The sequence below is a fragment of the Schistocerca cancellata genome, chromosome 4, assembly GCF_023864275.1.
Source record: "Schistocerca cancellata isolate TAMUIC-IGC-003103 chromosome 4, iqSchCanc2.1, whole genome shotgun sequence".
In the NCBI taxonomy this organism is placed as follows: Eukaryota; Metazoa; Arthropoda; class Insecta; order Orthoptera; family Acrididae; genus Schistocerca; species Schistocerca cancellata.
The window spans coordinates 870,849,741-870,954,639 of record NC_064629.1 but is presented as its reverse complement, the minus strand read 5'-3'; the positions used below and the strand labels follow the sequence as shown (position 1 = coordinate 870,954,639).

Sequence of the window (104,899 nt, the reverse complement as noted above, 5' to 3'; positions counted from 1 at the left end):
AATTACATCTGCTCACTGTTAACAAGAAAATGTACCCATATTGCCCCCTTTCAGTACCCAATAAGAGAGATAAAAAAGTGATAGAACACATGCTGTCACAGACTGAAGTTTTCCCTCTTAACATCTTGTCATAGGTGGAAAATTTTCTGCAATTTTTTTATATTTGCTGTTGTTACTATTTGATGATGGTGGTATGTAGTTGCAATTTCTGATGTTTTGAGAGCATTAATTAATTCTTACTGTTTATGAAGATGGGCAGTAGTTGTACTAGTGCTGCATAACAGAGAGCAACACGAGAACTATTTAATAGTAGAAACATTAGGCTTTCAGAGCAGAGTGAAAGATACATACCTATGTTAGTGCCTTGAACACGTTTGGTTTTGTACCTACAAAACATTTGCAGGAAGTCGCCATTTGTTAGTGGAAGTGTGCGGAGAGCATGCTCTGTTGGGGAAACCGTGAGTAGAGGTTGGTTTTGATGATTCAAAGCCAACGATTTTGGGATGAGTGACACTGTATCGTGGTGTGTGGTGTACCATGAGCTGCTGCAACCTTGTCAAATGGTGCACAGTTGCTCACTTTGGATCACACACTTAAAGAGAAACACTTGCAATATGCTTAATGACAGTGGCAAACTGACTGAAGAAAACTTTGAAGGGACTTCTTACCCCACCCACCCTATTCAACGGATACAACCGCTTTCAGTACAGTTTTTTTCAGTCCATACAGCCTAGCCTTTCTCAACAGTACTTCACATCTTTTAAGAATCTCAAAAACTGGATCCACAAGAGGTTCACCTCAAAATAACCTGAATTTTTCTTATGAAATACATTTTTTACCTGGAAAGTTGGAGAAGATTGTTCCTCTTGCCATATGAGGGTACATCTAGCATCGTTGAACATGATTGTTTTGGTTGTCCAGGCGTTATGGTGTTGCATGGGCGTACTGATCTCCAAATCTTAGAAGACTATACACTCGGCTCACTCACTGATCAACAATGCACTCCTTCCCACGTGCATCTATTCAGGGGTGCATTTGGTACTGACTTCATTTTTGTGGATGACAATGTGTGACTGCATTGAACAGCAGAGGTTGAGGAGCTGTTGGAATGAGGATATTCAGGGAATGGACTGACCTGCCTGATCCCGCAACTTAGATCCCATCAAGCATGTGTGGGATGCTCTGGGAGAGGTGTAATGCAGGACATATACATGCACCAACAACCATCCAACAGTTGTTGATCACACTGATGGAGGGACGAAACGCCCTACCACAAGAACTCTTTGCCAATATTGTGGCCAGCATGTGAGCACACACCTTATTAAGAACCATGTCCCACCATTTGTAATGTCCAGGGACCATCTCATGAATCATGGTGACTTAAGTGTGATTACTGTCTTTAATAGAAGTGCCATTTCTGTTTGTCTCATTGCACTATTTCTTTCATTTACCTTATGAACTATATTGTAGAAGTTCTCTCAATGTATGGTCCAAGTTATAGATAAATTATCTGGTGCAACTGGATCCTAAGGATCATGCAGGGCTGTTATGTTTCAGTCTTCAGTTTCCAAGCAGCTCTAATTTTTCCTCTGTTTAGTCTTCTTTGTCCCCGGTCTGGTGGCAACTTCATTCTCCAGCATTACTTACCATTTATTAATTTTTGTCTGTATAAGCTTCTGTTGAAAATGTGTGATGGACTTATACGGGCCTGTCTAAATCTCTCTTGACCTGCTAGATCCAGGTTATGGTTTTGAGTTGCAATTTTGTGAGTAGTCTTGTTGTTGGGAGTCTTTAGTCTTTAGACATGGCCATAAAATGTCAGTCATCATTTTCGTATGTTTGCCGTGAGATTCAATAGTCTTTCAGGATTTTAGTCTGTATGCACCTCCTGTTATTTTTGGGCTGAGTATTTTTCTCAGAATTTTGTGTTCTTTTAGGATACCTTTTAGATCACGTACTCTGAGAAGTGTAAGCATCTTGCTAATGTACGTGACTTCCAGCTTGATAACTGTGTTTTACTGCCTGATTTTTGTGTGTATGGGTGTACTTTTTTGCATCTGAATTTTCCTTGATAATTCCTCTTCCCCTGTAGTTTCAGGAATTTTGCCTAATTACTTCAAGTATGGAACTCTCCATTTTTCCATATTTTATAATCAGCTTTTGAATAGGGAATTTTGAGCAGGTGTACTTCTGGGATATCTGGAGGCCAACTCTTTCAGTGCATTCCTTGAGTTTCTATCTGCTTAATTGCTGTCATCATCTGCTAGTACTGCCAGAACATCTGTGAAAGCTAGGCAAGAAATTTGGATGATATCACTTTTATGTCTTCAAAGTCGTATGTTTTTCCAATAAGTCGGGAGGAAGACAGACTGTTGCCCTGCCAAAAAAGGTTCCTACACCTCATCCATGAACTATACTTTGGAGGTTGTGTTGGTGACTTTCTTTGATAATATTTAGATTCCTACTCATTGTAAAGATGACATATTCAGTTGCAGACAGGTACAATGAAGACTGTTACACATTGAGCTATTGGACAAAACCTTCAGAAAACACACACACACACACACACACACACACACACACACACGCAAGCTGTTCCTGAGCACTTCGTATTTTAATTCAAATGTTTGGTCTATAGGTACCAGTGTGTAAGCCAGATGGATATTTGCCAATTTTGTTATCTAAATGCTCCTAAATTCTTTGGAGCATACTGACAGGATTTTGTACATAACTTGCAGAAGGGAGATTCAATAGTTTTTGTTTTATTACTTTTTTGAATAGTAAGTGAATTTAAGCACATTTCCAAACTGCAGGAGATATTCTTATTGCCTGAATGACATCTCAACTATGGCAGCATGATTGCAGAACAATCACTAGAAGCAGTCACATCTATAAAATATCTAGGAGTATGTGTAGGGAACGATTTCAATTGGACGACCATATAAAACTAATAGCAGGGAAGGCAGAGGCCTCACAGATTCATTGGAAGAATCATCAGGTAGTGTAGTCCATCGACAAAGGAAGTAGTTTACAATGTCTGACCATTACTCGAATACTGTTGATCGACCTGGGATTTGTACCCAGCAGGATTGGTAGCGAAATAGAGAAGATACAAAGAACAGTAGCGCGTTTTGGTCCAGGTTCACGCTAAGCAACTCTAGTGGTAGATGCTGAATGAGAGGCATTCTGCGTAACTGTGTGCTTCGGTGTTAAAAGTTTCAGGAGACTGTATTGTTTCACGAAACTGATCAAATACTTCTATTCAGTCACTCATCAACCAGTTTGATCTTGCGACAGAAGATAGCAAAAGGAAAGCTGAAGTTTTAAATTTCTTTTAAAAAATATTCACACAGGAGAATTGTAAAGATATATTATTGTTTGTCTGTTGCAGAGACTTCTGTATGACGTATATAAAAATAGGCATGCCTGACACTGAAGGCAACTGAAAGAGTTGAAAGCAAATAAGTTGCCAGATACAGACTGAATCCCAATTCAGTTTTGCAGAGAATACACTTCAGCATTGGCCCCTGACTTAGGTTGCATTCATCGCCAATCACTCAGCTGCGCCAAGTCCCAGAAAAATGCACAGGTGCCTCTCATATATAAGAAGTGTAAAAGAATGGACCTGCAGAATTACAGACCAATATTCTTAATGTCTGTCTGCTGCACAATTCTTGAGACTATTCTAAGTTCTTATATAATAGATTTGCCCACGGCAGAACTATCCACAAATCAGAATGGACACAGAAGGCATTGCTTGTGTGGAACTCAGCCTGCCCTTTTCTTGCAGGATATCCTGTGAACCACTGATGAGGTTCAACAAGCAGATTCCATATTTCTTGCTTTCCAGAAAACACTTCACACAGTGCTCCACTGCAGACTGTTAACTAAGGTCCAAGCACACAGAATAGGTTCTGAAGTATGTGAGAGGCTTGAAGACATTAAAGAACCTAGTACAGTGTCCTGGATGGCAACCGTTCATCGGAGGCATGGCTATCATAACAAATGCCCAGGGAAATGTAATAGGACCGCTTGTTCTCTATGTGCATAACTGATCTGATGAATACAGTAAGCAGCAATCCACAACTGTTTGCTGATGACACTGTAGTGCATGGGAAAGTGTTGCTGTTGAGTGACTGTGGGAGGCTACAAGATGAATTTTTATTTGGTGTGAGGAATGGCAGCTTGCTCTAAATTTAGAAAAATGTACACTAATTCAGGTGAGTTGGAAAAACAATTCTGTTATATTCAAGTAGATTATTTGTAGGGACGAATTGGTAACTTTGATTTATTGGGAGAATTCTCGGAAAATGTTGCTCACTTAAAAACGAGAGAGTGCCATCAGCTTACATCTCGCAAAGACAAGGTAAGAGAAATTAGAGCTCCTATGAAGGCATATAGAGTGTTGCCTTTCCCTAACTTGTGTGTAGAATAGGAAAGGGAATGACTAGCAACGGTAATAAGGTGCCATCCACCATGAACATTGGCAGCAGAAGTGAGCAACCAGCTGACATACAGTCTTGCACCCAGGCCATAGTGTATGTGATCATTAGACCGCGGATTTTAGGTAAAAACCTATTTTGTTCCTGAGTTCCTATTTGCATAAAAATTTGTACTTATGCATTTCATGACTATTTACACTTAATAGCGTTAATTCTATAGGACCTAAAAAAAGCCTATTTCGACGTTAGGCACTTTTTAGGATATTAAAGCCGAAATAGGCACTATTTCATCATATAAGACAGTGGCTCCAAGTTTTTCCACACTATACGACAGATGGGAAAAAAATATTTTCTGCCCAGCGTGCAGCAAGGTGGCTAGTTGATATGCGCTCGTGCTTCGTATTTACCTAACACTTCGGTCTTTTTAATTTTTTGATATCGCTATCCCTGTTAATACCATATACTCCTTATAGGTGTTTTATTATTCATATGTAAAAAATAGATCACGGGTCTTTAGGTTAAAACGTATTTTTTTTCCTAAGCTCCAATCCGCATATAAGTTGGTACTTATGCGTTTCATGACTAACTAAACTGAATACCGTTGGTTCTAGAGGACCTAAAATTGCGTATTTCGACGTTGGCGCCTAATTTTGCCTATTTCGGCATCAAAATCCTAAAAAGTCCCTATTTTGTTAGTCTGACATAGAGTTCTTGTGTTTTCAAAGATTAGAAAAAGGAAGTATACTTAGGGCTTTACGTCTCGTCGAAGGCGAAGGTCGTTAGAGACTGTTTACAATTCCTTTGCTTGCCTTACTACCAACAGCACTCGGCACGGTTGAATGGTCATCCATCCAAGCACGCGCCGAGCGCGACAGTGCTTAACTTCCGTGAGCGAATGGGAACTGGTCAAAGATTTGAGTTACACATTAGAATCAAACGTGGGAGTACTAAATGTTAAATTTGAAAATATTTCATTCGTAGGATTCTGGCCAGCTGTGTATTTTCGCAAAGAAACGGTTTCATAGGCCTTAAGCTAAGCACAGATTAAAAAATCACAATGTTAATCGTAGACGCCCTCCATAGCTAAATTACTGCCCTTCGCGCATTTTCTCACTGCTGTCTACAGGCAGTCCGATCAAACTACTCTGTTTCGTGAAAGGTATTATACGTGAATTTTCCGGTTCGAAAAATAATTTGCCAGTAGTGAGATGTTTTCATCTGAAGCACCGGTAGATTCCATTCGCTTGTTCAGAAGGGGCGGCCATCTATCAGGTGCCATATGTCCAGCAACGAGTACGGTACTTCCCCTACCGCTTCCATGCACCGCAGTAAAAGGAAAAAAAGAAAACAGGTCATCGTTCACTTTTTCCCAGCGAAAACAAATCAGAACATTGTGTAGTGACCGACGTGTTAAGTGTTACTGACGTTCTAAGTGCAAAATAAATTCTAGTTTCTGTGTGAGAATAATACGCCATGCCAAAAACAGCTAGTGCAAAGTCTACTCATATAAGGCAGTGGCTGTAAGATTTTCCTCATTATACAACAGATGGGAAAATTATTTTCCACCAAGCATGCAACATGGAGGTTAGTTGATGTTTTTCTTAGACTTCTTATCTTCCTGTCACTTAGGATTCTTTTTAATCGCTATCCTTTAGTAATACGAAATACTCTTTATATGTGATTCTAAACTGCATTTCCCTTTCTCTCGTATTAGGTTTTGAGTGTTCAGAAATCCCACTTAACTCAGCATGCAGATGGAATCGCACATAAAGCTAATGTTGAACGAAAGTCAAAACTGAAGCAAACTCTTTTAACCAATAAATCTGGTGAATCCAAAAACAAGTTCTGCAGTGATTTGTCTCATGCACTTGTGGCAGCAAACATCCCCTTTCGGAAACTAGAAAACCCTATTTTCAGAGGTTTTCTTGAGAATTACTGCCATCAGTCTATTCCTGCATTGCACAGAATCCGAGAAGATGTTGGAGAATCTTGTATATGGATTTCTGTGGATGAAACTACTGACAGTCTTGGCCGTTACATTGCAAACCTGATTATTGGCAAGTAAGATCCAGATGCTCCATCCAGGGCTCATTTGATTTACTCAAAACAGCTTACAAAAACTAACCAACAAAAAATAGCACAGTTTGTGCTGTACAGTTTGAGGTGCTATACCCAAACGGAGTGGATGAGAATAAGGTGCTTCTGGCCGTCACTGATGCTGCTGCATATAACTTGTGTAGTGCATGGGATCAACCGCATAGCTGAGCAAGTAAGGCTACAACTTCCTAAAGTAAATAAAGTAATATCTACGGTGAAGAAAATTTTTGTTAAAGCACCATCAAGAATACAGGCATTCAAAGAACAGCTTCCAGATGTCCCATTGCCGCCAGAGCCTGTTGTCACCTGCTGGGGCACGTGGCTGATAGCAGCAGAATACTATAGTACGCATCTATATATATATAGTGGTTGAAAATATACCGGAGGATGCTGCATCCGTAACTGCAGCAATGGAGTTATTCAAAGATTCTTCTTTAAAACGGGACTTACCTACACATTTATGGCAAGAATAATTTCACAATTAGAAGGCTCAGGGAGACCTATCTACGACAATATTTCTTTGCCTGAAGAAGTCAAAATGAAAATTAATGAAGCGCCAGGTGAAGTAGGGGAAAAAGTACGGGCAAAAATGCAAACGGTTTTGCAGAAGAACACTGGCCTGAAGGAGTTGTGTGCAGCTGCCGACAAACTTAGTGGAAAATCCAGCACTCCTGACTGCAGCATTCCTGTCCAACATGTGCCAAAAATGAAGTACACCCCTGTCACATCTGTTGATGTAGAACGTTATTTTTCAGCGTATAAATTGATTCTGATTGACAAGCGCCACAGTTTTTCACTAGAAAATTTTGGTTATTTATTGTGAAGCCAACTATGATCAGAATATGTGAAACTACGAATGTATTAATTAAACCATTGCCACATCTTTTTTACGGAGATCTTTATCTCGCAGGAACTCAAAAATATTTGGAGTTCTGTTCAACATTAATGTTGTAGATTGCTGTGCTCTGTAACTGTGTAAATATTCCTTCTTGTTTTAATGACTAATAAGTTGTTCATACTGTCAACACTGTATTTTAATTTATTTTTATTTTCTCTGCATCATTTTTATTAGAGCCTATTTTAGGTTTTATATAGCCTAAATGACCTACTGAAGGAGCCTATTTTAGGTGCCTAAAACACACTTATTTACGACCTAAAAATCCGTGGTCTAATGATCATACTGCAGTTGCTGAATGCATACTGGCAGGGGTAGCCAAGCAGTCCATACACATGTGGAACAAGTGCTGTAGGGCTGGTGGCTTGTATGTAGATGTAGAACACTACATACTTTAACATACCAGCATCATGATAGACATTCCAGTTACACAAATTAAAAAAGCTGAAAGGCAAACAAACCAGTATCTTCAGTAAAAAACTGCGATGTTTGTGAATCCAACCAGACGTACAAGAAACACAAACTCTGTACAATGTAATGTGGAAATTTTACTGCAGAAACAGATTAACAGCATCATGTACAACTATTTGAAATGTAGTAAATTATTGGTCATCTTGCATTCCACAGAAAAAACTTATCACTGGTCATTTATCTCAACCAGGATTGTTTTGTACAAACTGAATTAATAACAGCATGTTTATTTATTAAAATACCACTCTCCACTGAGCAGGCTTTGAGCAGTTCCTCACTCCATCTCCACACAATCTATTGTATGTTGCTTCAGTAGGAAACCCCATTATTTCACGCTCTTCCTGGATACGGAACGAAAATGTTGACTCATATGATCCAATAAAGTACCTGCAATTACAGAGAAAGGTATTTATATACGCAAGGAAGCAAAATAAATATTTTTTACATTTATTTTTGATACACAGTAACCATAAGAATTTTAACATTTTGGAGACTAGTGACATAGCTCCAATGCTACACTTATTATACTCCAATGAGACAAGCAATGTAAGACCTATGTTGGCTGTTTCTCGGCTTTGTCTGTATAAAGGTACTCTAGGATACTTATATTTAAAAAAAAAAAAAATTAACTTTCATTTCACAGACAATACAATTTGCTGTTTGCAAAATGGAAATGAACTTCTTTTGATAACAAAACACAAAAAGACTGCATCCAACGTCGATGCCAGAACAAACTTGGGAATGATAGAAAAGATGAAACTTGCATGTATTTTGGATTATAATGCAAACAACACTGGTGTGGATTACAACTAGCTAATGAGCTACCACCATTTTGGGAGGAAGCAAGTAAAGTGGCAGAAGAAAGTTTTTTTCCCCCCTCAGTTTCAAGATAAAATTGGTATGTTTTACGTAAAAAGTCTAGGCCCACTAGCAAGCACCTTATTGAATTTGTTACTGAATTGGCAGTGGCTGTTATACACGGAGGAGGCCTTGTTACAACATCTGGCCTATTTAGGAAATGAAACAAAAAAAAATTGTTGCTGTGAAAACAAATTTTGATTCAATACAGAAAAAAAATGATCACTGTTGTAAGTCTATGTTTCTTTGTAGTATTCCATAGAAAAAGACCCCTCTTACAAATGGTAGGTGCAGTAGAATGTAGCACATAAAGTTCAGAAAAAATGTGAAAAAGCACAGTATCAGCCAGTTGAACTGAATCCTTTGTCCAGTCTTCAAAGTATTAAAGGAAACATAACAATTTACAGTGAGTTGGAAAAATTGTACTTATAAGTGAAAAATAACAATGAATGCTAAAGAACTAGAGTAATTTACTCATACTAGCAATAAGGAAAAATGGCAGATTTTATACAGAAGTGACCAGCATGGAAGAAAACAGTATAGAAGCAATAAAATATAAACAGAATGAAGAAACAATGATAGGAATACAATATGAGTGATCGTAGTGAGCCATTTTATTACAATCAACTACCTAGTAATGTTGAGGTCCACGACAGTTTAAACACCATCTAAAACTCACTGTCTTTGTTCAAAATTGTCTTAAGGTGCTCATCTTGCTCAATGGTAAACAGTACATCAGGAGTCCTCATGATATTGATTATTTGCAGGGAGCTCCAAATGAACACTGCATTCAGATTACAGGCCTACAAGTTCCAGTATTTTTTTGCTGGTTAAGGAGAATGGGTGGTATGTATCAAGTGTCCAATTTTATCTCTTGTTAACACCTACCACACACGAATAACTTCCACCACCTTGTTAAACAATGCCGTACTGGCAAGCAGGTGTTATACTTCATTTGTTTTTTGATGTGGTGTGTTGGGGCTTATGGGCGCTCAACATCGAGGTCATCAGCGCCCTTCATTTGTTTTCTGATGTTCTTATACCCTGCCACTCTCATATACGGATGTATTCGGCAGCTTATCAGTCCAGGTGGCCTTTTTAATATACTTCAAGCCTTCAACAGCAGTTTTCTTTTGACCATATTTATCTCTGTGTCTTGCAACATGTGGTGAACACTGGTGGGGGGGGGATTGCTTCTGCAATCCATAGCAAGGTGGTGTTTCTGCATGTTATGACTCTTCTCTCAGCAGTTAACTACTGGACAACTACTGAAGATTTTGCCCAAATCAAAGTACTCACAGTACACCCTGACATGGTGGCATGTGAAAAGCCGGTGTCTTCACATCAGTAATATGTCTAAAAGTGTGGTCCAGCACAAATGTTTTGATAGTTCTCATTGTACACTTGACTGTCATATTGATGAGTAGCACAAGGTACTAACTCTCTCTCATATATATATATATATATATATATATATATATATATATATATATATATATATATATATATATATATATAATAGAGGGAAACGTTCCACGTGGGAAAAATATATTTAAAAAGAAAGATGATGAGACTTACCAAACAAAAGCGCTGGCAGGTCGATAGACACACAAACAAACACAAACATACACACAAAATCTAGCTTTCGCAACCAATGGTTGCCTCGTCAGGAAAGAGGGAAGGAGAGGGAAAGACAAAAGGATTTGGGTTTTAAGGGAGAGGGTAAGGAGTCATTCCAATCCCGGGAGCGGAAAGACTTACCTTAGGGGGAAAAAAGGACAGGTATACACTCGCACACACACACATATCCATCCTCATATACACAGACACAAGCTTGTGTCTGTGTATATGAGGATGGATATGTGTGTGTGTGCGAGTGTATACCTGTCCTTTTTTCCCCCTAAGGTAAGTCTTTCCGCTCCCGGGATTGGAATGACTCCTTACCCTCTCCCTTAAAACCCAAATCCTTTTGTCTTTCCCTCTCCTTCCCTCTTTCCTGACGAGGCAACCATTGGTTGCGAAAGCTAGATTTTGTGTGTATGTTTGTGTTTGTTTGTGTGTCTATCGACCTGCCAGCGCTTTTGTTTGGTAAGTCTCATCATCTTTCTTTTTAAATATATTTTTCCCACGTGGAATGTTTCCCTCTATTATATTTATATATATATATATATATATATATATATATATATAATGAGGGAAACATTCCACGTGGGAAAAATATATTTAAAAGAAATAACAATTGTCTGATGAAGAAATAATGACGTTAAAACCTGTGGGAAGCGGCTAAAAATGATCGATGATGTGAGAAAAACGGAACTGGAAATAAAGCAAAATATATTAAAACTAGCCGAAAAGGTTGTTTAATAGCTGAAAGGAACTGTTTGTGAACTGGAAACGGGGGATTTTATAGCAGCGGTAGTGTTGAAAGCGGAAAAAAAAAAAAAAAAAAAAAAAAAAAAAATTGGTTATGGTTTGGAAGTGGGTTACGTATTATTACGTATTATTGAGTATATATCGGCGGGATAAAATTGTATACTGGATTACGGTAAAAAAAGGAGAAGGTGAATAGAAAGTAAAACTGCTGGCAAAAACAGAAGGAGGAAATAAGATGACAGAAAAGACTACGAAATGTAACAGTGACGAAGCAACCGTTGGTTGCGAAAGCTAGAATTTTGTGTGTATGTTTGTGTGTCTATCGACCTGCCAGCACTTTTGTTTGGTAAGTCTCATCATCTTTATTTATATATAAACATTCCACGTGGGAAAATATATTTAAAAAGAAAGATGATGAGACTTACCAAACAAAAGCGCTGGCAGGTCGATAGACACACAAACACAAACATACACACAAAAATCTAGCTTTCGCAACCAATGGTTGCCTCGTCAGGAAAGAGGGGAGGCGAAGGAAAGACAAAAGGATATGGGTTTTAAGGGAGAGGGTAAGGAGTCATTCCAATCCCGGGAGCAGAAAGACTTACCTTAGGGGGAAAAAAGGACAGGTATACACTCGCACACACACCCATATCCAACCGCACATACACAGACACAAGCAGACATTTGTAAAGGCAAATAGTTTCGGCAGAGATGTCAGTTGAGGCAGAAGTACAGAGGCAAAGATGTTGTTGAAAGACAGGTGAGGTATGAGCGGCGGCAACTTGAAATTAGCGGAGGTTGAGGCCTGGCAGGTAACTAGAAGAGAGGATATACTGAAGGGCAAGTTCCCATCTCCGGAGTTCTGACAGGTTGGTGTTAGTGGGAAGTATCCAGATAACCCAGACGGTGTAACACTGTGCCAAGATGTGCTGGCCGTGCACCAAGGCATGTTTAGCCACAGGGTGATCCTCATTACCAACAAACACTGTCTGCCTGTGTCCATTCATGCGAATGGACAATTTGTTGCTGGTCATTCCCACATAGAAAGCTTCACAGTGTAGGCAGGTCAGTTGGTAAATCACGTGGGTGCTTTCACACGTGGCTCTGCCTTTGATCGTGTACACCTTCCGGGTTACAGGACTGGAGTAGGTGGTGGTGGGAGAGTGCATGGGACAGGTTTTACACCGGGGGCGGTTACAAGGGTAGGAGCCAGAGGGTAGTGAAGGTGGTTTGGGGATTTCATAGGGATGAACTAAGAGGTTACGAAGGTTAGGTGGACGGCGGAAAGACACTCTTGGTGGAGTGGGGAGGATTTCATGAAGGATGGATCTCATTTCAGGGCAGGATTTGAGGAAGTCGTATCCCTGCTGGAGAGCCACATTCAGAGTCTGATCCAGTCCCGGAAAGTATCCTGTCACAAGTGGGGTACTTTTGTGGTTCTTCGGTGGGAGGTTCTGGGCTTGAGGGGATGAGGAAGTGGCTCTGGTTATTTGCTTCTGTACCAGGTCGGGAGGGTAGTTGCGGGATGCGAAAGCTGTTTTCAGATTGTTCGTGTAATGGTTCAGGGATTCCGGACTGGAGCAGATTCGTTTGCCACGAAGACCTAGGCTGTAAGGAAGGGACCGTTTGATGTGGAATGGGTGGCAGCTGTCATAATGGAGGTACTGTTGCTTGTTGGTGGGTTTGATGTGGATAGACGTGTGAAGCTGGCCATTGGACAGATGGAGGTCAATGTCAAGGAAAGTGGCATGGGATTTGGAGTAGGACCAGGTGAATCTGATGGAACCAAAGGAGTTGAGGTTGGAGGGGAAATTCTGGAGTTCTTCTTCACTGTGAGTCCAGATCATGAAGATGTCATCAATAAATCTGTACCAAACTTTGGGCTGGCAGGCCTGGGTAACCAAGAAGGCTTCCTCTAAGCGACCCGGTGAATAGGCTGGAGTACGAGGGGGCCATCCTGGTACCCATGGCTGTTGCCTTTAATTGTTGATATGTCTGGCCTTCAAAAGTGAAGAAGTTGTGGGTCAGGATGAAGCTGGCTAAGGTAACGAGGAAAGAGGTTTTAGGTAGGGTGGCAGGTGATCGGCATGAAAGGAAGTGCTCCATCGCAGCGAGGCCCTGGACGTGCGGAATATTTGTGTATAAGGAAGTGGCATCAATGGTTACAAGGATGGTTTCCGGGGGTAACAGATTGGGTAAGGATTCAAGGCGTTCGAGAAAGTGGTTGGTGTCTTTGATGAAGGATGGGAGACTGCATGTAATGGGTTGAAGGTGTTGATCTATGTAGGCAGAGATACGTTCTGTGGGGGCTTGGTAACCAGCTACAATGGGGCGGCCGGGATGATTGGGTTTGTGAATTTTAGGAAGAAGGTAGAAGGTAGGGGTGCGGGGTGTCGGTGGGGTCAGGAGGTTTATGGGGTCAGGTGAAAGGTTCTGTAGGGGGCCTAAGGTTCTGAGGATTCCTGGAGGCTCCGCCTGGACATCAGGAATGGGATTACCTTGGCAAACTTTGTATGTGGTGTTGTCTGAAAGCTGACGCAGTCCCTCAGCCACATACTCCCAACGATCAAGTACCACGGTCGTGGAACCCTTGTCCGCCGGAAGAATGACGATGGATCGGTCAGCCTTCAGATCACGGATAACCTGGGCTTCAGCAGTGGTGATGTTGGGAGTAGGATTAAGGTTTTTTAAAAAGGATTGAGAGGCAAGGCTGGAAGTCAGAAATTCCTGGAAGGTTTGGAGAGGGTGATTTTGAGGAAGAGGAGGTGGGTCCCGCTGTGACGGAGGACGGAACTGTTCCAGGCAGTGTTCAATTTGGATAGTGTCTTGGGGATTTGGATCATTAGGAGTAGGATTAGGATCATTTTTCTTCGTGGCAAAGTGATATTTCCAGCGGGAAGAGGAGGTGGGTCCTGCTGTGACGGAGGACGGAACTGTTCCAGGCAGGGTTCAATTTGGATAGTGTCTTGGGGATTTGGATCATTAGGAGTAGGATTAGGATCACTTTTCTTCGTGGCAAAGTGATATTTGAGTCAACTGGGTATCAAATGTCAGGCATTTTTAGTATAACTCTTACTTATGGAGCCACCAGTCTGCATTATGAACTCATTAACAGTTGGAGTTATGTAAGAAAATTGAAGAAAAAAATCAGAGAAAGCAGACAGAGATTTGAAAGTCTCAAACATTCTGCATGATTTACCTGACATTTGTTACAAGAATAGAAATATTTACAGTAAGGACATTGTTTCTTTTTCTCACACATGTAACAGACGAAAGCAAACAAATGTAGCAGTAGCAAATACATAGATGATTACATAAAACTTATGCTGAAAGATGACTGCCTCTCATATGCTGCCACCAAAAATGATTTGTTTTGTTTTGCAGCATATGTGCTCAAAAGGGAATATAAATTATGTGCAAGGAAACTACAGTTGTAATTCTATACTACCTTGCATGTGAGCAAATTATTTGTTCTATAATTGCAACACCTCCATCTTTGTACTTCTCTTTCACTTTAGCTGGGGCTTTGTATCTTAACACATTGTATCCCCTCAGAAATGATTTCAGTTCTTTAAACTCTGCAAAAGAAACAAAACATTTGAATACTAAAAGATTTGTGTAAAATGCAATAAAACTAACATTGTAACTGCAATAGAAAATTGCAAAGAGCATTTAATAATCCCTCAATGGTACCAGATTTTGTTATGATGTGTTTACAACCTATTTAACACTCTTCATCTTTATAACATAGTAGGGTGCATGGTTCCCATTTAATAGCAAGGATATAAATAGTGAAAATAATTTTTACTTAATAATGACAATATGTTAGTCTCAAATAGAACCAAGTAGCTAAACAAAATTATCCATGGCACAGGAGTTGTAAAGGAGAAATATTTCTGAGCCTGCTTGTTTCTCTTGAAAATCAATACAAAGTATCTATAGTATGATTATACGGCAAAACTATTTTTATTGCATACTTTCAAAAAAGAATGTTTTTGTTCTTTTCAAGAGTTCTTTGCTAAGAATAAGGTAACAAAAAGTGCTGATGCTAGCAAGTTAAGAACTCCAGAATAAGCTTTTTCTACCTTCAAAATAAAATTCCTATATTTATGAAAATCCAAAAGTTTTAATGTCTGTTCACATATTACATTAATAACTGGTTTACCCCTTTACTGTGCATACATACATTCTTTAAAGATTAAGGGATGAACTACAATTATCATAAAATATTTTATCATCAACGCTGTTGCTATATGTGTACATCAATTGGGACTGACTATAATACTGCCATTCGCAAACATGACTTGCCTGCCTTTTACATCTGATGAAAGGTCTTTCACAAGGAACAGACATGAAACCATGGTAAACAAACTCATTCTCTTGTCTGCATTATTGGAATTGTGCCAGAAATTTCTGTAGCATTTTGGATAACATTTTAAGGCCAGCCCCCAGTAAAAATACAGGTGCAACTGGCTTGCCTCAATGTCCATCACCTATAATTTTAGAGGTGTGCTTCCTTAACATTTCCCTGCAGTGCTGTGAATTTTTTTAATGCTTCTCACATAATTGGGTTCTCAGTAGCGACTCTAGTTACAGCATTGGTCGCTGGATGGTGTGGGCATGCTGGGAAAGTACTTCTTTTTTGTGGGTCTTCACCATGGCATGTTTCAGTCCTTACGCACTTCGTTGCGTCAACATGGTCAGACTATTTTACTGATGACAAAACAGCTCACAAGTCACTTCCTGATTTTGAAGATAGTTAGACTGAATTTCAGAAGATCATGTTGCATACAAAATATGGATTATGTTTCAGAAGAAATTTCTGACATCGCAGAAAAGAATGTTTATAATGAAATTGTCAGTACTTTTTTTCCATATTTTCATTGGAAGTGCTTTCAGTGCAAAATTAGTAGTTTTATTTTCGTATGTGACTTTCTGTGGCACATAATAAGAAGAGAGCTGTCATCAAACCCGTTCGGGTACAAGCAATGGCATTATTCCCCTAGATATCGTGCATGAAGAACATGGATGGCTTCAAGAGAAGAGCAAGAATTTTGTACCATGTTGTCTGTGAGAAAACTGGACAACGACTGACTATGTGCCAAACACTGCAGTATTTGAGAGACAATCATGTTCCAAGAAATCAAAGAGAAAATCCTCAAAATCATGAGATATTATTTTTGTCTTATCTTCATCAGTCAAACTCTTGTAGACTATTGACTTGAAACCATTTCCTTGTAATAACTGAGACTGAAGTATGGGAAAAACAAAAATGATGAACAGAGTGCTCTAAGAGACACAGGAAGCTCACTGAAAAAGTGTAGAACAAAGATGCAAGCTAACAGTGTAATGAGTCTGTGCACATTACTATGCTTCAAAATATATAATACAGAGCTGAAAATTGTATCATAAGATATCACCAAATATGATAACAGTACTTATGGTTATGTTATCATTTCATCTTCTTACAATAAGTTGGACCATCAGTTGATAATATGTAATTCATTATATTAAATATTTTTGCATAATATAATTATACTGGTTTCTGAAAAATTATTTTCATGTACCCTTGACCAATTTTTTTCAGTTTTCAAAAATGGTGATATAAAAAAAGTCACCTTGTGAAGTCATATGTCAATTCAAGATCAATCTAATACACACTAATTTATATTACAAAATCTATATTTTTCATTAATGTCACGGTTACTACTACACTAAAAACTGTCTAACAGTAACAACTGCTTCAAATATGGAAAAGCTATCAACTTTCTCTAGACAGATTTGCATAAAGTAGCTCAGGACTCAAAGTACTAAATATGATTTAAACCAGCCACTGTTACATTCTTAACTTTAGTTTCTACAGCAACATATTTGAATTTACACTCAAATGCTTTGAACAGACAACAAAAAAAACCAAATAGTGTTACTTTGTGATTAAATGATTCAGGAACTGTGGTAATGGTTTTGAAGAAAATGTCCACACCAGTTACACTTTTCTGTCTATTTAACACCACAACAGGTCAAAAGCAGTTGTGGTTTTGAATAAACAGAACAATGCAAATGGTGCAGACATTATCTTCATAAATAATTGTAACTGGTCATGAATTGGTTTTTTCAATTGAGTAACCTATGTTAAATTCAAAATTATTTATTAAGTTTATTATTGCTATTTGTATTTTTACTGATGCTTTTAATCATTTATTGCAGAAGATGTACAATATTGAACTGGATGTGTTGAAATGCATTATTATGTACACTATGCCACAACAAATAAAATATAGGGCATTAAGAGCACATGCATCTGCAGTGGAAATGCAGAAAAAAGTTAGTAATACATCTGAGAAACATTTGAAGCCTGCCTTCATATCAAAAATAATTTTTTAATAATGAATAGTGTACTGTTGTAGTGTGATAACACTGAGCCACTCACAGCAACTGTCGACATAAAAATTCGGGATCCTACTTATACGTATCATATTCTGCATATTCACTTGAGGCAGTATCAAATGACAACCATGTGTCTGGGGCCTTCAAGGAGGGAGCACGAGTCAAGAAATTTCAGAGGGGTAATGAAGAGTATTACCATGTTTTCGATCCTATTGCACACATTAAAAAATTGTGGCTCTGTCTTATATAAATCACATGTCTCACTGCTAGCATTGTTCACAATGAAATACTACTTAAGAACTGTGTGACTTCTTCAGCCACCTAATCTGACTAAACGATATACAATGTGCATCTGAGTTTGGTCTCCGAAAAGAAAGGAAACAAGAGTTACAAACAAAATACCTTTACTGTCATTCAAAGTACTCGCACTTCTGACACCAGTTGTAAAGCTGTTGGAGACTGTCAGCAAACACTTTTTGTGGAATTGTTCCAAGTACCATGGTCATGTTGTTGGATATCCACATCATTACAGGAGATGAGACATGGTGCTACCAAAACAATCCAGAGAACAAGCGACAGACAATGGAATGGTTTTCTTCATTTTCCCTGCCTCCCAAAAAAAGCTGGCTGACAAGATGAAACATTAAAATGATATTGATCACCTTTTTCAACAGCAACAGCTTGATCCTTCATGAATTTCCATCCGAGGGAAACGTGGAAGATGAGCTAATTGTGATTGCTTTGAGGGCCTTTATTTTTTGAGACCATTCACCAAACTTTTCAGATGCATCTTGTATATTTCTAAGGACAGGAAATGATAGTTTTATTTCATGATAAAATTTTGTGTCATTGTTTTACAATTTCCGGGTTATCATTTGCTAATTTGGGTGTTATTTTCTACCAATTTTGATGTTACTTTCTGCAAATTTTGACATTTTCTGCCAATTTTGACCTTATTGTTTGCTAATTTTGCTATTAGTTACTGAGAGCTTATTTTTAAAGTACCGTAAGTCCCTTATTTTTGTCTTATATCATTGTTTCTTCGGTGTTATGATAAAAATGATATGTCCATTAATTACAATAAACTTATTGACATCACAGATCACATTTGTTAACATTATTGAAAACAGAAATCATACATGTCCAACATATTACACCTACTCCATTAAAGAAAAAATAGCTTCGCAACCATGCACTGTTAAAAGTTTCTCATAAAAAGCATTGTCATTTCTTCAGAGTACTCTCCTGAGACATTATGCTGCTGATCCGTCAACACTTCTCAGGTGCCTAGAGTCTAAATTTGAATAAGGAAGACAAACAGGCTTTAGCACAACACCCGAAATTTGGCAATATCCACATATGCTTCAGGCAGGGAAAGTTGCTTTTCCACTAAATTATGAAGAGAATATCTTAGACAGCTTACACTAGCAGTTCTAGGTACATATAACAAACTCTTTTCCATGTCAGCATTAATAGTGTTCATTATCATTCCATGGTTGAAACGAGAACATAGGCTGGTTATAACATGCCCAGTTGGTGTTTCATGATTGATGCTGCTTCCCTCCTTATTACTCCAAAGATCTAATTATATAATTTCTTATTTTTAGGAAGCAGACAATGGAAGGTTCAAATATAGTAAGGAAAGTAAAAAACTATTTGCAATGGAGGGTTGAGTTGATAACATTTGTTAGCATATCACTGTATGATTTATTACTCAAGTTATCATTCATTTAAAACCTGCTCAACTTCACACAGTTTTAGCAATGTCCCATATGCCACAATACACTGTTAATAACTTCTAATTGAAACTTCAAGACAAAAAGAATGCAGTTTGCATAATCAGTCTGAAAGCAATAGCGAGCATGGTCAACCTGTGTTGACTGGATACTGCAACTGCTCACTCACCACTGTCATGCTTAATAATGTGAGAACACAGCACAAATAATTAGCCTGAATACATAATTCAAAACCAAACCACTTAATTGAGCACTTTTACTGAAGGCGGCCAACCAATGCCTCCTCCAACTGTCCACATGCTACTGCAGTGCTACACCTAGCGCATGCCACAGAGATTAGATTAGATTATTTTTTCGTTCCGTAGATCTGTGCTGAGGAGATCCTCGTGGATGTGGAACATGTCAATTTATTTATTTATTTTAAGCTGAAATAACAATACTAATAGTATGAATATATACAATACATCATTTGTTCCTATTAAAAAATTTGTCAATGGAGTAGAAGGAGTTGGCCACTAGCATATCTTTCAGGCTCCTTTTAAACTGATCTTTATTTGTAACTAAATTTTTTATGTTTGCTGGCAAATTATTGAAGATGAGTGTTCCTGAGTAGTGGACCCCTTTTTGAACTAAAATAAGTGCTTTTAAGTCCTTGTGCAGATCATTTTTGTTCCTGGTATTGTATGTATGAACTGAGCTGTTTGTTGGAAAAAGAGATATATTATTTAGGACAAATTTCATTAAGGAGTAAATATACTGAGAGGCAGTAGTTAGTATACCCAGTTCTTTGAAGAGGTTTCTACAGGACGTCTGTGAATTTACTCCACAAATAATACGTATTAAATGCTTTTGGACTCTGAAAACTTTTGTTTGACTTGAAGAGTTACCCCAAAATATTATACCATATGACATTATGGAATGAAAGTAGGCAAAGTATGCAAGCTTTTTCATTTTTATGTCGCCTATGTCTTCTAACATTCAAATTGCAAATACAGATTTGTTAAGGCGTGTCTGCAGTTCTGTGGTGTGCTCCTCCCAACTGAATTTATTATCAAGTTGTAATCCCAAGAATTTAAGACTGTCAACCTCTTCTATCTGCTCTTCTTCATACTTTATGCATATGCTGGGTGGAAACCTCTTACAGGTTCTGAATTGCATATAGTGAGTCTTTTCGAAGTTTTATGTCAGTGAGTTGGCTTTAAACCATTTATTAATATCCATGAAAATATCATTAGCAGATCTTTCTAGAACTACACTCGACATACTATTTATTGCAATACTTGTGTCATCTGCAAACAAAACGAACTCAGCTTCTGGCAGTGTAACTGATGAGAGATCATAAATGTACACAAGAAAAAGCAATGGCCCTAAGATGGATCCTTGTGGGACACCACATGTAATTTCTTCCCATTCTGATGATGACTGATGACTTAATTCACTAGTCCCTTGCACTGACACCCTTTGTTTCCTGTTAGTGAGGTATGACTTGAACCATTTTGCAGCACTGCCCATGACACCATAGAATTCTAATTTATTTAAAAGGATGTTGTGGTTCACACAATCGAATGCCTTTGACAAATCACAGAAAATACCTGCTGCTTGTAACTTGTTATTTAATGAATTAAGTACATTTTCACTGTAGGTGTAAATAGCCTTCTTGATATCAGAACCCTTCAGAAATCCAAACTGTGTTCTTGATAATATGTTATTTGTAGTCAGATGGTTGAGAAGCTGCCTGTACATTACTTTTTCAAAAATGTTTAAGAATGCTGGCAAAAGTGAAATTGGTCTGTAGTTTGATGGTATCTCTTTATCCCCTTTCTTGAGTAGAGGCTTAACATCTGCATATTTTAGCCAGTCAGGAAATGTCCCAGTTATAACTGACTGGTTACACAAGTAACTTAGAATTGTACTAAACTCACAAGAACATGCCTTAATTAACTTAGTTGATATTTCATCACAACCACTAGAATTATTTGTTTTTAAAGATTTTATTATGGAAGTTATTTCTTTTGGTGAAGTGAGTGACATATTCATGTACCTGAAGCTATTTGTAAAGGCTAGTTTCAGATTTTCAAGGGCATTATTTACTGATCCTGACAATCCCATTCTATCAGTAATGGATATAAAGTACTTGTTAAATAGATTTGCCACACTATGCCCATCGGTTACTAATGTGTCATCTACCCTTAGTGCTATTTGCTACTGTTCCTTTCTGGTTCTACCTGTCTCCTCTTTCACTATATCCCATACTGTTTTTATTTTGTTCCCTGACATTGCTATCTTCTTCTCGTAGTGCATTTGTTTAGATGTCTGAATTACTTTTTTAAATATTTTACAGTATTCCTTGTATTTAGCTAAATCATCAGCATTGGAGCTATTCTTGGTCGACAGATACATTTTCCTTTTTGTCTTACAGGAAATCTTTATTCCTTGTGTAATCCATGGCTTTATTATAGACTTCTGTTTAATTTGAGTAACTTTCAGAGGAAAACAGTTTTCAAACATGGTACTGACATTGGTCATGAACGTGTTATATTTTTCATTATTCATGTCGTGAGCACTATAAACATCTTTCCAGTTCATATCTTTCAGCAGTTTTCTACAACACTCAATTTTTGGTTGACTGACTACTCTCCTGTACTCAGAGCAGTCTTGATAATCTGCTTAGAATTTACATCTAAAACAATCACACTTCCAGAGAGCGTTATCACTGGGTAAAGATTACTCTAACATGCTGGACACAGCCAAATCAACAATAGCTGCTGTAATATAACACATGCTCTGCAGTAATGCAGATCAATAAAGTTACAAAGAATGTGACAAAATATAAAAAAATGTAGACTTTCATGGCCGGAAATATCATGTCCATGTCCCGGATAATTATAATGGACAAAATATAAAAAATATTACAGGGTGGGAGGATACTGGATCCTAACACTGTGAACACAGATTATACAGATCTATGGTCAAAAGATTTATTAGCCTAGTCTGAAAGTGCAACCCAGTGTGTTCGATTGTTTCCTTCACCTTGTCCGAGTATTCATCCATTAATATTTTTCAAAATCTTGCTGATTTCATCATCAAAATTCAATTTTCCACAATAATGAAGCAATACGCACTTTTAACTTTGAATGCAGCTAAATCCAGTAACATAAGATTTCTCAATTTTCTGTGCAACAAATCATACCAAACACAAAGTGTTTTGTGGAGTTCTTTAATGTGTTGCATCAGTTACACGGTATTTTTTTTGTAGTCCCCAATTATAAAAAAAAAAAAATAATCAAAAACGGCACTATATCTTCATAAACACATGAATCAATATGACATCTGCTCAATCAACCAATCAGAGCATGGGACACATGATGTCATGCAAGCATGTGTCAGGTGGTAAAACTTGAGTGCAGAGAATATACAATATTTATTCAATATTACTTTTACTATTTTGTGAATGAAGTCTGTGGTGACAGCGTGATCTGTTGTGCAGACTTGGGTCAAAGTTCTGTTGATACATGATTCAGATGACACATTGATTTACGTGTTTGCACAGCTAAAGTGCCATACTTGGCACTATTCAGATTCATACTTGCATAAATGAAAATATGGTTTAATTGCTGCACCAAATTACAGCTTTCTCAAAAATGAGTCTCTTTTGTTTTTGGTACAATAACTCATGATAGACAAAGCAAGGAGGAAATAAAAAGCAGACTTGCACTGGCAAAAAGGGCATTACTGGCCACGAGAAGTCTACTAGTATCAAACATAGATCTTAATTTGAGGAAGAAATTTCTGAGAATGTTATGTCTGGAGCACATCACTGTATGGCAGTGAGACGTGAATTGTGGGAAAATCAGAACAGCAGAGAAGGGAAGCATTTGAGATGTGGTGCTATGGAAGAATGTTCAAAATTAGGTGGACTGATAAGGTAAGTAATGAGGAGTTCTCTGCAGAATCAGTGAGGAAATAAGTATACAGGTAACCCTGACAAGAAGAAGGTACAGGATGACAGGTCATCTGGAAGGCATCAAGTAATAAGTTCCATGGTACCAGAGAGAGCTGCACAGGATAATTTGGGCTACTCCGAACTGATAAGGTTAGCAAAGGAGAGGAATTAGTGGCGGGCCACATCAAACCAGTCAAAAGACTGATAGGAGGTACTTTTGTTTAACGTTACATCTAGAGTCACAGTTCTTTAAGAGGGACATCAAGTGTCATTTTATGATAAGAACAATTCTCAGTGCTGAGCAAAAAGTTCAAAATCCAATTACAGCATTCAGCGACTATCACTTAGTAATATCAGCTTCTGTTGCCCTCAAATTTATGATACGCTGGAATAGGGAAGAATACCAAATTTTCTGATGTTTCATAAACATAACTGAGTTTGCATTATGTTGCTAAAACTGCAGATTTTTTTTCTTTGTTTTGTGTGCTATATTTTCCTGTCCTTACATATTACTAATGAAACAGGTGCTTTATGTAAGTTAACCATTCACAAAGAAAGTAACAGTAACAATAAGGGGAAAAGCTAATCTAGTTCTCTGTTTACCTGATACAAGAATGTCTTCATAGCCTGATGTAATAGACATAGAGCTATTAAAGATAGAACACTGCAGAATCAAATATTCCACTATTTGCACAGATATACCTTCTTTTGGAGCATCTGTTGCGATAAATACTGTGTCCAACTCCAAATTCTTTAACAACTCGGAGATCTGTTGGGCTGCTCCCTTGATGCTGGGTACATCTTTTGCTCTTGCCCAGACAAAATCTTTTCTCCTCAGATGCACACACAGGTATGGTCCACCATGTGCTTCAGAAAATCCCTGTGTGAAGTATGTACAAAGTAACACATGTAAATCTGCTTCTTATATTTCAGTTAATCTTTATTAATACAAAATCTTTCATGATTGCCTTCTTATTCAAAAAGAGTGTTGTCCAGACAAATTATGCACTATGTGCACTGGTGAAAAACACTGTCATCATCCCATGTACCTCTTTTGACATCACAAGCCATGACACTGTTTTTCAAATACACTACTGGCCATTAAAATTACTACACCACGAAGATGATGTGCTACAGACGTGAAATTTAACCGACAGGAACAAAATGTTGTGATATGCAAATGATTAGCTTTTCAGAGCATTCACACAAGGTTGGCGCCGGTGGTGACACCTACAACAGGCTGACATGAGGAAAGTTTCCAACTGATGTCTCATACACAAACAGCAGTTGACCGGCGTTGCCTGGTGAAACGTTGTTGTGATGCCGTGTGTAAGGAGGGGAAATGCGTACCATCACGTTTCCGATTTTGATAAAGGTCGGATTGTGGCCTATTGCGATTGCGATTTATCGTATCGCGACATTGGTCGAAATCCAATGACTGTAAGCAGAATATGGAATTGGTGAGTTCAGGATTGTAATACGGAACACCCTGCTGGATCCCAACGGCCTCGTATCACTAGCAGTCGAGATGACAGGGATCTTATCCGCATGGCTGTAATGAATCGTGCAGCCACGTCTCGATCCCTGAGTCAACAGATGGGGACATTTGCAAGACAACAACCATCTGCACGAACAGTTCGACGACATTTGCAGCAGCATGGACTATCAGCTCGGAGACCGTGGCTGCGGTTACCCTTCACGCTGCATCACAGACAGGAGCGTCTGTGAAGGTGTACTCAACGACGAACCTGGGTGCATGAATGGCAAAACGTCATTTTTTCGGATGAATCCATGTTCTGTTTACAGCATCATGATGGTCGCATCCGTGTTAAGCGACATAGCGGTGAACGCACATTGGAAGCTCGCATTCGTCATCGCCATACTGGCGTGTCACCCGGCGTGATGGTATGGGGTGCCACTGGTTACAGGTCTCGGTCACCTCTTGTTCGCATTGGTGGCACTTTGAACAGTGGACGCTACATTTCATATGTGTTACGACCCGTGGTTCTACCGTTCATTCAATCCCTGCGAAACCCTACATTTCAGCAGGATAATGCATGATCGCATGTTGCAGGTCCTGTACAGGCCTTTCTGGATACATAAAAATGTTCGACTGCTGCCCTGGCCAGCACATTCTCCAGATCTCTCACCAATTGAAAACATCTGGTCAATGGTGGCCGAGCAACTGGCTCGTCACAATACGTCAGTCACTAGTCTATATGAACTGTGGTATTGTGTTGAATCTGCATGGGCAGCTGTACCTGTACACGCCATCCAAGCTCTGTTTGACTCAATGCCCAGGCGTATCAAGGCCGTTATTACGGCCAGAGGTGGTTGTTCTGGGTACTGATTTCTCAGGATCTATGCACCCAAGTTGCGTGAAGTAATTACATGTCAGTTGTAGTATAATATATTTGTCCAATGAATACCCGTTTATCATCTGCATTTCCAACAACTCAAAGAACTCTTTCCTGATAGACTTAAAAGTGACAAAAATTGTGAAGAGTTTCAAACTTCTTATTCACACTGGGACAGTGTATGCATTTGTTTTTAACTTCTTTCATACTTTGTCATCATAGGTTTCAACAGTCAAGTTGGTGTCTCCAGAACAAAACTTTTCAGATATATTAAACTTGTCTGTGGGAAAGGGAACTCAAATCCAGACTTTTGCTTAACATAAGCAAAATATTACCAACTAAGTGTTACAATCTCAAGTTGTAACTTACAGCTTCAGCATGTCAGTTTACAAATGTAGGTGAAAGTGTGTGTTTGTTGATTTAGAATACTCAAGAGTGGGTTTATTAGCACCCTTGGTAGAATAGTCTGAGATGAATGTGGTTGAAAGAGGTAAAACTAAAAATGCACACATTATAAATGATTTAAAATTACAATCACTCTCTCCCATTTTCACTCACATTCATTCACCAAATCGATCATGCAGAATGTAAAATTGTCAACTCTGTCAATGTTCAAATGTGCTATTAAAATCCTAGCTAAATGACAGACTGAAGGCAAAATAAATAACTCTGGAAAGTATAGCTGACTGACCACTTACAAAAACACACCAGAAGTAGCCAGCTATATAGGGAGAGAGGTAACATCAGAATGAACCTTTGATATTTTCATCCAATAGCAATTTCCAGGTAGCAGTGAAATTTTGTTTATTCACCTTGTTACATACACTTTTCAAATCATCTGATTTGACGTACGGGAGACATGTCAAGATTTACAATAAGAAATATTTTTAAAAGAAATACAAAAGTTTGTATTGTTTTATATGCATTTCTGAGATACTGCTACACAAATACATTCTATAGCTTCCAGTATACAAAACATAAAATGTGTTAGTTCCTTCTTCAAACTGTGAAACTGTTCTCAATGAATTCCTGAACCGTATAACAACACTTTTCCAGAGTAAAGTACACTCTTTTTCAGTGAAACCATCTCCATGTTAAATATATTACTGCCTTTTATTTTACTGTAAATTTTTAACCTCATATACTCTAGCATGAAAGCATAGGATTTTAAGTGGTGAGTCAAGAGTTTAAAATTCTGTCTGTGGCACATTCTGTAGTTGTGGTCAAAATGGAAAGTGTCAAGTGTATGCTGATTTTTACATAAGAACATCACCACTTTATATATTTGAAGAGAGGGAACAGATAGTATTGTTAAATTTTTAATAGTGGTCAACATGATACACGTTTTTCGGCAACACATTTGTTCTTAATTATTTTCTTTTTTAATATTAGGAAGCTCACGGCATTTGCTGAATTTTCCCAGATTATCCCGCACTGAACAACTGACTCAAAGTAGTGATAGACTATCTTTCTGGTGTCTACGTTTGTAGCACCTGACAAAATACACATTGGAAATCCTAAGTTGTTAAGTTTACTTGCTAAGTAGTCAATTTGTACCTTCCAAGTAGGTTAATATCTCTTGCACCACAGTAGTATTTTCATACTTTACACAATAGGATACAATTTGTAATTTAACTTTTTAGGCCAGAAGACACAAATTAATTTAATTTGTGTTATTTTTATTCCTACCACTTGTCAAATGGTTGTAATTAGATTTTTAAATGGTCTTACTGGCACAACTTTTACTTTAGTAAACACCACTAGACTAACAACTCAAGGACTACTGTCACAAATTTTTATTAAATTTCAAAGTCACACTAGCCAATATATCATAAGCTACATCATAAATGAATAGAAAATGTAATAACCCTTGAACATATGTAATGTTGCAGTTCAGTTTGGGGGTTGGTAAAGGTCTTTTCACATCTGTCTACCTTGAGTGTTTGTTTTGTTGTAGCTCTAAGTTGATTATATTTGAATGCTGATCAAGCGTAAATAAAACATGTATATCTCACAGGATTATTTTTTGCAAAGAAGGTGGAGTGACAGATAAGAACAAATATTGAAGCAAATATATTTTCTTTTCATTTTCATACAATATACCCTTAGAAAATAAAGCTGGCAACGATGCATTCTAGTGGGATTTGGAAAAGCTATCCCATCTATAGTGACACAAGATGTCAGGATATGTAATAAGACAGGCAACAGCTGCAGAATATAAAAATAACACACAAAGTGGAAAGAAAAGACTACTAATATTCTAAGTCATTGTACTTGTTTGGCAAACATGCTGAACAAGTTCTGTAGAAAGGATGATTTAAGAGATGGCATTCTGTAAGCCCTTGTTGTTCTTTTGAGAGCCATATTAGAAAAGCTTGTGTCAAGCAAAGGCATAATTTGTACATTTTTGCTTGTTGCCCTTACAGTTCATCATCAAATGGGATAGTCTATTATTTTGCATTTGGCGAGAGAAATACTTACGAACATGTGCAGAAAATGAAGCTGATATAAGTAATGTAAAATCTAGAGTTATTATGCAAATTTTTTTATGAGTGTTCTTTAAGCTCATACTACCTGAATGTTGCATTTGGAACTCAATTCGTTAGTTTTGAGTCATATTTTTTGTTTGAAATAATACAATTTTTATTACTTCATAACTGCTGTAAGAAATTATTTAAATAGTTTGGTCAACTTATTTACTCTTTTTTTTACTCAATTGATTTCTAGTTTTATGGTGACAAAGTGAAAATGAAGCTTAATCATCGAAAAAATCTAGAAAATTGCTAATTTTTCATTATTGCTAGATGTGCTATGAAAAGCCACTTCTACAATTAACTGCATTTTTTGGGTGTGATCTAAGAAAGACTATAGCAAAGGTACATCCCATTCCATTCTCAAATGATGAAATATTCATTCAGTGCGGCGACAGGCTAATGTTTTGACCTCAGCTACCACAAAATTATCATTGGGTTTTCATCTTCTCACTTAAAATACTTTCAATTCAGGGACAGCAGAAATTGTTTTGGGATTAGCAAATATATTTCCAGTCAGTTACAATTTATTTATTTACTCATTCAGTATTTACAAAGGCACTCCTCATATTAAATGCTTAGTGCAAATTATTAACTATAATATTCTTTACAGGTGCTCTTGTAATTCTATACTATATTACAAATATTCTTTAGCTATCCCACGATTGAGTCAGAGTGGTGTATGTCCGTTAGTTCACCCTCATTGCCATGTACTTTACACACACTTATCTGACTAATAAACAGACCCAAAACTCAGTCATTAATGTTTCCTGCAAAAGCCTTAGCCCTGTAGAAGTATCAGTCCTTTCCAAAGGCCTCACCTTTTTCCCCACTCCAAAATTCAATCATGTAGGACTTATTCAAGACCTCCTCTCCTTCTCCCGCTCCCTACAGTGGAAAAACCAAAGACCGATGTTGAACCTGACTCCGTTTGCCCCTTATCCAACGTCGATCCACTCCCACTGCCCCTAAACCACCCCCTGTTAACTTCCCAAAATTTCTTAACCTTGAACCCTGACTCACCATCAGCCCCCAAATTCCTCAACATACGAACTAACCTTACATCTGCGCAGAAAGAACCGCAATCCACCACCTAAAAACTGATCCTGACCTTATAATCCTATCTGCTGACAGAGGCTCCACCACTGATATTTTGAACCAGAAGGATTACCTGGCAGAAGGACTCAGCCAGCTATCAGATCCATCCACCAACAAACTGTCGAACAGTGATTCCATTCCAGATATCCAGCAGGATCTTCAGTCTCTCCTCAATTCCCTAGGCCCATCCCAGAACCTCTCCTTGGAATCCATCTCTCTCCTCACCCCTACCGCTCCCCACACTCCTATCTTCTACATGCTTCCCAAAGTCAATAAACCCAACTTCCCAGGATGCCCTAGTGTGGCGGGTTACAGCGCTCCCACAGAGACAATCTCTGCTCTCATAGACCAACACCTTCAGCCTATTACCCGCAATGTACCCTCCTCCAGAAAACATAGCATCCATTTCCTCCGACTCTCCACAGTTCCTGTTCCTTTACCACGTGGTACCCTTCTCGTCACTATTGATGCAACCTCCTTTAACACTACCACCCCTAATGTCCATGGCCTTACTGCTATTGAACACTATCTTTCCCAAGGTCAACGGATTCCAGACCAACAACCTCCTTCAAGTCACCATGACCAACTATATCCTCACATCCACAATTACTTTTCCTTTGAAGGCACTGCACTTTGACTTCAGGCCACAAGTGGCCCATCGGGACCATTCGACCGCCGTGTCATCCTCAGCTGAGGACGCGGATAAGAGGGGCATGTGGTCAGCACACCGCTCTCCTAGTTGTTATGATGGTTTCCTTTGACTGAAGCCACTACTATTTGGTTGAGTAGCTCCTCAATTGGCATCACGAGGCTGAGTGCACCCCGAAAAATGGCGACAGTGCATGGCAGCCTTGATGGTCACCCATCCAAATGCTGGCCACGGCCGACGCACTTAGCTTCGGTGATCTGATGGAAACTAGTGTATCCACTGCGGCAAGGCTGTTGCCCTTTGAAGGCATTGCCTACAAACAAATCTGGGGTATGGCTATGGGCACCCACATCGCACCATCCTATGCCAACCTATTCATGGGCCATCTAAAGGATTCTGTCCTAAACATCTGGAATTCCAAACCCTCAGCTGGTTCTGATTCGCTGATGACATCTTCCTGGTGTGGACTGAGGCGCAGGACACCCTATCCACATTCATCCAGGACCTCGACACCTTCTCCTCCATTTACTTCACGTGGTCCTACTCAACCCAAAAAGCCACTTTCCTTGATGTTAACCTCCACCTCAAAGATGGTTATGTCAGCAACTCGGTCCATATCAAACCTACCAACAACCAGCAATATCCCCACTTTAACAGCTGCCACCCAATCTATACAAAGAAGTCCTTTCCATACAGCCTTGCTAGCCATGGCCGTCACATATGTAGTGACGAGCAGTCCATCTCGAAATATACCGAGGATCTCACTGAGACCTCCATAAACCGTAATTACTGTCCCAACATTGTACAAAAACAGATCTCCTGTGCCTTATCTTTCAAGTCACCCACCGCCTCCTTAAGTCCCATTGCCCCAGCCACAGAGGAGCATTCCCCTCGTGGCTAAATACCACCCAGGACTGTAGGAACTGAATTAAATTGTCCACCATGGTTTTGACTACCTCTCATTGTGCCCTGAAATGAGATGTCCTACCCATTATCCTCCCCACCCCACCCACAGTGTTATTCCGCCACCCACTGAACCTACACAATATGCTCATCCATCTCTACACAACCCCTGCTCCCAACCCCTTGCCTCATGGCTCATATCCCTGTAATAGACCTAGATGCAAGACCTATCCTGTACATCCTCCCACCACTAACTACTCCAGTCCAGCCACAAGCATCACCCATCCCAGCAAAGCCAGGGCTACCTGTGAAACCAGTCATGTGATCTATCAGCTAAGCTACAACTGCTGTGCTCGGTGTGACAATCAACAAGCTGTCTGTCCAACTGTCTGTCCACATGAATGGACACTGACAAACTGTGGCCAAGAAACAGCTGGACCACTCCGTTGCCGAGTGCACTGCCCAGCATGATGTTCTTCATTTCAATGACTGCTTCACAGCCTGTGCCATCTGGATCCTTCCCACCAACACCAGCTTTTCTCAAGTGGGAACTCTCTCTGCAATATATCTGACATTCTCAACTTTCATTAGTCATCGTCCTTATCTATCTAGCCCCTTACCTGTTCCCATTCCAGCACTACACAGTCCTCTATTCCACCAACGCACCCTCAAGTCTTTTTACTTATCTTCTTTTCCCCTACCTGACCTGACCGCCCTCCGTCTAACGTCCTGACTGCACCTAGCTGCCCTACCCTCTCTCCACCTCATCCCTGTATGCTCCCACAAGCAGCACATTAACGTCCCCCTACCCACCCCAGTCTCCTTCTTACTTCCACCACTTGGCTGCCTCTCCCATCATGCGCTGCTGGTTGCAGTCTGGCTTCAGCTGCCAGAGACTGCGGTCATGTGTGTGTGAGTTGCGTTTGTGATTTTGTGTGTGTGTGTGTGTGTGTGTGTGTGTGCGCGCGCGCGCGAGCGCGCGTGCGCGAGCGCTCACGCACGCACGCACACACGCACGCACACACATGCATGTTTCTATGTTGTCTATTTTCAACACTTGCTGTCCGATAGCTGACTTTCTGACAGTCTTTTTGTTGTGCCTATTTGCGACTCAGCATCTCTGATATATGGTGAGTAGCAACTATCCGTTTTATAACACTGAGACGATTACAAATTTTTTTAAAGACATAAGGAACAGTGTATAAATTAATGTGACAATTGCAGATAGCACTGAAGCTGCTTCTTAGACCTTCTTGGTTAGAAATACATTTTAATTTACAAACTACTTCATCTGCTTAGAACTGCTGCAAATCTGATAAAGACAGAAATGTTAAGCTTCGACTTTGTTCTAATCTTGATGATGATGTGCTCAACATCAAGGCCATCAGCACCCGTAAAATTTCCCCATCTGTCCAGTTCCAATCTCGCCACTCCCGAATGATGACGAGGACAATACAAATACCCAGTTCCCTGGTGGGGAAAACCCCTGACCAAGCTGGGAATCGAACCTGGGACCCTGCGATGTTCTAATCTTGGCCTTATACTCTTCCGGCCATGAGCTGTGAGACTTTTTTACTGAAGTGCAAAACAAAATTACTACGACAATATCTCTGCTGTGCTAAAGAGTTTCAAGCTTTGCTCCAGTGCTACTTAAAGCAATTCTTAAAGGATTTCTTCATCAAGTGGAATACAGTGCTCACTATATTCACAATCACAATTGGTAAATAACTTCATCTGAGTATGTGAGCACAGCATTGTCTTTAAAAAGGTGAAAGACCATATGAAGTTCCACACAACTATTCTCTGCACTTGTGGGGTACAAAAAAGAATTTATTGCACAAGTCCACAACAAATACACTATTGGCAATAACTAAATAAATGGATTTAAAAAAAGATTTCTTGTTAAGACTATGGAATTAAAAGCATTTGAAGTCTATTTTATATCACCTTTTCCATCTGCCAGTCCCTTGGCCTTACTGTACCATCAGTGTTATCATCAGAGTCAAGAAAATCTTTCCTGAATTCTGTTGCTATCTCAACAAGTGGCAATGCAAATCTCATACTCCTCCTCACTTCCCAGTATACTTTATCACCAAATGCATCATGCAGAGCAATTTCTGCATGATCAATCATAACTGCTCTGGAACAAAAATTTTCCTGTTAATTGCATTTTTAAGGCATGTAAAACACACATAATATGAATACTAACCACATTCATCTTCACAGTGTTAGTGTCATAGATGCTCCTAAGCACAGTAGTGGATGACACAGGAATGACAATGAACTTCACATTGTAACAGAAATTATGGTAACGCCATTAGTTTTATTGTCATCCAGGAGCACTCACTGGTAGTTTTGATATGACTAGCAACATCATATAGCATCTGTGACAATGTATAACACCCATAAAATATAAAGTTCAAGAAACACATCCAGCTGCACCCAAAAAGTTATCAGTTACTGCCTGTGGTTTCTTTGTGACAATATCCTAATTTACTTTGTTGCCCCATGCATCTACATCAAATATGTTGTTATTGTGAATGTGGTACACTGTACTAACACTGCATCACAAATAGAATGGAATACTACTGCAGTTATGCATGTATGAAAGCCATGAACTCATTAACTATAGGAGTCACATACTGAACAGATGCTTTTGCCGGTGGGCCCATTTCAGTGAAATCCTTCTGGGTGTGTGTGACCATATCATATTTGATAAAACTACTAACATTTTGGCTGCTATTGTAGGCACCCTTCATCAAGCTGACTACTTATGACTACGATTTGCTGCTTCATATTTATTATTTGCAAATGGCTGATTGTAATGGCAATACTATTTTTTGGTGGCTGAAGGGTTAATGGGGGAAGGATATTAAATACTATTCCTGGGAATGTTGATTTTAATTGATTGTCATCTGTGAATCCAGTGAAAGTTGCCTTTGTTACATGCTGTTGCTTACATAGTGACCTGTCAGTGATTCACGTTGCCTGCAGTGCAGTATTTACATCACATGGTGTGATAACTCATCTATAACATTTGGCCCACTGGCCTGCAATTAATGGCAACCAAGACAGTGATAGTTTCTAGCCCTCCTCACTGCCACTCAGATATTTCAACAACCTGCCCGATTTTTCCATTAGTGATAACTGGCTACCTGGCTGAAATATGTACAGACATTGCACAGATCCACCACACTTGTCTGCATTTTATGCCACTGTCTATTTAGTATGGTGACCACACAATGCGTATCACTCATGTGCCCCAATATGAGTGTTGATAGGGCACTCCATCTCCCCAATATGGACAAGTTCACAATTACATCTGAGCTGGTATACGAACTTTGCCTACAGTCTTTAGTGGAACCAGGAGTGTTTCTTGTTTTGTTGTTGCTGTATTAAATTGGCTTCATCCTCCTCCCCTATGTAGAAATTTGCCCACTCTATTAATAACACCTTTTATATACAGTAGATGGGCAATTTGTTATGGTGGTTCTGTCTTACTAGTATCAGTTTTGTCCCTTGTTGCCATAGATTTGCACTGCATATGGTTCATAACTTGTGAAGTTCCCTCCAGGATTTCGGTATCACTGATTCCATGTGCTCTCACTGTCAACGCATAAATCACCAAGTTCTTTTATTTTGAGTGGTCATGAGACATGGCATTCAGGTATTTGGCTTCCTAAACACACTGTGTCCGAGTTTCCCGTCATGCTTCCAATAGACCTCAACATCATGACATGGTCGCACGCCGTCCTTTTCGATTTCCATCATCATGAAATGTATTTTGTCATATTGTTGGCTTGGATGTTGTTGAAAACAGTGAAGTTCATTTCCTCTGTGTGCCCAAATGAAAAATGTGTCATCCACATAGCAGAATCAACATTTAGGATGCTGGGGAGTGGAGAGCAGTGCCATCTTTTCGAGAACTTCCATGGATTGGACAGTCACTATTGGTGAAAGAGGGGAGCCTATTGTCACACTGTTTATAAAACTTCCCTTACCACTTGAAATAAGTGTGTCAGGCAATGCTGCACAAGGTCATTTATACAGGGTGGTCCATTGACAGTGACTGGGCCAAATAGCTCACAAAATAACCATCAAACGAAAAAACTACAAAGAAAAACTCGTCTAGCTTGAAGGGGGAAACCAGATGGTGCTATGGTTGGGCCGCTACATGGTGCTGCCATAGGTCAAACAGATATCAACTGTGTTTTAAAATAGGAACCCCCATTTTTTATTACATATACATGTAGTATGTAAAGAAATATGAATGTTTTAGTTGGACCACTTTTTTCACTTTGTGATAGATGGCGCTGTAATAGTCGCAAATGTATAAGTACGTCATATCACGTAACATTTCACCAGTGCGGACGGTATTTGCTTCATGATACATTACCCATGTTAAAATGGACCGTTTACCAATTGTGGAAAAGGTCAATATCGTGTTGATGTATGGCTATTGTGATCAAAATGCTCAACGGGCATGTGCTATGTATGCTGCTCGGTATCCTAGACGACATGATCGAAGTGTCCGGACCTTTCGCCGGATAGTTACGTTATTTAAGGAAACAGAAAGTGTTCAGCCACATGTGAAACGTCAACCATGACCTGCAACAAATGATGATGCCCAAGTAGGTGTTTTAGCTGCTGTCACGACTAATCTGCACATCAGCAGCAGACAAAATGCGCGAGAATCAGGAATCTAAAAACGTTGGTGTTGAGAATGCTACATCAACATTGATTGCACCCATACCATATTTCTATGCACCAGGAATTGTATGGCGACGACTTTGAACGTCGTGTACAGTTCTGCCACTGGGCACAAGAGAAATTACAGGACGATGACAGATTTTTTGCACACATTCTATTTAGTGACGAAGCGTCATTCACCAATAGCAGTAACGTAAACCGACATAATATATACTATTGGGCAACGGAAAATCCACAATGGCTGCGACAAGTGGAACATTAGCGACCTTGGCAGGTTAATGTATGGTGCGGCATTATGGGAGGAAGGATAATTGGCCCCCATTTTATCGATGGCAATCTAAATGGTGCAATGTATGCTGATTTCCTACGTAATGTTCTACCGATGTTACTACAAGATGTTTCACTGCATGACAGAATGTCAATGTACTTCCAACATGATGGATGTCCGGAACATAGCTCGCGTGCGGTTGAAGCGGTGTTGAATAGCATATTTCATGACAGGTGGATTGGTCGTCGAAGCACCATACCACGGCCCGCGCGTTTACTGGATCTGACATCCCCGGATTTCTTTCTGTGGGGAAAGTTGGATATTTGCTATCGTGATCCACCGACAACGTCTGACAACATGCATCAGCACATTGTCAACACATGTGCGAACATTATGGAAGGCGAACTACTCACTGTTGAGAGGAATGTCGTTACACGTATTGTCAAATGCATTGAGAATGACGGACATCATTTTGAGCATTTATTGCATTAATGTGGTATTTACAGGTAATCACGCTGTAACAGCATGCGTTCTCAAAAATGATAAGTTCACAAAGGTACATGTATCACATTGGAAACCAAAATAAAATGTTCAAACGTACCTACGTTCTGTATTTTAATTTTAAAAAAATCTACCCATTACCAACTGTTCATCTAAAATTGTGAGCCATATGTTTGTGACTATTAGAGCGCCACCTATCACAAAGCGAAAAAAGTGGTCCAACTAAAACATTCATATTTCTTTACGTATTACACGAATATGTAATAAAAAGTGGGAGTTCCTATTAAAAAAAAAAACGCAGCTGATATCCGTTTGACCTATGGCAGCGCCATCAGTGGGCCAACCATAGCGCCATCTGGTTTCCCCCTTCAAGCTAGACAAGTTTTGTTCTTTGTAGTTTTTTCGTTTGACGCTTATTTCGTGAGATATTTTGCCCGGTCACGATCAATGGACTACTCTGTATATGATTCAGCACACTGAAGTAGAATATTCAGTATGTTCCGTAGTGGATACTGATGAACAAGAATTTGACATCAAAGTTCACCATTAATTCTGTGGATGAGATGGATAGGACCTTTAAGGGGGGACGTACACGAAACTGCAGTAATTTTAAAAGTATTTTATAAAACTCTAATTTTTTAAGATAATCAATCCAAATTTGGTACAGTTATTAAGAAATGTTATGCGCATATGAACCTAAATTTTCATTTTTATTGACCTTTTACATCTTTAATTATTAACAATTAATTTTTTTTCAACAATGTAATTACAAATGTTCCTTTTTTGAGAAAACTGTGAGAGCAATGTTAATGAATTTTTGTACACACTTTCATACCAAATAATTACAAAACTCTGTGGAGCAGAATTTTTATATCTTCTTTTGTTCAGTTTTTACGGGTCTCCCAATTTCCCTGAAAAATAATATATCAAATTTAAGGAATATTTTCTACCATAAATACCTTACTATTTTATTAAATGAAAATTCCTTCCACAGAATTTTTCACTATAGTACTGACTAGTCATATACCAAATTTCACTTCTCTACCTTTTGTGGTTTTTGAGAAAAAGGTACATAAAGTTATAAAAATGTAAGTTACGGGAAAACTGAATCAATGATTTGATAGTGTTTGTATTAGGTCTTACCGTCTCTGTGTGAACTAGTGCAAGCCATATGCATACTCCTCTTCATCTGCAAGCAGTCTCTTCTTTGCTTGTCTTCTTTGGTTAACCTGCTGTTCAATTTTATTGGCTGTAATATCAGCCGCAGCAACTCTTTTGTCATCGATGTCCTTCAATATTGAATAGGTGAAAGCTCCTGGATGAAATCCTAGCCTCTGTAGAGTTTTTATTCTTCCAAGATTACCATTGTTAAAAACTAAACAAGCATCATATGCAGCAATTTCAACAATAATTGTTGAAACAAATGTTGTTTTTGGGCAACGTTTCCAAATCAGTGAGTTGTAACTTTCATTAGGGTTTTGTGTCTTTCCATGCACACACTTTCGTAGGAGGTCTGGCTCTGCTAAACACCTAAATGTTGGTTTTATAGCACTTAAAACAGCCACAGGTAAACTGTGCTTGTGTGAATAGTTCATGCCATCACGCTCAGCCTGCTTGAATTTGCACCACGATATGTCACACAAATTATGTACAGGTTTGTCATCTGTGGATAGTTTATGAAAATAAATAGACCACACAGCCTTCTGCATGTTATTCAAATTTCCACTGTTGTCCCTTATTGCCTTGCCATAGTACACTTGTAAAGAATGAATTTCTTTGTCTGTGAGTCTGTTGGGACCACCTAAAAGTTTTCCATCCTCAAGTTTCCTGCCCTTCAATTCACGTTTCAATTTTAAAAGTCTGCCTCCCATTCGTTTTTGCACATGTCCAACACATTCCAACTTTTCTATAGCACAATGGGGACCATAAGGTTCACTTTCCAAAACAGTTTTGAAGGAGCTGGAGTCACCATCACCAAGGTATTTTGTGTATCTAACACCGTACTTTTCCACACTTCGATGGAACATAAGTTTCATAGCTGCAGGTTCCATTCCACCACTAGAACCAGAATAATTTCTACAGCACACTTTCTTGTGTTCAACCTGCCACTTATTTTCTTCCACTTCACCAGCTCTCTTTCCGAGTACACAGCTATAGCAATATTTGCTCATTACCTGAACGTCAAGAATTTTTCCAGTATCAACACTAATGACAGATGATACTCCATACAGTGATGTATGTCCACGCTTCATCCACGTTCCATCACATGACACACACAAATCGGTGTCTGGCGTGTTATCTGCTTCTGTCTTTAGTTCACTATTCATCTTCACAGCTTCCTTTGCAGAGGACTTCAAGTTTTCTTCCACTTCCTCTTGAAGAGCACTTAGCAGTGTTTTATTTCCAGTGGTGTACCTAGCACTTGGTTGTGGCATGTTCATGATCCCACAAAACAGTCTGGTACCTTCCCTGCCTATGCCCAAACATCTCATGCCATATATTAAACGCATATTTGCTTCATATATCCGGTTACTTGATGCCGAAGTTCTAAAAGCAGTGTCTGAATGACAGCTTTCACAAGTAAGATGCAACATACACACTATTCCAATTCTGTTTTCTTCGTCATATAATCTCAAACTTTTTGCACCACAGTCAGCACATACACAAGCAGATGATATAATATCAGATAGTATTTTCAAATCAATAAGCCTAAAACCACTAGTAGCTTGAGTGTCTGAGCCACAATCATCAAGTGATTGACAGCTGTCAATTTTCCTTCTCGAAGCACTCGCTTTCTTGGTTGAAGTATCGTTTCCATTTGTTATTATGGGGCTGGTTTTCAAGTTGTCTTTACTACATCGAGAAGCTTGACACTTTCTAACCTTTTTAAACACCTTACTAGAACGCGGCATGCTGCAAAATATAATAACAAGTCTACTTACAACTTTCGTAAAAATGTATTCCAAACAAACACTCGTAAACAAACGCTATAAATCAAAGAATATAAAACCAGCGGCAGAGATATTATTCCACAGCCTTCTTGATGTAGTACACAAACGTTCCCTGCATTGTGACTGCACAAAACTGGAAAAAAACGCAGTATAAATAGATATACGAGAGGATGAAGACCAAGATGGGGGGGCGTCGCCCTGTGCAAGCTATTACAAATTATTATTTTTTTCCCCCTTAGAAGCGGAATTGGAACGTAATATTTGGTAATTGAAATTTCAATACCATGTAGTAAATGAAGAGCCAATAAAATTTTTTTCACAAATTTGGTCATTTTCATGTACGTCCCCCCTTAAGCACTCAATGAAATATAAAGTGCCCTGAACATACAACTCTGTATGATCCATCATGCCTCAGCTTGTTCGTTAAGCATTTCGCCAGATGGTATGTACGCAAATTAATACAATTAACTATGGGAATTAATGGATATTCTTCTGTGTGTGCCTTAGATAGTCCATAAATCCTTGGTGCTGTTGGAACTTCAGGTATGACCTTTTTTGTTGTGTCACTCTGTAATCTTGACTCCTTAATTAGAGTGTTCATCTGTATCTTGGCACTAGTGTCACTCTTAAGTTCTATTTATATGGTTTCTTTGATGAGGTATCTCAGCCTGGAACTGTAGTCCACAGAGTCCACAATGATAGACACGTCGCCACTGTCAACTTGTAGGACTAAAATATCAGGATTATTCTCAGTTCTAACATGGCATGTTGTTTTTCCTTTCAGATATTAACTTGCAGCAGCTTTGCACGTAGCAAGGTCTTGGCTGTCTCTTGTCTAATCTTCTCTGCTTCTACTCGGAGCAGGGCACAGAGTGAAACTTTCACTGATTCTTATTTCTTCTGTGGAGACCCACTGTGGAGCCAATGCTAAGTTGTGTCCTTTGGATAGCACTTGCTTGGCTGCCTCACTGAGGGTGTGTTTGGAGTGGTTCATAACTATCTCCAATGTGTCCAGTGATTGCTTTTCACTGGGAGCATGTGGTGATAGTTGGGCAAAATCCTGATTCTGACAGTCAGTTGTGCTTGATCTGATGACTTGTAGCTGGGTGAATCTATCTTCTTCCTAAATGCTTGTTACAAAATGTGGATGACATTTATCATTTAACCACACAGAGGAAATAAACTTTGCCTTTTCCACCAGCATCTAAACTAATAACATGACAGAATACAGTTCACTGTGGAAATGAGAAAGAATAGATCTATGAGAAACATAACAGGAAACTCGGACACACAGTGTTTAAAACCAACAATCATGAACAGATACTGGATTGTCATGTCTTATCACCATCCAAAACAAAATAATTTTCTAATTCACACACTAAAAACAAGAGCACACTGAAACAGTAACAGCAGCACCCTGGGTGGTGAATTTTGGAGGCAACGAACCACTTTCAGAGCAAGTAGCTTTAGAGAGAGTACCATAAAGAATGCTATTACAACAAGAGACAAGATCAAGAGCACTCAGGAAGAACTGCCACAGCAAATACCCCAACTACAAAGTATGAGGCCTCAGTGATAGGGTGGACAAGATTCTACACAAAGGAGCAATCAACCCCATCTACAACAGCAACAACAAAGTAAGAGTATTCCTGGATGCCACTAAATACTACATGACCAAATTTCACATACTAAGAGTATACAAGCTTAGCTGTGATTATGAACTGGTCTATACTGGTGAGTAGGGGTGGCTCATCAACATGCATATTGCAAAACATGAGCAAAACACTGTGTGTGTGTGTGTGTGTGTGTGTGTGTGTGTGTGTGTAAACAAATGAATGTAGAGATGAACTAAAAGTGTTTTACAAACATGCACTCGAAATGACCACAGTCACTCTGGATCACCTGCACTCTCACATGCAGATTACAAAGTTCAGCAAAAGACAAATTATCAGTATGTTTAGTACGGGACAATTTATAAGGAGCAAATCCAACACACAATACGAAGACCACGAAAGAAAAACTGACCATCACCAATCTTGTAGGCAGGAAAGTGATAGTGGAGGTGACGTAAGTACATTTCCTGATCATAAACATCATTCAGAAATGAAAAAAAATGGCAGAACTGTTGAAGTTGTCTCATTCCTGATGGACAATGCTATTATGTGTTGCTGTAGTAAAGCCAACTGCTGTTGCTGTTGTTCCAGTAATTGCCAACCAAGAAGTCTCTGTTCCTGCTGTTGTTGGAGCCACTGCGTTATAAATTCTGCATTTGTCCAGTATATTGGTGCATTGAGAGTTCAAAAAGACGTGTCGCCACCATAGAAGTCTGCAGTTATGAGCACAACTTATTTGGCTTATTATGACAACACTGTAGAAACGCATAATAAAGAAAATGACATACAAGTTAGATGTCACATAAACAAAAGATAACCGGCCAATCTTAAAGTCCTTATGTAGACAAATCAAAGCAAAAGTTGTCAACAGATAGTACCCAGTACAGTGAACATTCCCTCAAGCAAATACACGAAATAAAAATAAACTGATCACTCTGTCGAGATCATGATGTCAGTGCAATCTCACCAGTGGAGTTTGAAAAGTGCAGACGAACCTCTCAGTAGTCAATTGGAAGCAACATGGTCTTCCGCATGACACTGGGGGTTGCAGCAGCAGCACCCCCCCCCCCCCCCCCCCCACCCGCCCATCACCACCACCACCGCAGGATCCTATGTCAGGGATCACAGTCCTCCAGCACTGTAGAGTGCTGTACCGTGGGTGGCATATATGTTGTATATCCATATGTGAATGCCTATGCCTATGCCTATGCCATATGAACCAGAGCTGTGCCATTTTCCACACAAAAACTATGAAATTCTGTTGAAATGAACTTTGATTATTTGATAGTGAACTGAATCAGGGTGTGGGGCTGTGTCTTGTGCCTAGGCAAGAACCTGAAGTAGTTCCCTGCCAGTGAAGGGTTCATTATAGGATTCAGCTTTATGGGAAGTGAAACATAAGGGAATGAAGGTAGCCGAACAGGGAGAGGACCCCAATGCTATTGCCAAGTGGTTGATATGGTGTTCTGCAAGAACTGGTGAATTGGTAAAAATACCATCCTTTATAACAAGACCCAGAACAGCTGATGAATGTTGACAGCCCATAAGATCACAGAGCCTGGCCCTCACCTGAGATGAAGAGGCATACGACCCCAGAGAGAGACATGGCACTTCCAGCATTCCTTCTTACTGTGTTTGTTTAAACAGTGAGCCTTAGCACAAAGCTGCTTAAAAGTGGTAAGGTCGGTCTGTGAAGGAAGTCATTAGTACTGTTACAGGGATCACTAGCCATTGTGAATAACTATTGCAATGTCTTTGGTCTACAATCATGGCTCTGGCCAATGGAGGAAAAGGGGGGGGGGGAGGAACTGTAGAAACAGGAATAGTAGTTTCAGCAGCATAAATGATCATAACAGCAGAGACATACAAATGCCAGCTCACTCTATGAAGCATCGAACGTGGCAGTTGGTCTGTCTGACAGTGGCATGCAAACGACAAGATCATCGCAAAGCTGTCACTGACACAAAGGTCATCATACAGTGACCAATGTATTATGGGAAGAGGCTCAAAAGGCGCCAGGGGAAGCACTAAAGTGAGTAAGAGAACCATCACTGAGGTGTCTGCTGTGCAGCAGCACAACATATGCCAAGGTACGCGAGAAGCTGGTCAATTAAAAGACCCCTACCAGACAAAATGGTACTCCACCACTGGGGATGGTGTGTGTTGAAGTACCCAAGCAGGAAAGAAGGAGGGGGGGGGGGTTGTTGGATTAATGTGATCATTTAAAAATAAGTAAGTGGTCTGCCTGGAGGTAGTTAAATGTTGAAAATGGTAATTGCTGAGGTCTTTTGCACCCGCACTGCTATTGCCTCCAACGAGGTACGAAGGGGAATCCATTCACTAATGGCAGCTGTAAAAACCTCTTGGCACCAGTGTGGTTCCAACACAATGGACGATAACAATGGAGTATTTGAGAATGATCACCAGTGAAGTGAGTTTCTTGGAGGGCATTGCAAACAGCAGAAGAGGAGGACATACAGTGTTGTAGTTCCAGTAGGTGATAGTAGTAACAGTTACAATTCCAGTGAATGATCACGTGACTGATGCCCAGGTTAGGAGCGAATGGGCCAGGAGGATTGGTCACACCACAGGATCACTGCCTGTCACCAGTGTCGATGGACCAACCTCCACAAACACTGGCTCAAAATCCAACTGCGTGGGGGGACCTGGTGTCTTCAGGGGCACCAGAGCAGCCTTGTCCCGATTCTTATGTCACGATTCTTATTCTTCTTCTTCTTTTCCTTCATAACCTTTGGTGGGCAAGATTCACTCAAGTGGTAATAGATCTGGTTTACGAAAGGTTGAGGAGGAGGGGGCGGGGAGTAGGTGTTTGGGAAGGGGGAATTGGTTTTGATGTTAGAGAGTAATTGATCATAATATCCACAGGATGTAGGCATTTATATTTCTTCTGTGCCTCAGTAGGCGACAGACAGTTAATAGATTTGTCTTCCTGGCTCTTCTTTTCTTGCTTGAAAAATGTGCAAACTGCCAACTGTGGAGGCTGGTGTTCCGTGCAGTTGGCACACCAAGGTCGACATTCACAAGGACTACCTTTGTGGAGTGATCATCCACAGTTGCCGCATTTTGGATTCGCCATACAGTGGGATGACATATGGCGAAAGCATATGCATCTGAAGCACCTCATCTGTGGTGGGACATATGGTTTCACATCACATCTGTACATCATGACCTTAAGGGAGAATGAAAGCAAACGGGATCAAAAACCAATTGTTAGATTTTTGTATATTTGAAATGCCCACTACTTCTTGCATTAAACAATTTTTATTTCATATAAATATGGCAATTTTTTCATGAGTTATGACAGTTTTCCTGATACTCTGTGTGATATGGCATTTACAAGTTACACCTTCTTTTTGGCACCATGCAGAGATAATGCACAGGTTTCTTTTATTCCTTGTACATTATTTCCTGCTTTTATTGTTTTACCATGTCAAGGCTTCCTACCCTGCATCTAGTAGCAATACTCATTGTTCTGATCATGTTTGTTATTGTTTTCAAGCACTACTGGTTGTACTTATGAAGTTTGTTGTGAGTGGAGTGAGTGCTGATTTCTATTTTCTCTGGTTTCACATATTTTCAAAAAAATGCTGCGAATAAATAAATTCTCGCCTAAATTAAAATTCAGAGGAAATATACATAAAGGTAAATGATGTTAGCGGCTCAAAGGAAGCAAGAATGTTAAATGTACAGATAATCAGCACCTCAAGAAAGAAACTGCAGTGTCTTCAAGGAGTTTCCTCCCAGTTAGCTTGTGGAGATGAACATTCGTTTGGAAATATTGTGGTGAACCTTAGCATACCCTGTGATTTCATTTCCAAAAATACTGTGTGCAGAATATGTGGGGGTGACATATCCTTGGGAGAGAATCGGTGTTTTTGCAAAGGGATTGTGTCAAAACAGATGTTAATTGTACAAAATGTGTGCAGTTGCTACAGCAATGACACATCAGAAATAGCAAATAATAATTTGTATGATAATACCATCAGGCTAGTTTATGGTCTCAGATCTATTGGTAAACGGATGCAGGCAGGCAAACTCTTATTTGCATGACTTGACATTCCAAATCTACCTCCAAAATTTATGACTTACAATAAAATTATTGGCACTGCTGTTGCTGAAACTTGTAACATCTCATGAAGGAAGCAGCTGAAGAAGCACTCAAGGAAAGTGATGACAGTGAAAGTGGTGATATTTGCACTTGTTTTGAATGCAGCTGGCACAAATGTGGCCACACTTTGCTAAATGGTGTCATGACAGCTACATCATTTGATACAGGCAAAGTAATTGATGTAGACATTCTAAGCAAGTGCTGTAAAACTTGTGGCAGTGAAACTGAGAAAGAGTATGAATTATACTGGTCCAAGTGGTGGGATGGAAGTAGAAATAGTTCTCATGACTTTCTATCGTTCAGTGGCAAACAGAGATTCAGATAAACACAGTATTTGGGGGACAACGACAGCAAGGCTTATGACTGGATATGTGTAGAACAACCTTATGGTCCTAATGTCACACTTCCTAAATTGCAATGCATTTGGGCTTGCCCAGAAAAGAATGGGGTCCAGGTTGAGAAGATTATTCAGGCTGTATACGTGGACACGGAAGAAAAATTCCTGGATTTTTCTCAGATTTCCCAATTAAAAATAAACTTTCTCCCAGGTGAAAACACGCTTTTTCCATGTTAAATGACAGTATATTTTCCCTTATCAATCCTTTGAATAGTTAAGGTTTTATTCACAGGCGTAGAATTTCCCGGCACTTTAGAAAACGAAACTCAGAGAAAAATACACATTTTGGAAAAAGACACGTTTTGGAAATATCTTTTATGTGCAGCAACATGTACGTTGCATACTTTCGTATTATGAAAGTATACATTGGAATTCCACCAAACACCGCATGTTACTTTCCAAATCATTGAAATCGATATTGCGATATGTTTCTGTAGGCCAGTCATAGCTCATGTCATGTGATCTCGGCAGCCGATGACAGCGGATATTCAGAGCATAGGACACGTGATGTAGTCAGCCAACAGCAACATCACTGTTGACAGGGAAAGTTAATAGTTCAAATTAATATACATAGTGTTGCTACAAGAAAAGCAAAGCTTTCACATATAATATTGGTCTCTAAGGTTAATAAGCTGCAAGAGAAGGTATGATTTCACATATAATGTTAATCTTTTTTTCGCTTGTTACACTTTAAGAATCACACAAATGTGCCAGTAAACTTTTTAATAATGACAAATGTCTGATCTTCGCGGTTTGAAATTCTTCTAAATGGCTCGTCATCAAAGAGCTGATTTTTAAAAGACAGTCAAATGCTCTGTGATTTATGAAATTTGTGGTACATTCTCGCACATAGTTCAACTTATGTAAAAGGATATTTACTTTGAAAGTAATGCTTTTCAAACCAACAATTACAATGTTTTTCCGCGACCTGTTAGAAATTGGTTCATTTCCGCAGTTCCCAGAGAGCGCAGATAACAGGCGTCACCGCGCTTGTGCAGCTACTATGATGCAGGAAGACCGTATGTACGTACGTGTAAAACACTGAAAGATCATACATTATATCATAAAAGAAACAAGACATCAGAGGATACTCCAAGAGCATCAGACTTTCGTGAACCATAACTAAAATGTGCATATTTAAAGTGCATACTTAAAGTGCACATTTGTATGTCCAGAGTCCCAATCAAGTAGACCTCGACCTGATATTAAGCTTTTCAGTGTGGTTGTTGGGATGTAAATTTTCTTGGAGCACCGGTACTGTATTATATCATGTTTGGTTCTTTATTATGGCATAATGCCATACGTGCTAGAAGATGAAAACATGCACTTGAAATGCAGCGAACAGTTGAAACTAGCCAGTACTGTGGAAGTTAACATTTCATTTCAAATACATCTCATCTCAAATACATTGGCTGTCTCTGCGGAAAAGGTTAATAAAAGTCAAATTTCTTTAGCAAACAGACAAAAATAACTTCATTGTTCTGCAAGGGAATTAATGCTTGACAGTCAGAAAGGTCGAAATAAAATAAAATCTGAAACTAATGACATATTTTAGCCTTCCGTAATTATATGAATGTATTTTAATTCACTTGATAGCTCCCGGCCACAGATATCTGTTTTGTTTTCATTTGACATGAGAGTAAACGAGGGGGAAATCGCTAAATTTAAACACGGGTAATGTGAACACTATCCACTATAACTCAGACTGCTATGCGCATCAGCCTCGGATCTACGATATCTACGAACCGGGTCAATACTTAAAAAATTCAAAAATACGTTCATCTTTCTGAAAAGTCTAAAACATAAAACATATGTGTTTGAGGAAATGTAAGACATGTTATTTGGTCTTAAGTGTGCCAAAGTGCAGTGCCACGCCTCTTCATAAAGCATTCTTCTATCGCATGTCACTGTATTTCGTACTGTGGAATTGAAACGTGTATATATTGTACTGGATGCCATCAAACTATATTCAGGACAGTTGGAAGTTGAAATGTCCTGTGGTGCCTATCCTGCTCCCAGTCAGCCAGTTTGACAGCCTGCCCTCTTAAAAAAAAAAAAAATCACAATTAATAGCGGATGGGATTATTTGTAATCGGGAGAACAAGAACTCTTCAGAAAATTTGCACTCTTTATTGCCTATTAGCTAATAACTTGCTGTTTTGTGTGTCATAAAATTAAATATAGGATACATAAAACCAATAAAGGAAAGAGAGAAGCAACAAAGTACACATTTCTTCAATACTTAGCTCCTAGCATTTTTTCCTCTCCAATCTTGCTACAGCTTTACATGGCATGCTTTCCTTTCTGTGAAAGAATCTATTACCTCATCAAAGCTCGTTAAACGATTCACTACATGAAAAATTGAAATGTCGTTATCGAATACTGTAAAATCTGTTAACGCAAATAATACCCTAGAGTGGTGTGGTTTCTTGAGCTGATTGGAACAAAGGTAGAGTGCAAAGAAAGGAGGCACAAGAGGTGGAATTAACGCTGCACTGGGCAACCTTTTCTGGATGATCTGCACTTCTGCATGATTTGGAAGATGAGGAGCAAATCAAACCCAATAAGGGGACCATTGAACAGTTGTAGAATGCCAGAAAGGAAGAAAACAAGCGTCCAAATTCACAAAAACAGACAAACCAGATCCAAGCACAATTGATACCAAGAAGGTCATCCAATGGAAAGCTAGAGAGCAAAAAAGAATAGTAAAAGGACAGACTTGCAGCATGTGAAAAGAACTTGGGCCCTGAGGTGGCTAAGCACATATTCACAAAAGAGATGTGAGCCCCCTAGGGGACCTGGTTCTGGTATACAGCCTGTGTCTGTGAAATAGTGCACCACTGAAATTAATAAGAGAGTATATAGCCCTTACCTTGTCAGCAATGTCTCATGTGCTGACTCTGTAAGAAACTTGGGTGAGGTTTGGAATTTAAAACAGTACCAAAGAGCACAATGATCAGAAATTGCATTACATCACTTCTTCTCTCTATGTTTCTTACACACAAACCAAAGTGCTTTTCTTACTATAATATTCAGAATATTTATATTCAGATCGTGCCTGACACTGCTAGTGTACATTACCCAAGCAATTTGTAGCTACTTTCACTGAACACACTACAAATATCTCTCCACTGACCCCAAGCATAAATCTCTGACCAAAAAGAAGCTTACAAGTTGTAATGGGTAAATGGTAGGCAGTATAACCAACAGATCCTCACAAACACGTTAAAAACACTGTCACAGGTCTGAAGCCGGGATTGTGTTTAACTAAAAACTCACTAAAATAATGTCAGAGTTTAAAATATTTTGAAACTCAATATTTTCAGTACACCCCCCAAACAGTACAGCACTTTTTCCATGTATAAAGCGGAAATTATTTGCACAGTACAATTATCTTCAATGGTGGAGAAAATAAAACATAATTTGTTGTTAAAAATATGAAATTCAGTATGACCAACCAAATGAATGTTTGTGGCTGAAGGGCTAACTGAAATGCTAGACAGGAAAAAATGTTTGTAAAAGAAAACTTACCTCTTGTGTATGTTTTTCAGAATGTCTACCAGAAGCGAGACATGTCCATGAAAAGAAATGCATTTCAGATCTGTAGCTGTGAGGTTTGAATAGCCCCAGAATTTTCCTCTCCATATCCCATCTTTTGTCACTTTCCTAAAAGAACAGCAATGGTTGATAAAATTACTATATTATGTTTGTGTGATAAAGAGAAATTAGAATTTTTCCTGCATAGCTGTCTGCATCAATTTATTATAAACATACTCAAATTATGAAACTATGATACTCTGTGAAACAACACAATTGGTCACCACTTAACAATGAATGAAACAGCAATTCATTCATTGAAATCTAAGTACACAGAAATCATAACAGATATATTACTCAGTATTCCTTCACTTACACTGCTGATATTTAACTGTTCTTAGCATTTACAGTATGTATTCCAATCTCCAGATGTCACTATTCCTGAAGTGGAGAACTGGCATAATGAACTGTACTATTCAAAAAACAACCTTCTCAATCTGCATTTAACAAACATTTAAGTTCTGATAACTTCTTACACAGATAATTCAATTTAAAAACCAAATAAGAAGACAGGGAAAACACACACACACACACACACACACACACACACACACACATACACACACTCAGTTCTAAAAGTGGTTACACAATAAATAATATTTTATAGTGCAAGAGTACAACCAACTCCAAGGAATTCCTGTGCATAATGAAATCAGTGTGCCACTAAGAAGTCTTTCAAATTGGATTTGAAAATATGGGGTGTATAGCTCTTTTTTAAATTCTGTTAGAAGCCTAGAGAAAATGAAACTAGTTAAATAGTGCACAGGAACTGTAATCCAAGTGCAAATCGTTTTTTCTATATGTTTTTTTTTTTAGTCAGGTTATACATCACTTTTCTCTTCTTGATCTCATTCAGTACATTTGTTAATTATCTCATTTTACCATCTTCTTCTTGTCTGAATTGATCATTATTCAAATTTCAATTTCATATGAAAATTCAATGTTAAAATATATCACTTTCTCAGTATAGCCTTACTTGCCATTGCAGTTTTAAGGTCTATATCCTCTTTATCTCAGGCACTGTGTATTATTTTGCTCCCGAAATTCCAAAACTCTTCTACTACTTTCAGCAGCCCATTTCTAATCTTATTTCCTTAGCACCAGATAAATTAAATCAATTATATTCCATAATCCTCATTTTACTGTTGTTGATGTTCATTTTAAAAACACTTTTCAAGATACTATTCATTCCATTCAACTGATATTCCACATCCTTTACCATCTGATGGAACTCAAATGTCATTGGCAAACATCAAAGTTTTTATTTCTGCTCCTTGAACTTTACCTCCTGTTCCTGATTTCTCATTGGTTTCCTTTACTACCTGTTCAATGTACAGATCAAATAACACGGGGGATAGGTTACAACCTTGTGTCACTCCCTTTCCAATTACTGCCTCTCTTTCATGTCCTTCAACCCAAATAACTGAAGCTGAAGTCTGGTTTCTGTATAAGTTTTAATAGTGCCCTTTGCTGCCTCTGTCTTATCCTTAATACCTTCAGAATTTCAGAGAGAGAGAGAGAGAGAGAGAGAGAGAGAGAGAGAGAGAGAGAGCACAATCAAAATTGTCAAAAGTTTTCTCTAGATCTACAAATGCTGTCAATGCACATTTGCCTATTTTCAATCTATCTTCTAAGTCGTAAGATTGGTACTGCCTTGCATGTTCCAAAGTTTCTCCGAAACCCAAGCTGATCTTCCCTGAGATCAGGTTCAGACAATCTTTCTGTTATTCTGTAAATAATTTGTGTTAGTATTTTGTATTCATGACTTATTAAACTGACAGTTAGTTAATATTCACACCTTTCTGCAGCTTCATTCATTGGAATTTGGATTAGTACATTCTTCTGGAATGTTTGAAGGTATGTACCTCGCATACAAAGTGGAATAATTTTGTCGTTTCTACCAGACATCTTAATAATTCTTAAGAAATGTTGTCTATTCCAAGTGCCTTGTTTCAAATTCTTCCTCCTCCTCCTCTTTTTCCATATTATCCTTAAGTTTCTTTCCTATATGTAGACGTTATGTGGATCCTTCCCTCTGCAGTCTTGTACACTTCCACAACTGTACCCTTCTCCTCCAGCCATTCTTGCACCACCATTTCACACTTTCTGTCAATCGCATGCTTTTGATTCTATAATCCCTTTTGCATGTTTTATCTGCTGCATTTTGTATTTTCTCCTTTCAATATTTCGTGCATTACCCAAGGATTTCTACAGGGCTTTGTCTTTTTGCCTAGATGTACCTCTGATGTAATCATTTCATCTCTCACATTTATGTTCTATTGCATTTCTTTCCCCATTTCAATCAATTGTTGCCTTATGCTTCCTATATCATTCCCAGCAACTATCGGTTCTTTAAATTTATCCAGGTCCCATCTCCTTCATTTCCAACCTTTCTCTAATTTCTTCACTTCTAATTTGCAGTTAATAAACAAACATATTATTATGGTCACAGTCCACATCTGCTCCTAGAAATGTTTTGCAGTTTAAAATCTGGTTTTGAAACCCATCTTACCTATCTAAAACTTTCCAATGTTTCCAGGTCTCTTCCATGTATGTAACCTTATTTCATGATTTATAAACCAAGAGTCCACAGTTATTAAACTAGGTTCGGTGTAAAACTCTACCACGTGGCTTCCCTTTTCATTCCTTTCCCATAGCCCACAATTTGCTACTACTTCTCATTCTCGTGCTTTTCTACTGTCAAACGTCACCCCCCCCCCCTTCCTCAAAAAATAAAAAATAAATAAATAAAATAAAATATCATCTCCCTTATTTTATCTCATCACATCACAATTATATCTCTAATTCTCTTTATCTTTTGCAGAGCTAGTAGGCATAGATACTTGTACTACTATGGTGGGTCTTGTCTTTGTGCCTATCTTGGCTATAACAACACATTCACTGTGCTATACATCGTAGTTCACCCACAACCGTATTTTCTTGTTCATTATCAGACTGACTCCTGCCTTACTACAATTTGATTTTTTGTTGGTAACAGTGTACTCATTTGAACAGAAATCCTGTTCTTGCCAGCACCGAATTTCATTAACACCCAGTACATTAAACTTCAAACTAATCATCTTCCTTTTCAAATCCTCTAATATAACTACCTAATTAAAGGACCTAACATTCCACACTCTGACCCATAAAATACCACGTTTGTTTTTTCTGATGATGACATCCTCCTGAGTAGTACATGCCTGTTGACCCAAATGAGGGAATATTTTAATTCCGTAATATTTTATCCAAGAGGATGCCATCATCGTTAAAACATGCACCCAAAATGTAAATCTTCAAGAAGTATAATGGCTGTAGTTTCCCCTCGCCTTCAACAGCACCATAGTACAAACAAAAATGGCTACATTGGATAATGTCACAAGGACAGATTGGTCAATCATTAAAACTGCTGTTGCCTTGCAACCACAAAAAAAGCTCTTGCGCCTTTTCAAGAACCATATGTTAATCTGGCCTCTCCACATATACACCTCTGACATGGTTCAATCTATGATACAGCTAGTTGTCTTTATTGTTGAGGCCCACAATCCACGCCACTCTGTCTAAGTATATCGTATATCTGATTAGTAATATTATTTATAGGGATTGCAGAGTAAGAACTCTTAACACAATTGAACAACTGCCTGCATAGTCTGTGAACTGACATAGCAGATCATTTTCATTATCCAGTTCTTATCTCAAAACATTCTTTGGGATTGCATAAAATTCTTCCAAAATTTTATACCATAGGATGTAATAGATTGAAACTATCCAAAAGATTATTCTTATGGTAAAGATAGAAAAGTGTGCCATTTGAGACAGGCTTTGGATGCCTGCATTGCAAATGGACTAATATCTCAAAATCTTTTGTTTACTATCTCAGGACATGGCTTGGCATTATTTTCTTACAGTGTTGATGTTTATGCATCATGATCTGATGGGTCATAACCAATTTTTCTCACACTGTGTGCCTCTGCTACAGAACAATCTATTAAGATATTATCTATGCATCTGTCCACATACCCTAGTTTGAAAAAACACTGTCTACATCAGATTGTACGACTCAAGCTGATCCAATAAACCTTCTTTTCTGTGGAGAACCTGTGAAACAGTTAATATTGAGATCCCAACACAAAATTAACACTATGTCTTTTTTAAGAATGAGTTTAGCATACTGTCAAGTCTGGAGAGGAAAATAATCTGAACTGGGTGATCCGTACAATTAAAACAGAAAATGTTTTATTTGAAAATACAAACACTCAAACATAACTTTCAAATATTTGTCTGTAGGATATTTTGCTATGTAAATTATTCTGAACGAAACTTCACGTTTTGCATAAATGGTCAATTCTGCCATCTGCAATAACTCCTCACACAGAAATACTGTAAGGTACCCCTCTAAAGGAAGTCTTAGTATTTCTTCTTTATATACATGATAGTCTGATGCAAAAACAAATTCCACAGCTGAGATCATTATCAGTTTTTCTATTTTATCTCTAATTCATAACCTATTTTGATGAAACAATCTCACTGTGAGCCCTCTAACCTGCATTCCCTATTCATTGGACTAATATTCACTATTACAGAAACCACCTGGAAAGAGTGATACCCCTTCACAGTCTTCATCCCAAAAAAAAAAAAGGTTTCACCCTTCTACAAGCTACACAGGAATTTGGACTAGAGAGAGCAATAACATCCATGCTATACTATCACTTATAAGCAAAACTAGCAACCCCTTCCCAGGCCATTTCTAATGTAATCTGACTTACTGGCACCAACAAAATGTGTGCCTTTTCAGCAGTCATCAGTGTTCTCTCAGATCCCATATTAACTCACTTTATATCTCTATCGAAATGGGGCTGATTATGATGCTGTTATAGCTGTACAAAGCGAATATTAGTGCTGCAATTCTGAGCAGTGACCGTCTCAAAGTCACTGCCTATATACAGTAACAAGGTCAGTCCTTACCAAGACTTCTTGCAGACCCCTTTTCCCTACTCCCTATCAATATGTAATCTTCTTTAGTCAAGTCCTTACACAATGTCCTTGTAAGTCTTCAGTCTCTTTACTAAGCCTTGAGCTTGTGTTGAAAATAATGGCGACTAAAGTTTTCAATAGCTGCGTGCATTTACCTCACCGACGGATGCTACTTAGCAGCAGCATCATCATCCTCCCCTTAATGTTTCTATTTCACTTAGGCTTCTTTAAAATTCTGGAAGTCTGCTGCATCCTCCCTGATTCTACAACTACCAGAGGCTCCTGTCAACTGTACTCTGACAGCAGACTAACCTTATTGTCAACATTTACCATAACACTAACTGAATCTTGTCCTCTTCCTGATAATCTTTTTGTCAACTGCCAGCTCCCACTTCTAACCTCTCTCCCTCTGTCATCTGTCCAGTTCCCATCTAGCTTTCTCTAAGCAGAAGCAAAAGGTTGAGCACCCAATTAGTAAAAACACATTTATTCAACCAGTATCATTTACTTTCAGTACTTGGCTACACCTTCTAAAAGTTACATATGTACAAATGTCGCATATCTGCATAGCCCACATTTCTCCCCACTCACTTAGAGCTTCAACTACTTTTAAGTGTGTACATTTCTTGCTAAATGGACATTATGCTACTTAATTGATATTTTCCCTTGCTTTGTCTCTTTATGAGACAGTTGAAACTTGTTTGATTTTGTACAAATCTCCACAAAACTATCTTAATGACACTTAATTCTAAGTTCACACCTGTAAGGAATGTTCTGAGGGCATTCATCAATACTATATCTTTCTTCAAAATTTTCATCTTTCCACAGGTCCTTTGGGTGTTGTAGATAGAAAACATGGTCAATTATGGTTGTGTTTACTTCTGAAAGATCAAAATGAACAGAATTAAACAACAGCAAAATTTTTGAGGTTTATTACTGTTAATAGATAATATACACTACAGCAATGAACACTCTACTCAGAATTTTGAAACACTGTCACACACTGTCCAGTCACGTTAATGTGACCACTGCCTGTGTTTGACATCAATATGCAATAACCATTCGCAGGCAGCAAGCAGCAGCACTAGCAGTGGAGGATATAAAAAGCTTGTCAGAGGAATGCAGAAAACAGTGCTGTTGTCGTAGTAATATGGAATCAGAGCGATTTATCTGACATCTAAAAGTGCATGATCACTGACTTCTGGGGCACTGATGGAAGCATTTCCAAAGTACCTAAGTTTGTAAACTGTTCGCAGCAGCCATGGTTAAAGTACACTGTGCATGCCAAAATGGCACTATCCAAAACCAATGCCAAGCTAACTGTGGTGCACCATGGCCCATAGATGACAGGGTGAATGATGGCTACGGGGATGTGTACAGTCAAACAGAGGTGCAACTGCTGAACAATTGCCTGCCAGTTGAACCAAGAGGCTACCAACAGTGTCTCCCCAATGACTGTTCAGCAAATATTGCTGCATTTGGTCTCCAAAGCAGGTGCCTGGTTCATGCACCCATGCTGAGTGCTGTCCATCGGTGACAAAGGCTGGAATTTGCATACCAATACTGCTGCTAGATGTCCACAGAGTGTTAACAGGTGGCCTTTTCAGATGAATCACATTTTATGCTCCATCTCACAGACAGCCGTTGGTTGTCAGAAGAGTCCAGGCCACAGGAAGGAGCGTTATGGCCTGGGGAACATTTTCGTGGCATTCCCTGGGTGATCTCATCTACATTTAGGGGCAACATCCACCTCTACATGCAGCTTGTTTTTTTCCTTGGCATGATGGCACCTACCAGCAGGACAATGCAATGTGTCACAAAGTTCACAGTGTATACGAGTGGCTTGAAGAGCACCTGGATGTGTTTACCATACTCCCCTGGCTACCAAACTCCCCGGACTGAAGTCCAATTGGGAATATGTGAGAACACCTCAAAAATGGCTCTAAGCACTATGTGACTCAACATCTGAGGTCATCAGTCCCCTAGAACTTAGAACTACTTAAACCTAACTAACCTAAGGACATCACACACATCCACGCCCAAGGCAGGATTCAAACCTGCAACCGTAGCAGCCGCGTGGTTCCGGACTGAAGTGCCCAGAATCGAGGGACCACCTCAACTGGGCTGTTTGCGCCATGGCTCCTCCTCAAGCGAGAAGTCTAGTGAAGCTGGCTACAGCACAGGAGTCGGAAACGCTCCATATTGTTGTTGGTACCTATCAGAACCTCACTGACTATCTTCCAGCATGTCCGCACTGCAAAATGTGTTTATTCACGCTTTTGACAGGTGGTCACATTAATATGACTGGACCGCGTATTAGTCACTGCCTAATATAAGTAGAAAGTCACACTGGTGAAAGCATGAGAATGCATAATAAACACATACATATCATGTGTCATGTTACTTCACAATACCTATTAGGCTCCCCTGTCAATACACACATACCAATGTCTACATAAAAAACAGGTCAGCAATGAAAATATCTAAAATCAGCAATTATTCACAAAACAATGATGCATCAATTTGACCAAACAAAATTTTGGCACTGCTCTGGTGTACACATGCATAGAGAGCCCTCTTGCAAATAGAATTACTGGGGCAGGCTATGAAATATAAAAGCTGTTCAAGCAGAAAACTGTATACAACATGACAAAAATGAAGTCTGTAGCAAGCAGAACTACATAGAGCATTAGCACACACATTGATTTGAAAAAGACAGTCATTATTTGGATGAGAATTATCCACAGAAATTGCCAGATGTAGATGATGTCTTTCAATTCCTAACCCTACATTTTTGCGATCAATGAAAGATTTTAGTTTGTATACAACAATACATGCTCTGCTAAATGAACATGCATTCTTATGCAGGACCAAGTATCAAATGCACATGATGTTGAGAACTTTCACTTTCAGTCACCTGTAGTCTCGAAAACCATTACATGGCTTCATTCGTACAAACTAGATGCAGGGATGGAAACCAAACTCAAGACTAAAATTACTATCTTACTGACCATTTTGATTACAAAAACTGACTTTACTGCTTTGTACATAAAAAAAAAGACAACCAGACTTAACACTGATTCAAATTTCTCATTAGGAAAGAAGGATCAAAACCCTTTTTAAAAAAATCATTGCCTTTCATTATAATACTGACATGCTCCTATCCAGCACAAATATACCTAAAGCTAGAAACAGCTTTAAAGTGCAGCTGTACAGTACCATTCTCAGAGTAATACATACAAAATGGTTACAACTTTTAAATGTAATGTTTTAGTTTCCCTACAAAATTAGGTCATTAGGACTCAATTTGTTTTTGCTTCTTTAAAAAAATGTTATAACACTCCTTTTTAACTTATCAACTGTTTTCTGTACCCTTTCCAAGTCTTTAACTTCCTTCACTTCTTGTTCCCTAACTTTTGTAGCTCTCCTCAAACTTTGTTTGAGACACACTTGCTCTCCCCCCCCCCCCCCAAAAAAAAAACCTCTTTATTAATTAATTCTTTCAAGCACTTGTAGCACCACCCAGTAATCTGTCTACAGTTTTCTCTTTTCTTATTCTTTTATTTTCTTCAGTATCTGTTTACTGTGTTCAATATTTACTCTTTCTTTTTCCAACTTACTCTTCATACTTACTTGCAACAATTATTGTTTTCCTGTTTCTTCAGTTTTTCCTCAGCCCCTTCACAGTACTGCTTGTATCCGATATGAGTTGTCTGTGCTAACTGAAAATGTTCTTGAGTGGTAATTATAAAGTAACCACCACAGCATCTCTTACAGTCAAATGGGCATCCATTGTTCTTTCACATGTATTTGTAGTGTCTTCATTCGAGATGTTCCTCAACAATGAGAATCCCCTTTCTACATCCGTATTGCCATGCGAAATGCAAGGGCAGCCTCCACAACAAAAATGGTAGGGTACTTCTTTTCTCTAGAGGTATATGTCTTCTCAAAAAACCTACTCCAGTAACCATTCTACTGGGTTCTTGTCACTGCCCAATTTTTCTTCTTCTACTGTCAGTAGTTGCCATTCAGTGTACACAATAGGAAGAACTGCACCCAATTTCACTACATTTTTGTATGGCCCTTCTTTCTTCCTCTTTGCAGGATGCACACATACAAGACACCACAACCAAGGTTTGTCCAAAGAATACTTTTACAAAATATGTGCACAAGCAGAGGAAGAGAGCTCTATTGAAGATAGAGTTATTGGGGCTGGCTATGAAATATAGCTAATGCATGCTGTTGTCCATTCCACTGATCCATGATTATTGAAATGGCACATTGTTTACTCGCTAACTGTCACGAACCTGCAGTTCTGCCACCTGCCCATGGCTGCCACTACTCATTTCACACATTTCTGTTATTCTGTGTCACCCTGTATCACTAGCAATGGGTTTACGGATGAAGAAAGTTTGCAGATGTCATATCATAATCATTTGTTTGGAATCAGACCAGTATTTAACTACAGTTTGAAAATCTTTCTCTGGAGGTAAAACAAAGAGAGAAATATGCTACTCCAACATCTCCACCAATTGCTCTTTAAAATATGGAACTAACGCATCACATAATAAATATCTGGCCTCTGTCTTTGAAAGGGTGAACTCAAAAGGAACACTTCCTTCCAGGAAACATTGCCTCAAAGGTTTCTTTGACATCTTCACACATTGACTCAACAGCAAAGTTCCCTCCAATCATTTCCAACCACCACTTTAATTCTGCTTTTAAAACAGCTTTCCTAGCAGAATAAAGCTGAATTGATGGTGTATCACCAAGAGATTACATTACAATATAACTGCTACGTACACAACAGGCAGAAGGCAAATATAGTTGTGAAGCACTCAGTTTCACTTTACATTGTTCTCTGTGCTTTCAAGTTGCAAGCATGCTCCTGTATAGTACTAAAGCCCCAAGAACTGAAAATTTCGGGCTAGTCTTGAGATCTGTCAAATATCTTCATGTTCTCAATAACTTCACATCTCTTATGTAATATTCCCAATATACAGGGCTATTACAAATGATTGATGCGATTTCATAAATTCACTGTAACTCCATTCATTGACATATGGTCACGACACACTACAGATACGTAGAAAAACTCATAAAGTTTTGTTCGAGTGAAGCCACACTTCAGGTTTCTGCCACCAGAGCGCTCGAGAGCGCAGTGAGACAAAATGGCGACAGGAGCCGAGAAAGCGTATGTCGTGCTTGAAATGCACTCACATCAGTCAGTCATAACAGTGCAACGACACTTCAGGACGAAGTTCAACAAAGATCCACCAACTGATAACTCCATTCGGTGATGGTATGCACAGTTTAAAGCTTCTGGATGCCTCTGTAAGGGGAAATCAACGGGTCGGCCTGCAGTGAGCAAAGAAACGGTTGAACGCGTGCGGGCAAGTTTCACGCATAGCCCGCGGAAGTCGACGAATAAAGCAAGCAGGGAGCTAAACGTACCACAGCCGACGGTTTGGAAAATCTTACGGAAAAGGCTAAAGCAGAAGCCTTACCGTTTACAATTGCTACAAGTCCTGACACCCGATGACAAAGTCAAACGCTTTGAATTTTTGGCGCGGTTGCAACAGCTCATGGAAGAGGATGCGTTCAGTGCGAAATTTGTTTTCAGTGATGAAGCAACATTTTTTCTTAATGGTGAAGTGAACAGACACAATGTGTGAATCTGGGCGGTAGAGAATCCTCATGCATTCGTGCAGCAAATTCGCAATTCACCAAAAGTTAACGTGTTTTGTGCAATCTCACGGTTTAAAGTTTACGGCCCCTTTTTCTTCTGCGAAAAAAACGTTACAGGACACGTGTATCTGGACATGCTGGAAAATTGGCTCATGCCACAACTGGAGTCCGACAGCACCGACTTCATCTTTCAACAGGATGGTGCTCCACCGCACTTCCATCATGATGTTCGGCATTTCTTAAACAGGAAATTGGAAAACCGATGGATCGGTCATGGTGGAGATCATGATCAGCACTTCATGTCATGGCCTCCACGCTCTCCCGACTTAACCCCATGCAATTTATTTCTGTGGGGTTATGTGAAAGATTCAGTGTTTAAACCTCCTCTACCAAGAAACACGCCAGAACTGCGAGCTCGCATCAACGATGCTTTCGAACTCATTGATGGGGACATGCTGCGCCGAGTGTGGGAGGAACTTGATTATCGGCTTGATGTCTGCCGAATCACTAAAGGGGCACATATATCGAACATTTGTGAATGCCTAAAAAAACTTTTTGAGTTTTTGTATGTGTGTGCAAAGCATTGTGAAAATATCTCAAATAATAAAGTTATTGTAGAGCTGTGAAATCGCTTCAATCATTTGTAATAACCCTGTAGAAATCAAGAATCACATACTGGCGAACAAGGTTGTTAACACAGGTGTAACTCAGAGCCTTCTCAACAGCATTTTCTAATTTTTCAATCCACCTGCCACACAAAACATTACTTTACTGGCAACAAACCTTTCTCCATATCATGTAAATCTTTTTTAAAAAGCCATGGTATAACACAGACTTTACAGACCAAAACTGAAAAATGCAGACTAAAACTGAAAAATATGAAAAATACTGACTTTTACTGACCATTTTCCATCCAGCAGATGGGATCAAACCTTCACTGGCATGATGCCACAACATGTCAGGATACAGGATATGTATGATGACCCCATGTTCCCAACACAGTATGAATGCGAGTTTGGACACTGCCGAGGTTAAAATTAATTGATTTTATCTGTAGCAATTTTATTTGTGCTATTTTCACTTATTTCACCCCACTAGTAGTTGCCTGCAGCTGCTCATAAACTGCTGAAGCAATGTTTTGCACCATCTGCATTATTGTGGATGTGTTTTGGTTTAGACTCTAGAGTTGCAATGAAAGAAAGAAAGCAAAACAAAAATATGAAACTTCCTGGCAGATTAAAACTCTGTGCCGGACAGAGAGACAGTTTCAATCTGCCAGGAAGTTTCATATCAGCGCATACTCCGCTGTAGAGTGAAAATTTCATTCTAAAAACAAAAATAGCTTTAATGAGAAATTAAAAAAAAAAAAAAAAAAAAAGATAACCAACATAAAGCCAGTCTGTTGGAAAGAGCTCATCAGCAAAAGCAAAATATGTAGCTGCGTAAATTCAATGTTGCATTGCTCCATATCAAGCATTGAAACATACTTTGATCCCCACACTATTCACAAGGTGATCATGACATTGATGCTCACATTTGTCTCACTCTTTGATAGTTATCCTCCAGAGTTATATTGAGCACAAGGAGGGTTGCTGCAAGTTTCAACTGATCCCCAGCATGCTCAATAGGGTTCGTGTCAAAATATACCATAAGCAATTTCATGTGTTCGATTCCTGCCTTCTGGACATGGATGCTTTGTGTTTATGCATTATTCTCATGGAAGACTAAGCCATCACCAAAAATGTTGATGATAAGAGTTGGACAGTAGATCAGGGGATACCATCTTGATACCGCACTGTCCTCTGTAATGTTGAGAGGCATCCAATGTCTGTACCTGATACCGAAAAAACATGACGACTCACCCTGCTGAATCCCTGGGATAGCATGTCTGACATGTTAACTGATATCTGGCTGCCTCCATACTGTTCTATGGCGATTATCAGACATCGGAAAAATATTGCACTTATTGTTGAAGACAACATAACGACGGTGATCCACGTTTCATTCCACATGTTCCCTTGCCCATTATCTTTGGGCACCTCTGTGCTGGATAGTTTGTACTGTTGTCAATATTGGATAGTTTGAAGCCAAATTGATTATGTGGAGATGGTTGAATACTTTCTGGGGCACCACAGTCTTAGCTGTCTCCAAAAAGGTAGTGTGCAGCTCTGTTATGGTCTCCTTAGGGTACTTAAGAGCTATTACATGTAGGTAGTTGTCATCAGCTGGTGGTGTTGATGATGGACAACCACTATGAGGCAGATTCTAATGTTTTGTGCTTCATAACAGTGGATGAATGTTTGAATAAAATAGCCAAGATGAATGCTACGGCAAACTCTAATACAGAGAGCAACTTTCCATGTTGACAACTCTTCTTGTCATACAGTAACAATGTGCATACAATCAAATCTTGAACTGGGCCTTAGAGGCATGTAGACATACAGAACAGTGTACACAAACAAAAGTGTTCTGTTCAAAGGACAAAGTTGTCTAATAGTAGACACAAAGAGTTATCAAGCTTCAGTGTTCAGCACAAACCAGATACACTGGTACAATTAAAACAAGATGTGACCCACTGACACAGGAATGTCAAAACAACAATGAGATAGACCCTCTCACTGGAGAAAGTGACTGTGAGTCAGCCAGGTACTTCTGATATATAGTCGGCAAAGGATAGTGGATTCCTTTTGCAAAGGGTGAAAGGAAAATCGCCAAGCAGTCGTGGACCCTTTTATGATACCCAGATCATGCAATACTAGTTGGAGGCAACTTTAACCTGTCAAGTATAGACTGGGTTGCCAATGGATACATTGTGGGAGGGGGTACAGACAGACAGTCATGCGAAATACTTTTGAACAGGTTTTCTGAAAAATTGTCTTGAGCAGCTAGCTCTGCACCCCACACACAATGGAAATATCTGAAACGTTATAACTACAAATAGGCTGGACCTTATCGACAAGGTCAGTATAGAAATAGGGATTAGCGATCATGGTGTCATTATAGCAACTATGATTATGAAAGTTAATAAATCAGTCAAGAAGGCTAGGAGGGTGTGTCTGCTAGATAGCACAGATAAGCAGTTATTAATATCTCACTTAGACAGTGAATTAGCATCACTTAGTTCCAGTAAGATTGCTGTAGAGGAATTATGCGTAAAGTTTAAGCAGATTGCAAATCGTGGTCTGGAGAGTTACATGCCTAGTAAGTAGACGAAGGATGGAAATTCAGCAGATGCTGAAGAAGCAGAGGCTATTGCACTTCCGGTTCAAAAGAGAACACATACACGATGATAAGCAAAGGTTGGTAGAGATTCGTGCATCTGTGAAAAGATCTATGCACGAAGCATAGAACTACCACCACTGTCACACCTAAGATCTGGCAGAGAACCCGAGATAATTCGGGTCCTATGTAAAGTCGATAAGTGGGTCTAATGCTTCCATTCATACCCTTGTTGACCAGTCTGGCTTGACAGTTGAAGATAGCAAAATTAAAGCCGAAGTTTTAAATCTCATATTCAAGAAACTGTTCACACAGGAGAACTGTACAAACATCCTGTCATTTGACTATTGAACCGACTCCCGAATGGACGACATAGAAATAAGCATACATGGCATAGAGAAACAACTGAAAGATTTGAAGGCAAATAAACCACCAAGTCCAGATGGAACCTCAGTTTGATTTTACGAAGAGTACTCTACAGCATTGGTCCCTTACCTAGCTTGCAGTTATCGTGAATCTCTCACCCAGCACCATGTCCCAAGTGACCGGAAAAAAGTGCAGGTGACTCCAGTATATAAGAAACGTAAAAGAACGGACTCGCAAAATTACAGACCAATATCCCTAACTTCTGTCTGCTGCAGAATCCTTGAACATATTCTCAGTTCAAATATAATAAACCTTCTTGAAACTGAGAAGCTTATGTCCACGAATCAACATCATTTTATAAAGCATCGCTCGTGCGAAACTCAGCTTGCCCTTTTCTCACATGGTATACTGAGAACTATGGATAAAGGGCAACAGGCAGATTCCATATTTCTAGATTTCCGGAAAGCATTTGACACAGTGCCCCAATCCAGGCTGTCAACAAAGGTACAAGCATATGGAATAAGTTCACTGATATATGAGTGGCTCAAAGACTTCTTACATAATAGAACCCAGTACGTTGTCCCCGACAGTGAGTGTTCATCAGAGGCAAGGGTATCATCAGGAACACCCCAGGGAAGAGTGATAGGACTGCAGTTGTTCTCTATATATTAAATGATTTGGCAGACAGGGTGGGCAGCAATCTGTGGTTGCTTGCTGATGATGCCGTGGTATATGGTAAGGTGTCGAAGTTGAGTGACTGTAGGAAGATACAAGATGACTTCCAGTTGGTGTAATGAATGGCAGCTAGCCCTAAATGCGGAAAAATGTAAGTTAATGCAGGTGTGCAGGAAGATCAAACCTGTCATCTTAGGTTACAGTATTACTAGTGTCCTGCATGACACAGTCAATTCGTTTAAATATCTGGGTGTAACATTGCAGAGCAATCTCAGGTGGAACGAGAATGTGAAAACTGTGGTAGGGAAGGCAGATGGTTGACCTCCGTTTATTGGGAGAATTTTAGGAAAAAGCGGTTCACCTGTGCTGGTGCGACCTATTTTCGAGGACTACTCAAGTGTTCGGGGTCTGCACTAGGTCAGATTGAAGGAAGACATCAAAGTAATTCAGAAGCAGGCTGCTAGATTTGTTATCGGTTGGTTCCAACAACATGTAAGTGCTACGGAGATGCTTTGGGAACTACAATGGGAATCCCTAAAAGGAAGGCAATGTTCTTTTCGAGAAACACTATTGAGAAAATTTACAGAACCAGCATCTGAAGCTGACTGCAGAACTATTCTCCTGCAGCCAACATACATTGTGTGTAAGGATCGCAAAGACAAGATACGAGAAATCAGGGTTCATACAGAGGCATAAAGACAGTCGTTTTTCCCTTGTTCTATTTGCGAGTGGAACAGGAGGGGAAATGACAAGTAGTGGTACAGGGTATCCTCTGTCATCCACCGTACAGTGGCTTGTGGAGTATCTATATAGATGCAGATGTTCACAGTGGCAACAGTGAACCATTCAAAATGCTGAAGACTTAGTGTTGACCACAAGTCAGATCCCACTACCCCCATCACCATGGCTTTCATCTTGGTAGTTTCTTTTCCTAAGCAGTATGCAAAATAGTTTGAATCCTTACAGCAGTTAGGGTCCAGAGGAATACAACTGAGCTCCCAATATCATGGAGGCAAGAAAGATGGTCAAAACCAACAGGTTCTAAAGATAGTACTGGTTTATAGCTTGAAGGCTGCTTAGAGAGTCATTACATGTTAGAAGATTTTCATGAGTGTAGATATAATGGAGGGGCTTGGATAATGGCCACTAATACTGCTGTAAAAACATTATATCTCTATGATACTGAGTGTTGTTTATGGCCCCAGAATGTATGGTGGTGTAGCCGATGTGACTGTCAACCTATAAGATATCAATATAAATCATTGCTGAAAAAGAAAATTTGTCAAGAACTGTAACAAATGTCAAACTACAGAAGGGTCTATCATTTCCTTTGGTCCAACAGAAAGGTCCAGCTGAATCTTTGGACGAGGTATGCTCCATGTTGGGGCACGGTCAACGAGATAACTTGACGAGGGTTCAATGGCAGTAAGCCAAGGTTAGAATGAAGAGACTCCAGATGAACTACCTCTAGAACACCATGCCTAGGTCACTCTTGTGGGAGGCAAGTCATCCCAACAGGATAAGGTTATTTGGGTGTTCGGGTAGTGCGGAAACTTATTGCAAGTTTTAGTAGTAATTGGTGATGTTTGGATCCCACAGTGGTGAACTAGGTTCAGCAGCTGTAACATCAAAGGGCTGCTGATCAATAGGCCAAACACCCATAACTCTGTAGGGATAGGACTAGTGCTTTGTCCAGATGCAAGAGGGTGAAGCAGTCTGCAACCCAGGAAGTGTGACTGAGGCAGCAATATGTAGAATTTCAAAGGGAACTTCTTATTAAGCTGGTGAATATGTGTAAGCCACATCCTCAGAGCATCAAATAAAAGTAAAAAGAAAATAGAAAGAATGAAGGTAAGATTACCACACTGAGCAGTTCATTATTCTACTATTCTATTATTCTACTATTAATAATAATAATAATAATAATAATAATAATAATAACAATGACATCTTGGGTTGTCAGGTGTTCTGCCGGATATCAGCGTCATACTTGCACGATATTTCAGTCACGTAGCTCGTGATCTTCATCAGGTGCGACCTGAGACTGCTCCTCGAGTGGACCTGGTCCAGTATTTATGCCTATGGCCTTCCCCCTCCACCAACGGCTGCAGGCACTTCCTCTGTGGTCCGCGCCCATTTCCTGCGACCTGCTGGAGCGTTGCTGCTCCATTTTCCATCCGCTGCGGTTCTAGGTGTTCCCTCTGCGGTCCGCGCCCACCAAACCTGCTCCTGGGGGTTTCATCTATGGTCTGGGGTACCAAGCGTTCCCCCTGTGGTCCGCGCCCGCTCACCACGACCTGTTGGAGCGTTGCCGCTCCGTTTTTCGTCCGCTGCGGCTCTGGATGTTCCCTCTGCGGTCCGCACCCACCAGTCCCACTTCTGGGTGTTCCATCTTCGGTCTGGTGCGCCTGGCAGTCCGTCAGGGGCTCGTTTTCCATCTCCATGTCTCTGGTTCTTCTGTTTGTGTAGTTTTGCAGCTGGCCCCGTTGCTCCTTTAACAATTCCAGAGCCGGATCCCAAGCTCTGCGTAGCTGGTACCCTGTGTCACGGTTCATAAGATAGTCAGCCATTTTAATTTCTATCGATTCTCTTACAACACTGTCCCAAAATCTGGGTGTTTGTGCTAGAATCTTGGTATCCTCATACTTCATGGCATGATCTAGTTCTAGACAGTGTTCAGCAATGGCTGACTTAGTCACCTGTCTTAATCTAGTGTGCCTTTGATGTTCTTTGCACCTGATCTCCACAGTTCTTGTCGCCTGGCCAATGTAGGACATGCCACATTGACAAGGTATATTGTAAATCCCTGGTTTTCGTAACCCCAGGTCGTCTTTGACACTCCCCAGCAGTCCCCCGATCTTGTTGGATGGACAGAAAACACACTTGATATTGTGTTTACGGAGGATCCAACTGATTCTGGCAGAAATAGAGCCAGCATAGGGCAGATATGCCACCTTCTTTGCTTCATCTTGGTCTTCTTCAGGAACCTGTGGTATAGTGGCTGGTTGGAGTGCCCTCTCAATTTGTCTGTCCGTGTATCCATTCTTGGAGAAAACTGTTTTGAGACGTTCTATCTCTATAGGTAGATTCTCTTGGTCTGACAGGGCACGTGCTCTGTGGACCAAAGTCTTCAGAACCCCATTCTTCTGTGCAGGGTGGTGACAGCTGCTGGCCTGCAGATATAAATCAGTGTGTGTTGGTTTTCGGTACACACTGTGGCCAATTGAACCATCTGCTTTCCTCTGGACTAGTACATCCAGAAATGGCAGCTGGCCATTCTTCTCCAGTTCCATGGTGAACTTGATATTAGGGTGGCATGAGTTAAGATGTTCAAGAACCTCATTGAGCCTGTCCATCCCATGTGGCCAGATCACGAAGGTGTCATCCACATACCTAAAGAAGCATTTGGGTTTAAATGTGGCTGTCTCCAATGCCCTCTCCTCAAAACTCTCCATAAACATGTTGGCAACCACAGGGGACAGTGGGCTGCCCATAGCTACACCTTCAGTTTGCTCGTAATATTGGTTTCTGTACAGGAAATATGTGGATGTCAGTGTATGACTGAACAGGTGCTGCCACAATAATGACTTTTCTTTCCTCTCAGCTGAGCTGAGATATATACCAGGCGTAATAAGTAGTTTTTAAACTCTATAATTTATATGGAATAATAGTCACATAATTAACATACTTTGAGACATTAATTATTTTAAAATTTGTGATTTATAAATCTCAATAACATTCAGTTTCAGTGCTAGGTTAAAAACGCATAATTTCCTGAGATTTTATGAAATTCATAAGACTCCCTGAGATTTCCCAGATTTTTACAGGTAAAATATAATTCCCTGAGGTTTCCAGTTTTTCCAGAAGAGCTGCCACCCTGCTTTTTGTACCCACGACTAAATTACCAGAGTGTATGTGGCACTGCCATTGTAATGGGCTCTCTATCTGGCGATTTTCCAATATTCTATTCATTATCACACTTCACTCAGAATTATAACACAGATGTATTGTTTTGCCTTCCAGCAGGTGCAGATTCTGAATTTGACTACCAGAAAACAGATTGTTTTCAGTTAGACAACCAACCAGATCAACTTCTGAACAAGTTCTTTATAATTTCTCAGAACATTAATTGTCTTGATATGACCTGCTACTTCAATGAGTGCTGTAAAATGTCCAGTTGGGTTTGTCTCCCTAGTGCTCTGGTGCAGATACACCTGGTCTTTGCCTCCTCCCCATTCTTCCCCTCTTCATAAGCAGCACTAACTTCCAGTTTGGCAAGGTGTGGTGTTCCTTACAGAAGATGATGAATAGAGCCAGAAGGTAGTACCATTTCCTTTGCAATGACCCTGTGTTTCAGCTTATGCATAAGCCCACAGGCAAACTTCTAGACTGCATCAACTAATACGCCACTATGTGTACTGGCCCTGTGTAGCCCCAATGATTTGCATGGGTGGTGCAACAGTTTGCCGTTCACCAAGCACACCAATCAGCCCCCAGTCCCACACCAGTTGCTTCAGCCATGACCAATACTGACACAGCTGTGGGATGGAGTTCCCATCCAATTTGAAGGCTCTTTCCTGGGGTCTGCACATCATGGTCTCCTTCTCCCACAATCCGTACATTGTCCACCTGCAGCTGACAACAATGGCAGCCTCAATGGGAGCTTTGACTGGATCATCACAACAGAAGGTGCACCCACAAGATAGTGACCAACGGCAGCCCCAATTCACAAAAATATGAGTATCTTCACAGGATGCTTCTGGATCTCCTGTGTTAACCCCAAGAACACTAAGCAGACAGACAGAGACACACAGTTCTGTATGGATGTCTTGATGTGGACATGCACATTTGGGCAGAGTTCAGGGTGTATCTGGGGGTCCATTGTCATTACTAGAAGTCTCCAAATCCAACTCCATCACAATGGTTGACCGGGATGTCTCCCCAGAACCTTTAGCAATGACACCACCCAGCTCTCTGCCACTTCTACTGTGTCTTCTTCCCCCATAATGGCCAGGCAGGTACCAGCTTTATGTGTCAGTTCATGGGAGGGGGAATTTACCTACCACACTACACATGCAGACCGACGATACATACATATTGATACATGTAAAATTTCACACGTCTGGCGAGAGTGCCTGCGGAGGGAACAAGGCAGATATTGCAAGCCAATCATGTAGCTCCATAGTGAGCCAATTATAAGGCTGCCCAACGGTGGTTTCAGCCCTAGTTGCTGCTGCCCAACTCACTTCTACAAGTGGACTCTTCACTGATAACTGTTTCTTATTTGTTTAGTGCAACAGACCAATAACTTGTGGATTCCACAACCTCCTGCCTATGTGGGATTTTGATAATGAAGTACATGTTTTTCAAGTAAGTTGAGCTTGGACTTTATTCTATTACTCTGGAATGATCTCATAATAGTTCCTCTTTGTGGCTTAGATAACTACTCCATCAATAACTACTGCTGTTCAGTTCACGGATTAACTGACAATTTACAGTGCTGTTGCAGAAGTTATTTGTGTTCAGTAAACATTGTGGCCAGCAGTCAGGGTTACACCACAGTTCACTTCAAACTTTCACATTTGGTATGAGTTGTAAGATGAGATACATCAGTCATGGAGAAATTTGTGTGTCCTTGCATGACAGTATAGTCAACACAATTATGTAGCAGGTCACACACAGCAAGCATTACACTTAAGATACCACGGCATAAGTAAGAAAACTTGCTCGATGATGGAAATTATTTGCCATAACATGTCTTGCACAAAATAAATAAAAATCTTGACTGTTAGCTATAATGAAACCATTTCTTCTTATCATTGTAAGCTAATTTAATAATGCCTGAAACAATATCAGAAAAATCAGTTTGAAACCAACTTTGCTGCCAGAATAGCTTCCAGGTGAATTGAAACTTTGATGATTGTTTTGTGACTGTTGTATGGAAGGAAGACAAACATTCCATGTGATGAAACCATAGAATGGAAATCTGCATTTTTGATGTCCTGTTTCAAGTGTCCGATGCAGAAGAACAAGTTATTCCTTAGTGCTGTGAAATTTCAACAACCAGTAAATGCAAAAAACTGTTCTCGTATAATATGAGATACACTACAAGAGCGCAACATGCCATATGACATTTTTAGTGACAGTGTCTCTAACTTCAAAGGCCACTATTGGCAGTTAGATAATCCCAGTGTAGTGTTGGACACGTCAGCGCAATTTAGTTAGTAAATGTTGGGCAACAGCTATGTCCAATTTAAATGAAATGTAAATACAACTACAGTCAATTTCTCAAGTTGAAGAATGGAAATTTAAAGGAATCTAAACCCCATATATTACCTGTAGTTCGTAGGTGGAACAGCCGGTTTGAAGCAGTATTCTATTTGGTAAGTAACTTCTACCACACTGTAGGTTTCTTTAAATTGCCAGAAATGAGAGAGACAAGCAAATGTGGTGTAAATTTTACACAAAATCTTAAGGCCAGACATGAATAGGATTTACTCCCATATGGTTTTTGTCAAATGTCAGGCAGCTTGTGGAACATGTAACTATACTTGAGGACTCAAAGTATCCAGCATCACCTGTACTTTATCTAAAACTGTATACTTAATCTCAAATTAAATTTTGAATAATATGTGAAGAACAGCACTTAGAAGATACATAACAAGCACTGTGTGCTCTAATGACATCAGAACAAGCTGCATGCAAAGATGTCTTTGGCAAGCCAGCTAATTCTGCAAAAGAGTCACTCCATGTCAAATCAACATAACTGCCAACACAACCAGCTCTGATTTTAATCAAATTTGGTGCGTTCATTGCACAAAAGGAGAGAATGAAAGATTGCACAAAAGGAGAGACTGAAAGATGTCACCATTTCAAAATTGTAGCACGAGCATGATGAAAGTAATGGCCATGCAAAGTTCTAAAAATCTGCAGACAATTCAATAAATGCTGCTGACAAAAATGGTTGGTTCATCTGGGGAGGGGACCAAACAGCAAGGTCATCGGTCCCATCGGATTAAAGAAGGATGGGAAAGGAAGTCAGCCATCCCCTTTCAAACAAACCATCCCGGCATCTGCCTGAAGCGATTTAGGGAAATCACAGAAAACCTAAATCAGGATGGCCGGATGCGGATATGAACCGCCGTCCTCCCGAATGCTAGTCCACTGTGCCACCTTGCTTGGTGATGAAAATGGCTGCAACTTCTGTTCTAACAGAGATAGAACCGTGACTCAGGTAGTTTTGGAAAGAACTATGAACAAATGTTCACATGATATCCAACATGGCCATATTCAAACTGTTCATAATTAAGGTAAGTGACTCTGACCTTGGATCTTGAATATCTCAAAACATATCAGCTTCAAAATTTCTGAAAAAATATATTTGCTTCTTCAAGTAACACCACAGAACACAGTAAAAAAGTGTAGTTGGAATGACATTTGGATTGAGAGGTATAAATCATATCTACAGCTGTGTTTTCCAAAAATCAATACACTTTGAATGCAAACTGCAGAAAAATGAAAAAATACTGAAAAATATGTTAACTGTTAGAAACATGGTGTAATAGTAACACACAGTACAATAGCAATTTGAACAGGTCAACAGCGAGTATCTGTAAGATGCGAGGTAACGAACTATGACCTCTGACCTTCAATGATGCAAAACATGATACAACCATCACAGACAGACATAGGAGGAATGAATAGCAAACAGGTTCATATTTACACAAATAAATGCAAAGACAAATGTATCATCAGAACACATCATACCTCAATACTGGGTAGAAAGATACAACACTGTGCATCGTTTGGTGAAAGGACCCACTTCCAGCTTGTTGCTGTTCTTACAGCAACCTTTGTTGGAAAACATTTCTTATCCACAGTAAAGATGTCAGTTACCTTGGGATTTATTAATAAAGGTGAAGGACCATGTGCCTGTAGGAAGCTAACTGTAGCCCCACTGGTAACTTCCTTAACATTCGAAACACATCCAAGCCAGCAGCAACCTTCACACATGTAAACAAAGAAAACCAGTGATGTCACCAAGGCATGAGCCTTGTTTGATCACTGTTAGATATTCATTTCTGAAGTTTGGTGAATTGGAGAAAACCTTAGTTTGGATTTTCTTGTGGCTGGTGGAAATAACACAGTGTAACTTGTATCTGCAAATGTGCGAATCTCAGCTAGCCGCTGTTGAAGGATAGATGGTTCTTCACCATACTATTAGTTTTATAATGTATGTGATACACTTTAATGTTACAGGACTGCATGTCATCATCTGAGAGCTGTATACACACTGCAGACTGACTTTGGGAGCAAGTCTCTTGATGATACCAGCGATATCATCAAATGGTCCTTTGCCATATGATGTGGCAAAGAAATGCCACTCTACACAGACACTGGAATCACACTCATGAAAAGATATGTTTTCAAAATACTTTTGGTGTCTGTAGTGGGCTGCAGCACCATCTGAGAAGTAATAAATGTACTTGGGTGTCTATGACAATGGGACATCGTGAAGTTAACAAAATTATGGAGAAAAAGATGAAACCAAATAGTATCATGTGTAAGGCATTCTGATATGATGATAAATAAAATTTGAGCAACTGTAAGGGTTTCTGGATGTCTATAATAAACAACAAATGGGTGAATGGTGGCCCGTGCATTGTTCCAGTGAAACACCCGGACCTCATCCTATAGAAAAATGCAAAATTCTCTGCAACATTATGCCTAATGAAGTATTTACTGTCACAAAGTCTCTCTTCAGATGTTGCAGAAATTCAAACTGTTAGTTGGCCACTGAGGAGTGCAGAAAGAGCTTTTCTTAATTTTTCAATGAGGTTTTCCCAGAAGCTTTCCATAGAAGTCAGACATATCTGGAGAGTTATTTTATCTGTAGATGTCAACAGTTTGTACATTATTTCATCAGTTCAATTTTTGTAAAGCAATTCTCCTTGTATGTCATTACAAAATATGAACTTGGGTAGTTCTCTATATATTGACATATAACACTTTGGCTCCATGGGAGTAGAAATGATCTGAGCAAGACAGCGTTTGTACATGTTGACAATCGGCAAAATGTGTCAACTCTTTCAGTCTCAAACCTTTCAACATGACACCTCCAAATTTTCGTGAATACTGCATTTTTGTAAATACTGCAAACACACATACTGTGGTTACTGGGTCATAACTGGAAAAATTTGAATAAAGCTACTTTTATCTTTGAATGCTTGACACAGCTCATTCATGTTTCCCAACGCCAGTGTGTGTGTGTGTGTGTGTGTGTGTGTGTGTGTGTGTGTGTGGTTTTTTTTTTTTTGAACCTTGGAACCATTTTCCTTGACAGAAACAAAATCCTTCTCCCTAGGTAAACAGTGGCTTATATCTCCTCAGTTGTAGAATTCTATGGCATGGTTCACATGTTCACTTAGGACACGTATAGCTCTTGGATTAAGAGTTACTAAGATACCAAATTCTTTGAATAATTGTTTTGTTTTTCTCACTAAATAGTTTGATGCTCCTAACTCATTTTCAATCCTCCAAAAGCTCCTACTCTTTGCAAGATATGTTAATATCTGCATCTTCTTCCTATTTGTGGTGCTAGTACCGAATTTCTCTTTAAACTACATTATAGTTTCAGATTTCACATTTTTTTCACCCTCTACATTTTCTCATATTAACTTTGGAATACCTCAACATTTTCTGAAACTTTTTCTGTGCATATGTTTTCTCTCTCTGTCTTCTTTTTCACTGGTGACTCATCAAGGAATACAGACTGTCACTTAATGCAACTAAATCAATATCTGTGGCTAAATATGTGTCAGACTCATCTGAGGATATATGCAGGTTTGTGATATTACCTCATTCACGGTTCTGTCTATATTAGAACAGCAGTTACATTTTTGTCAGCAGTGTTTCTTGAATTTTCTGACCATTTTTAAAAGTAATTATTTTTGTCGTGATCATGCTACAATTCTGAAATTCGGTGCACTTTTTGTTCTCAGCATTTGCAATGAACAAATCAAATGTGGTAAAAATCAGAGTTGGTTGGGTTCAAAATTGCACTTTCCTGTGTTCATTTGACATGGAATGACCAAATCTAGCTATATTGGAAAGCAAGGATCCCAATCATAAGAGGTTTGAGTCTTAGCTCTGACATTTTCTCCCAGGAATGTCATGTTAAATAACAGTGAAAAGAAGATCAAATTGAGACAATTTTATGTTTTTAAGGTGTGACATGACATGCAGTGTGTAGTGGGTTTGGTCATTTTAAGTAACTTGTTGAAAAGCAGTTAAACGAAAATGACAAATTTGATGTAATGAATGTTTTACATGCCACTCAGACTGAGCATAAACATAACAATATTTGCCAAACATTGTTTAGATTTACTGTGGATACCAACAATGTTGCTCACTACAACAGTGTTGTTACAGACAGCAGATGTAATATTAAAAAATGTAATACTGAGATATATACACTACTTTCTTTTGACAAATAAAAATATATAATCAAAGAAATCAGTCATAAAATACCAGTTTTCTTTCTTTCCTCAAAGACACAAATGACACAGTAGTAGTTAATGAAGCAGTTGCCAACTACAAGATATAACATATACTAGTAACAGAGAGTAACCAGATTCATTCAAATCTGCACATCTAATCATTTCCAAATAATTGGTGCTAATTTTGCTAACATAAATCCTAATTTCACCAAAAATAGATTTTACATTTTTAGATCTATAGTAATGGCTTACTAATGCCTAATGACAGTTATCATTTCTTCAATTAGTGAGTGCTGAAATCATCACATGTAATAACTGCATACGTGCATAATGATACGCAAGCAAAATAAATCATTTTGGTGACTACAAATTAATTCACAGAATCAGAAATCAAGAATAATGAGTGACATCTAATGGATAAGTTGTGAAGAGGCCACCCAACATGCTTCAAAGGACAAGACAAGTAACTGCTTCAGAATATTCTTAGGGTGAAAACTTGAGAAGTAATTCTGCTCACACAGAATAAAAACTAAATAGTTACAGAAAATTATGTCTACTGTTAATGACTCTATTGTACTCAACACAGGTAATATGACAACTGAAAATGAAGAGAAATATGTCAAGGAAACATGAGAAATACCTGAAGTGATAGTTGGAGCTTGACAAAATGGCAAAAAACAATGAGAAAGAAATAACAGAAAGAATATCACACGTGGTGCCGCACAAGACAACATGTCAGGGACAAGCGACAGATCAGCTGAATGATGGACTATCAGCCAAGTAAGTACATTACATAGCAATAACAAAAGGTCTGAGAAAGAAAAACTGGTCAGTTTTATATTTTCATCCAACAATACATGAATTCATGCCAGCTTAACTTCCGCTTTGACAGTGGTTTACACACAACAAAAGGCTACTCTTAAAATTTATTTTAAAGACTTTATTCATAAATCAGCATGCAATGTCATAAAAACATTTTTAATCAGTGTGATATTTCATTCAGAGGTTCACACACATACACAAAGGAAGAAAAAACAATTAAGAAATTACATAATGCATACCGGAAAAAAAATCTGTCATTTCCACAACTGGGGTAAATTTTTTGAGGCTCTCTATGTCAAAAAATAAGCTCCAAGGCAGCATGTCCTGTCTTCCAACATCTGTTGATTGCCAGTGATAAAGCTTTGGCCATGGAGGTAACACCTTCCAGGATAGGAATGACAACATATTAACAAAATGGGTGTAGTAAAAAAACAGGTACATGAAATACATACCATATACACATATTTCACACACAGGAAAAATGCTGAAACAACCAGAAAAATTGTCCACAAAGACATGTCATTTTCCTCGAGAATGTTGCGAATCACAGAAAAGATCTAAAGAGATATGTTGATACCAAACATAACACATTTATAGTTGTTAAGAGTTTTGTTGTACAGTCAGGTCCACATCCTGATGCAAGAAATTGTAAGAAGGGTTTGGATTGCTGATTCAGTCAGTCAGGAAGAGAGAAAATAAGTTACTAATTATTTAAGACATAAGACAGGACAAACAGAGATCTAACAATAGATAACGAAAAGTGTAGATATCTCAGGTCTCTACATCAGTTATTACTATCTCTACAGCAGTTAACAACAGACAAAGCCAAGTCATTTCCACAGGTTTTGTGGCCGTATCACTTAAATATAAATTGGTTAGACACAAATAAGTATAGAAAGCATGTGGAACTAAAGTTGCTGTGGTTTAGGAAGAAAGTAAGATGAAGTTTTAACATTAACATCCTGTGAATGATGAGATCATTAGAGACGTAAGTCATGTTTTGGACTGAAAAGGATTATGTCAGAAAGCATAGTGACTAATGAGGATTAAAGATGACATGAAACAGACAGTAATTATTATGGTAAGTGTGAATGTACAAAGATGTATGGATTCTACAGATCCCAGTATGCAAACGATGTGATACCATTCATCAGCTCTGACTTGTGATGTAACTACGTTGTGTTATGTGATTTTATGGTTGCGTGGAATATTTAAAGAGGGCCTTTTGCAGTGTGTAGTAATGCTCTCTAGTGTTGAACATTAATGTTCTGAAGTTGTGTTTGTCTAAAGAAAGTGTTTTGTAGTATGTGGTGGCAATTTCTAGTGTTGAATGTCGACATTACAAAATTGCTTTTGTTTCAAGAGGGCATTTTGTAGTATGTGGTGGTGCTTTCTAGTATTGAATGATGTTGTTACCAAGTTGCTATTGAATGTTGTTAGTGAGTGATTGGAGTAGTGTAGTGTTGATTGTCAGGCACTGTATATTACTCGTTTGCTTTGTATTGCAACCGCATGTTCAGAGCTTTGTCGGTATTGTAGAGTCTTCTATTTTGGTCAAGTAAAGTTTTTCATTACAGTTAAATCAGTGAATTTTGGTTTTATGGTGTCATGCTCTTTGTTATAGCTAAATATGCGAGGTGAAATTTTCAATACATGTTTCTGGAATGATCTGTGCTTTCCACTATGAATGTTCACCCTTCAATAGAGTGTGCGATTGTCTGTACTTCCTGGCAGATTAAAACTGTGCTGGACCAGGAATCGAACCTAGGACCTTTGCCTTTTGTGGGTAAGTGCACTACCAACTAAGCTATCCATGCTTGAATATCTCAGTTGGTACAGCACTTGCCCATGAATGGTAAGGGTCCTATGTCTTAGTCCTGGTCTGACACACAGTGTTAACCTGCCAGGAAGTTTATAGTTGGTTTTTCTTGGTATCATGAACTTTGTTCTAGATATATAAACCAAGTGCAGTTATCTATACCAGTTTTTGGAGCAAGCTGTGGTTTTGGGGAATCATTTATTTCGTTTGAGCTATATAGGTCAAGTTAAAATTCCAATACCAGTTTGTTACAGATTTATTTGTATGTCGGTATCATTGAATTCAGTTTATCTATTCAGGTCCTCTGAAGTTGGCAGTACTAATTTTGTGGATTTCATGTAATGTAAGCTTTCTAAATTTTTGTGTAAGTTTCAGTTTTGGTATGTATTTCACATGAGGAATGTCATCTATCTTGTTGGTCCTCCCCCAAAACTCCCTAACTGCTGAGGTTGCCTTGTTAGTTTCTTCTTCGTCTTTTAATTACAGGGTTATTACTAATGATTGAAGCGATTTCACAGCTCCACAATAACTTTATTATTTGAGATATTTTCACAATGCTTTGCACACACATACAAAAACTCAAAAAGTTTTTTTACGCATTCACAAATGTTCGATATGTGCCCCTTTAGTGATTCGGCAGACATCAAGCCGATAATCAAGTTCCTCCCACACTCGGCGCAGCATGTCCCCATCAATGAGTTCAAAAGCATCGTTGATGCGAGCTCGCAGTACCGGCACGTTTCTTGGTAGAGGAGGTTTAAACACTGAATCTTTCACATAACCCCACAGAAAGAAATCGCATGGGGTTAAGTCGGGAGAGCGTGGAGGCCATGACAAGTTGGCGCTGTCGGTCTCCAGTTGTGGCATGAGTCAATTTTCCAGCATGTCCAGATACACGTGTCCTGTAACGTTTTTTTCACAGAAGGAAAAGGGGCCGTAAACTTTAAACCGTGAGATTGCACAAAACACGTTAACTTTTGGTGAATTGCGAATTTGCTGCACGAATGCATGAGGATTCTCTACCGCCCAGATTCACACATTGTGTCTGTTCACTTCACGATTAAGAAAAAAATGTTGCTTCATCACTGAAAACAAGTTTCGCACTGAACGCATCCTCTTCCATGAGCTGTTGCAACCGCGCCGAAAATTCAAAGCGTTTGACTTTGTCATCGGGTGTCAGGGCTTGCAGCAATTGTAAACGGTAAGGCTTCTGCTTTAGCCTTTTCCGTAAGATTTTCCAAACTGTCGGCTGTGGTACGTTTAGCTCCCTGCTTGCTTTATTCGTTGACTTCCGCGGGCTACGCGTGAAACTTGCCCGCCCGCATTCAACCGTTTCTTTGCTCACTGCAGGCCAACCCGTTGATTCCCCCTTACAGAGGCATCCAGAAGCTTTAAACTACGCATACCATCGCCGAATGGAGTTAGCAGTTGGTGGATCTTTGTTGAACTTCGTCCTGAAGTGTGTTGCACTGTTATGACTGACTGATGTGAGTGCATTTCAAGCACGACATACGCTTTCTCGGCTCCAGTCACCATTTTGTCTCACTGCGCTCTCGAGCGCTCTGGCGGCAGAAACCTGAAGTGCGGCTTCAGCCGAACAAAACTTTATGAGTTTTTCTACATATCTGTAGTGTGTCGTGACCATATGTCAATGAATGGAGCTACAGTGAATTTATGAAATCGCTTCAATCATTTGTAATAGCCCTGTATTTTGGTTACATTTCATATAATGAGATCATTTTCATCTGTTCAAATCTTGACCGTGACATCGTGGTCATCATATAGTATATGGGTGAAACTGTCGTGTCCATCACCTTGATGACACAACGGGTGGCTGGTATCTGTATTGGTATTTCCAATGAGTGGTCGCAAATGTAAACACTAGACTCTTGCTAATCCGGCCCTCAGTAATCTGGCACATATCCAAAAACATGTGCACACTCAATTATTGTGTGCAACAATGTTTACTTAACCCATTACTGGCCATAGTCCATTTTTGGGACGCGTATATTTTACTTATTTCTACATAAGCAATGGAGCTTTTAGCCTTTATTGTTGCACCTGTAGGTTCAACTAACTGCTATAATGCCTGTAAATGTAAAATAACTTTTTTCTAAGTACTTCACGTCAGGAAAATTATAAACTTGCCGATTTTTTGTTCTCGCACTTGGCAGCACTCTATGTCTGCCGGTAGTTGCTGGACAACAATGAGGTGTGATTTAGTTGTCTGGGCGTGTTTGTTATGAACATACGGATGTCCGTGTAAGATTAAGTATGCTTCAGAGTTTTTTAAGTAAGTGCAATATCGATATATTTTATGCATCCCAATAATGGGACAATGGCATGTTACACTATCATTTATTGTTGATGTGCCCTATTCTTATATACACGTATTATACAGAGAAGAATTGCATTTTACGTTCTTTATATCTGCTTTTTTTCCATATTCTATTCGAATTTTACGATTCCAACAGGATAAAAACATGCCGCTTGGACTTCCACTTGAAGAAATTGTAGCAGAACTAGAGAACTATCAAGAGAGTGATGATGACGAAGAATTGGCAATTATTCCACCCGATGCAGATGTAATAACAGATGAAGACATTGTCGAAAATGTACTGAACAATGAGTCTATTGTACAAGTTGTAGCCGGTACTTTAGAGCTCATAACCAGCCGAGGTGAAGCTAATGCTACAATTGTACCTCCAGAAGCCAAAAGAAGGAAAGCGTTACGAGATGGAGCAAAAAGTTGTACGTTTGTTGGTGTACACGACAAGTGTTTTGCTTTATTTCATACTGAATAAACATTAAATAATATTAAAACATTATTTATTTATTGTTTATGTTGTTTCTTACAATATTATGCATGGAGAATAAGATTGTGAATTTTGATAGCGCATTTGGCCAATGTCCCAAAAATGGGATGGTCTGTAGTATTTTTTCTAATAAACTGGTAATTTTCAAAATAACTTTTTAATCAATTAATCACTCAATGTAACATGTTTAGGTATAAAAGTTTGCAAAAAATGATCCGATAGAGTTTTGGACAGTAATGGGTTAAACAACGCTTTATATACTGTATTTGAAATTGTAGCTTTCTTTACAGTTCAGAATCATGTCCTCTAAAAGGAAACACATTACGCTAGATCTCAAGCAGAAACTCAAAATTTTAGATAAGTTAAACCAAGGCTCTTCGCAGAAAGCCATTGTTGCTGAGTTCACTGTTGGACGAGTAACTATTTATGACATCAAAAAGAAAGAAGATGTTATTCAACAGTACTCAACACGAATGGATAGTGAGTTGGGAAAATGGAAGGTTATGCGAAAGAGTGAGAATGAAGAACTGGACGTAGCTGTTTATAGATGGTTCATACAACAACACAGTAAAGGAATTCATCAGTGGCCTGATTAAAAAAGAAAAAGCAGCTGCATTTAACAACCAACTTGGTGGTAGTAACTTGTTTGCAGCAAGTGAAGGTTTGCAATCAAACTGGAAAATAAAAAAAAATAAAAAAAAAAAAAAAACGACATGGCATTCGGCAGCTGACAGTCACCAGGGACAGTCACTCAGCTAACGATAAGGATGCTGATGAGTTTGTATGCAAGATAAGGAAGATAATAGAGGAAGAAGATTTAACTGCTGATGGCTTGTATAATGCTGATGAAACAAGACTCTTTTACATGATGCTTCCTCCAAAAACATTAGCTGCCAAGAACGAGAAGGAAGCTCGTGGTTACAAGCAACGGAAACAGTGGATAACATTAATGGCATGTTACAATGCAAATGGAAGTCATAAACAACCGCGTATGGTGATTGGAAAATCCCAACATCCACGTTGTTTTCAACACACTGACATAAACACTCTAGAAGTGCAGTATTGCCCTTTGAAGAAAGCGTGGATGGACAAATATTCTCTCAGTGGTTCCATGAAATGTATGTACCAGCAGTGAGAAAGGAGCTCAAGAAGAAAAAGCCTCCACTGAAAGCTATCCTTACAATTGACAATGCTCCCAGTCATCCTTCAGATGTTTCTCTAAAGTTCGGTGGTATACATGTACAAGCACTCTTTCTCGCACCCAATGTGACAGCCCTAATTCCGCCCATAGACCAGGGAATTTTGGAATCAGTTAAATGTCATTATCGACATTCACTTCTCATCTCCTTGCTGAACGAAAGTGAAAATGATTCTATCAAGACTATGCTGAAGGCATGGAAAGCAATTAACATATGTGGTGATGTTTTCCAAGCAGCCGAAGCATGGGATAAAGTGGAGAGTGCTACCATAATAAGGAGCTGGAGAAAATTGTGGCCACCAACTGGTGCCGAGTTGAATCCAGTAGTGAGTGACAGCGATGAGGCAGTCAATTCAGAATTATCAATTACTATGTACACTGACATGTTCCACAACCTTCCAGGAGGAGGAGAAATTGATGATGATGTTCTTAAGTGGCTGAATGAGGAAAACTGTGACATGGATCAAACTTTAACAGATGAAGAAATAATCAAAAGTGTGCACGAAAGTAATGACGAAACTAATGAAGAAGAGGACATAGGAGGAGAGAACATGAAGATTTCTCACACTGCTGGTGCTGAATCTGTCGAGGTCTTCCTGGAGTACATTACGCAGTACCGATATAATGCTTGTAAAGCAGTAGCATTATAAAGCATGCCACTGTTGCATATCAACAGTGTGACAGTTAAAATTAGGGACATGTTTCATAGTGAGTGATACGACTGTATAATTATGTGCAATATACACTCAAGAACTAAGTTTTCTTTGAAAATTAACGTACACACATCAAAAAAAGTTTTGCATCATCCCGGTTCCCAGAACTCCTGAAGATAGATGTTGACTGTGGATATTGTAACACAGACACAGTCCCTTTGACTGTTCAGAGATGTCACTAAACCAGTCCAAAGATGTATACAACCATGCACGAGCAGAAGCTATTAGACGGAGTGGGTCCGACAGCCGATCAGTTCCAGTGATTCCATCAGGAAGGAGCTACATGGCTCGTGTTGTCTGTAGTTCAACCATGCCTAGATGGTCAATACCATGGTTCAATCGCGTCTGCATTGTTACTTTGTGCCAGGAAGGGCTTTCAACAAGGGGAGTATCCAGGCATCTGGGAGTGAACCAAAGCAATGTTGTTCGGACTTGGAGGAGATACAGAGAGACTGAAACTGTCGATGACATGCCTTGTTCAGGCCGCCCAAGGGCTACTACTGCAGTGCATGACTGCTACCTACGGATTGTGGCTTGGAGGAACCCTGACAGCAACACCACCATGTTGAATAATGGTTTTTGTGCAGCCACAGGACGTCATGTTATGACTCAAACTGGGTGCAATAGGATGCATGATGCGCACCTTCATTCCCGACGTCCATGGTGAGGTCCATCTTTGCAACGACGACACCATGCAGCGAGGTACAGATGGGTCCAACAACATGCCGAATTGACCGCTCAGGATTGGCATCATGTTCTTTTCACCAAAGAGTGTCGCATATGCCTTCAACCAGACAATCATTGGAGACATGTTTGTAGGCAACCCGGTCAGGCTGAACACTTCAGACACACAGTCCAGCAAGTGCAGCAAGGTGGAGATTCCCTGCTGTTTTGTGGTGACATTATGTGGGGCCAATGTACACAGCTGATGATAATGGAAGGCACCATAACGTCTGTATGCTACGTGAATGCCATCTTCTGACCGATAGTGCAACCATATCGGCTGCATATTGGCGAGACATTCGTCTTCATGGACGACAATTCACGCCCCCATCGTGCACATCTTGTGAATGACTTCCTTCAGGATGACAACATTGTGGCCAGCATGTTCTCCAAACACGAACCCTATCGAACATGCCTGGGATAGGATCAAAAGGTCTGTTTATGGCCGACGTGACCCACCAACCACTCTGAGGGCCTATGCCGAATCACCATTGAGGAGTGGGACAATCTGGACCAACAGTGCCTTGATGAACTTTTGGATAGTATGCCATGACAAATACAGGCCTGCATCAATGCAAGTGGACGTGCTACTGGGTATAAGAGGTAAGGTGTGTACAGCAATCTGGATCACCACCTCTGAAGGTCTCGCTGTATGGTGGTACATGTAATGTGTGGTTTTCATGAGCAATAAAAAGGGTGCAAATGACGTTTACGTTGATCCCCACCAATTTCCTGTACAGGTTCCGGAACTCTCTGAAACTTTTTTTGATGTGTGTGTTTTTGGATTTAATAAAGTATATCCTCTGTTTTAAAATTGTATCCTTTGGTTTAATAAAGTACAGTACACTATATCCCCTATGTTTTCAAAATAAATGAATAAATTTCAGACACCCAATAGTCTGGCACTTCCGCTAATCCGGCAACCATGTGTGCCAGGAATGGCCTGGTTAGCGAGAGTCTAGTGTATTTGCATGTAACACTTTCTGAAGATTTAAACTTACTGGGCAACAAAAGTTAGTTTTGGCCATGAATGTGACAAGTCATATGGCAGCAAATGCCAAGTCAACTTAACAGCCTACAACAATAAATGACTATCATATGTGGCACTGCAAGACACTAGTGCAGAACTTGAGCTAAGTGTAGCAAACAGAAAAAACAAATCTAGCTTTCATTATGCAAGCTGGAGCAGAAACTAATACAAGTTTTATGCCCACTAAGTAAGAAGCCAATAGTAAAGTTAATTAATGACAGTGTTTCACAATTAACTTAATTTTATAACTGTTTAATCTTTCATTCTAATCTAGAACTATGTGAGCACTGTCTTATCAGGTTTCCAAAATATACAATGCAAACATTCTAGTAAAAAAAACTACGGTCCATGCTGAGACACATGAGGGGTCAATAGTTTAATCATCTAAGCACAAGAATCAGATGCTCGAGAGTGCTGAACCCTCCCTAATTCACAATGATGCACACAATACTATGAAGGGAAACTGAGAAGTTTGTCAGGGTACAGGACACTTTTGTAATTCAAGAACATTACAAAATTCCAATCAACTTTCAGCTTACAACTTCTTCTAAGGAAATCTCTTTTGCATGCAAAAATTTGAGAATCTTTAAATCAAAACAATAAAATCTTGTTATTATGTGGACACTACATCATGGCAGTTTTAGATGGGGAGTGTCTCGAACTATGGCTGCATAAGATACAGGTAGAGGATGGGCCTGAACTACCACTGCCAACCGCAGCAAACAGTTTTACTGTAGCCACTACAACATGCTTTGTGTTATGGATTGTTTGTTTTCTTTTCCTTATTTTGAAATACATGACTAGACTAACGCTGGTACGAATGCAACTCTCACCACAACAAAGGGAATCCACAATCTCTGTGACTGGGGAAGCACACAACGCAGATAGAAGCGGAGCTTATTCCTCTGCACTGCTCCTCTCCCCTGAGACAGTCCAAGTTCTCATTTGTTTACAGCAACGGTCAACTGCCACGATATACTGTCTGTGTAATATCTTAATACAGATACTGTACACCTACATATGATAAAACAAGTTGTCTTATTTTTCAGACCGACTGTAGTATGCACTTTATTATTGTATAGCCTCTCACTGTGAAGCTTTTATTTTTAACTGTACCACTTACGCTGGTATAATTTCAGTCTCACTGCTGGATCCTCATTTCGACAATGTCCTGTTCACAGTTATATTCACATCTTGTGTGTTTCTGTTACATTACATTACTACTTCCTCCATACATCATGGATACGACATTTTGTAATGATGCGGGGCGTGTCAGTATATAATAAGTTTTCTTTACACATTTTAACCCTGTATAGCTGATACTAGTAGGAACCAAAATTACTAATGTTCTGTAGATTGACAACGCACCATTTTTAAACTACGGAAACTTGGTGTCAAGCAGTCCGAATGGCTATGAGATTGCCATTCATCAGTTGACAGGCAGCGCTATGGTTGTCGGTTCACACATACAAATGTCCCTCACCCCACCATTGCCCAAATGTGATACACACACGTCAAATAGGTCTTGCTGTTTGTACTGCGGCCAATCAGAGAGCACGGCGCCAAGTTTCTGTAGATTAAAAATGGTGGGTTGTTTACCTACACAACATTAGTAATTTTGGTTCCTATTGGCATCAGCTATCCAGGGTTAAAATTTTGTGACACAATTTTTCTCCACCCTCTGTGTGTGACCCTAGATTTTTGTGGCAGCTTAATTCACCTCATTCTTTGCCAAGGTCAGATTTAACCCAGAATAGTGAAGATCATCCTTTCTTCTAGTGCTGTTTCTATGCACTTCGCTATTATTTTTGAATTGGGACGGGTTATTAATAACGAATTTCATAAGCGAAAATACATATTGCGATGGTACTGTGAATATCCCGAGTTCCTTAAATAAATGTCTGCAAGGTGATCTTGGGCGGACTCCAACTATTATTCTGATTACAAGCTTTTGTGCAATGAATATTTTTTCTCTTAATGATGAATTACCCCAAAACATGATGTCGTATGAAAGCAGTGAATGAAAATAGGCATAATAGGCTAATTTACTGGTATGTTTATCACCAAAATTTGCAATACCCCTAACAGCATAAGTAGCTGAACCTAACCGCTTCAGCAGATCATCGATGTGTTTCTTCCAATACAATTTCTCATCAATGCACGCACCCAGAAATTTTCAATAGCCTGCCTTCGCAACAAACTTCTGTTCAAATCAATGGTATTATGCCATTTACTGTACAGAATTGTACATAGCGTGTTTTGTCAAAACTTAGTGAGAGTCCATTTGCATAAAACCACTTAATAATTTTCTGGAAGTTATTACTTACAATTTCCTCAGCTGATTCTTGTTTGTTGGGTGTGACTACTATGCTTATATCATCAGCAAAAAGAACTAGCTCTGCACCTTATGAATACAAAGTGGCAAGTCAATAATATATATTAAGAACAATGAGGGACCGAAGACTGAACCCTGTGGGCCACCATTCTTGATACCTCCCCAGTTACTTACTTTTGCAGACTACCTGTACTGTTAATTTCAACCTTCTGCATTCTTCCAGTTAAATATGAATTAAAACATTTGCGCATTGTCGCACTCATACCACAACACTTAAGCTCGTTGTTGTTGTTGTGGATTCAGTCCTGAGACTGGTTTGATGCAGCTCTCCATGCTACTACTTAAAAGCTTATCTAGAAGAATTTCACAATTCTAACAGTAAAACACCTTTGAGAAATAACAAAAAATCCCAATGGGTGACGTGTACCACAATTTAGTTTAAGCTCTCACACACACACACACACACACACACACACACACACACACACACATGCTTCTATATGTTGCTCTACACAAATTTTTTTTTAGTTTGTAAATTTTTCACATTATGACAGATTTTAACATATATGGCAACTCCTCCGCTCTCCATAGTATCTCTACTTACATGTACTGAAAGCTTATATCCACCTACATTTTCCTTTTCCATATCTGAGACTATATGATGTTCAGACAGGCATAGTACATCTATTCCAACTCCAGTTTCTAAATCTTCTAAATAAGCTATTTTTTCACTGTTCTTTTATGAGAACCTTGTGACGTTTTAAAATCTCTACTACCTGCCTGTCTGAGATCATCATTAAGCTTAATTTCATTCAATGTTAAATCATTGTACACTGATCTTAGCCCAAAAAAGAGGTACTCCCACGAGTGTCAGCGCCCCCCCCCCCCTTCAAAATTTTGCTCTCATCCCAGCCAATCTACCCTTCCCTTTCCTATTGAGATGCAGGCCCTGTCTTGCGAAGTCCCAACTACCCATACCATCAACAGGAACCAAACCCATGCCTCACAAAGTAGCTGCTTGAAGCAGCTGATCTAGCTACATACTGACCCTCCTGACAGAGTTGTTCTATTGGGGCCAATCCTACCGCATGAAAGGAGAAACCAAGACAACATTTGTATGGTTTGTTGCAGATGCTACTTTGACCAGAACACTCCCAATGTTGTAGCCCTAATCCCTATAAATACTGTTTACCACTCCACCAACCACAACATGATCCTGCTTTGTAAAACCTTTGCACAATGATCCTACATCCTCTATCACTTGGCTAAGACATGCACTGGGCTTGAAAAACCTTGTGATCTGATTTCTGTCAACAAATTTTTTCTAAAAGATCTGGCACACATTTCTTCCATGGCTACTAGCTAACAACAAAACTTTCCTCTGACTTTCGTCTTTTTTTTTGAAACAGTTGGTTTTCTGGTCAAAGTCTGCTGAGTGCTGACTACATTTGCATCTACCTGAGCCTCTTCCTTAGTTAACTGAGGTAGAAAGGCAAATCTATTGTTTGTGCCAATGACAAAAACTGTCAGATTTTTTGTCTGTTTTGTTTGGTAACCCCTGAAAATTCTTTAAATGTCATATTTGTCTCATATAGGAAGTTACAGTAGAGCAGTAGTTAGAAAGTTCTGTTCTTTGCTGGTAAGGTTGGCTGGCTCTCAGGACCAAGTTTACCTTGCTTCTCCACTGTAATACAAAACATTCTGCTGCAGGGAACATCTCATTGTAACATCAAATGTGTAGGCCTAGAACGGGTCGACAGAAGCGTCCGATCCCACGCGTCGGCTTTGACCCGTGACGTAAGGGTGTTGTCGTGTGTGACGTCATGACGGCGCGGAGTTTGGTTTGAGTGTGGCTGTCTCCAGTTCTGTTTTATCTTATTTTATTTACTTTTCTGATCTGTTCGTTCTATCTCGTGAGATTTTTTTAAAATTTAAAAACACTTATTACTTATTTTAATTATCTGTTTCCTCGAATTTCTGTTTTAGTTTATTATATTTATCTTTCTGATCTGTTCGTTCTATCCCGTGAGATTTTTTTTTTTAAAGACAAAAAACACTAATCAGCTACTGAAGCATCTTTATCTTCTATGGGTTGCAGGGGTTACGACCCCTGGGGAGGTGGGTGGGTATTCATGCATGGCTGTCTTCACTTACACGTTGTAGCTACGCAAGGCGTCTAAATTTGTTTATATTTAGTTTGCCCCCCACACAAAACACCCCATTTCCCGCGCTTGTCCCGTTAGTGTCATTAGGCTTCTTGTGGAAAGTGTGTGTTTGTTTTTGTTTCCGCCATATTTGTGACGTCATGGGTCAAAGCAGACGGGTGGGATCGGACGCTTCCGTATTTCCCCTAGAACCACACTGCAGAGAATTTGAAGACACGTTTGAAGATTATTAGTATGAAATCTTGATTATGTCATTCTCTCTATAGGTCCAGCACTGTCCATAATAGTATACAGCAATCATAAATTGAATATTTCAATAACATTAACGAAATTTATACCAGTGTTTGCATGAGTATTGGGGTATCCAGACCCCATCACGTTGGTTATGAACCCAATAATTCGTTATGTAATTTGAACAACCAATAATTTTTCTTGATTATCAGTTCCTCTCTTTCTTGAATGGAATTACAACTACGGCCACAAACAAATTGTACTGTTCCTTATTAACACGTCAATCAAATCCTACGCGCAGGCTGACAAGTATAAGACAAAACAGTTGCACGTTGGTAAATAATGCGCAATATTTCATGACATCTGATATTACTTGCTGTGGATTATTCATGCTAACATGAAAAGGAAAATAAGATTATATGTCTGGGTGAAAATAATCATGTAACTATATAAATTTCATCAGAGTACGGTACGATACAAAATACGTAAAAAATAATGTACACGCAAATGCTACGTGCTGTAAAAAAAAAAATAAAAAAGTTCATACCAGTTTCCAGTTCCCATGAGATTGCAACGTCTTCATAAGAACTGCCATTCGCATGTAAACATCTCGGCGCAAATTGAACCCTTCCGGTGGATTCACGTCATACAAAATGTACCTAAAAATATGATACGCGCTAGAATTTTTTTTAAATGTCGCAGATACAGTTTCATAGCACTTAACACAAACATTTTTAGCCTACCTGTCAGTGTTCCAAACGTTCCTTGGGTAACAGGAATTACTACCATCCTCCTCCGAAACACAGAACTGTGGCGTTTCGCTCAAGACACTAAATGATGTCGTAACAATTAAAACTTCGAAATAAATCGTTAACAATACTCGTTCACGTATTGAAATTTCCATTGCCGACAGACAAGCTAATGACACTCCATTGTTTGACACTTCCTACAGCGTTCCGTACACCGCGACACCTCCAAAATCAACACAAACACAACACATACCGGTGGAATCTGGGCAGGCATGTCGACTATCGCCCTCATAATCGATTGTACTACAGTATCCTTAATGGCAAGAATGTGTATATAAGAGGTTCCACAAGCCACAAAAACATGCAGCAGGTGTAAATATCGAAATTATTTTTACGCTCCCTCCTTGACTACTGTTCACATGGTGTTGTAGAAAATATTGACGTAGTTTTATGTTCTTCAGTTACCACAGATATCTACACTATAACAAATAAATCTTGAGTGACCAGCTATCGAAATAGAAAATTTTGCCTTTGACCTTGCCTATCATCAGCAGTATCCTCCTCATTTTGACGTAGTTTTTACGAAGGTCACAATCTGCAGCATTGTCCCCAGAACAAACAGTGGTCCCAATGACCTGAACCAGAGGCTACGACTATCCTGTGACAAAACTAGACTGTGACTTCCTAAATTTGCACCATAGGTCTGGATGTTGTACGGTCCCACTAAATCGATCACGTGAGCACTACACGCCAGAGGCAGCTACCCAAGTAGCTGACTGTGTGTGATGTGTACACAAGGTTATATATATATATATATATGACGACCCTCCATCCAATCCTGATAACGATAGTTGTATCACAGTAAGATAAAAGGAAATGCCTCCTGTAGGTGAGAGCATAGGGAAACAGGATATGAAGGTAGTGTATTTGTTGCAGTAGACAAGAAACTCAAATCCATCCAGACAGAAGTCGAAGCTGTAAGTGATTCAGTACCAAGGGTGGGAAAAAATTATAATAGGGTCCTTCTATCGACCATCATATTCTCCTACTGATATAACTATAGACAAAACCTTAGTTTGCTTGTACGTGAGTTCCCTAATGATACTGTAATCAGTGGAGGAGACTTTTATCGTCCAACAACTAATTGGGATAATTATTGTTTTCTTAGTGATAGGCATATCAAGTTAGTGTGTAAAACGTTACTAAATGCCTCCTTTGAAAACTACATAGAACAAATATTTCATAACTGCTCCCTTCACTGAACATTACAGCAACAGTGAATGCCAAACCACAAAGGGCCACTAAAACAACCAGAAAAATTTATATGTTCAGCAAACATGATAGAGAAACAGTAGTGTCATACCTCAATCAGAAACTTGAAACTTTTAGTTCAGTACAGGAACACGTAGGGGAAATTTGGCTGAAGTTTAAAAGAATAGGTGATCGTGCACTGGATAAATATGTGCCAAGCAGGACAGTTCATAATGGGAGAGTTCCTCCATGGTATATAGTCACTGTAAAGATACTTATAAAGAAACAGAGACTACTGCATAATATGTAAAACGAAGCATATGGTTCTAGGCAGAGATACTGAATGAAAGACGTTTGGTCAAGTAAACAATGCATAAAGCTTGCAGTGACTACTGTAGTGGAATTTTATCAGATGATCTTTCATGAAACCCAATGAAATTCTGCTCATGTGTAAAGGCTGTTAGAGGCACCAGGCACTGAAGTTAGTGTCCAACCCTCCCTTGGACGAAACTGGAGATGAGAGTAGCTAAGCAAAAGCAGAAATGCTCAACTCTGTTTTCAAACGTTCCTCAGGAAAGGAAACCCTAGGAGTACTGCCCAAAGTTAATTCTCATACTAGTGAAAAGTCGAGTGAAATAGGTATTAGTGTCAGTGGGGTTGAGATGCAGTTGAAATAGTTAAAACTGAAGAAAGCTAAAGGGCCTGATGGAATCCCTATCAGCTTCTATAGCCAATTAGCAGCTGAGTTAGCCCCTCTGTTACCTATAATGTATCAGAGATCCTTCAAACAAAACACTGTGCCCAGTAATTGGAAGAAAGCACAGGTCACACCTGCCTACAAGAAGGGTAGCAGAAGTGATACACAAAACTAATGTCCAATGTTTTCGACAACCATTTGTTGTAGAATCTTAGAACATATTTTGAGCTTAAACATAATGAAGTATTTCGAACAGAACGACCTCCTCCATACCAGTTTGCATGGATTTCGAAAACACAGCTCATGTGAAACCCAATTTACACTCTCCTCAGATGACATCCTGAAAGCCATGGATCAAGACAGGTAGCTGCAGTATTTTTAGATTTACGAAGAGCATTTGACGCAGTACCATACATACATTTATTATTAAAAGCAGGATCACGTGTGGTATCAGGCGAAATATATGACTGGATTGATGATTTCTTTGTAGGTAGACAAAGCATGTTATCTTAGATGGAAAGTCATCGACAGATGTAGAAGTAACTTCTCGTGGACCTCAGGGAAGCATGTTGCATCTCTTACTGTTTATGTTGTATGTTAACGATCTCGTGGACAATATTAGTAGTAACTTCAGCCTTTTTGCAGATGATGCAGTTATCTACAACGAAATGCAGTCTGAACGAAACTGTGCAAATATTCAGTCAGCTCATGATAACATTTCAAAGTGGTGCAATGATTGGCAGCTTGTTTTAAATGTTCAAAAATGTAAAACTGTGTATGTGAAAAAAACAAACAAACATAATATCCTATCAATATGATATTAGTGAGTCACAGTTGGAATCTGTAGTCTCATATAAATATTTGGGTGTAAAACTTAGTAGAGATAGCAAGTGGAATGATCACACAGGCACAGCAGTGGGTAAGGCAGGTAGCAGACTTTGGTTTATTGGTAGAACATAGGGAAATGCAACCAGTCCACAAAGGAAGTGGCTTACAAACCACTTGTGCAACCCGTCCTAGAATATTGATTATGTGTGTGGGACCCATGCCAAATTAGACTAGCAGGGGATATTTAACATATGCAGAGAAGGGCAGCATGAATGATCACAGATTTATATGGCACACGGGAGAGTATTACTGAGATGTTGAAAGAACTGAACTGGTACATTCTTGAAGACACACAGAAACTGTTCTGGAAAAGTCTACTAAGAAAGTTTCAAGGACTGGTTTTAAAAGACGACTCTAGGAATGTACTACAATCCCCTACATATCACTCCCTTAGAGATCACGAATATAAAATTAGATTAATTATAGCATACACACACACAGGCATTTAAACAATAATTTTTACCACACTCTGTACATGAATGAAATGGAAAAAGGTTCTAATAACCAGTACAGTATAACCTCTGCTATGTAGTTCATAGTGGTTTGCAGAGTGTAGATTTAGATGTAGATTCTAACCATGCTGGTATATTCAATATAGGGAAGTCAGTTTTGTGGAAGAGAGACAGAGAGAGAGAGAGAGAGAGAGAGAGAGAGAGAGAGAGAGCGAGAACAAAGAAAGCATTATTTTTAGTTTAGAAACATCAAATTTCCAATGGTACACGGAATCTTGATATACAAATTAAAAATAACACAGTTTCAGTATCTCAATTTTCCAGTAATTCAGAGTTTAGCTTAGAAGAATAATTTACAAGGATTGTGTTTTTGCTTCAAGATTCCTTTCACTGGGTAAAAGGAATGATCTATCAGAAACGACTTGAGTATTTTCAAAGGGGTATTTATATTGTCACTGTTTTATATAACTGGACAAGCTGTTGAATAATTTAATCGTGAAATGTGGACTACCATTAGCGACTGAGTCATATGTTTATTAGTGTGCATCTTGTACTTTATCTCTGGATGTATTAATTTTGATGCAGTTTCCCAGTGCTTTTTGAAAACTTTAATTTTGCAAGCAAGATACAGTCAAATGCCCATACCTGGGAGAGCACCCTAAATCGAGATATTTTGTTATCTTTCATGTTGACAGTTGGTACACCTGTATGGGAGATTCGATCTGGCTGTTGATTCCAACGAGTTAAAATTTCAAATTTTAACTCGTTGGTTGATTCAATGCAAACAAATTACAGTTGCTGTTCCAGTGAACAGACCTTCAGTTTGTGAATTGTTATTGCAATTAAGGTGAGCTGTTCAGAATAAATCTTTAACTAAACCACTTTCTAGAGATCAATACTTGTTCATAAGTTGAAAGTTCGCCAGATTCAGTGGTAGTGTTGTTGTGTTGCTCATCTGGCTCCTTATTTCATCTCTGTCATTGATGTCCATGAGATATGGACCATCTTTCTGTAGTAGTTCCTTTTTGGGTGTGTACCAAGTAACACGTTTTATGTGAATACAAGTATGATAAAAAATGTAAAAGTTATTTATCTTTACCATCACAAACCTCGCTTTGATAATATTCGAATCCACAGACCTCTGCTTACAGTAACTCAAGTCAGGTAAATAATTGGTATCCCTAAAGTGTTGTAATAAAGGCTTAGCCACGATATTTTGTTTAAATCTTTTTGCATTTGACTTGTATGTGTGTTTACAGAAAAAGTTCTAAGTTAGGACACAAAACTGATTCAAAGTAATTGATAGGTTATGCTTACATTGTTTTGTTTTCAGGTTTTAGTGAGTGAAAGCATTGTTTAACGAGACATGGCTTCAAAAGCCTAAGATACCTTTAGTGACAGTCCCACACAGAAGGCAGCTGGAATTGTAAAAAACAGAAAGTAGAGATCAGTTTGGAGTTCCAGAGTCTTTGATTCAGAAGAGGGTAAAAAATATACAGCAGAATCCTTATGGTTGGCCCAGTGTTTTCAGTCTGAATGAAGAAAAAGTTATTTTCGATATCAGCTTTAACAGCAGAGTGAAGACGTCCACTAACAATCTTTGATGTTAAATGAGTCGTAAAGGGGGTCCTTGATGTGAAGGGAGTGGTAGAATCTTGATTCAAAAACAATTTTCTCGGAACAAAAGGGGCAAAGAGATATTTATCGAGTTAAAGAACCTGCCACGGCAGCAGTTACACCACAGACAATAGATCAATATTTTTGTGAACTGGCTAGTTCCATAAGAGAGTGTCAGCCAGGAAACTATCAGTTTCGACCAGACTAGTATGCCGAGATAACCTAGGGAAAAGGAAAGTGACTGTGAAGTGGAACCTCAAGCACCCAGAAAGGAGACTGTTGTTCTACTCTATTTTAAAATCCTAGGAGACGTTCCTAAAGCCATTATAGGTGACAGTCTACCCAGCTATATTTTGGCTGGCTTTTTCAAGCAGGGCACTGTGAATGACATACGTTTCATCACTCTTTGCAACATTTAGGGTTCATACACGACTGATGTATGGTGAAAGTAAATGAGATGTGTTTTTCTTGCTAACTTTGTTAATTCTGTATGGATAAATAAATGACAAATGGCGAAGCTAAAAATTGTTGTTTTCAGCAAATAATGACTAGTGAGCCACACATGCATTAGTAAGAAAAAAAAATTGAAATACAGGAAAAAACGCTGTTTATAGGGCCTCCTTAACATAGTTGGATTTCTAAAATGTTGGCTGTGTTGCTGTGTTTTCATCCAAGGACCAACCACTGTTGTAGTAACCCTAAATATATGCAGGCAGGAAATTTGTGGTGAAATAATGTTCACTTCTCGCAGCGTTTTAATTATTAACAAAATGAGTTTACTGCAAAAAACAAGGTGTCACTTCTCACTATTCACAATCGTTTATTATTGAAATAATATCTGTCTGTGTGAGTGTTCAAATAAGTTGACCAGCTTAACACTTTCGCATAAATTTCCGGAAATCCACGAAAGCGGGAGTGAGCGCCCCAGTGTGTCCAGTGAGAGAGAGACGACCGACGTCTGCTCGACAACATACGCACCAATCCGTTCCTCAGTTGCCGTCACCTAGGAGAGATTTCTGAGTGTCCTGGCAGAACAAGAACCGCGAGCAGGAGGTTGAAAGATAATGAACTTTAGTGCCAAAGAGCTGCTTTATAGCAACGCTTGACTAAGTATCAGAAGATCGAGCGCATGGCTTTTGCGAGAGAATACATTGCCTTTGAATGGAGCAGTCATATTTTCTGACGTGAAAATCTTTTCTTCAGTGAGTAATGACCCAGTTCAAGTGTGATATCAGTAAACTGACTGTGTGTACTATCGTACATGCAAGCATTTTATGTAAAACTGGCCTTGCGTAATTGCAGTGCAGAACATCATTCATAAAATCTGTTTGCCTTCTATTATAGTTACACTTTTATGACGTTGCAATTGTTCAATAAATGTTTTCGTTAATTTGTGAGCAGTTTTATTAACATCAAACGGTTTTGATATTACTAGGTGTACCTCCCGCGAGGAGAGCGGTTCAGTCCGACGTTTCTTGTTGAATCCCGTTTTACATAAGCGACTTTGTGATCAAAATCGACCACTTGAAGTTTGTGTGCCATTCGTGCCCTCATATGAATCAGCAACTTTCCACAATGTGAGTGTGTCTATGATGTCAACGATCTGTAGAGTGTGTTAACTGTGGATTTCTAAATTTCCGGGTATGCTGCATGCTGTGCATAGCATAGACAGGGGACTATGGCAGCGTCTGCTAACATCGGAAGTTATGATCTATTCTGGTCTAGCTCACTCCTATTGTAAAAATGTATTTTGTGTTTTCATGTCTTCTTAATGTTTCTTATGTTGTTTGTTGTGTTAGTGTGGCACACTGAACGATTACACACGGACCTTGTATTTTTTCGTACCTGCTAGTGTTCTCCTACAAAAAGAGACGAAATGTGTGAAAGCATAAAGCATTTACGTTTTACCAGTGGCGGCTGCTGTGTAACAGCACAACAGCGTGTAGGCACCCTAAGTTTCGACACCTTGCGGATTTATTGGTTATTTTTGTTTGAATGCTGTTAAACGTAACATAGATGTTGCAATCTGAAATATAGGGCACTTAAATCTAACGAGCTACTTCTCCTCTAGACTCCATGAAACTTGCCGTCAGTGTCGCTAGCACACCTCCAGTTGTTCACGTTTTAAGGAGCTTTTACGCATGCGCAACTCGCATGACATAATTCTCTTATGGGTCAAATACATACTCATCTGATAAACAACGTGCATGCTTCACAATGTATTCAGCTAGCTAGCTAGCCTTACCATTCAACTAGAAGTTTACATCAGTGCCAGCAGGTGGTAGCACAATGTAGCAGAATTTTATCCCTGATCGCTTGGCATAAATCCTGCCAGATATAGCCACTCCTTAGGTATGCTAATTCACGAACTATATACTGCAGTAAAATTAGATCGGACGTCAGTATATGTTAAATTTTTACTGACAATGAACCTGTTTTGTGGGTTTCTAGATGAGTTATATACTATGCAATCAAAAGTATTGCCGGGCCATGTGACTGAGCGGTTCTAGACGCTTCCGTCCACAACCGCGCTGCTGCTATGGTCACAGGTTCGAATTCAGCCTGGGGTATGGATGTGTGTGATGTCCTTAGGTTAGTTAGGTTTTACTAGTTCTAAGTCTAGTGGACTGATGACCTCAGATGTTAAGCCCCATAGTGCTTAGAGCCATTTGAACCATTTTGTTCAAAAGTATCTGGATACCCCTAAAAACATACGTTTTTCGTATTAGGTGCATTGTGCAGCACCTACTGCCAGGCATTCTGTATCATCGACCTCAGTAGTCATTAGATATCGTTAGAGAGCAGGATGGGGTGCTTTGCAGAACTCACGGACTTCGAACATGGTCAGGTGATTGGATATCACTTGTGCAATACGTTTGTACGCGAGACTTCCATGCACGCAAACATCCCTAGGTCCACTGTTTACGATGTTATAGTGAAGTGGAAACGTGAAGGGACACGTACAGCACAAAAGTGTACAGGCCAACCTCGTCTGTTGACTGACAGAGACCTCCGACAGTTGAAGAGGGTCGTAATGTGTAAGACATCCACACAGGAATTCCAAACTGCATCAGGATCCACTGCAAATACTATGACAGGCAGAAGGTGAAAAACTTGGATTCCATGGTCGAGCGGCTGCTCATAAGCCACACATCACGCTGGTAAATGCCAAACGACGTCTCGGTTGGTGTAAGGAGGGTAAACATTGGACGATTGAACAGTGGAAAAACCTTGTGTGGAGTGACGAATCACAGTACACAATGTGACGATCCGATGGCAGGGTGTGGGTATGGCGAATGCCTATGAACGTCATCTGCCAGCGTGTGTAGTGCCAACAGTAAAATTCGGAGGCGGTGGTGTTATGGTGTGGTCGTGTTTTACATTTAGGGGGCTTGCACCCCTTGTTGTTTCGTGTGGCACTATCACAGCACATGCCTGCCTTGACGTTTTAAGCACTTTCTTGCTTTCCACTGTTGAAGAGCAATTGGGGGATGGCGACTGCATCTGTCAATACGATCTAACACCTGTTCATAATGCACGGCCTGTGGCGGAAAGACTTGCACGTGGCAAACGGTCTACCCGACAGGAGGCCCTAGTCACACGACATTTATTTACCTGATTGAATGCATGCCTGCAGGATTGGAAGCCGTCATCAAGGCTAAGGGTGGGCAAACATAATATTGAATTCAGCATTACCGATAGAGGGCACCACGAACTTGTAAGTCATTTTCATACAGGTGTCCAGATACTTTTGATCACATAGTGTAGTATATCAAGCTGCGAATTTTGTCACACAGTAATCTATTTGAGGCCCTGAGAGTCATAAAGGCGTAAAGCACATCACCATCGATTGTGACATTGTAGCATTTATTCATGCTTCTGAAATCTGTTGATATTATGGTGAATCAGGTTTATCTGTGCTTTAGGCAACATTGTATTTAAGAAAATTCGCTACAAGCTTTACCACTGGTTTCTCTGATATTCACTTAAATGTGGGATTGACAGCAGTATGATTTAGGCGCTTATAGATCTCTGCACCTCATTCCTATTCTAGTCTAGTGACCTTGTTGGTAGACATTACTACTTGAGTTTAATCATTTTCACAAACGGCGTTTGTGTTCTGAGTTGTTTGTTTACTGTGCAGGAATCGGCTTCTGTATGCAGTGTGAACATAAGCTATGTGGAATCTATTTTAAATGGTAACAGGAAAGTTATGCTGTGAGGACAGGTAATGGATGAGTTGAATTTGGGTGATTCAGTTGGTAGAGCCTGGAAAAGGCAAAGGTCCTGAGCTTGAGTCTTGGCTCATCACACAACTTCAGTCTGCCAGGAAGTTTCGTATCAGCACACAAAGCAAAAATCTCATTCTGGGAACAGAAAAGTAAATTACCAGAAAAAATTAGCGGCAAAGGAGCTAGGGCCTCCGAGAACAGATAATTTGATTGAAGAGTGTTGTGTGCGTACTGTAAGACCTTCGGTACGCACACCATCAGATTATTTGGCTTGTCGCTCTAACGAAGTAGGCGAGGTCAGCATGAATGGGACTTTCTTTTCGTCGGTTGTGACAATGGATGAGACGTGGATGCCATTTTTCAATCCAGAAACAAAGCGCCAGTCAGCTCAATGGAAGCACACAGATTCACCGCCACCAAAAAATTTCGGATAACCGCCAGTACTGAAAAAATGATGGTGTCCATGTTCTGGGACAGCGAGGGCGTAATCCTTACCCATTGCGTTCCATAGGGCACTACAGTAACAGGTGCATCCTACGAAAATGTTTTGAAGAACAAATTCCTTCCTGCACTGCAACAAAAACGTCTGGGAAGGGCTGCACGTGTGCTGTTTCACCAAGACAACGCGCCCGCACATCGAGCTAACGTTACGCAACAGTTTCTTCGTGATAACAACTTTGAAGTGATTCCTCATGCTCCTTACTCACCTGACCTGGCTCCTAGTGACTTTTGGCTTTTTCCAACAATGAAAGACACTCTCCGTGGCCGCACATTCACTAGCCGTGCTGCTATTGCCTCAGCGATTTTCCAGTGGTCAAAACAGACTCCTAAAGAAGCCTTCGCCTCTGCCATGGAATCATGGCGTCAGCGTTGTGAAAAATGTGTACATCTGCAGGGTGATTACGTCGAGAAGTAACGCCAGTTTCATCGATTTCGGGTGAGTAGTTAATTAGAAAAAAAATCGTAGGCCTTAGAACTTGAATGCACCTCATACTTCAACAGGAATTTCTCAGATGTCAAATATGAAAGGGATGTCACCACCACATCCTTGTGGGACCCGACCGGTCACGTCGTAGACTCCGTCATCGGCATCGGGTGTCGGGTGGCAGGATGTGTTTTTTACTAGCGTTCTTTTGTTTAAACTATATTCCATCTACATCTACATATATACTGTCATAGCCACCAAGCAGTGTGCGGTGGAGGGCACTATTCGTACCAAAGTCGTATTTCCTCCATTCTGTTCCACTTGCGGATCGTGCAAGGGAAAAGTGACTGTTTGAACGCCTCAGTAGGAGCTCTAATTTACCTTATCTTTGAATGGTGATCATTGTGCGATATGGTGGTAATAATATACGCTCTACAGTCCTGGCAAAGATAGGATTTTGGAGTTTAGTAAACAGCCCCTTCCGTTTAGTGCATCGTCTATCTGGAAATGTGTGCCACTTCAAACTTTCAATGAGATTTGTAACACTCTCACGATGGTTACATGTACCAGTCACGAATCTTGTTGTTCTTCTTTGAACCTTCTCAGTCTCTTGAATCAGACCCAACTGGTAAAGGCCCCATACAGACGAACAATACTCAAAGACAAATAGGATGCCATGAATTAAAAAAAAAACTACCCCATACATGTGAACAGAACCATATTAATTAATTTGCATAAACTCTTTATATGAATGTGCTGTAAGTGGTCCAATAGTTAAGGGGAGGGTGTGTGTGAGCGGGTGACATGGACAGGACAGCGGGTTAAGTGCAGAACACTAAGTTAATTTGAATGATTTTTATGTGAAACACAGTACAATAGTTTAAGGGGGTGGGTGAGAGAGAAGGATGCGTCAGAAATGGCATTCAAAAGCATGTGAAACTCGAAAAGTGTACCAGAAAATGGTGGGAGGCATAACTGATTACTTAATTTGGCATCAAATGCGGTACAATAGTTTAACGAAATGGGGTTGACATGGAAAACCACTTAACAGAACAACAGGTTAAGTGCTGACAAAGGCCCATGCATTAGGTTAAGACATCCAGAGTACAGTGCCAAACATTAGGTTATGCAACATGTTTGATACATGTAATTGCTTCTTGCAAGACCTAGATGTTTCCGAACAGCAGAGAATGATGAGCAAGACCAATCCAACCTTCCCCCCCCCCACAACCTGAATTCATTATAAATAAACAATGTTTTATAAATAAACAATTTCCACATATTCCATACACTGTTTTGAATCCTCTAAATTGTTGAAATAAAGAATATTTCATACACAGCAATCGATTTCCCTCCAAATGACCGATCAACTGAGTCTTTTTTCCCACCATTTTCCTGGAGGGTGGGTGGGGGGTGTACCCGGTAGGGGGGATGTTTATTAAGTAGTCAGTCAAACTGATAGTAGTGACAGGATCTATTCCAATAACTCAGACCTGAAAGTGTACCTCTAGCAGCAAGGGGGTGGTTCCTGAGGGGGAGGGGGATGGGAGAGGGTGGGGGAACAATAGGTTAAGTGTGGTGACATGGAAAACCACTTAACAGAACAACAGGTTAATTGAAACTTATGTCTGTCCTATCCAACACAGGCTGAGGGTTTTTCCAGCCAGTCCCTAGGGGTAGAGAGATAATTAATTGATCAATTTAATTAAGTAGTCAATCAAATTGATTAGAGTGAGAGGGGGTCTATTCTGATATTTCAGACCTGAAAGAGTACCTGTAACAGCGAGGGGGGAGGGGGTTGGGGGAGGGGGAATGGTGAACAATTGTTTAAATGCCTGTCAATCATAAGGAAATGGGGGTGACATGGGAAAGCACTTAACTGAACAATAGGTTAAGTACCTATCAATCAGAGGAGAACAATAGGCTTGTCCCTGAGTGCATACCTGCCCCTGATGTAGGCAACTTGCACTAACTAAATGCGCTCGTTCTCACCTTACCCTACTACTTATGTGGTCTGCAACAAGTGTACGATATTCCTTGGCCATCTTGGTGCCTTGCACATGCTCCACTGGACCGATGAATGCCCACATGAATGTTCCTCAGAGCTTAACAGAGCAACCGCCAGTCTGTCTCCATCCTGCAGTACAGGTTGTAAGGAGCATGAATAAAAAGTTGCTATGTGTAAGAAGTGTGAGGTGCACTTTGAATATACCCTGATGGCTAAAAGAGCCACGCGTACTTTGAATAGGAAAATGCTATCTGACAGTGAAATCAAAGTAAAAGATTGGGTCGCCACCAACTCTAGCCACACGACAAATAAGATGTTGCGTTGAGTCGGAAAATTACTTAATTTATTCATAAGAAAAACTCACAAAAGAACATTCATTGTAAAGTCACTGATAAAGAATGGGATGTACTTATTAATATGATCCAGGCATTGTTCCCATGAATCAAATATTGAATAAAGTTAAGAGTGCACGAACGCTGTGCATAAGTGCAGCTTGCAGCAACATTCCTGGAAACAAGATCTATTCCAAAGTATTTGTTTTAAATAAAAAAGGACTCTAACTAGTGGACCTGTGCACATGGAAACGATATACACTCCTGGAAATTAAAATAAGAACACCGTGAATTCATTGTCCCAGGAAGGGGAAACTTTATTGACACATTCCTGGGGTCAGATACATCACATGATCACGCTGACAGAACCACAGGCACATAGACTCAGGCAACAGAGTATGCACAACGTCGGCTCTAGTACAGTGTATATCCACCTTTCGCAGCAATGCAGGCTGCTATTCTCCCATGGAGACGATCGTAGAGATGCTGGATGTAGTCCTGTGGAACGGCTTGCCATGCCATTTCCACCTGGCGCCTCAGTTGGACCAGCGTTCGTGCTGGACGTGCAGACCGCGTGAGACGACGCTTCATCCAGTCCCAAACATGCTCAATGGGGGACAGATCCGGAGATCTTGCTGGCCAGGGTAGTTGACTTACACCTTCTAGAGCACGTTGGGTGGCACGGGATACATGCGGACGTGCATTGTCCTGTTGGAACAGCAAGTTCCCTTGCCGGTCTAGGAATGGTAGAACGATGGGTTCGATGACGGTTTGGATGTACCGTGCACTATTCAGTGTCCCCTCGACGATCACCAGTGGTGTGCGGCCAGTGTAGGAGATCGCTCCCCACACCATGATGCCGGGTGTTGGCCCTGTGTGCCTCGGTCGTATGCAGTCCTGATTGTGGCGCTCACCTGCACGGCGCCAAACACGCATACGACCATCATTGGCACCAAGGCAGAAGCGACTCTCATCGCTGAAGACGATATGTCTCCATTCGTCCCTCCATTCACGCCTGTCGCGACACCACTGGAGGCGGGCTGCACAATGTTGGGGCGTGAGCGGAAGACGGCCTAACGGTGTGCGGGACCGTAGCCCAGCTTCATGGAGACGGTTGCGAATGGTCCTCGCCGATACCCCAGGAGCAACAGTGTCCCTAATTTGCTGGGAAGTGGCGGTGCGGTCCCCTACGGCACTGCGTAGGATCCTACGGTCTTGGCGTGCATCTGTGCGTCGCTGCGGTCCGGTCCCAGGTCGACGGGCACGTGCACCTTCCGCCGACCACTGGCGACAACATCGATGTACTGTGGAGACCTCACGCCCCACGTGTTGAGCAATTCGGCGGTACGTCCACCCGGCCTCCCGCATGCCCACTATACGCCCTCGCTCAAAGTCCGTCAGCTGCACATACGGTTCACGTCCACGCTGTCGCGGCATGCTACCAGTGTTAAAGACTGCGATGGAGCTCCGTATGCCACGGCAAACTGGCTGACACTGACGGCGGCGGTGCACAAATGCTGCGCAGCTAGCGCCATTCGACGGCCAACACCGCGGTTGCTGGTGTGTCCGCTGTGCCGTGCGTGTGATCATTGCTTGTACAGCCCTCTCGCAGTGTCCGGAGCAAGTATGGTGGGTCTGACACACCGGTGTCAATGTGTTCTTTTTTCCATTTCCAGGAGTGTACTTCGTCGTGGCTGGAGTCAATTCTTCCGCTATGACATCTTAGAGCACCGTGGTCGTTGATGTTCCTGCCCAAGGGAGGCAAAAAATGGCTCTTCTGTTACCACCGCCCGCGGCAAGCAAGGAACATCGACCACGACTACATTTCTTCTGAACGTTAGGGTACGTCACTTCAGTCTTCATACCATTGTCATCATCGTTTGCACACAGCTCAGCTGGTAGAGCCATGCAATGTTCGTCAGGACATTCCCGCACGAGGAAGGTAATAATAAGCTCTTCCTCATGCCTTCCCTCAGCAAGCAGAGAACGTCCACTTCGGGTGCTGTTTGGTAGCGGTCAGCTGCACAGTTCTGTACTTGTCACATGGGCACGCACCCGTACTGTGAAACTCAGCAAAACCATCTTACTGAGATGGTAACATCTTAATAGACCAGGAGCCATGTTGTCGTCAGACCGTATTAATGGTTTTGGTCGTGCCTTGGGCACTGCCCAAATCTCGCTTGTGTGTGCGCGAGCAACGCTCTTTTGAGTCATGCAAACCCAGCGCGGGTGCCGGTCCGAATCAGCGAGCAGGGCGATGCCCTGCCGCGCCACGCTTTCAGCGTCAGCCGACAGTCTGGGGTTGGGGGAAAACCAGCATCTGCCCCCCTCTGGTGTGGAAACAGCTGTGACCGCTCGCCACACCACTGGCTCGCTGTTGATTGCAAGGCTCCACAACACCTGTACTTTCTGATGTGCAGGCTCACTAGGCGGCCTGGTGATGTTGCGCCCATTTAATTAGAGCACTCACAGATGTTGTTGTTGTTGTGGTCTTCAGTCCTGAGACTGGTTTGGTGCAGCTCTCCATGCTACCCTATCCTGTGCAAGCTTATTCATCTCCCAGTACTTACTGCAACCTACATCCTTCTGAATCTGCTTAGTGTATTCATCTCTTGGTCTCCCTCTACGATTTTTACCCTCCACGCTGCCCGCCAATGCTAAATTTGTACTTTCACATAATATGATGCATATATTACAAAAAAAAAATGCGGAAATTCCTGCTACTGACTGATACATGAAAAACTGCCCGAAATTGGTTTTACAAAGAGGGCCTTCTCAAAAATCTAAAAAAAGAAAACTTATATGACGAATTAATAACCATCTGGATTAGTTTTAACGATAAAGGGAAATGTATTTAACTCTTAGGAAATTATCTGAGTTCCCTTCACAAGAACGACATGATACTCAAGGTTTAAACAACGAAGATACTTCTTATATAACATAGATACAGCATTACATACGTTGAGACAATGACTCAGGACAGGTCTTGTACAAGATTTGGTAAGGAATTGGAGTAGATTTGGTGACTCTACTAACTACAAACACAAAACTTTATCTACTACTAACTACATTCCCACACACAATCTACAGAATTTGTACCAGTCACCACAAACATATAGGATTACGATCCACAAACATAAAAATGTATTTTTTAGATACCCATATTACTATTTTTTGACTGCTTCTCCATGGTTTGCAGTACACGTTTGCTGATCTGTGGAAAATTTCTGTGACATCTTTTCTATGAACATTTCACAATAGAAGTTATGGTTAATGAGACACAGAAGGTTCATACAAGTCATACCTGCAATTACAACGTGCTAACATTTAGGCATCAGATTGATCTAAACGGAATTAGTGAGCATAAAACAGAAATCAGAATCACTTTATCCTATACATAAACACATAAAATACTGTAAAAAAAATTAAATCGTTTTCCCATGGCCATAATTTCTCGTCTTACTACTTGTCATATGATATTCACAACCATTGCACCATTACTCACCACGTGTCGCCAGGGATCTTCACATACCTTCACGTTATTTCACACTTATAGGTTGTTACCTTGATTA

At 39.7% G+C, this 104,899-nt stretch overlaps 1 protein-coding gene across 1 annotated transcript; it reads right to left on the bottom strand.

The window, feature by feature from the left end:
* Positions 1-7,962: 7,962 nt before the first annotated feature.
* LOC126185013 (GDP-fucose protein O-fucosyltransferase 2) lies at positions 7,963-89,204 on the bottom strand. The gene is made up of 9 exons (XM_049927737.1): positions 88,920-89,204; positions 88,724-88,835; positions 75,386-75,527; positions 54,638-54,758; positions 48,841-48,975; positions 32,688-32,880; positions 23,905-24,082; positions 14,585-14,714; positions 7,963-8,292 (listed from the first exon to the last, which is right to left on the bottom strand). Exons 1-9 carry the CDS (start codon positions 89,078-89,080, stop codon positions 8,139-8,141), a joined length of 1,326 nt encoding a protein of 441 aa, XP_049783694.1. The 5' UTR covers positions 89,081-89,204; the 3' UTR covers positions 7,963-8,138.
* Positions 89,205-104,899: the final 15,695 nt, after the last annotated feature.

Excerpts from the sequence above, each read along its gene's own strand:
- LOC126185013 (XM_049927737.1), bottom strand. The coding sequence starts at position 89,080 with ATGGAAATTTCAATACGTGAACGAGTATTGTTAACGATTTATTTCGAA. Across the intron at positions 54,759-75,385 it reads AATGACAGATTTTTTTTCCG|AAGTAAACACAACCATAATT; the intron begins GTATGCATTATG and ends TTGATCTTTCAG. Across the intron at positions 32,881-48,840 it reads CTGAAAAACATACACAAGAG|AGCAGTTATGATTGATCATG; the intron begins GTAAGTTTTCTT and ends TTTTTGTTCCAG.